This window comes from Salmo salar, chromosome ssa07 (genome assembly GCF_905237065.1).
Source record: "Salmo salar chromosome ssa07, Ssal_v3.1, whole genome shotgun sequence".
Classification (NCBI taxonomy): Eukaryota; Metazoa; Chordata; class Actinopteri; order Salmoniformes; family Salmonidae; genus Salmo; species Salmo salar.
Window position 1 is genome coordinate 46,735,428 of NC_059448.1, and position 121,896 is coordinate 46,857,323.

Sequence of the window (121,896 nt, forward strand, 5' to 3'; positions counted from 1 at the left end):
ACCGTCAAACATGGAGGTGGAAACATTATGCTTTGGGGTGTTTTTCTGCTAAGGGGACAGGACAACTTCACCGCATCAAAGGGACGATGGACGGGGCCATGTACGGTCAAATCTTGGGTGAGAACCTCCTTCTGTCACAAATTAAGTCGTGGTGTTGCAGAGGACCAAAACGCAGCGGGTATGTGGAGACTCATTCTTTTAATGAATAAAAAAACGAAAGCATCCACAGGAAAAAAATAACAAACAATGAACAGTACTCACGATACGACAGTGTAGCAGGCTAAACCAAAAAGCAGTGCTCACAAACAATTCCCCACAAACACACAGACAAACACACCCAACTAATATAGGACTTCCAATCAAAGGCAACACCACACAGCTGCCTTCAATTGGAAGTCCACCCCAATTACCTCTACATAGAAACACCCAACCTAGACAGAACATAGAAAACACAACTTCTTCTGCCATGCCCTGACCAAAACTTATACACCTACTCCACCTGCTGGTCAGGACGTGACACCTTCCCTCAGCCAGGGCATTGAAAATGGGTCGTGGATGGGTATTCGAGCATGACAATGACCCAAAACACACGGCCAAGGCAACAAAGGAGTGGCTCAAGAATTTAGAGGGCAGGTTGGTTACATTTACATTTACATTTAAGTCATTTAGCAGACGCTCTTATCCAGAGCGACTTACAAATTGGTGCATTCACCTTATAATATCCAGTGGAACAACCACTTTACAATAGTGCATCTAAATCTTTAAGGGGGGGGTTAGAAGGATTACTTTATCCTATCCCAGGTATTCCTTGAAGAGGTGGGGTTTCAGGTGTCTCCGGAAGGTGGTGATTGACTCCGCTGTCCTGGCGTCGTGAGGGAGCTTGTTCCACCATTGGGGTGCCAGAGCAGCGAACAGTTTTGACTGGGCTGAGCGGGAACTGTGCTTCCTCAGAGGTAGGGAGGCGAGCAGGCCAGAGGTGGATGAACGGAGTGCCCTTGTTTGGGTGTAGGGCCTGATCAGAGCCTGAAGGTACGGAGGTGCCGTTCCCCTCACAGCTCCGTAGGCAAGCACCATGGTCTTGTAGCGGATGCGAGCTTCGACTGGAAGCCAGTGGAGAGAGCGGAGGAGCGGGGTGACGTGAGAGAACTTGGGAAGGTTGAACACCAGACGGGCTGCGGCGTTCTGGATGAGTTGTAGGGGTTTAATGGCACAGGCAGGGAGCCCAGCCAACAGCGAGTTGCAATAATCCAGACGGGAGATGACAAGTGCCTGGATTAGGACCTGCGCCGCTTCCTGTGTGAGGCCGCTTCCTGATATGTCTGCCAGACATGCAGAGATGCGATTCGCCACCTGGTTGTCAGAAGGGGGAAAGGAGAAGATTAATTGTGTGTCATCTGCATAGCAATGATATGAGAGACCATGTGAGGATATGACAGAGCCAAGTGACTTAGTGTATAGCGAGAATAGGAGTGGGCCAAGAACAGAGCCCTGGGGGACACCAGTGGTGAGAGCACGTGGTGCGGAGACAGATTCTCGCCACGCCACCTGGTAGGAGCGACCTGTCAGGTAGGACGCAATCCAAGCGTGGGCGGCGCCGGAGATGCCCAGCTCGGAGAGGGTGGAGAGGAGGATCTGATGGTTCACGGTATCAAAGGCAGCAGATAGGTCTAGAAGGATGAGAGCAGAGGAGAGAGAGTTAGCTTTAGCAGTGCGGAGAGCCTCTGTGACACAGAGAAGAGCAGTCTCAGTTGAATGCCCAGTCTTGAAACCTGACTGATTAGGATCAAGAAGGTCATTCTGAGAGAGATAGCAAGAGAGCTGGCCAAGGACGGCACGTTCAAGAGTTTTGGAGAGAAAGGAAAGAAGGGATACTGGTCTGTAGTTGTTGACATCGGAGGGATCGAGTGTAGGTTTTTTCAGAAGGGGTGCAACTCTCGCTCTCTTGAAGACGGAAGGGACGTAGCCAGCGGTCAAGGATGAGTTGATGAGCGAGGTGAGGTAGGGGAGAAGGTCTCCGGAAATGGTCTGGAGAAGAGAGGAGTGGATAGGGTCAAGTGGGCAGGTTGTTGGGCGGCCGGCCGTCACAAGACGCGAGATTTCATCTGGAGAGAGCGGGGAGAAAGAGGTCAAAGCACAGGGTAGGGCAGTGTGAGCAGGACCAGCAGTGTCGTTTGACTTAGCAAACGAGGATCGGATAGGATCGGTTAGGATTATATCTAAGAGGGTGCCCATGGTTACGAATTTAGGGTTGTACCTGTTAGGTTCCTTAATGATTTGTGTGAGATTGAGGGCATCTAGCTTAGATTGTAGGATGGCCGGGTGCATGTCCCAGTTTAGGGCACCTAACACTATGAACTCTGAAGATAGATGGGGGGCGATCAATTCACATATGGTGTCCAGGGCACAACTGGGGGCTGAGGGGGGTCTATAACATGCGGCAATGGTGAGCGGCTTGTTTCTAGAAAGGTGGATTTTTAAAAGTAGAAGCTCGAATTGTTTGGGCACAGACCTGGATAGTATGACAGAACTCTGCAGGCTATCTCTGCAGTAGATTGCAACTCCGCCCCCTATGGCAGTTCTATCTTGTTCTTACTCACCAAAACAGCAAAACACAAGGCATATTGACATTAGGGAGAGGCATATGTAGCCGACTGGTCATAGGGTCCAGTGAGTAGCTAGGTGAGCTGGAGGCATGGCGATTCAGCTAGCAGGCCGGGGCTAGCAGAAGGCTAGCAGAGGGGCCTCAGGGGGACGTTGCAATGGGAGAGTCTGAAAAAATATACAAATATATACGAAATATATACGAAGAAAAATGATATATACAAGGGACAGGACAAAACAATCAAAACAGTCATCCCCACTGCTACGCCGTCTTGGATATGCACATCTAGGTTCATTGGCAGTGGTTATCATAGTGATTTAACTCTGACCATTTGTGGAGTCTGGGCTAAAGATTATCATCACGTACCCCTTTTGGGTGAGGATCATAGTCCCATCTGTCTCTCTCCCACCACAGGTTTTCAACGGTCGTAAATACAGAAACTCCTTTCCCCACTCTGCAAAAATGAAAGTTCAGAATCCCTTTGTTACCACAGAGAAAGACTTTGCAGTACGGTCACCTCAAAATATTTCTGTATTCCAACCAGCTGAAATTGTCCGTGGGTATTTAAAGAACAATCCTGTCGAATTTGTTAATAATTTGTTATGTAACTAAAGATGGTAGGACAACATAACTGTATCTCTTAATGTATATATTTCCCAGTTGTCAGCGTCACACCCAAATGTGGGGGATCGTATATGATTAAATATGAAACTATTTGTGAGAAGATGAAATGTGATGTCTTTTAAATGAGAAAATGTTTTTTCATGTAAAGTTTATCCAGTCAGTGGTCACGCCCCAGTGAGCACAGACATTATACCCAAACGTCATGGAACGCCTCTTTCCACAGAGTTAATAAAAGGACTCATGACAAAATGAACATTTAGTCAAAAATGAAGAGACAGGAGTCCCCGTGTTGAAATGGCTAAGAAATCTACAAACGAAAGACCAATTATTCAGGCTGCAGCTGTTTAACCTTTTGGGGCTAGGTGGCAGTATTTGCACAGCCGGATAAAAAATGTACCCGATTTAATCTGGTTACTACTCCTGCCCAGTAACTAGAATATGCATATAATTGTTTGATTTGGATAGAAAACACCCTAAAGTTTCTAAAACTGTTTGAATGGTGTCTGTGAGTATAACAGAACTCATTTGGCAGGCCAAAACCTGAGAAGATTCCAAACAGGAAGTGCTCTCTCTGACCATTTCATGGCCTTCTTGATCATCTCTAACCAAAACAGGGGATCTCTGGCATGACGTGACATTTTCTAACGCTCCCATAGGCTCTCAGAAGGCGCCAGAAAGCTGAATGGTGGCTTTGCAGGCCCTGGCTGAAAAACATTAGCGCATTTTGTAAGTGGTCGATCTGAGAACAATGAGACTGGGGCGCGCGTGCCCGAGCTGACACCATGTTTACTTTCTCTCTCTTTGAACGAAAACAACCACTCCCGGTCGGAATGTTATCGCTTTTTTACGAGAAAAATGGCATAAAAATTGATTTTAAACAGCGGTTGACATGCTTCGAAGTACGGTAATGGAATATTTAGAATTATTTTGTCACGAAACGCGTTGGGCGCATCACCCTTATTTACCCTTCGGATAGTGTCTTGAACGCACGAACAAAACGCCGCTATTTGGATATAACTATGGATTATTTGGGACCAAACCAACATTTGTTATTGAAGTAGTGCATTCTGACGAAGAACAGCAAAGGTAATAACATGTTTCTTATAGTAAATCTGACTTTGGTGAGGGCTAAACTTGGTGGGTGTCTAAATAGCTAGCCCTGTGATGCCGGGCTATCTACTTAGAATATTGCAAAATGTGCTTTCACCGAAAAGCTATTTTAAAATCAGACATAGCGAGTGCATATAGGAGTTCTGTATCTATAATTCTTAAAATAATTGTTATGTTTTTTGTGAACGTTTATCGTGAGTAATTTAGTAAATTCACCGGAAGGGTTCGGTGGGAATGCTAGTCACATGCTAGTCATATGCTAATGTAAAAAGCTGGTTTTTGATATAAATATGAACTTGATTGAACAAAACATGCATGTATTGTATAACATAATGTCCTAGGTGTGTCATCTGATGAAGATCATCAAAGGTTAGTGCTGCATTTAGCTGTGGTTTGGGTTTATGTGACATTATATGCTAGCTTGAAAAATGGGTGTCTGATTATTTCTGGCTGGGTACTCTCCTAACATAATCTAATGTTTTGCTTTCGCTGTAAAGCCTTTTTGAAATCGGACAACATGGTTAGATTAACGAGAGTCTTATCTTTAAAATGGTGTAAGCGTCCCACCTAGCCCATAGAGGTTAAATACTTTAGTCTGGTAAACGCAGCTGATCTAAGAACAATGGTACTCTGAAAGATCCATTCTCATGAATATTTCCGAATGGTACTTTGACGTATCCATTGCTACAACTACGAAAGACTTTGATCTCTGGTGGACAAACCAGAGACTTTCTGTCGACATTCTATCCAGCAGATGGACCGATGACCACAGAGAGACAAAGGCATACACTCGTAAATATGTAAATTGCAATTTCTTTTCGAATGTTCAACGTCTAGCATTTCCATGAGTGTAGTTATCACTCTGAGTTTCCCACTCTTGGTCTGTCCCCACCCCTTTCCTTTGTCTTACTAGGGATTTTTCTTTGTGTCATGTTAGTAACCAATGTATGACCTACTGTGTGTGTGTTTATGTAATTCTGTGATTGATTAGTAAAGTAAATAAATAATTAAGCCAATTTGTATATCACTGATTCATGATTTATGTTAGGGTTCGTGCAGATATCCAAGGGTTTGCGACGTTCAGGAATGAGAATGAAGAGGTAATAATACATTAATAGGACACTGTAATCGATAAGATAATAAAATATCTGAAGAGTTAATTCGGGAAATAGAGACTATTTCAACATTTTCCTGTGGTGCCCCGACTTCCTAGTTAATTAAAGTTTACATGATTAGTTAAATCACGTAAGGAATAAATACACAAAGAGAATTGATTTGATAATATAACATTCTTTACATTTAATGATAGTCACGCTACGACAAGATGCAGGAGATTACTACTGTCAGTTACCACAGTGGTGGAGTTCACACAGTGATACAGAGCCGTACAAAAACCTCCCTCAGTCAGACTGCACAGTGACTGTACTGCTACAGCTGGGACCTACTGCAGGTGCTGAGGGGGAAGAGACAGTGACATGGAACACTGACTGAACTAAAATATACTGAGCTAAATATATCAGTGATGATGACTATAATGTCAACTTATCCAACTTTATGTTCAAGTATTCTTGAACAGACAACACCCATAGGTCCAGACTGCATAAATATGCCTTCCCTTTTGCTATGTCAAACCAACCTTTAATTAACATTTCAGACAATAAGTTGAATGGACTCCATCTATGTGAAATATCCCAGTCACTGCAAGGTCCCCCAGTCAGGTAGTAAGTTTCAAGCAACGATTCAAACATATTTATTGAAATGATATAACATGATCATAACCCACTAAAACAACATGAGGTTCTGTCATACAAGAGACAGTGACATGGACCACTGGTAAGTGAAGCATCATTCAGATCTCATGTTCCCCATCATCATCATTGTAGTCACCTACAAAAGTTATTAGAAGTTTTGAAATATCCACAATACCAGTCCAATATGCATAATAAGGTGTTCAGAAGTAAAGAAAAAGAAAGTGATGTTACATCAGCATCAGCCCCCCTAGATACAATCTGCATATACACCTCACAACCAGATATTGGTGTGATCATCTAGCATTATATTAACTATTTTGATGAGCAGGTTACTGACTGTTATATCTGTGGATAAGACATGATGCCGGGTTCAGGCATTAGCTATATCTACATAATGTATAATATCCATTTTATCTGTCATAGATTGCATGGTGGAATATCTGTTACTGTACCCTCCCTGAATCCACTATGGAGGTTCAAACCAGTCCACTCCCTCACATCTGGCCCAGTCCAGGGTACTTCAGGCAGTGAAACTGGTCAACTGCTAGACTGGTAGTTGTAGGAGTGAAACTGAGATTTGCATAGACAGGGCTGGGTGGTTCTGCTTGTCCCAGAATAGAGCAGCACTGTCACCAGATGTTTGTTCCCATGGGGTTAGAGGTAGAGAAGACCAGGGGAAATTTAATGGAGAAGGGTAGACTGCACATTACTTAAAACCATTGCTAAAACATCTAACATAATAAAATCATATTAGGATTTAAACATGTAAATACAGTGCATTCAGAAAGTATTCAGAACCCTTGAGTTTTTCCACATTTTGTTACGTTACAGCCTTATTGTAAATGGATTAAATCATTTTCCCACAAATTAATTCCACAAATTAACTTTTAAGAAGGCACACCTGTAAATTGAAATGCATTTAAGGTAGTGACTACCTCATGAAGCTGATTGAGAGAATGCCAAGAGTGTGCAAAGCTGTCATCAAGGCAAAGGGTGGCTATTTGAAAATCTCAAATATAAAATATATGTTGATTTGTTTAACACTTTTTTGGTTACTACGTGATTCCATATGTGTTATTTCATCGTTTTGATGTCTTCACTATTATTCTACAATGTAGAAAATAGTACAAATAAAGAAAAACCATTGAATGAGTAGGTGTTCTAAAACTTTTGACCGGTAGTGTATAAAATAAAAAAACTGAAATATCACATTTACATAAGTATTCAGACCCTTTACTAATTACTTTGTTGAAACACCTTTAGCAGTGATTACAGCTTCGAGTCTTCTTTGGTGTGAGCTACAAGCTTGGCACACCTGTATTCGGAGAATTTCTCCCATTCTTCTCTGCAGATCCTCTCAAGCTCTGTCAGGAGGGATGAGAGCGTTGCTGCGCAGCTTTTTTCAGGTCTGTCCAGAGATGTTCGATCGGGTTCAAGTCCAGGTTCTGACTGGGCCACTCAAGGACATTCAGAGACTTGTCCCGATACCACTCCTGCATTGTCTTAGTTGTGTGCTTAGGGTCATTGTCCTGTTGGAAGGTGACCCTTCGCCCCAGTCTGAGGTCCTGAGCGCTCTGGAGTAGGTTTTCATCAAGGATCTCTCTGTACTTTGCTCTGTTCATCTTTACCTTGATCCTGACTAGTTTCCCAGTCCCTGCCACTGAAAAACATCCCCACAGCATGATGCTGCCACCACCATGCTTCACCGTAGGGATGGTGCCAGGTTTCCTCCAGATGTGGCGTTTGGCAATCAGGCCAAAGAGTTCAATCTTGGTTTCATCAGGCCAGAGAATCTTGTTTATCATGGTCTGAGAGTCCTTAAAGTGACTTTTGGCAAATTCCAAGCGGGCTGTTATGTGCCTTTTACTGAGGAGTGGCTTCCGTCTGGCCACTCTACCATAACGGCCTGATTGGTGGAGTGCTGCAGAGATGGTAGTCTTCCTGTAAGGTTCTCCCATCTCCACAGAGGAGCTCTGTCAGAGTGACCATCGGGTTCTTGGTCACCTCCCTGACCAAGGCCCTTCTCCCCCGATTGCTCAGTTTGGCCGGGCAGCCAGCTCTAGGAAGAGTCTTGATTATTCCAAACTTCTTCCATTTAAGGATGATGGAGGCTACTGTGTTCTTGGGGATCCTTAATGCTGCAGAAATGTTTTAGTACCCTTCCCCATATCTGTGCCTCGACACAATCCTGTCTCAGAGCTCTACGGACATTTCCTTTAAGCTTATGGCTTGGTTTTTGCTCTAGCATGCACTGTCAACTGTGGGACCTTATGTAGACAGGTGTGTGCCTTTCCAAATCATGTCCAATCAATTGAATTTACAACAGGTGGACTCCAATCAAGTTGTAGAAACATCTCAAGGATGATCAATGGAAACAGGATGCACTGAGCTCAATGTCAAGTCTTTTTCATGTCAATAATTTTTCTTTTTAAATCAGTTTTGGAATAAAGCTGTAATGTAACAATGTGGAAAAGGGAAGGGGTCTGAATACTTTAGGTATGTTATGGATAGTAACTGTTTAGCAGGGTGAGTTCTGAGAGCAGATCTTAGAGGTTTATTATCAAATATCACTAAATATTATCACTGGTATTGGTGCTACCAGGATAATTCAGTTGTAGAAATGATTGCAGAGTTCTTGTTGTATCAGATGCCCTTTTATTTCTGTTTGAAAACATGAGAGTAGCTATATGCTACAACGCTGAAAATATAAAGGAAGTTGATTCATCTAAATTAGTATTAAATTGTTAAAGCTCCACAACCCACAGATTGACTGGACCGCCAGAAATGTAACCACTTGGAGTTAATTTTGCCACTCTAATTGTCTACATTCTGCCCTTGCCCCTGCCTTGTCTGTGCCCCAGTTCATTACATAACCTTTGGACCTGTCATCAGTTCCTCCCGAGTATCACGATCTAGCTCCTGTGTTCAGCAAGCACCACGCCCTGTCACTGCCGCCTCATCGGCCGTACCACTGCGCCATTGACCTGCAGCCTGGAGCTCCTCTCCCCAGTAGCCGGTTGTTTAACCTCTCTAGCCCCGAGCATGAGGCTATGGAGAGATACATCCAGGATTCTCTGGCTGCAGGACTTACCAAGCCTTCTTCCTCCCCAGTGGGTGTTGGGTTTTTCTTTGTGAAGAAGAAGGATGGGTCACTGAGGCCGTGCATAGACTTCTGTGGGCTGAATAATATCACAGTAAAGAACAAGTACCCCTTGCCACTCATCAGCTCTGCTTTTGCCCCCATCCCTGGTGCCACGGTGTTCACCAAACTCGACCTCCGGAATGCCTACCACTTTGTCCGCATCAGAGAGGGCGATGAGTGGAAGACTGCGTTCAACACACCACTTGGTCACTTTGAGTATTTGGTCATGCCTTTTGGTCTTACAAAGGCCCCTGCTGTTTTACAGAACCTAGTCAATGATGTGCTGAGGGATGTGGTTGGACGTTTTCTTTTTGTCTATTTAGATGACATCCTGATTTTTTCCAAGGACCCTTAGGCTCACCAGCAACACGTTCGCCAAGTTCTTCAACGGCTGCTGGAGAATAAGCTTTATGTTAAATCTGAAAACGTGAGGTCCATGCTGCCTCAGTGCCTTTCCTGGGTTATATTATTGCACAGGGACAGTTACGTATGGACCCCGCCAAGGTCATGGCAGTCGCAGAGTGGCCTGCACCCTCCAACCTGAAGCAGCTACAGCGTTTCCTGTGGTTTGCACATTTTTACAGACGTTTTACAGCTGTCTGGCAGCACCTCTCACCTCCACCCCCACCTCCACCTCACTCCACTGGACTCCTGAGGCAGAGGCAGCATTCCTGGAACTCAAGCGTCGCTTCACTTCCGCCCCGGTCCCGACCCAGAACTCCAGTACCACTTTAATAGTACTGAAGTACTAGTATAATTCAAAAGGGACTGATAGTACTGAAATACTAGTATAATCAAATCAAGCTTTATTTAAACAGCACATTTCAGACATGTGTGCAACACAATGTCCTTTACAGGAGAAAAAAAATAAAACAAACAAAAGCTGAAATATTTACTAAACAACAAACATACACAAACTGAACAACTAAAAAGCACACTAAGGAAAAGCAAAGCTAAAAATGTGTTTTAAGATCTCTTTTAAATATGTCCACAGTTTCGGCCCTCCTCAGGTTGGCTGGACGGTAATTCCAGAGGCTGGGGTCATATTAACTAAAGGCTGTCTCTCCATGCCTCTTGGTCCTAGGCTTTGGGATAGTTCAAAGCCCAGTGCCAGAGAACCTGATGGACCTACTGGGTACATAACCTAAAAGCATGTCTGACATGTATTAGGGTGCACAATCATGGATTGATTTAAAAACCAATCTTAAAATGAATTCTAAAACTCACAGGCAGCCAGTGCAGAGACCTTAAAACTAGTGCAATGTGTGCTCTCCATCTGGTGTTGGTCAGTACCTGTGCTGCAGCATTCCTTATGTTTTGCAGTTGACAAATGGCTTTCTTCGGTCGACCAGACACGAACGTATTACAGTAGTCAAGCCTGCTTGTAATAAAAGCATGAATGAGTCTCTCTGTATCAGACTGAGAGAAAAACGGCCGCACTTTCGCAATGTTCCTCAGGTGGTAAAAAGCTATTTTGGTCACATTCCTAATGTGTGATTTGAAATTTTGTTCAGAATCTAAAATAACACCTAGGTTTTTTTACCCGGTGTTTTATTTTCATTGCCCGTGAATTAAAATGTGCGGATAGATTCTCTGTCTATGCTTTGGCTCCAACAATAAGTCTTGATTTAGATGGAGGAAGTTGTGAGCCATACAGGATTTAAATACAGTCTAATAATTTATCCGTGGAGCTGAAATCCTCTAGTGACACAGAAATGTAAAGTTGTGTATCGTCTGTGCAGCAGTAAAAATCAATGCTGTGCTTTCTGATAACGCTGCCAAGGGGTAACCTATATAAACTGAACAGTACCGGACCCAAAATCGAACCTTGTGGAATGTCACATGTGATATGTATTTTATCTGAGTTATGTTCACCATGGGTGACAAAGTACTCTCGACCGGTTAAGTAGGTCCTGAATCAATTTAGAACTGGACCGGAGAGGTCAGCCCACCATTCCAGTCTGTCCAGAAGGAAATCATGGCCAACAGTAAAATAGGGACTGATAGTACTGAAGTACTAGTACTGTCAAACGCTCCCTAAAACACTTCAGCGAGCAGGCCTTTCTAATTGACCTGGCCCGTATGTAGAACTAAGAGCAGATATATAATAATTTCAATAAGCATTTCTCTACGGCTGGCAATGCTTTCCACCTGGCTACCCCTACCCCGGACAACAGCTCTGCACCCCCCACAGCAACTTTCCCAAGCCCCCCCCCCCCCCGCTAATCCTTCACCCAAATCCAGACAGCTGATGTTCTGAAAGAGCTGCAAAATCTGGATCCCTACAAATCCGCTGGGCTAGAAAATCTGACCCTCTCTTTCTAAAATTATCAGCCGAAATTGTTGCAACCCCTATTACTAGCCTGTTCAACCTCTCTTTCGTATCGTCTGAGATCCCCATAGATTGGAAAGCTGCCGCGGTCATCCCCTCTTTAAAGGGGGAGACACTCTAGACCAAAACTGCTATAGACCTATATCCATCCTAACATCTTCGAAAACCAAGTTAACAAACAGATCACCGACTCTTTCGAATCCCACCGTACCTTCTCCACTATGCAGTCCAGTTTCCGAGCTGGTCATGGGTGCACCTCAGCCACGCTCAAGGTCCTAAACGATATCATAACCGCCATTGACAGAAGACAGTACTGTGCAGCCGTCTTCATCGACCTGGCCAAGGCTTTCGACTCTGTCAATCACCGCATTCTTATCGGCAGACTCAATAGCCTAGGTTTCTCAAATGACTGCCTCGCCTGGTTCACCAACTACTTTTCAGATAGATTTCAGTGTGTTTAATCGGAGGGCCTGTTGTCTGGAACTCTGGCAGTCTCTATGGGGGTGCCACAGGGTTCAATTCTCAGGCCGACTCTTTTCTCTGTATATATCAATGATGTCACTCTTGCTACTGGTGATTCTCTGATCCACCTCTATGCAGACGACACCATTCTGTATACATCTGGCCCTTCTTGGACACTGTGTTAACAAACCTCCAAACAAGCTTCAATGCCATACAACACTCCTTCCGTGGCCTCCAACTACTTTTAAATGCTAGTAAAACTAAACGCATGCTCTTCAACCGATTGCTGCCCGCACCTGCCCGCCCGACTAGCATCACTACTCTGGACGGTTCTGACTTAGAATATGTGGACAACTACAAGTACCTAGGTGTCTGGCTAAGACTGTAAACCCTCCTTCCAGACTCACATGAGCATCTCCAATCCAAAATTAAATCTAGAATCGGCTTCCTATTTTGCAACAAAGCCTCCTTCACTCATGCTGCCAAACATACCCTCTTAAAACTGACTATCCTACCAATCCTTGACTTCAGCGATGTCATTTACAAAATAGCCTCCAACTCTCTGCTCAGCAAACTAGATGTAGTCTATCACAGTGCCATCCGTTTTTTCACCAAAGCCACATATACTACACACCACTGCGACCTGTATGCTCTCGTTGGCTGGCCCTCACTACGTGTTCGTCGCCAAATCCACTGGCTCCAGGTCATCTGTAAGTCTTTGCTAGGTAAAGCCCCGCCTTATCTCAGCTCACTGGTCACCATAGCAACACCCACCCGTAGCACGCGCTCCAGCAGGTATATTTCACTGGTCATCCCCAAAGCCAATTCCTCTTTGGCCGCCTTTCCTTCCAGTTCTCTGCTGCCAATGACTGGAACGAATTGCAAAAATCACTGAAGCTGGAGACTTATATCTCCCTCACTAACTTTAAGCATCAGCTGTCAGAGCAGCTTACCGATCACTGCACCTGTACACAGCCAATCTGTAAATAGCACACCCAACTACCTCATCACAATATTGTTATTTATCCTCTTGCTCTTTTGCACCCCAGCATCTCTACTTGCACATCATCATCTGCACTTCTATCACTCCAGTGTTAATGCTAAATTGTAATTATTTCGCCTCGATGGCCTATTTATTGCCTTACCTCCCTACTCTTCTACATTTACACACACTGTACATAGATTTTTCTATTGTGTAATTGACTGTACGTTTGTTTATGTGTAACTCTGTGTTGTTTTTGTCACATTGCTTTGCTTTATCTTGGCCAGGTCGCAGTTGTAAATGAGAACTTGTTCTCTCATCTGGCCTACCTTGTTAAATAAAGGTGAAATAAAATAAAATAAATAATATAATACGGACTGATAGTACTGAAGTACTAATACAATACAATAGGGACTGATAGTACTGAAGTACTAGTACAATACAATAGGGACTGATAGTACTGAAGTACTAGTATATACAATAGGGAGGTTGTCACGTCCTGACCATAGTAAGATGTTATTTTCTATGGTAGAGTAGATCAGGGCGTGACAGGGGGTGTTTTGTGTTTTTCTATGTTTTGTATATCTATGTTTAGGTTCTAGTTTTCTATTTCTATGTTGTTGTTTTTGGGATGATCTCCAATTAGAGGCAGCTGGTCCTCGTTGTCTCTAATTGGAGATCATACTTAAGTAGGGTTTTTTTCCACCTGTGTTTTGTGGGTAGTTGTCTTCTGTTTAGTTTACCTGACAGAACTGTGCGCTTTCGTTTTCTCTTTGTTATTTTTCTTTATGTGTTCTGAGTTAAAATAAATATTCATCATGAGCAATTAACACGCTGCGCTTTGGTCCCCTCTCTACGACAGCCGTTACAGAACTACCCACCACAACTGGATCAAGCAGCATGCCCGGGAGGAGATGGATTCCTGGTCTCTGGAGGAGTGGCGAGAGAGGATAGAGTGGACTTGGGGGAAAGTATTGGACAGATACAGAAGCCTGCCGGGGAAGCACGAGAGGCAGCCTCCAAAATGTTTTGGGGGGGGGGCACGCGGGTAGATTGGCGGAGTCAGGGGTGAGACCTGAGCCAACTCCCCTTGCTTATCGTGGTGAGCATGTGCCTGCTCCTCGCACTCTCCCTCCAGTGCGCCTCCACAGCCCAGTACGTCCTGTGGCAGCTCCACGTACCAGGCTGTCAGTACGTCTCCTCAGTGCGGTGAGACCTGTTCCAGCTCCACGAAAGAAGCCTCCAGTGATGATCAATGGTCCGAAGCCTCCAGTGATGATCCATGGCACGAAGCCTCCAGTGATGTTCCATGGCCCGGAGCCTTTAGGGATGATCCATGGCACGAAGCCTCCAGTGATAATCCATGGCCCGGAGCCTGTAGGGATAATCCATGGCAAGAAGCCTGTAGGGATGATCCATGGCACGAAGCCTCCAGTGATGATCCATGGCACAAAGCCTCCAGTGATGATCCATGGTGCGGAACCTGTAGTGATGATCCATGGCACGGAGCCTGCAGCAACGGTCCCCAGTCCGGAGCCTCCAGCGACGGTCCCCAGTCCGGAGCCTCCAGCGACGCTCCCCAGTCCGGAGCCTGCAGCGACGCTCCCCAGTCCGGAGCCTGCAGCGACGCTCCCCAGTCCGGAGCCTGCAGCGACGCTCCCCAGTCCGGAGCCTCCAGCGACACTCCCCAGTCCGGAGCCTCCAGCGACGCTCCATAGTATGGAGACGGCCTGCAGCCCGGAACCTCCTGAGACGGCCTGCAGCCCGGAACCTCCTGAGACAGCCTGCAGCCCAGAACCTCCAGCGGTGATCTACAGTCCGGTTCCTCCTCCGACGATCCACGGTCCGGTGGTACTAAAGCAGAGGGATCAGCATGTGGAGCGGGGGTTACGCCCCGAACCGGAGCCACCTCCTCTGCTGGAGGATCCTCTGGAGGATAAGGTTATGTGGACTGCACTAGAGCCGCCATAGACAGGAGTTACCCACCCTACCCTCCCTTTTGTTTTTTAGTGGCATTCGGAGTCTGCACCTTTGGGGGGGGTACTGTCACGTCCTGACCATAGTAAGATGTTATTTTCTATGGTAGAGTAGGTCAGGGTGTGACAGGGGGTGTTTTGTGTTTTTCTATGTTTTGTATATCTATGTTTAGGTTCTAGTTTTCTATTTCTATGTTTTTTTGGGGGGGGGATGATCTCCAATTAGAGGCAGCTGGTCCTCGTTGTCTCTAATTGGAGATCCTATTTAAGTAGGGTTTTTTCCACCTGTGTTTTGTGGGTAGTTGTCTTCTGTTTAGTTTATGTACCTGACAGAACTGTGCGCTTTTGTTTTCTCTTTATTATTTTTCTTTAAGTGTTCTGAGCTAAAATAAATATTCATCATGAGCAACACGCTGCGCTTTGGTCCCCTCTCTACGACAGCCGTTACAGAGGTGGGGGCGGCAGGTAGCCTCGTGGTTGCAAGATCGAATCCCCGAGCTGACAAGGTAAAAATCTGTTGTTCTGCCCCTGAAAAAGGCAGTTAACCCACTGTTCCTAGGCTGTCATTGAAAATAAGAATTTGTTCTTAACTGGCTAGTTAAATGAAAAATAAAAGGGACTGAAAGTACTGAAGTACAATACAATAGGGACTGATAGTACTGAAGTACTAGTATAATACAATAGGGACTGATAGTACTGAAGTACTAGTATAATACAATAGGCACTGATAGTATTCTGAAGTACTAATAAAATACAATAAGAACTGATAGTACTGAATTACTAGTATAATACAATAGGGACTGATAATAATGAAGTACCAGTATAATACAATTGGGACTGATAGTCCTGGGTTATGACTATAATCCACTGAAGAATGCAGATAATTAAATGTTCATCTTGAATCACTGATTTACAGTGGAAGTTATTTAAAACATTACAGAATAATCTGAATCATAGTTAACAGTTGAATGTGGGTCCTTACCAGGAAGAATATTTACATAGGAAACTTTGCATTGGCAGCAAATGCTTCAATGCTCTGGGAGTGTTTAAAGCCCCGAGAGTTTAACACTTCATGACTGAGAGCTGTCCTTCATAACAACAGAACTTCAACGATGACTTTTATCATGAGCTTTGTGTGGATATTGATGTCTTTAATTCACGGTAAGATTTAAAATACGTTGGTCTAAAATCAGTTTATTATTGAAAAGTTTAATCTTAATTCTGTCTCAAACTGAGAAAATGAGACTTCAGAGATTTAGACAACATGACCAAATGTTATCTCAGATCTTAAATGTCTCTTTTCAGAATCCAGAGGACAGGTCACTGTGACTCAGACTCCTGCAGTGAAAGCTGTTCTCACAGGACAGACAGTCCCTCTGAACTGTAAAACCAGCAGTGATGTGTATCAAGCAGGGACCTCTTCGCCCCGTCTAGCCTGGTACCAACAGAAACCTGGAGAAGCTCCTAAACTCCTTATTTACTATGCTACAACACTTCAGTCTGGGACCCCATCTAGATTCAGTGGTAGTGGAACTCATAGTGACTTCACTCTGACCATCAGTGGAGTCCAGGCTGAAGATGCAGGCGATTACTACTGTCAGAGTTTCCACTATCCCAATAGTAAATATGTGTTCACACAGTGATACAGAGCCATTCAAAAACCTCCCTCAGTCAGACTGCACAGTGACTATACTGCTACAGCTGGGACCTACTGCAGGTGCTGAGAGGAGGTGATGATCCAGTACAATGACACAGTGTGAAGTAGAGCTGAACAACAATAGAGTCATACTAGAGCTGTTTCTAGAAGACCTTACATCATAACTGATCACTAAATGTTTCTCCTGACCATTAACTACATGTTGACTCTGTTGAGTAACTCAAGAAAATCATCAACCAATCTGAATAGAGATGATGTGCAATGATCCAAACTAGCTAGTATTTAATCAACATGATTCAAACACATGCAATAAAGCCCCCAAACATTACCCATATTTTCTCCCTCACACCACTGTGGTAGTTCCAGAAAGCAGCAGGTGAAGCAGGAGACTGGAGAGGTCAGAGCTCTGGAGATCTCCCTTTTAGATCAGTCAGTCAGCAGCATCACGGTCCACACAGACTGCAGTTACTAAACCTGACCACTGGAGGGAGACAGAAAGCAGATACCTTCTGGTCTAATAGCACAGTAATAACAATATACTCCATTTGTAGATGTAGAACTCATAGTGACTTCACTCTGACCATCAGTGGAGTCCAGGCTGAAGATGCAGGAGATTACTACTGTCAGATTTTACACTGTGGTCCTGTGTTCAGACAGTTATACAGGGCCATACAAAAATAAAATTAAACCATCTAGTGTTCAGCGAAATAACAACACAATGTCAAATACAGGTAGTCTAGTCAAATAATGAACATCCAATCACATTAACCATTACTGTCTCGCGGGAATTCCACTAACGGTCCGTGTGTAGCCAAACGTAGATGCTGCTCATTCCGTTTGCTCAAAAATGTATAAATGTTTTTTTTTTAAGTACTACCAGCAGTACTACACCTGCACCTGTCAACGACACAAGTTGTTCTGCCTCCACGAGCACATCCAATGCTACTGTAGCATCAGTAATTCTACATTTGTTGTTAGCCCAGCTATCAGGGACACTGACAGTTGTGAATCTGATGCAGCCGAAGAGCTACTGCCCCCTTACCCGGGAAAGCAACGAACAACAGACAAGGACGTCGGACCATCGAAGAGGCGCAAATATGATGGGAACTATATTGATTTGGGATTCACTTATATTGGGAGTAGTGCCTTTCCTCAGCCACAGTGTGTTATATGTGCAAAAGTGCTATCTCACAACTCGATGAAACCTTCACTCCTGCACAGACATTTAGAAACAAAACATGTCAATTTGAAAAATAAGTCACTAGAATTTTTGGAGCAAGAATTAAGACGACTTTCGAGTAGTAAGATATGTATAAAAACAACAGATACCCAGGGGTGGAAATCCCGGGGGGGGACGGGGGACACACGACCCCCCCATCCTGGGAAAAATATGATTTGTCCCCCCCAATATATCACTGAAATATAACTATGTAATTTAAATAATATTAATAATACGCAATGAAAGCAATCGTGCTGATTATAGACACTTAATGCGCGTTTTTAAGTTTCAAAAGATTGCGACCCCCCCACCCTTTGCCTCACAATGGTTTGATCCACTGCCAGTTCCTTAGGTTGCTAGGTAACAGAGAGGTCCTATCTACTGTCTGAAAGGCACTCAATGCACGTAACTGACGTGAGGTTAATCCAGTCAATCGCGCACACACACTAGCTGAATATGCAGAGCTAGCGTGCAAATATTAACTATTAAGCTAGCTAGTACCTATTCCATTTATGTGGCGTCGTCAAAGATGGAATCTTTGCTATCGTCAATTTATTCCAAGATCAGCATGCAGATGATGTAAGTTAGTGCTTCAAAGTCTCTGTGATAAGGTTAGCGATAAACTGAAATCCAAACTGAACAGAACTACACTCTCTTCTACCATTGTCTTAAATATATTTAATGGTCTCGTTGCAAAAGCTAAATTGTCGCAAGGGAACTTTTATTTATTTATTTTATTTCACCTTTATTTAACCCGGGTAGCAAAGATTATAGCAAACACCACTGAAACTGAATTGGTGCTTGCTAGCTTTGCAAATTCAGCTATTGTTGGAAGCCAGCCAATATGAAACAAACTATTAAAATTACAAAAGGTTGCAGCATATGTTGTGTAAATGGTGAACTCATACAGCGGTCAACTCTTGTCATTTTAATCCGTTTCACATTTGCTAGCTACCTTTTAGATCGAAGCCCAAATAGAATGATTGAAGATGATAGAAGCCCATCTCCTACTGTAAATAACCTACACACTGTGTGTGTAGCCAGCCAGCCAGCCAGGTAGAAAAATGGCAGAAAAATAAAAGAGTATTTTTCAATACACCAAAACGCATAGTAAGAACCCTAGTAGCCTAATATCTCAAAGACTAGTTGATAAAATGTTCATAAGAAAGAAATGAAATTCTAATGGAAATGTTTCACAATAATGTCATTAGGCAGAGCAGGCAACAGATGGCACACAGACAGCAGAGTTGGGGACAGATATGCAGGGACAGACTGGCAGAGACAGGGAGTCTCGGGTAAGTTTGTTGAGTCTTTGTTTGGCAACATTATGAAAGGTTCTCAATTTTTTTGACTTGTAAAATAGGAACATAATTGGAAAATGCCATGGATACCCCCACTCTCAACTTAAACTGGTGACTGAACTAAGATTTGTTAAAGGCAATGGTATTGCTGTTGTGATTAGTTGTGTAGTTTTGGGTACCGGTAGTTAGGAGTACGCCAAACACCTTATTTCTTTGGTTCCTCAATATACATTTACCATATTACAATGTAGGCTATGTGTTACAGCACTACTTTTGGTGTCCCCCTCAGGAATTGCTCTTGAGAAAATTTCATGTAATTGTCCCCTCCAAAGTTGATATCAGATTTTTGCCCCTGCAGATACCATTAGTAAGAAGGGGCTAGAAGTGTATTATATGGTGAGCTACCGAGTGGCTAGGACAGGCAAGCCGCATGCTATTGTGGAGGACATAATTCTTCCTGCTGCCGTGGATATGGCTGGGACAATAATGGGGGAAAAGGCCAAAAAACTATACAGACAATCCTTCATCAAACATCACTGTTTCACAACGGATCAGTGACATGACAGGATATGTTTTGAAACAATTACTGCTTCGCATACAAGCCAGTGAATTCTATACATTACAGCTGGATGAGTCAGCCGACTTGTCGGGCCTGACACAGCTCCTGTTATGTGTCCGTTACGTTTATGGGGGGTCGATTAAGGAAGACATCCTCTTCTGCAAACCACTGGAAACCAGGACAACAAGAGAGGATATTTTTAAAGTACTGGACAGCTTTGTGACATCAAATGGACTTTGGTGGTCAATATGTGTTGGTAACTGTACTGATGGCGCAAAAGCCATGACAGGAAGACATATTGGAGTGGTAACGCGCGTGCAAGCAGTTGCTCCCGATGCCACTTGAGTACACTGCAGCATTCACCGAGAGGCTCTTGCTGCCAAGGGAATGCCTGACAGCTTGAAATACGTTTTGGACACTACAGGGCAAAGTATTGACACGTTGTTTTGAATTGAGAGACGAGCTTGAAGTTTTCTTTACTGACCATCATTTTCACTTGTCTGACCGCTTGCATGATGACGAGTTTCTCACACGACTGTCCGATCTGGGTGATGTTTTTTCTCGCTTAAATGATCTGAATCTAGGATTACAGTGACTCTCCGCAATAATATTCAATGTTCGGGACAAAATTGAGGCTACTATTAAGAAGTTGGAAAGACCTGTGTGTTGTCCTTGTTAATGCAAACAGAGATGAGCTCCCTCATTGTATGATTTTTTGTGAGCAAATGAACTTAAGCTTACAGACAATGTCAAATGTGATTGCGAATCACCTGAGTGAGTTGGGTGCGTAATTACGCAGGTACTTTGCCGAAACTGATGACATAAACAACTGGATTCGTTATCCCTTTCATGCCTTGCCTCCAGTCCACTTACCGATATCTGAACAAGAGAGCCTCATCGAAATTGCAACAAGTGGTTCTGTGAAAATTGAATTTAATCAGAAGCCACTGCCAGATTTCTGAGTATCCTGCCTTGGTAAATCGCACTGTTAAGACAATGATGCCCTTTGCAACCACGTACCTATGTGAGAGTGGATTCCCAGCCCTCACTAGCATTAAAACTAAATATAGGCACAGACCGTGTGTGGAAAATGATTTAAGACAGACTCTCCCCAGTACAACCCAACATTGCAGAGTTATGTGCATCCTTTCAAGCACACCCTTGTCATTTATTCACAATTTTCAATTGATAAATAAGGTTTTATATGTAAGATGGTTAAATAAAGAGCAAAATTATTGATTATTATTATATTATTATTTGTGCCCTGGTCCTATATGAACTTTTTTGTCACTTCTCACGTGCCGGGTTGTGACAAAAACTCATACTCATTCTTATGTTTAATACATGTATCGTATAGTGTGTGTGTGTGGCAGGCTTACAATGATGGCAAAAAACAACATTTGAGAGTGCGCTGACCCTGGTGCTAGAGGGGGTATGCAGCTGGAGGTTGAATGTTTGAAGGGGTACGGGACTATACAAAGTTTGGGAACCACTGTTCTGGCATTATATTAACTATTTTCATGAAGAGGTTACAGACTGTTAGATCTGAGAACGAGACGACACTGGGCTGAAACATGACACACAGGTACACTACATACACTATCTACACTATTTACACAAGTGGTTCCCAACCTTTTTCGGTTTCTGTACCACCAACTGAATTTTGCTCTGCTCGAAGTACCCCTGAAGGACCCCCTCATGTGCAGTTTACCAGTAGACTTATTGTCTCATGAGTCTTCTCAAGTACCCCCTGTGGATAGGCCAAGGTCCAAGTACCCCTGATTGGGAACCACTGATCTACACTATCTAAATACACTATATACACTACACTATCTACACTACAATATCTATACCACACTATCTACACTACATTATCAACACTACACTATCTACACTACATTATCTACATACACTATATTTACTACACTATCTACAAACACCATCTACACTACATTATCTACACTACATTATCTACATACAATATCTACACTACACGATTTACACTACACTAAATTCACTACACTATACTATCTACACTACATTGTCTACATACACTATCTACACTACACTACCTACACTACAGTATATACACTACACTATCTACACTATATTACCAACACAACACTATCTACACTACACTACCTACACACACTATATACACTCCACTATCTACATACACTATATACACTACAGTATCTACATACTAAACTATATTCACTACACTATCTACATACACTATATTCAATACACTATCTACATACACTATCTACACTACATTATCTACACTATCTACACTACATTATCTACAAACACTATCTACATACATTATATACACTATCTACATTATCTACACTACACTACCCTACATACACTATATTCACTACACTATCTACACACACTATCTACACTACAGTATCTACACTAAACTAGCTATAAACACTATCTCCACTACACTCTTTCCACTACACTATCAACATACACTATCTACACTATACAATCTACACTACAGTATCTACACTACACCATCATCATATTAAAGTATAATATTAATTTGATCTGTCATTAATTAAATGGAGGCATATCTACTATGTCTCCCTCCTTGAATCCACCATAGAGGTTAAAACCAGTCCACTCCCTCATATTTGGCCCAGTCCAGGGTTTTTCAGGCAGTGAAACTGGTCAACCGCTAGACTAGTAGTTGAGGGAGTGGAACTGAGATTTAGTGTATGTAGTCAGGGCTGGGTGGTTCTGCCTGTCCCAGAGTAGAGCAGCACGGTCACCGGATGTTCACTCTGTTCCCAGGAGGTTGGAGGTAGAGAAGACCAGGGGAAATATAATGGAGAAGGGTAGACTACACATAGACTAAATATGTACTATAGTAAAATCATATTAGGAAATCAACATTATAAATATGTTAGGGAAAGTATCTGTAATACCCTTGTTTGAACTAAGTATTGAGTTTATTTGTTATAATTAATTGGTATTATATTTAAAAGATGATTGAATTGCTCCTAAACTGTAATGTTGTTAATGCATTATGCTTCTTGAAGAAATATTTATTTAATGTATAAGTGAATAGTTTGTTTTACTTTGAAGTTTAAGTTTTGACCAATAAGGTTCCTTGTTAAAACCTGTTAGGGCTAGGGGGCAGTATTGACACTGCCGGATAAAAAACGTACCCGATTTAATCTGGTTACTACTCCTGCCCAGTAACTAGAATATGCATATAATTATTGGCTTTGGATAGAAAACACCCTAAAGTTTGTAAAACTGTTTGAATGGTGTCTGTGAGTATAACAGAACTCATATGGCAGGCAAAAACCTGAGAAGATTCCATGCAGGAAGTGGCCTGTCTGACAAGTTCTTGTTCTTCTTGCCTCTGTTTATTGAAGACTGAGGATCTTTGCTGTAACGTGACACTTCCTACGGCTCCCATAGGCTCTCAGAACCCGGGAAAAAGCTGAATGATATCGAGGCAGCCCCAGGCTGAAACACATTAGCGCTTTTGGCAAGTGGCCGATCAGAGGACAATGGGCTTAGGTGCGTGCACGAGGCGACCCCATGCTTTATTTTCTTTCGTCTTTTTACCTAAACGCAGATTCCCGGTCGGAATATTATCGCTTTTTTACGAGAAAAATGGCATAAAAATTGATTTTAAACAGCGGTTGACATGCTTTGAAGTACGGTAATGGAATATTTAGACATTTTTGTCACGAAATGCGTCGTGCTCGTCACCCTTATTTACCCTTTCGGGTAGTGTCTTGAACGCACGAACAAAACGCCGCTGTTTGGATATAACTATGGATTATTTGGGACCAAACCAACATTTGTTATTGAAGTAGAAGTCCTGGGAGTGCATTCTGACGAAGAACACCAAAGGTAATAACATTTTTCTTATAGTAAATCTGACTTTGGTGAGTGCTAAACTTGCTGGGTGTCTAAATAGCTAGCCCGTGATGGCTGGGCTATCTACTCAGAATATTGCAAAATGTGCTTTCACCGAAAAGCTATTTTAAAATCGGACATATCGAGTGCATAGAGGAGTTCTGTATCTATAATTCTTAAAATAATTGTTATGCTTTTTGTGAACGTTTATCGTGAGTAATTTAGTAAATGTTTTGTAAATTCACCGGAAGTTTGCGGGGGGTATGCTAGTTCTGAACGTCACATGCTAATGTAAAAAGCTGGTTTTTGATATAAATATGAACTTGATTGAACAAAACATGCATGTATTGTATAACATAATGTCCTAGGTGTGTCATCTGATGAAGATCATCAAAGGTTAGTGCTGCATTTATCTGTCTTCTGGGTTTTTGTGACATTATATGCTAGCTTGAAAAATGGGTGTCTGATTATTTCTGGCTCGGTACTCTGCTGACATAATCTAATGTTTTGCTTTCGTTGTAAAGCCTTTTTGAAATCGGACAGTGTGGTTAGATTAACGAGAGTCTTGTCTTTAAAAAGGTGTAAATAGTCATATGTTTGAGAAATTGAAGTTTTTGCATTTTTGAGGTATTTGTAATTCGCGCCACTCTATACCATTTGGATATTGGTGAGGCGTTCAGCTAGCAGAACGTCTGTCCCTAACAGGTTTTAAAGAGTCATGGAGTTTTAAGCCAGGTAAACACCCCACATCTTCATCTTTGTGGATTAGGCTGGTTTCAACATGGCCAAAACACAGCGGCGAGGAAGGAATGTAATTGGGAAAAGAGCCACAGAGGATTTCCTGGGCCAGAGGAGTGCCACTGATGGATTGCTGTTACACAAACCACTAATTGTGCCATACAACACCGAGCGTCTCATTTCATTCCTGGATGACCTCTATGGAAGGTTTATGCCAGGTGAGGAAAGGGTTGCAGTGAGGCAAAATCGGCCAACGTTTGTAATTGTATGGGTCAATGTGGCATTTCACCACTCCCGTGCAGTTGGAGTGGTGTCACGAGAATTTCTATCTCAATGTTCTAACTGAACTATTTTATAACTCCATCTGTAATCTGGAGGTTGTAAAGCTCCAAGTTTCAAGAAACAGAGTCCTAGCATACAAATGATCAGTTCTTTATTCAGAGAGCTCTGCCCTCTCAAGTTGTGCCCACCTTTTATACACACACATCAGTCGAGAACCCCACCCCCGCTTTAGGCTGGTTGTATTGTTCCACTGTACACATACATTGTTTACCATATTCTGCAACATGTTTCATAATTTTCTGCAAGCCTAACAGTTTCTCCACTCCACGGGTGGGGACCGAATGTCCTGTAAGGAACACAATGTTCAAATTCTATCCTGCATACGCTGCACATTATCAACTTATAGTCTTATGTGTCTAATGGATTTCACACACAGTGATACAGTTTCAGGGTGAAATATCTTAGAAGAATTTGTCTGTTTAAAGTAATGACTATCAAGTGGTTTGCAGCCCATCCCAGGATGATGTCACTTTTCCTCCCACCTCACTCTCCATTCCTCAACCCCATAAAGGAATTACTTTCCTCATGGAGGTGGAAAATATTTGACCACCCTCCACATGATCAAATGTCCCTCCTGGACACAATGAATGCTGGATGCCTGGACATATCTGCAGAAGATTACCAGGGATGGACCAGGCATGCCAAAATATTTTTTTCCTAGGTGTATTGCCCAAGATGACATAAGATGTAATGTGGATGAGAACTTGTGGCCAAATCTAGAAGACAGGGTTGACTAGCATTGGTACTGTATCGGGAGATGGTGTATATACAAATTCTTGTATTTTGGAATCACTCAATGCCAAAAAATGACAATGCAATATGCTTCCATATGTTTTATATGTCTGATTCATTCCTGTAACATATACTTGAATTCCGTTAATTCTAAATAGTAGAGGTGCATTCTTGTTTTGTAAAAACATTGTGTAATGCTTTCTTTTGTAAAATGTCATCTCTTGTTAGTGTTTTTTAGGTAATTGTTTTATGAGCGACAAAGTGTGCTTGTTGGGTGATGGAAGAATGAGTTGATTTGAGACATGTAAGAAGTGTTTTGGTAGTTTTAGTGCATTTTGGATGTGAAATGAACTGCTGTGCCAAGCTAAAAGTTGGTTAGGAGAACTGTGTGAAGAGTTTTGAAAAAGTGACCTAAGTATTTAGAAATGGGTCCTAGCGATTTGTAAAAACTGTAATGCGCAATCCACTGTCTCATCAGCCCAGCCAGGCAATTTATAAACTTGATCTCCACTATAAAAAGCACCTAGACATTATCTCACATTTCTTTAGACTAACATGTTAACTCAGCAAAAAAAGAAACGTCCCTTTTTCAGGACCCTGTCTTTCAAAGATAATTAGTGAAAATCCAAATAACTTCACAGGTCTTCATTGTAAAGGGTTCAAACACTGTTTCCCATGCTTGTTCAATGAACCATAAACAATTAATGAACATGCACCTGTGGAACGGTCGTTAAGACACTAACAGCTTACAGACGGTAGACAATTAAGGTCACAGTTATGAAAATTTAGGACACTAAAGAGGCTGACTCTACTGACTCTGAAAAACACCTAAAGAAAGATGCGCATTGTCCCTGCTCATCTGCGTGAACGTGCCTTGGGCAAGCTGCAAGGAGGCATGAGGACTGCAGATGTGGCCAGGGCAATAAATTGCAATGTCCGTACTGTAAGACGCCTAAGACAGCGCTATAGGGAGACAGGACGGACAGCTGATCGTCCTTGCAGTGGCAGACAACGTGTAACAACACCTGCACAGGATCGGTACATCCAAACATCACACCTGCGGGACAGGTACAGGATGGAAACAACTGCCCGAGTTACACCAGGAACGCACAATCCCTCCATCAGTGCTCAGACTGTCCGCAAGAGGCTGGACTGAGGGCTTGTAGGCCTGTTGTAAGGCAGGTCCTCACCAGACATCACTGGCAACAACGTCGCCTATGGGTACTAACCCACCGTCGCTGGACCAGACAGGACTGGCAAAAAGTGCTCTTCGCTGACGAGCTGCGGTTTTGTCTCACATGGGGTGATGGTCAGATTCGCATTTATCGCCGAAGGAATAAGTGTTACACCGAGGCCTGTACTCTGGAGCGGGATCGATTTGGAGGTGGCGGGTCCATCATGGTCTGGCGCGGTGTGTCACAGCATCATCGGACTGAGCTTGTTGTCATTGTAGGCAATCTCAACGCTGTGCGTTACAGGGAAGACATCCTCCTCCCTTATGTGGTACCCTCCCTCAGGCTCATCCTGACATGACCCTCCAGCATGACAATGCCACCAGCCATACTGATGGTTCTGTGCATGATTTCCTGCAAGACAGGAATGTCAGTGTTCTGCCATGGCCAGCGACAAGCCCAGATCTCAATCCCATTGAGCACATCTGGGACCTGTTGGATCGGAGGGTGAGGGCTAGGGCCATTCCCCCCCAGAAATGTCCGGGAACTTGCAGGTGCCTTGGTGGAAGAGTGGGGCAACATCTCACAGCAAGAACTGGCAAATCTGGTGCAGTCCATGAGGAGATTCACTGCAGTACTTAATGCAGCTGGTGGCCACACCAGATACTGACTGTTACTTTTTATTTTGACCCCCCCCCCTTTCTTCAGGGACACATTATTCAATTTCTGTTAGTCACATGCCTATGGAACTTGTTCAGTTTATGTCTGTCGTTGAATTTTATGTTCATACAAATATTTACACATGTTAAGTTTGCTGAAAATAAATGCAGTTGACAGCGAGAGGACGTTTCTTTTTTTGCTGAGTTTAGTTTTCAACAGCGGAGATTTGTATAAACCTTGCTGTCTGTCTCTCTGATATTTGCAACATTGAATTGGAATATTGAAACAATCTCCAGCTGTCCCATAATAATGAACTTGTCCGGACGAGACAGGCAGATTTTCTCAGCCAGTCGAAATCATGAATCAGCTGGCATACTTTTTATGGATACATACATACATACATACATACATACATACATACATACATACATACATACATACATACATACATACATACATACATACAAAGAAATGAAACAAAGTGCAGCTAGTTTGCAGTTGTAACGCAGATGCAGGGAGTCGAGAAGCAAGTACAGGGGTTGAGTTTAATAATACAATTAACATGGAACAAAACAAGAGTAGCGTCTAAACATGAAAAACATAACTAATACTGCCTGGGGACTGAATCAAAGGGAGGGACAGATATAGGGGAGGTAATCATAGAAGTGATGGAGTCCAGGTCAGTCTCATGAGTCGCAGGTGCACGTAAAGATGGTGGCAGGCATGGAAAAACAAACTACCGGGCCCCTAACATAGAAATCAGAATGTTTCAGATTAAAATAACGTATAGAACAATATGTGTTATTAAATGTACTAACTATAAGCTTCTGCTGCTATACTACAATTGTGCAGATTCTAGTTTCCACCTTCATCCTTTGCCAACATTAACAGTATTGCAAACATTTTTGGTTCCTAATGTTAACAAAAGCTGTCTGTCTGTGTCATGAGATTTTTCTGATGCTTTATTATAAATAACTACACAATTGGTGACTTTTTTAAATATATGGTATTGTAGTCAGTTTTAATGAAGAAATTACCAATGATCCATGTTTCAGATTAAAGAATGTATTACCAATTCTTATAAACAAGGCTAACCCTCTTCTGCCCTATGCATAATTCCTAAATATGTATATGCCTAAATGACATACCCCAAATATTTTTTCCCCCTGAACTATGTGGACTGCAGGCATAAATGTGGTACCTACAGAGAACAAGCATCTGTGAAACTGCAACTGTAGTGTCAATACATTATGTGGACATTCCTGAGTAAGTTCAACAGGAGATAAATCATAGCTGAAAATACTCTGAAACAGTATTTTGCCCATCCCCGGGCAGGCTTGGCTAGAACAGGTTAAGGCATTTGTCCTTGTGTTTGTTCCCTGTAAACAAACTCAGAGGTTACACTGCACCAAGAGCCCAGCGTCGAGCCTTCTTGTGAGCAAACTCATTTATAATGTCTTTAAAGTTAAATTTTAAAACTGGTTTTCAATTGAAAGGATGGCAAGGCTGTTCAACCTGTCTTGGCACATTGTAGATCTTAGTTCTTTATAAGTTTCAGTTTACTGAAGGCACGTTCACCTCCAGCAACTCTTACAGGCATTGTACAGAAGATTCGCAGTGCAATGCACACCTCTTCAAAAATGCTCTGTAGCTGCATCTTGTGGATGGCATTTTAGAACTCTACAGGAGAATAGTATACATATCAAATAGAATAGGTATTTAAGTGTATCTAAGTCATCATGTTACTAACTTTACAATAAAAAAAAATGGTATAGTTATGCTGCTGCTGCTACAAAACATATGTCTCACCTCCAAGGTCCGCTGTTTCAACTTCATGTAGTAGACACACGTTGGGATCTGTCTACAGCAGTAGTAGTAGTAGCAGCAGCAGCATCTACAGTATGGTTAGATAGGCTACATGTTAGATTTGAATTTTAGTCTAGCTAACAAATATTGGGGAATACAGTTAGAATAATATCTAAATAATAGCTAATTAGCTAGCCATTGCTGGTAGTGGTAGCTGATCATCATCACGTTAATAATTACTGCTCTGACCGAGCCGAGTGAGTCGACGGTAGGCAGCTGCTACCTGTAGCTAGCAAGCTATCAAGCTAGCTATATTGGCTACTCGGTTCGGCAGGCCATCTGCACTGACTTATCACTCAACTTTCTCCTCATTTTTTTCTGGGAAAAAACATAGAGTATTTTTTTCTCTGAATGTTGCTGTATCTGTCTCTGTTTGCTTTCTTTCTTTTTCTGGAAACCCGATTTTTGTTTTTGAGGGGGCTTAGTGATTATCTCTCGTGAATGTTTAGGCTACATGCCGGAGCAACTGTCAGATCAGCTGTATTTTTTTTATTCTCCTCGTGGAGAATGGAGGGTAGAAATGCCTGATCTGATTATGGTTATACGTTTTAATTTTCATCACAGATTTTTTTGTCTAACATTTTTTAAATGATAAACAATTCTCTAAACATTTAGGGGCCCCTACCAGGCAAGGACCACATGAATCATTCATGTTTCCCCCCCTGAACAACGCCCTTGGTGGCAGGTGTGCGTAATGATAAGTGAACTGGCGACGTCGAGCGTCGAAGAGGGGTAGCGGGAGCAAAGGTGACAGCGGTCTTTCCAGATTCAGATTGAAGTGATTGTGTTGTTGGCCAGACAACAGTGTCCTGAGGAGAGAGCACATTTTCTATGCCAGGCTAAATAAATGTAACTTGAGAACAGCTTGTACAAATGCAAATGAAGCTGCTGTTATTATTCTGTCTGCGCTATTTGATGTGACTGTAAGTCAGCCATAGTTACTGTAGCTAGCTAGCAAGCAAGCAAGCAAGGGATAAGAACATTGCCAGCAAGAATGGCAATGGAACATTTAAAACGAACAACTGGATCACGTCCATAGATACTGAACGACTGGGTCGCGTCTCTGCAAATGAAGCTACTGTTATTATTCTGGCTGCGCTATTTGATGTGACTGTAAGTCAGCCATAGTTACTGTAGCTAGCTAGCTAGCTAGCTAGCAAGCAAGGGATAAGAATATTGCCAGCAAGAATGGCAATGGAACATTTAGAACGAACAACTGGATCACGTCCATAGATACAGAACAAAAAGACTGAACGTCTCTGGCAACCGGACCGATAAAACTAATGACCAGCTGGCTTGGATAGATTTGTGTCAGGACTATATATTGTGGAAGGATGAAATAGTATGAATAAATTCATCCAAATATAACTTTTTTAATGAAAGTATGTCAATCATTATTTTAATATGTTAGTAAAAAGTGATAATGCCCTCGAAGCCGGTGTTTGGAGGATGCAGTGCATTCAGAAAGTATTCAGACCAATTGACTTTTTCCCCATTTTGTTACGTTACAGCCGTATTCTAAAATTGATTAAATAAAAAAATCCTCATCATTAACACAATACCACATAATGACAAAATGAAAACATATTTATAGAGTTTTTGCAAATTTATTAAAAATAAAAAATATATCTTATTTACATAAGTATTCAGACCCTTTGCTGAATGATCTGAAATTGAGCTCAGGTGCATCCTGTTTCCATTGATCATCCTTGATGTTTCTACAACTTAATTCAAATGATTGGACATGATTTGGAAAGGTCCTGTTAAGGTGAACCTTCCATTGTAGAAATGATTACAGAGTATTTGTATCAGATGCCCTTTTAATTCTTTTTGAAAACATGATATTAGATAAATGCTACAATGCTAAATAATGATAAGCTGATTTGATCTAAATTAGTATGAAATGTGCTGAGATAGTGATAATTTAATCATGATTCCAATGAACTTCTGGGGTTAAAAAAAAATTCAATCAAAACAAGCTTTATTTTAACTCTTGAGTTAAGAAGACATGCACAACTTAATCTCAAAATACTTCATTTAGCACACAGCACTACTGATATTATTCACTATTATACTGTAACATTCAACTCTAAAACATTAATGTTTTCAGAACTAGCACCATGCGGGGACTCTAGCCTCCTACAATGGCTTCGCCGATCTCTAGACACCACAGTGACTTCTCCGGAAGGCGGCTGAATCGCTGGTGTTGTCGTGGGCGACCCTGCAGGTGTACACCATTCCCCTCTTCCCAGCGTGCTTTGCTCAGGGTCAGGGTGCTACTGCGGCTATAACTGCAGCCCTTCTCTTCCTCTGTGGTGGTCAGGACCCCATCAGTTACCTAAGCCCCGTCCACATCCCAGCTCATCATCGCCCCCTGGGGGAAGTAGTCGCTCAGCAGGCAAGCCAGTGTGGCCGAGCCCCCGGAGAACTGCTCAGAGGACGGGGGGAGCAGAGACACTGTGGGCCTGACAGAGGGACCAGCTGGAGGAGAGAAGAGAGGGTCAGCTACTACTCTAAAACATTTGGAGAGGGGAGAAAAGCTACCCTGAGGATGGGGGAGAAGAGATCCAGCATTATCAGTGAATAAAATCAAATTCAAATCAAATCAAATGTATTTATATAGCCCTTCTTACATCAGCTGATATCTCAAAGTGCTGTACAGAAACCCAGCCTAAAAACCCCAAACAGCAAGCAATGCAGGTGTAGAAGCACGGTGGCTTGGAAAAACTCCCTAGAAAGGCCAAAACCTAGGAAGAAACCTAAAGAGGAACCAGGCTGTAAGGGGTGGCCAGTCCAATTCTGGCTGTGCCGGGTGGAGATTATAACAGAACATGGCCAAGATGTTCAAATGTTCATAAATGACTAGCATGGTCAAATAATAATAATCACAGTAGTTGTCAAGGGTGCAACAGGTCAGCACCTCAGGAGTAAATGTCAGTTGGCTTTTCATAGCCGATCATTGAGAGTATCTCTACTGCTCCTGCTGTCTCTAGAGTGTTGAAAACAGCAGGTCTGGGACAGGTAGCACGTCCGGTGAACAGCTCAGGGTTCCATAGCCGCAGGCAGAACAGTTGAAACTGGAGCAGCAGCACGGCCAGGTGGACTGGGGACAGCAAGGAGTCATCATGCCAGGTTGTCCTGAGGCATGGTCCTAGGGCTCAGGTCCCCCGAGAGAGAGAGAGAATTAGAGAGCATACTTAAATTCACACAGGACACTGGAGAAATACTCCAGATATAACAGACTGACCCTAGCCTCCCGACACATAAACTACTGCAGCATAAATACTGGAGGCTGAGACAGGAGAGGTCGGGAGACACTGTGGCCCCATCTGACGATGCCCCATCCGACGATACCCCCGGACAGGGCCAAACAGGCAGGATATTACCCCACCCACTTTGCCAAAGCACAGCCCCCACACCACTAGAGGGATATCTTCAACCACCAACTTACCATCCTGAGACAAGGCCGAGTATAACCCACAAAGATCTCCGCCACGGCACAACCCAAGGGGGGGCGCCAACCCAGACAGGAAGACCACGTCAATGACTCAAGTGACGCACCCCTTCTAGGGACGGCATGGAAGAGCACCAGTAAGCCAGTGACTCAGCCCCTGTAATAGGGTTAGAGGCAGAGAATCCCAGTGGAGAGAGGGGAACCGGCCAGGCAGAGACAGGAAGGGCGGTTCGTTGCTCCAATGCCTTTCTGTTCACCTTCACACTCCTGGGCCACACTACATTCAATCATAGGACCTACTGAAGAGATGAGTCTTCAATAAAGACTTAAAGGTTGAGACCGAGTCTGCGTCTCTCACATGGGTAGGCAGACCATTTCATAAAAATGGAGCTCTATAGGAGAAAGCCCTGCCTCCAGCGGTTTGCTTAGAAGTTCTAGGGACAGTTAGGAGGCCTGCGTCTTGTGACCGTAGTGTACATGTAGGCATGTACGGCAGGACCAAATCGGAATGATAGGTAGGAGCAAGCCCATGTAATGCTTTGTAGGTTAGCAGTAAAACCTTAAAATCAGCCCTTGCCTTACCAGGAAGCCGGTGTAGAGAGGCTAGCACTGGAGTAATATGATAAATTTTTTGGGTTCTAGTCAAGATTCTAGCAGCCGTGTTTAGCACTAACTGAAGTTTATTTAGTGCTTTATCCGGGTAGCCGGAAAGTAGAGCATTGCAGTAGTCTAACCTAGAAGTAACAAAAGCATGGATTAATTTTTCTGCATCATTTTTGGACAGAAATATTGCTCCTACTGTTGCTAAATACTGTTGCTCCTATCTAAAAGATATCTTGTGTCCTACCTAACCAGTGAACGTGTGGCTCTGACCGTCCTGTCAATGCCTGTCATCACTGTTTGACATCTTTTACTGCAGATAAAAACCGAGTCAACCTGAAGTGTGGGTGTCCGTGTGCCTTTCTTCTGGGGGCTATGTGAAGTTGGTTACATGTCCTGCCCACTTCTGAGTGATGGTAGTAGGGAGAACAGGCTGTGGCTTGGGTGGCTCAGGTCCCTGATGATTCGTTGGGCCTTCCTGCGACACCTGGTGTTGTAGGTGTTCTGGAGGGGGTGTGTGTGCACCCAATGTTGTGTTCGGCTAAGCATACCACCCTCTGTAGTGCCTTGCGGTCAGCGACGGTGGAGTTGCCATTCCAGGCTATGATGCAGCCCAACAGTATGCTCTCGAGGGTGCTCCTATAGAACACTGTGAAGGCCGTTGGGGACAGGCTACATTCCTTCACCCTCCTGAGGTTAAAGAGTCGCTGTCGTGCGTTCTTCACCACAGTGTTCGTGTGTTTTGACATTTTCAGTACGCCAAGGAATCTGAAGTTTTTGACCGTCTTCACGACGGCTTCGTTGATGAGGATGGGGGCGTGCCCAGCCTGGTTACTCCTGAAGTTCACAATCAGCTCCTATGTTTTCCTGACATTGAGGGCGTGGTTGTTTACCTGGCACCACGCCGTCAGAGTGCTTACCTCCTCCCTGTAGGCCGTGTCGTCATTGTTGGTAATCAAGCCTACTACTGTCGTGTCGTAAGCGAACTTGATGGAGTTGGAACTGTGTGAGGCCACGCAGTCGTGGGTATACAGCGAGTACGTACCCTTGTGGGGCCCACGTGTAGAGAATCAGTGTCGAGGAGGAGGTGCTGCCTACCTTCACCACCTGGAGAGGCCCGTCAGGAATCCAGAACCCAGTTGTATAGGTCGGAGTTCAGTTCCAGGGCTGTGAGCTTTGTGATGATAGGGCACTATGGTACTGAAGGCCGAGCTTTCGTCGATGAACAGCATCCTCATATATGCATCTCTCTTGTCCAGGTGGGTGAGGGCAGTGTGCAGTGCAATAGTGATTGCGTCGTCCATGGATTAGTCAGGGTGGGGGTTCGAGTGTGCCAGGGAGGGAGGAGGTGATGTGGTCTTTAACGAGCCTCTCAAAGCACTTCATGATGACAGAAGTGAGTGCTATGGGTCAGTAGTTGTTCAGTGATTTTCCCTGGTGTTGTCTCTCATGTGTATACTGTATGGATGCTGCTCTCTTGGCCAGGGCTCACTTGAAAAACATTTTAATCTCAATGCGACTTCTCAGGTTAAATAAAGGATAACTAAATCAAAATCAAATCAAATCAAATTTATTTTTATATAGCCCTTCGTACATCAGCTGATATTCTCAAAGTGCTGTACAGAAACCCAGCCTAAAACCCCAAACAGCAAGCAAAGCATGTGAAAGAAGCACGGTGGCTAGGAAAAACTCCCTAGGAAAAACTCCCTAGAAAGGCCAAAAACCTAGGAAGAAACCTAGAGAGGAACCAGGCTATGAGGGGTGGCCAGTCCTCTTCTGGCTGTGCAGGGTGGATATTATAACAGAACATGGTCAAAATGTTAAAATGTTAAAATGTTCATAAATGACCAGCATGGTCAAATAATAATAATCATAGTAGTTGTCGAGGGTGCAACAAGCACGTCCGGTGAACAGGTCAGGGTTCCATAGCCGCAGGCAGAACAGTTGAAACTGGAGCAGCAGCACGGCCAGGTGGACTGGGGACAGCAAGGAGTCATCATACCAGGTAGTCCTGAGGCATGGTCCTAGGGCTCAGGTCCTCCGAGAGAAAGACAGAAAGAGAGAAAGAGAGAATTAGAGAGAGCATATTTAAATACACACAGGACACCGGATAAGACAAGAGAAATACTCCAGATGTAACAGACTGACCCTAGCCCCCCGACACATAAACTACTGCAGCATAAATAAAATAAAATGAAAGCTTAATATGTACAGAGGATGCTGGGTTTCATGTATTGTAATGATGGTCTACAGAGTCAATATGTATCTGATCAGAGACACAGGAGAGGAAGGAGGGAGCTGAACTCAGTCAGGAACAGAGTAGCAGTCCTGCACAGTGGAGCCCCTCTTCTCTCAGTGGCAGTACAGTAGTCCAGTATTCAGTCCACACAGCTCACTGCGCTAACACTACTCTCCCTGCAGGGACGTCACATGATCACTGGGAGGTAGAAACTGACTGTATTCATTCCTCTTTTCCAAAGATATCAGTATGTTACAATACCATATTATCACAACACTAATCAACAGACAAAGTGTTATATGATAACATGATGTATTACTTTTATTATATTTTCTCCAGTATTCATTATGGTTTAGTCTTGCTGTACTACATTGATAGTGATCATATGTGATAGCCCTTAAATCAATAATATCCATTGTATTTATGTCCTTTTTATTAACTTATTTTATTTACATATGGACTTCAATGATTATTAGGTGACAATTTTGGAAGGAAGATTGTCAGATTGTAATGGACTCTCAGTTCTAATCTGATGGATCCTTAGTGGTCTAAGTTTACTGAATAATGGTGGATGGGGAGAAGACCAGAAGATTAATTGCATAGTGATGATGCTCTGCATAGGCAGCATATGCTTCATTGCTATGGGAGTGTTTTATGACTGAGAGCTGTCCTTCATGACAACAAAACCCACAAAACCATGACTTTTATCACCATCTTCATCTGGACACTTGCCCTCTGCTTTCAAGGGTAAAGAAAATGTAATACCATGTGTGTTTAATGAAAAGTAAGCAATTTGAGTGAACTGCAGTGGTGTAAAGTACTTAAGTAAAAAATACTTTAAAGTACTACTTAAGCAGTTTTTTGGGGTATCTGTACTTTACTACACTGCTCAAAAAAATAAAGGGAACACTTAAACAACACAATGTAACTCCAAGTCAATCACACTTCTGTGAAATCAAACTGTCCACTTAGGAAGCAACACTGATTGACAATACATTTCACATGCTGTTGTGCAAATGGAATAGACAACAGGTGGAAATTATAGGCAATTAGCAAGACACCCCCAATAAAGGAGTGGTTCTGCAGGTGGGGACCACAGACCACTTCTCAGTTCCTATGCTTCCAGGCTGATGTTTTGGTCACTTTTGAATGCTGGCGGTGCTTTCACTCTAGTGGTAGCATGAGAGGGAGTCTACAACCCACACAAGTGGCTCAGGTAGTGCAGCTCATCCAGGATGGCACATCAATGCGAGCTGTGGCAAGAAGGTTTGCTGTGTCTGTCAGCGTAGTGTTCAGAGCATGGAGGCGCTACCAGGAGACAGGCCAGTATATCAGGAGACGTGGAGGAGGCCATAGGAGGGCAACAACCCAGCAGCAGGACCGCTACCTCCGCCTTTGTGCAAGGAGGAGCAGGAGGAGCACTGCCAGAGCCCTGCAAAATGACCTCCAGCAGGCCACAAATGTGCATGTGTCTGCTCAAACGGTCAGAAACAGACTCCATGGGGGTGGTATGAGGGCCCGACGTCCACAGGTGGGGGTTGTGCTTACAGCCCAACACCGTGCAGGACGTTTGGCATTTGCCAGAGAACACCAAGATTGGCAAATTCGCTACCGGCGCACTGTGCTCTTCACAGATGAAAGCAGGTTCACACTGAGCACATGTGACAGACGTGACAGAGTCTGGAGACGCCGTGGAGAACGTTCTGCTGCCTGCAACATCCTCCAGCATGACCGGTTTGGCGGTGGGTCAGTAATGGTGTGGGGTGGCATTTCTTTGGGGGGCCGCACCGCCCTCCATGTGCTCGCCAGTGGTAGCCTGACTGCCATTAGGTACCGAGATGAGATCCTCAGACCCCTTGTGAGACCATATGCTGGTGCGGTTGGCCCTGGGTTCCTCCTAATGCAAGACAATGCTAGTCCTCATGTGGCTGGAGTGTGTCAGCAGTTCCTGCAAGAGGAAGGCATTGATGCTATGGACTGGCCCGCCCGTTCCCCAGACCTGAATTCAATTGAGCACATCTGGGACATCATGTCTCGCTCCATCCACCAACGCCACGTTGCACCACAGACTGTCCAGGAGTTGGAGGATGCTTTAGTCCAGGTCTGGGAGGAGATCCCTCAGGAGACTATCCGCCACCTCATCAGGTGCATGCCCAGGTGTTGTAGGGAGGTCATACAGGCACGTGGAGGCCACACACACTACTGAGCCTCATTTTGACTTGTTTTAAGGACATTACATCAAAGTTGGATCAGCCTGTAGTGTGGTTTTCCACTTTAATTTTGAGTGTGACTCCAAATCCAGACCTCCATGGGTTGATGAATTGGATTTCCATTGATTCTTTTTGTGTGATTTTGTTGCCAGCACATTCAACTATGTAAAGGAAAGTATTTAATAAGATTATTTCTTTCATTCAGATCTAGGATGTGTTGTTTAAGTGTTCCCTTTATTTTTTTGAGCAGTATATTTGTATTTTTGAAAAAATTTACTTTTACTCCACTACATTCCTAAAGAAAAGGATGTACATTTTTTGTTTTTAAGTATATTTAAAACCAAATACTTTTAGACTTTTACTCAAGTAGTATTTTAGTAGGTGACTTTCATTCAGTAATTTTCTATTAAGGTACAGTATCTTTACTTTTACTCAAGTATAACAATTAAGAATTTTTCCACTAGAGGTGAACTGAAAGGTCGTTAGGAATGTGTTATTAATGCATGGTGATATTTGTTTTCTCTGTTTTCAGAATCCATAGGACAGTACACTGTGACTCCTGCAGTGAAACTTGTTCTTCGAGGACAGCCAATCTCTCTGAAATGTAAAGCTAGCAGTGATGTGTATCCTGACTGTTTGAGGTCAGGTAAACCATGTTTAGCCCCCCCTCTTTTACGCTGCTGCTACTCTTATTATGTATGCATAAGTGACTTTAATAACTTTACCCACATGTATATTACCTCAATTACCTCAACTAACCGGTGCCCCTGCCCATTGACTCTGTACCGGTACCCCCTGTATATAGCCTCGAAATTGTTATTTTACTGCTGCTTTTTAATTAATTGTAACCTGCTTTCTTTTTTGAAGGTATTTTTCTTAAAACTGCATTGTTGGTTAAGGGCATGCACTTCACACCCAGTTATTGATGTGATCATCTAGCATGTATTAACCCTTTTCATGAGCTGTTAGATCTGTGAATGAGACATGATGCTGGGCTCAAACATGACACATTTATGTAGAGACATACACTACACACTATTTTCATAAAGTATAATATCCATTTTATCTGTCATTAATTACATGGTGGCATATCTGTATTGTCTCCCTCCCTGAATCCACCATAGAGGTTAAAACCAGTCCACTCCCTCACATCTGGCACAATCCAGGGTATTTCACTCAGTGAAACTGTTCAACTGCTAGACTGATAGCTGTGGGAGTGAAACAGATTTACATAGACAGAGCTGGTTGGTTCTGCTTGTCCCAGAATAGAGCAGCACTGTCACCAGATGTTCAGCCTGTCCCCAGGGGGTTAGAGGTAGAGAACCCAGAGAAGCTACAGTGTAGACCACACATGGTTAAAAACCATAGCAGAAACAATTGAATAAAATCATATTAGGAAATAAACATTTGAAATAAATAAGTTATGGAAATGTACTGTTTAGCAGTGTGAGTTGTGAGAGCAGATCTTAGGTTAGGTGAAGTTTTAATCAAAATGTGTATGAAATGTGCTACCTTCATTAGACAGTGATCACAGGAATCATGAATAAAGTAACTATTCTGGATATATTTGACAATGACACAGTGTGTAGTAGTGCTGAACAACAATAGAGTGAAACTAGAGCTGTTTCTAGAAGACCTTAGATCATAACTGATCACTAAATGTTTCTCCTGACCATTAACTACATGTTGACACTGTTGAGTAACTCAAGGAAAACCATCAACCAATCTGGATAGAGATGATGTGCAATGATCCAAACCCCTAAAGATGTCCTGTGTTTTGAGTAGCTAGAATTTTATCAAGAAAATTCAAACACATACAATGAAGCCCCTGAACATTACCCAGACATCCTCCCTCACACCACTGTGGTAGTTCCAGAGAGCAGCAGGTGAAGCAGGAGACTGGAGATGTCAGAGCTCTGGAGTCCAGACGGCAGTTCCTGTTCCTGACCACTGGAGGGAAACACAGAGCAGATACTATCTGGTCGAATGACAAAGTAATAACAATATGGTTCATTTGTCGATGTCTATAATAATAATCATGTATTAGTCCCCATTCAGCACATATAACATAAATACATTTTGTGATTACAAAGCTATCATGTTTCTACATCACATCAGTCTGACTGTCCAAGAAGACAATTTACAAGTTGGACTATTTTCATATAGAACACTTTGCATAGAGAGGAGACTTTGCATTGGCAGCACATGCTTCAGTGATCTGGTAGTGTTTATAGCCCTGTGAGTTTAACACTTCATGACTGAGAGCTGTCCTTCATGACAACAGAACCCACAACAACCATGACTTTTATCACCATCTTCATCTGGATATTTGCCCTCTGTCTCCAAGGTTATTTAAATTACAGAAAATTATCTGGAAAATTGCAATATTAAGCTACATAACCTTATCACAGTTTTAGTGAATATGCTATATGGGCTCATTGAACAAATAATGTAATGCTAAATCTATATGCTATCTCTGTTTCAGAGTCCAGAGGCCAGGTCACTGTGACTCAGACTCCTGCAGTGAAATCTGTTTCAGTGGGTCACTCAGTCAGTCTCAGCTGTAAGACCAGCAGTGCTGTATACAGTAACAGCAATGGACACTATTTGCACTGGTATCAACAGAAACCTGGAGGAGCTCCTGAACTCCTAATATACTGGGCTAAAACCCTTCAGTCTGGAACTCCATCTAGATTCAGTGGTAGTGGAACTGGGAGTGACTTCACTTTGACCATCAGTGGAGTCCAGGCTGAAGATGCAGGAGATTACTACTGTCAGAGTTACCACAGTGGTTATGTGTTCACACAGTGATACAGAGCCGTACAAAAACCTCCCTCAGTCAGACTGCACAGTGACTGTACTGCTACAGCTGGGATGTACCGCAGGTGCTGAGGGGGAAGAGTGACATGGAATACTGATCACTAGAGGAGGTCAACTTTGAAAATGGTTTTCAAGTATCATAGAAATCACACATTCTCCAACGTCGTCATCATCGTCCTCATTATCATCATCATGGTTGTAACTTGTTATATTGCTAATGAACTGAACGTTTGTATATAAAAGTTATTTGTAGATTTGGAAGACAATACCAGTCCATATGCAGAGTAAGATCTGCAGAAGTAAAAAGAAAAGTATCAGCCCCTCAAACCAATTCCCTAGATGAAGTTCACAACCAGTTATTGATGTGATCATCTAGCATGTATTAACCCTTTTCATGAGCTGTTAGAGCTGTGAATGAGACATGATGCTGGACTCAAACATGACACATTTATGTAGAGACATACACTATCTACATAAAGTATCATTTCCATTTTATCTGTCATTAATTACATGGTGGCATATGTGTTATGTCTACCTCCCTGAATCCACCATAGAGGTTAAAACCAGTCCACTCCCTCACATCTGGCCCAGTCCAGGGTATTTCAGGCAGTGAAACTGGTCAACTGCTAGACTGGTAGCTGTGGGAGTGAAACAGATTTACATAGACAGGGCTCGGTGGTTCTGCTTGTCCCAGAATAGAGCAGCACTGTTACCAGATGTTCACTCTATTCCCAGGAGGTTGGAGGTAGAGAAGACCTGGGGAAATATAATGGAGTGTAGAATACACATTGCTATAAACCATAGCAAAAACATCTAATTTAAAAAAGTCATATTAGTAATTAAACATGATAAATACATATGTTATGGAAAGTAACTGTTTAGCAGTGTGAGTTGTGAGAGAGCAGATCTTAGAGGTTTATTTTTTATTATTGCTTCATAAAGTTAGTGGTATGTGAACAATTCTCTCACTTTGTTGACTCTGCCCTCTACCAATGTGTCCACAGAAAAGTCTAAAAAGATATAGCCTGAAAGTCTTTCCTCTGGAGAAGATGATAACATCTCATAATGTTGTTCAATAGATTACTTCTTTATTTTTTTGTAATTGTATTTTTATTGGAATTTCACACTTTTCTCTAATATTGAGAGATACAGTAACAAAGATAAAATAGGAATAACAAAGAAACAAAAAAACTAACAGAAATTAAACACAAAAACTCAGTTTAAATAACCTCTCTAGGGTATGTGGGACGAAATCGTCCCACCTACTCAACAGCCAGTGGAATCCCGTGGCGCGATATTCAAATACCTTAGAAATGCTATTACTTCAATTTCTCAAACATATGACTATTTTACACCATTTTAAAGACAAGACTCTCGTTAATCTGACCACACTGTCCAATTTCAAAAAGGCTTTACAACGAAAGCAAAACATTAGATTATGTCAGCAGAGTACCCAGCCAGAAATAATCAGACACCCATTTTTCAAGCTAGCATATAATGTCACAAAAACCCAAACCACAGCTAAATGCAGCACTAACCTTTGATGATCTTCATCAGATGACACTCCTAGGACATTATGTTATACAAGACATGCATGTTTTGTTCAATCAAGTTCATATTTATATCAAAAACCAGCTTTTTACATTAGCGTGTGACGTTCAGAACTAGCATACCCACCGCAAACTTCCGGTGAATTTACTAAATTACTCACGATAAACGTTCACAAAAAACATAATTATTTTAAGAATTATAGATACAGAACTCCTTTATGCAATCGCTATGTCCGATTTTAAAATAGCTTTTCGGCAAAAGCACATTTTGCAATATTCTGAGTAGATGGCTCGCCATCACGGGCTAGCTATTTTGACACACACCAAGTTTGGCCCTCACCAAACTCAGATTTACTATAAGAAAAATTGGATTACCTTTGCTGTTCTTCGTCAGAATGCACTCCCAGGACTTCTACTTCAATAACAAATGTTGGTTTGGTTCAAAATAATCCATAGTTATGTTCAAATATCCTCTGTTTTGTTCGTGCGTTCAAGACACTATCCGAAGGGTGACGCGCCCGACGCGTTTCGTGACAAAAAAATTCTAAATATTCCATTACCGTACTTCGAAGCAGGTCAACCGCTGTTTAAAATCTATTTTTATGCGATTTTTCTCGTAAAAAAGCGATAATATTCCGACCGGGAAACCCTGTTTTCGTTCAAAGACGAAAAAATAAAAACATGGTGTCGGCTCGTGCACGCGCCCCCAGTCTCATTGTTCTCTGATCGACCACTATCCAAATGCGCTACTGTTTTTCAGCCATGGCCTGCAAAGTCGTCATTCAACGTTTTGCCGCCTTCTGAGAGCCTATGGGAGCCGTAGGAAGTGTCACGTTACAGCAGAGATCCTCAGTTTTCAATAAAGAGAGTGTAGAAGGCCAAGAAATGGTCAGAGAGGGCACTTCCTGTAAGGAATCTTCTCAGGTTTTTGCCTGCCATATGAGTTCTGTTATACTCACAGACACCATTCAAACAGTTTTAGAAACTTTAGGGTGTTTTCTATCCAAATCAAACAATTATATGCATATTGTAGTTTCTGGGCAGTAGTAATAACCAGATTAAATCGGGTACGTTTTTTATCCGGTCGTGAAAATACTGCCCCCTACCCTAGAGAGGATAAACGAATTAGGTCCAACACATGAAAAGTACAGCGGACCGATAGTACTGAAATACTAGTATAATTGTCATACCCTGATCTGTTTCACCTGTCTTTGTGATTGTCTCCACCCACTCCAGGTGTCAACCATCTTCCCCATTATCCCCAGCATATTTATCCCGGTGTTCTATGTTTGGCTGTTGCCAGTTCGTTGTGTTCGTCAAGCCCACCAGAATTTCCCCCCTTGCTCCCGTCTTAGCTAAAGTTCCTGTTTTCTAGATTTCACAGTTTTTACCTTTTCTGCCTGCCGTCCGGTACCTTTGCGCCACCTATCTGGATTACTAACCTCTGCCTGCCCTTGACCTGTCCTTTTGCCTGTCCCTGTTTGAAAAAATAAACTTTTGTTACTTCGACACTGTCTGCATCTGGGTCTTACTGTCACATCTTCTCCTGTTCCTCCCCTCCGGCATACAACGTGTCCTGAATACTAACCACCGCTCCTGGGATTCATCATTACACACACCTGGCACTCATCATTACGCGCACCTGTTAATCATTATGATTCACACCTGGACATCATTACCTTCATCATTTCCTCCCCTTTATATGTCACTCCCTTATGTTTTCTCACCAGTTGGTATTGTTCTTTTGTTCCGGCGTGTAGCCTTAAGTAAATGTCTTGTTACTGGTTTTGTTGTTTTATTAAATGTTTCACCTGCACCTGCTTCCCAACTCACAGCTCCGTTATTACACTTACCTTTAAACGTGATAATAATACAATAGGGACTGATAGTTCTGAAGTACTAGTATGATACAATAGGGACCGATAGTACTGAAGTACTAGTATAATTGTCACACCCTGATCTGTTTCACCTGTCTTTGTGTTTGTCTCCAGTATAATCCACTGAGGAATGCAGATAATTAAGTTTTCATCTTGGATCAATGGTTTAAATTATAAGGTATTTAAAACATGATAAAATAATGTGCATAATCTGTATCATAGTTAATTAACAGTTATACATGTGTGTGCTAACCAGGAGGATGATTTACTTTATTTATTATTCTGGAAAAGACCAGAATATTATTTGCATAGTGATGATGCTCTGCATAGCCAGCACATGCTTCAGTGGTCTTGGAGTGTTTATAGCCCTGTGAGTTTACCACTTCATGACTGAGAGCTGTCCTTCATGACAACAGAACCCACAACAACCATGACTTTTATCACCATCTTCATCTGGATATTTGCCCTCCATCTTCAAGGTAATATATTTTACAAAAAATTATCAGGAAAATTGCAATATTAGGCTATATGACCTTATTACAGTTTTAGTGAATAGGCTATATGGACAAACTAACAAATAATGTAACGCTAATTCTACATGCCATCTGTTTCAGAGACAAGAGGCCAGGTCACTGTGACTCAGACTGCTGCAGTGAAAACCGTTTCAGTGGGTCACTCAGTCAGTCTCAGCTGTAAGACCAGCAGTGCTGTATACAGTAAGAGCAATGGACACATTCTAGCCTGGTACCAACAGAAACCTGGAGGAGCTCCTAAACTCCTTATTTACTATGCTACAACACTTCCCTCTGGGTCTCCATCTACATTTAGTGGCACTGGATCTGGGAGTGACTTCACTCTGACCATCAGTGGAGTCCAGGCTGAAGATGCAGGAGATTACTACTGTCAGAGTTACCACTACATCAGTAGTAAACATTTGTATTTGTCACATGCGCTGAATACAACCTTACAGTGAAATACTTACTTACAAGCCCTTAACCAACAATTCTGTTTTAAGAAAATACCCCCAAAAATTAAGTAAGAATAACAAATAATTAAAAAGCAGCAGTAAATAACAATAGCGGGGCTACTGTATATACAGGGGGCACCGGTGTCGAGGTAATTGAGGTAGTATGTACATGTAGGTAGAGTTATTAAAGTGACTGTGCATAGATAATAACAGAGTGTAGCAGCAGTGTTCCGTTGGGGGGGGGGGCAATGCAAATGGGTAGCCATTTGCTGTTCAGGAGTCTTATGGCGTGGGGGTAGAAGCTATTTAGGAGCCTCTTGGACCTCGACTTGGCACTCCGGTACCGCTTGCCGTGCGGTTGCAGGGAGAACAGTCTATGACTAGGGTGGCTGACACCCCCTGGTATAGAGGTTGGCCCCAGTGATGTACTGGGCCGTACGCACTACCCTCTGTAGTGCCTTGCGGTCGGAGGCCGAGCAGTACCAGGCAGGGGTGCAACCAGTCAGGATGCTCCCGATGGTGCAGCTGTAAAACATTTTGAGGATCTGAGGACCCATGCCAAATCTTTTCAGTCTCCTGAGGGGGAATAGGTTTTGTCATGCCCTCTTCACGACTGTCTTGGTGTGCTTGGACCATGTTAGTTTGTTGGTGATGTGGACACCAGAGCGGTGTGCAAATTGGAGTGGATCTAGGGTTTCTGGGATAATGGTGTTGATGTGAGTCATGACCAGCCTTTCAAAGCACTTCATGGCTACAGACGTGAGTGCTACAGGTTGGTAGTCATTTAGGCAGGTTACCTTAGTGTTCTTAGGCACAGGGACTGTGGTGGTCTGCTTAAAACATGTTGGTATTACAGACTCGGACAGGGAGAGTTTGAAAATGTCAGTGAAGACACTTGCCTGTTGGTCAGCGCATGCTCAGAGTACACGTCCTGGTAATCCGTTTGGCCTTGTGAATGTTGACCTGTTTGAAGGTCTTACTCATATCACCTGCGGAGAGCGTGATCACACAGTTGTCCGGAACAGCTGATGCTCTCATGCATGTTTCAGTGTTACTTGCCTCGAAGCGAGCATAGAAGTTATTTAGCTCGTCTGGTAGGCTCATGTCACTGGGCAGCTCTCGGCTGTGCTTCCCTTTGTAGTCTGTAATAGTTTGCAAGCCCTGCCACATCCGACGAGTGTCAGCGCCGGTATAGTACGATTCGATCTTAGTCCTATATTGACGCTTTGCCTGTTTGATGGTTCGTTGGAGAGCATAGCAGGATTTCTTATGAGCTTCCGGGTTAGAGTCCTGCTCCTTGAAAGCGGCAGCTCTACCCTTTAGCTCAGTGTGAATGTTGCCTGTAATCCATGGCTTCTGAGTGGGGTATGTACATGCAGTCACAGTGGGGACGATGTTCTCAATGCACTTATTGATAAAGCCAGTGACTGATGTGTTGTACTCCTCAATGCCATCGGAAGAATCCCGGAACATATTCCAGTCTGTGCTTGCAAAACAGTCTGCTTCATCTGACCGCTTTTTTATGGATCAAGTCACCGGTGCCTCCTGCTTTAATCTTTGCTTGTAAGCAGGAATAAGGAGGATGGAATTATGGTCAGATTTGCCAAATGGAAGGTGAGGGAGAGCTTTGTACACATCTCTGTTTGTGGAGTAAAGGTGGTCTAGAATGTTTTTCCCTCTGGTTGCACATTTAACTTGCTGACAGAAATTAGGTAAAACTGATTTAAGTTTCCCTGCATTAAAGTCCCCGGCCACTAGGAGCGCCACCTCTGGATGAGCGTTTTCCTGTTTGCTTATGGCGGTATACAGCTCATTGACTGCGGTTTTAGTGCCAGCATCGGTCTGGCACAAAAAAAATACAGATAAACTCTCTAGGTCTACAGCTTATCATGAGATGCAAAACCTCGATACTTCCGAAGATATCGTGCACCGCCTGTTGTTTACATATATGCATAGGCCCCCGCCCCGTGTCTTACCAGAGGCTGCTGTTCTGTCCTGCCGAATGAGTGTACAACCCGCCAGCTGCATGTTCTTAATGTCGCCGTTCTGCCACGACTCGGTGAAACATGTCCATTTGGTAGGTTAAACGTGCTTTCAGTTCGTACCATTTATTTTCCAGTGATTGAACGTCAGCTAGCAGAACGGAGGGCAAGGGCAGATTAGCCACTTGTCGCCTGATCCTCACAAGGCACCCTGATCTTTTGCCTCAATCTCAGTTTCCTTCTCCAGCGAATCACAGGGATCTGGGCCTGGTCGGGTGCCTGTTGTATATCCCTCCCATCCGACTCATTGAAGCACTCTTCGTCCAGTTTGAGGTGAGCAATCGCAGTTCTGATGTCCAGAAGCTCTTTTCGGTCATAAGAGACGGTAGCAGCAACCTTAAACACAAAACAAGTCACGAACAACGCGAAAGAAATAACAAAATAGCATGGTTGGTTAAGAGCCGATACGATGGCAGCTCTCCCCTCCGGCACCGTCATACATCATGTCTGCAGGTGCTGAGGGGAAGACAGTGACATGGAAGACTGATCAGTAGAGGAGGTCAACTTTGAAAATGGTTAGAAAGTATCATACAAATCACACGATCTCCAACGTCGTCATCATCGTCCTCATTATCATCATCATCATGGTTGTAACTTGTTATATTGGTAATGAACTGAAAGTGTATATAAAAGTTATTTGTAGTTTTGGAAGACAATACCAGTCCATATGCAAAGTTAGATCTACAGATGTAAAAAGAAAAGTATCAGCCCCTCAAACCAATTCCCTAGATGAAGTTCACAACCAGTTATTGATGTGATCATCTAGCATGTATTAACCCTTTCCATGAGCTGTTAGAGCTGTGAATGAGACATGATGCTGGGCTCAAACATGAGACACATTTATGTAGAGACATACTTTATGATAACAGCGTGTAGTATGATATCTGTTTTGTCTGTCATTAATTACATTTACATTTACATTTAAGTCATTTAGCAGACGCTCTTATCCAGAGCGACTTACAAATTGGTGCATTCACCTTATGATATCCAGTGGAACAACCACTTTACAATAGTGCATCTAAATCTTTTAAGGGGGGGGGTTAGAAGGATTACTTTATCCTATCCTAGGTATTCCTTAAAGAGGTGGGGTTTCAGGTGTCTCCGGAAGGTGGTGATTGACTCCGGTGTCCTGGCGTCGTGAGGGAGCTTGTTCCACCATTGGGGTGCCAGAGCAGCGAACAGTTTTGACTGGGCTGAGCGGGAACTGTGCTTCCTCAGAGGTAGGGGGGCCAGCAGGCCAGAGGTGGATGAACGCAGTGCCCTTGTTTGGGTGTAGGGCCTGATCAGAGCCTGAAGGTATGGAGGTGCCGTTCCCTTCATAGCTTCGTAGGCAATCACCATGGTCTTGTAGCGGATGCGAGCTTCAACTGGAAGCCAGTGGAGAGAGCGGAGGAGCGGGGTGACGTGAGAGAACTTGGGAAGGTTGAACACCAGACGGGCTGCGGCGTTCTGGATGAGTTGTAGGGGTTTAATGGCACAGGCAGGGAGCCCAGCCAACAGCGAGTTGCAGTAATCCAGACGGGAGATGACAAGTGCCTGGATTAGGACCTGCGCCGCTTCCTGTGTGAGGCAGGGTCGTACTCTGCGAATGTTGTAGAGCATGAACCTACAGGATCGGGTCACCGCCTTGATGTTAGTGGAGAACGACAGGGTGTTGTCCAGGATCACGCCAAGGTTCTTAGCACTCTGGGAGGAGGACACAAGGGAGTTGTCAACCGTGATGGCGAGATCATGGAACGGGCAGTCCTTCCCCGGGAGGAAGAGCAGCTCCATCTTGCTGAGGTTTAGCTTGAGCTGGTGATCCGTCATCCACACTGATATGTCTGACAGACATGCAGAGATGTGATTCGCCGCCTGGTTATCAGAAGGGGGAAAGGAGAAGATTAATTGTGTGTCGTCTGCATAGCAATGATAGGAGAGACTCGCCACGACACCTGGTAGGAGCGACCTGTCAGGTAGGACGCAATCCAAGCGTGGGCCGCGCCGGAGATGCCCAACTCGGAGAGGGTGGAGAGGAGGATCTGATGGTTCACAGTATCAAAGGCAGCAGATAGGTCTAGAAGGATGAGAGCAGAGGAGAGAGAGTTACCTTTAGCAGTGCGGAGAGCCTCCGTGACACAGAGAAGAGCAGTCTCAGTTGAATGCCCAGTCTTGAAATCTGACTGATTAGGATCAAGAAGGTCATTCTGAGAGAGATAGCAGGAGAGCTGGCCAAGGACGGCACGTTCAAGAGTTTTGGAGAGAAAAGAAAGAAGGGATACTGGTCTGTAGTTGTTGACATCGGAGGGATCGAGTGTAGGTTTTTTCAGAAGGGGTGCAACTCTCGCTCTCTTGAAGACGGAAGGGACGTAGCCAGCGGTCAAGGATGAGTTGATGAGCGAGGTGAGGAAGGGGAGAAGGTCTCCGGAAATGGTCTGGAGAAGAGAGGAGGGGATAGGGTCAAGTGGGCAGGTTGTTGGGCGGCCGGCCGTCACAAGACGCAAGATTTCATCTGGAGAAAGAGGTCAAAGCACAGGGTAGGGCAGTGTGAGCAGGACCAGCGGTGTCGTTTGACTTAGCAAACGAGGATCGGATATCGTCAACCTTCTTTTCAAAATGGTTGACGAAGTCATCCGCAGAGAGGGAGGAGGGGGGGAGGGGGAGGAGGCTTCAGGAGGGAGGAGAAGGTAGCAAAGAGCTTCCTAGGTTTAGAGGCAGATGCTTGGAATTTAGAGTGGTAGAAAGTGGCTTTAGCAGCAGAGACAGAAGAGGAGAATGTAGAGAGGAGGGAGTGAAAGGATGCCAGGTCCGCAGGGAGGCGAGTTTTACTCCATTTCCGCTCGGCTGCCCGGAGCCCTGTTCTGTGAGCTCGTAGTGAGTCGTCGAGCCACGGAGCAGGAGGGGAGGACCGAGCCGGCCTGGAGGATAGGGGACAGAGAAAATCAAAGGATGCAGAAAGGGAGGAGAGGAGGGTTGAGGAGGCAGAATCAGTCAATCATTAATTACATGGTGAATCAACCATAGATGTTAAACCAGTCACTCCCTCACATCTTGCCCAGTCCAGGGTATTTCACTCAGTGAAACTGTTCAACTGCTAGACTGGTAGCTGTGTGAGTGAAACTGAGATTTACATAGACAGGGCAGGATGGTTTTGCTTGTCCCAGAATAGAGCAGCACTGTCACCATATTGGGAATGAAACATAAATACATATGTTATGGAAAGTAATTGTTTAGCAGTGTGAGTTGTGAGAGCAGATCTTAGAGGTGTATCACCAAATATCACTAATTATTCTCACTGGTATTGGAGCTACAGTATAACAGGGTCATTCAGTTGTAGAAATGATTGCAGAGTATTTGTTGGATCAGATGCCCTTTTAATTATGTTTGAAAACATGAGAGTAGCAGAAAAGATGCATGACCAAGGGTACTCCAAGACCCCAGAGCAGTGTCGTTGAAAAGTCAAGTCCATGAGATACAACTAGGAATACAGATACAGTAGGTAGGGGCGTGGATCAGAAAACCAGTCATTATTTGGTGTGACCACCATTTGCCTCATGCAGTGCTGTCACGGTTGTCGCAGAGAGGAGCGGACCAAAGTGCAGCGTGATTATCGTTCCACATTTTATTTTCTCTGCGAAACTATGCAATACATAAACTAAAGAACAAAAAACAACAAACCGTGACGCAGAGGTGAACATACACTTACTCAAAACTAATCTCCCACAAACCCAGGTGGGACAAACACCAACTTAAATATGACCTCCAATTAGAGACAACGATGACGAGATCATCCCAAACAAAGCCCAACATAGAAATACAAAACTAGAACAACCCAACATAGAAATACAAAACTAGAACATAACAACATAGAAAAACTAAACTAGAACCCCCCCCCCGTCACGCCCTGACCTACTCTACCATAGAAAATAACAGCTTACTATGGTCAGGACGTGACAAGTGCGACATCTCCTTCGCATAGAGTTGATCAGGCTGTTGATTGTGGCCTGTGGAATGTTGTCCCAATCCTCTTCAAATGCTGTGCGAAGTTGCTGGATATTTGTATTTAACTAGGCAAGTCAGTTAACAGCAAATTCTTATTTAAAATGACGGCCTACCAAGATGCAAAAGGCCTCCTGCAGGGGCTGGAATTAAAAATAAAAATATACTGCTCAAAAAAATAAAGGGAACACTTAAACAACACATCCTAGAACTGAATGAAAGAAATAATCTTATTAAATACTTTTTTCTTCACATAGTTGAATGAGCTGACAACAAAATCACACATAAATAATCAATGGAAATCCAATTCATCAACCCATGGAGGTCTGGATTTGGAGTCACACTCAAAATTAAAGTGGAAAACCACACTACAGGCTGATCCAACTTTGATGTAATGTCCTTAAAACAAGTCAAAATGAGGCTCAGTAGTGTGTGTGGCCTCCACGTGCCTGTATGACCTCCCTACAACGCCTGGGCATGCTCCTGATGAGGTGGCGGATGGTCTCCTGAGGGATCTCCTCCCAGACCTGGACTAAAGCATCCGCCAACTCCTGGACAGTCTGTGGTGCAACGTGGCGTTGGTGGATGGAGCGAGACATGATGTCCCAGATGTGCTCAATTGGATTCAGGTCTGGGGAACGGGCGGGCCAGTCCATAGCATCAATGCCTTCCTCTTGCAGGAACTGCTGACACACTCCAGCCACATGAGGTCTAGCATTGTCTTGCATTAGGAGGAACCAGCATATGGTTTCACAAGGGGTCTGAGGATCTCATGTCGGTACCTAATGGCAGTCAGGCTACCTCTGGCGAGCACATGGAGGGCGGTGCGGCCCCCCAAAGAAATGCCACCCCACACCATGACTGACCCACAACCAAACCGGTCATGCTGGAGGATGTTGCAGGCAGCAGAACGTTCTCCACGGCGTCTCCAGACTCTGTCACGTCTGTCACATGCTCAGAGTTGAACCTGCTTCCATCTGTGAAGAGCACAGGGCGCCAGTGGCGAATTTGCCAATCTTGGTGTTCTCTGGCAAATGCCAAACGTCCTGCACGGTGTTGGGCTGTAAACACAACCCCCACCTGTGGACGTCGGGCCCTCATACCACCCTCATGGAGTCTGTTTCTGACCGTTTGAGCAGACACATGCAAATTTGTGGCCTGCTGGAGGTCATTTTGCAGGGCTCTGGCAGTGCTTCTCCTGCTCCTCCTTGCACAAGGGTGGAGGTAGCGGTCCTGCTGCTGGGTTGTTGCCCTCCTACGGCCTCCTCCACGTATCCTGATGTACTGGCCTGTCTCCTGGTAGCGCCTCCATGCTCTGGACACTACGCTGACAGACACAGCAAACCTTCTTTCAACAGCTCGCATTGATGTGCCATCCTGGATGAGCTGCACTACCTGAGCCACTTGTGTGGGTTGTAGACTCCGTCTCATGCTACCACTAGAGTGAAAGCACCGCCAGCATTCAAAAGTGACCAAAACATCAGCCAGGAAGCATAGGAACTGAGAAGTGGTCTGTGGTCCCCACCTGCAGAACCACTCCTTTATTGGGGGTGTCTTGCTAATTGCCTATAATTTCCACCTGTTGTCTATTCCATTTGCATAACAGCATGTGACATTTGTCAATCAGTGTTGCTTCCTAAGTGGACAGTTTGATTTCACAGAAGTGTGATTGACTTGGAGTTACATTGTGTTGTTTAAGTGTTCCCTTTATTTTTTTGAGCAGTGTATAAGACAAAACACACCATGACAAGAGAGACACTACAACACTACATAAAGAGAGACCTAAGACAACACAGCATGGCACTAACAAATGACAAAACAGCATGGTAGCAACACAACATGACAACAACACGGTAGCAGCACATGGCAGCAGCACAACATGGTAGCAGCACAAGCATGGTACAAACATTGTTAGGCACAGACTGCAGTAAACTGCTCGCCCACACAATGCCATACACGTGGTCTGCGGTTGTGAGGCCGGTTGGACGTACTGCCAAACTCTCTGAAACAACGTTGGGGGCGGCTTATGGTAGAGAAATGAACATTAAATTCTCTGGCAACAGCTCTGGTGGACATTCCTGCAGTCAGCATGCCAGTTGCACGCTCCCTCACAACTTGATACATCTGTGGCATTGTATTGTGTGACAAACTGCACATTTTAGAGTGGCCTTTTATTGTCCCCAGCACAAGGTGCACCTGTATAATAATCATGCTGTTTAGTTAGCTTCTTGATATGCCACACCTGTCAGGTGGATGGATTATCTTGGTAAAGTAGAAATCCTCACTAACAGGGATGTAAATACATTTGTGCACAAAATTTGAGAAATTAGCTATTTGTGCATAATTATGGACAATTTCTGGGATCTTTTATTTCAGCTCATGAAACATGGACCAACACTTTACATGTTGCATTTATATTTTTGTTCAGTGTACGTACATAAGTAACCCCACTGAGTCACAAAGTCAAAATATGAGATCATCACATTTTAAATCAAAGTTACAAACATTTCAGCCCACTAAAAGTCCTCATATGATGTGATGAAAATCAATCTGATCATTTAGAATTATTGATTGTCATGAGCAGGTTACGGACTGCCGGATCTGTCAATCAGGAACAAGATGTGGGGCTCAGACATTAGAAAAAAGTCCTAATTGCAAACGATTTGTCTTAATCCACTGAATACGCCACATAATTGTTACACGGATGCCCCAGTTGTCCTAAAATAGAGAATGAAATTGCTTAATGGACCATGTTATTACTATTTTAGAACTAATCTATGAGGGTAGTAGTTATCATAGAAAAAATATCAGAATCCAATCAACCATAGAAGTTAACCCCTCTCCACATCTGTCCCAGTCTAGGATATTTCAGAGAGTGAAACTGGGTAGTCACTACTTAATACAGCAACAAAGTCATAATTCTGACTAAACCCCACCTTAAATTTAAGACCAAAAAGCTCGTTTGTCTAGGCAATTTTGACTTTGTGGCTGTGTTATCAGTTGGAGTTGTGGGAGTGAAGCTGAGATTTGCATAGGCAGGGCTGGTTGGTTCTGCTTGTCCCAGAATAGAGCAGTACTGTCACCAGATGTTCAGCCTGTCCCCATGGGGTTGGAGGTAGAGAACCCAGGGAAGCTACAGTGTAGACCACACATGGTTAAAAACCATAGCGGAAACAATTCATCAAATCATATTAGGAAATAAACATTTGAAATAAATAAGTTATGGAAATGTACTGTTCAGCAGTGTGAGTTGTGAGAGCAGATCTTAGGTTAGGTGAAGTAATCAAAATGTGTATGAAATGTGCTACCTTCATTGGACAGTGATCACAGGAATCATGAATAAAGTAACTCTTGTGGTTATATTTCTATTAAAACAAGCTGTATTTGATCTCAGAGGCAAGAAGACATGTACAACTTAATTTCAAAATAGTTAATTTAGCACACAGCACTACTGATATTATTCACTATTATACTGTAACATTCAGCTCTAAAACACTGTTTCCAGGACTAGCACCATGTGGGAATTCTAGCCCCCTACAATTGCCTCTCCAGTCTCTAGACAACAGTGACTTTCCGGAATGCGGCCGAATTCACTGGTATCGTCATGGACCACCCTGCAGGTGTACGCCTCTCCCTTTTCCCAGTGTGCCTTGCTCAGGGTCAGGGTGCTATAGGGGCCACCCTTTTCTTCTGTGGTGGTCAGGACCCCGCCCGTCACCTCCACCCCACCATCGCCCCCTGGGGAGAGAGTAGCCGCCCAGCAGGCAGGCCAGTGTGGCCGAGCCCCCAGAGAGCTGCTCAGAGGACGGGGGAAGCAGAGACACTGTGGGCCTGATAGAGGGACCAGCTGGAGAAGAGGGTCAGCTACTACATTATAACATTAGGAGTGGAGAGGGAAGAAGAGACACTGCATTATCAGTTAACATATTTCAAATCGACAATACACACAGGATAAACAACTAGTTACAGTACTGAGAACAACCGACAACAAAACCCTTAATCTATAAAGATAAAGGCAAAAATAAACTCTGAAAATATTTTGGGACAAAACAATCCATCAGATAAATGTGTTACATTCATGCTCTACAGTTTAGCCCACCAAGAGCAACAAAGATTATCCATCGAGCTTGCTTTTTAGTCCAGGACTAGGCTTAATCTGTCTGGCAAACTGCCCCTGAGTCTACAAAGACATGTAGTAAACAGATACACTACATTACCTCATCAGGTATATGCTTAAGCATTACAAAGCACAAATGATCATGACCTAGGGCTGTATATCCACAGCTTAAGGCTGAATGCATCTCATGTATGGTAAAAACAGCATCCAAAGAAGAGTCAACACTATGCCTTGTCTTATACACATTAACATGAGCATTTCAAATCTCACACCTGCGTTGCTTATATACTTCATCCAAAGTAACCCCACTATGTACCCTAGCAAATGTCTTCCCCAACAATTCGAGTGGACTTGCTTCTTCAACATAGACCATACATCCCCCTGCCTATTGTAGAGCAGAACTGTCTACATGCTTTCTCTTGACAGACTTCGTGACCCTACATACTAAAGTTCTCTTTGTTTGGCAATCAATTAGATTCTCAGGAATCAAATTCCTACACAACACTCTGTAAGCCCTATTTATTTCTCCAATAGCCACAGTGTACCCTTCAGTCCACCAAGAAACAACCTTCCTTTTCTCACACTCTTCACTCACTGGTACGTATAAATTCACAGCACTCAAAATCAGAGAGGTCACAGAAGCAGCACATACATCAACCGGCCTCTCTAAAGACAACTCTCCAACAGACTTCAAGTAATTATCACTTTTCCCAGTCTACTTTATGAAAGCACCATCTGGTGAACAGGATCCTATCTGGAATAGTGACATCAAAGTTCATGGTACACGAAATGGGGAAATGATCACTTCCAACATTAGAATCATCCATTCCGTTCACACATAGATGCAATAGAGTTAGAAGCCAGCGTGAGGTCCAGGCAGGATGTAACCCCTCTAACAACATCAGCTCTTGTACCACATCCATCGTTAAGACATACTAATGCTGTTGTTTCCATCAAATATTCCACAACAGTAACATTAGCATCTGTATGTGTGCTTCCCCATAAACTATTATGTGTATTAAAGTTGCCGCACCATATCTCTCTAGACCCCAATTCTCCTGATATTTCATCACACATCGCTACAGACAAAAATTGTGCAACTTAATATTACTACCTGCAATGTATATTTCCAGCATCACACATTCATATTCAGATGGGACAGGTATATTACGATATACAAGACCTTCCCTTACGAACATAGCACAACCATCACCCTGTCCAGTTGACCTATCCGATCTGATTGAACAATAAAACAGGAATAATAAAGTCGAGATGTGGTCTAAGGTTTAAACTCTAAATCAATTATTTATTTCTTAAACTCCTGACCATTAGCGCAACACCTTGTTCATGCCACACCCTTCTATATTCCAGCACATTCTCAGTCTTTAAATGATTCCAGCTGAGGCTTGTTTACCAATCAAGGCCATGATTGGCTGGACAATCAGCTCTCAACCTTTTTCAATGTCAGCTGCTCACACAGATCTCTTCAACTACAGTTTCCCTGTGGGACCATGAAAGTCTGTTTGCATAGAGAGAACACTTTGCATTGGCAGCACATGCTTCAGTGATCTGGGAGGGTTTATAGCCCTGTGAGTTTAACACTTCATGACTGAGAGCTGTCCTTTATGACAACAGAACCCACAACAACCATGACTTCTATCACCATCTTCATCTGGACACTTGCTCTCTGCTTCAAGGGTGAATACAATTAAGTTGCATGTTTCTATAATAAAAATTAATCAGTCTGAGTGAACTGATAGTTGTTAAGAATGTGTTATTCATTCCTGGTGATACAAATATTTGCTGTCTCTCTGTTTCAGACTCTAGAGGACAGATCACTGTGACTCAGACTCCTGCAGTGAAAGCTGTTCTCCCAGGACAGGCAGTCTATCTGACCTGTAAAACCAGCAGTAGTGTATTTGGTGATTGTCACAATGGTCAGTCATGGGGCCATCAGTGTCTATCCTGGTACCAACAGAAACCAGGAGAAAACCCCAAACTCATGATGCTCCCAGGGAACACACTCTATTCTGGGACTCCATCTAGATTCAGTGGCAGTGGATCTGGGAGTGACTTCACTCTGACCATCAGTGGAGTCCAGGCTGAAGATGCAGGAGATTACTACTGTCAGAGTTGGCACAGTGGTAATGTGTTCACACAGTGATACAGAGCCGTACAAAAACCTCCCTCAGTCAGACTGCACAGTGACTGTACTGCTACAGCTGGGACCTACTGCAGGTGCTGAGGGGAGGAGATGATCCAGTACAATGACACAGTGTGTAGTAGTGCTGAACAACAATAGAGTCAAACTAGAGCTGTTTCTAGAAGACCTTACATCATAACTGATCACTAAATGTTTCTCCTGACCATTAACTACATGTTGACACTGTTGAGTATCTCAAGGGAAAACCATCAACCAATCTGGATAGAGATGATGTGCAGTGATCCAAACACCTGAAGATGACCTGTGTTTTGAATACAATCCTGGACAGTGAGAGACGGGGTGCTGCTCCAGCTATACAGACCATCTTTCTCCAGGACCCCGGGACTGGCCTCCTGCTTCTTGCTGGTCCCGTCCACTTTCCAGCTCATGGTCCAGTCTGAGGGGAAGCCCTTGTTGGCCAGACAAGTCAGCGTTGCCGTTGTCTTACTGGACAGCTCCTCACTAGAGATGGGCAGGACGGTCAGGGTCGGGGAACTGTTACCTAGAAGAAACGCAACACATCAATTACATCAAAACAAAGCACTTTGGAAATGACTTCTAAAACTGTATATGAATATAAAAGTTAGATTGCTAAAAGATGTAAAGAAAACAAACAGTAATATGATAGTAAACAGATTACAAGTATAAAGTATACAAGTATGACGTGTTTAACTTTAGCATTACTTTGTCATACAGATATTTTTTTAGGAACGCATCTGATCAGAATACTCATATTTGTAGTATTTGCAGAAGCTAAGCGGTTGGATACAAACATAACGCATACCATTTATCTTCACATTAATATTGTGGCTATCATAAACTCAATGCAATGATGACTACAATAACAGATACCATACTTATCATACCAGAATATTTGAAAGAAGGCTCAGTCAACAGCAATATATGACAATATATAAACTCAGCAAAAAAAGAAACGTCCCTTTTTCAGGACCCTGTCTTTCAAAGATAATTCGTAAAAATCCAAATAACTTCACAGATCTTCATTGTAAAGGGTTTAAACACTGTTCCCCATTCTTGTTCAATGAACCATAAACAATTAATGAACATGCACCTGTGGAACGGTCGTTAAGACACTAACAGCTTACAGGCGGTAGGCAATTAAGGTCACAGTTATGAAAACTTAGGACACTAAAGAGGCCTTTCTACTGACTCTGAAAAACACCAAACGAAATATGCCCACGGTCCCTGCTCATCTGCGTGAATGTGCCTTCGGCATGCTGCAAGGAGGCATGAAGACTGCAGATGTGGCCAGGGCAATAAATTGCAATGTCTCTACTGTGAGATGCCTAAGACAGCACTACAGGGAGACAGGACGGACAGCTGATCGTCCTTGCAGTGGCAGACCACGTGTAACAACACCTACACAGGATCGGTACATCCGAACATCACATCTGCGGGACAGGTACAGGATGGCAACAACAACTGCCTGAGTTACACCAGGAACGCACAATCCCTTCATCAGTGCTCAGACTGACCGCAATAGGCTGAGAGAGGCTGGACTGAGGGCTTGTAAGCCTGTTGTAAGGCAGGTCCTCACCAGACATCACCGGCAACAACGTCGCCTCTGGGCACAAACCCACTATCGCTGGACCAGACAGGACCGGCAAAAAGTGCTCTTCACTGATGAGTTGCGGTTTTGTCTCAACAGGGGTGATGGTCGGATTCGCGTTTATTGTCGAAGGAATGAACGTTACACCGAGGCCTGTACTCTGGAGCAGGATCGATTTGGAAGTGGAGGGTCCATCATGGTCTGGGGCGGTGTGTCACAGCATCATCGGACTGAGCTTGTTGTCATTGCAGGCAATCTCAATGCTGTGCATTACAGGGAAGACATCCTCCTCCCTCATGTGGTACCCTTCCTGCAGGCTCATCCTGACATGACCCTCCAGCATGACAATGCCACCAGCCGTTCTGTGCGTGATTTCCTGCAAGACAGGAATGTCAGTGTTCTGCCAAGGCCAGCGACAAGCCCGGATCTCAATTCCATTGACCACGTCTGGGACCTGTTGGATCGGAGGGTGAGGGCTAGGGCCATTCCCCCCAGAAATGTCCGGGAACATGCAGGTGCAGTACTTGAGAAGAGTGGGGAAACATCTCACAGCAAGAACTGGCAAATCTGGTGCAGTCCATGAGAAGGAGATGCACTGCAGTACTTAATGCAGCTGGTGGCCACACCAAATACTGACTGTTACATTTCATTTTGACCCCCTCCCCCCATTTGTTCAGGGACACATTATTCCATTTCTGTTAGCCACATGTCTGTGGAACTTGTTCAGTTTGTCTCAGTTGTTGAATCTTGTTATGTTCATACATTCTTTTTTTGCTGAGTTTATATTTCTTAGATACAAATATCTCAAATAGTAATATTTTAATTGAGACAGAGTTTAAGAAAGTGAAATACTAAATTCGTGATGAGACATACATATCAAGAGAGCTTGTGAGCCACTTATTTCCAACATCAAGTCTGGTGCAGCTAACAAAAGTGTACCACAGTGATGCAATCCCCAGTGAAATGCTTGAATTTCTTTAGACTATGATTTCAATCATGAACTCATACAGTATGAATTCTCGTCAAATACCATTTTAGTTTTATCAATGTAATAACAAAGTTATGTTCATCATTCTCCAAAATATAAATAACAAACCAGAAATGCTCAATATAAAGTTAAAACTTTCTTTGGATAGTCCATCTGTAAATACTCTATAGACTGTTAGTAACTATCTACAAAACCTAACCCTAACCTTATCCTAACCCTAACCTTGATCCTTATCCTAACCCTAACATTAATCCTTACCCTTAGTCTAACCCTAACCTTAACTGTTATCCCAACCCTACACTTTACCTTTACCCTAACCCTAACATTAACCCTTACCCTAACATTAACCCTTACCCTAACATTATCCCTTAACGTTATTGTAAACCTAACCCTAACTGTAACATTAGCCAGCAGTTGCTTATCAACAGATGGTGTGTGACCATCTGTAGAGCAGTTACAGATGGAATATCCGGACTATCCAAATAAAGTGTGCTCTACAGACTATTAGTAACATTTCAACTAACTATCTACTAACTCTAAACCTAGCTCTAACCATTTCTTATGTACAGTGCCTTCGGAAAGTATTCAGACCCATTGACTCTTTCCACATTTTGTTACGTTACAGTCTTATTCTAAAATGTATTAAATGTTTTCTTTCTCATCAATTTAAGCACAATACCCCATAATGACAAAGCAAAAGCAGTTTTTAAAAATATTTTTTTGCTAATAAAAAATTAATAAAAATGAAATAATACATTTACATTAGTGTTCAGACCCTTTACTCAGTACTTTGTTGTAGCACCTTTGGCAGTGATTACAGCCTTGAGTCTTCTTGCGTAAGACGCTACAAGTTTGGCACACCTGTATTTGGGGAGTTACTGACATTCTTCTTTGCAGATCCTCTCAAGCTCTGTCAGGTTGGATAGGGAGCGTCGCTGCACAGCCAATTATTTATTTTTGAATTTATTTTTGCGAAGGTTCACCTTCCAACAGGACAACGACCCTAAGCACACAGTCAAGACAATGCAGGAGTGGCTTCAGGACAAGTCTCTGAATGTCCTAGTGTGGCACAGCTGGAGCCCGGACTTCAACCCGATCAAACATCTCTGGAGAGACCTGAAAATAGCTGTGTAGCGATGCTCCCGATCCAACCTGACAGAGCTTGAGAGGATCTGCAAAGAAGAATGGGAGAAACTCCCCAAATACATGTGTGCCAAGCTTAAAAAAAAATTGTATGTAGCGTGATGAGGGAAAAAATCTATTTAATCAATTTTAGAATAAGGCTGTGACAAAATGTGGAAAAAGTCAAGAGGTCTGAATACTTTCGAAGGCACTGTACATAAGAAATTAGTTTTTAAAAAGTATGTAAACATTATTAAAAGTTACCAGTGTTCCAATATTTAAGTGACCAGTGATTCCATGTCTATGTACATAGATAGGACAGCAGCTTCTAAGGTGCAGGGTTGAGTAACTGGGTGGTAGCCGGCTAGTGATGGCTATTTAACAGTCCGATGGCCTTGAGATAGAAGCTGTTTTTTGGTCTTTCGGTGCCAGCTTTGATGCACCTGTATTGACCTCGCTTTCTGGATGATAGAGGGTGAACATTTTATAACGATTTGTGTTTTTAATTCATTTTTCAGAATCAAGTGGACAGTACACTGTAAATCAGACTACTGCAGTGAAAGCTGTTCTCCCAGGCCAGACAGTCTCTCTGAACTGTAAAACCAGCAGTAATGTGCATGGAAATAACCTAGCCTGGTATCAACAAAAAGCTGGAGGAACTCCTAAACTCATCAGTCTGGGACTCCATCTTAGTTCAATGGCAGTGGATCTGGGAGTGACTTCACTCTGACCATCAGTGGAGTCCAGGCTGAAGATGCAGGAGATTACTACTGTCAGAGTCTCCACAGTAGTCCAGTGTTCACACAGTGATACAGAGCCATACAAAAACTCCCTCAGTCAGTCAGACTGCACAGTGACTGTCCTGCTACAGCTGGGATGTACCGCAGGTGCTAAGTTGGCAGAGATCGTGACATGGAACACTGATCAGTAGAGGAGATCAACTCTGGCATGTGACAATATGATTAGAAAGCGATCATTCAGATAAAATGTTCTCTGTCGTCATCATCATCCTGATTAAATTACAGATGATTATTGCTATATTGTCATGACACCTAAGTGTAAACATAAAAAGTAACCCCACCGAGTTACAAAAGTCAAAACATTTGCAAATTAAAATTAGAAACATTTCAGCCCCTACTTCCCCTGTATGAAAGTAAAAAGATGTGGAGCTCAGGCATTAGACACATGTCAGTAACTGTCAATGTCTGTCTTTAGTAATACCCATCTTATATGTCATCTATTAAATGGTGGTTTATTCATTGTAAGAATTTCCCCCTCCTTGAATCCACCATAGAGGTTACAGTAAAACTAGTCCACCCACTCACATCTGGCTCAGTCCAGGCAGTGAAACTGAAACTATACCTGTAGCTGTGGGAGTGAAACAGATTTACATAGACAGGGCTGGGTGGTTCTGCTTGTCCCAGTATAGAGCAGCACTGTCACCAGATGTTCACTCTATTCCCAGGTGGGCTAAATGCAGGTATGATCACATTGGTGAGAGTCCAATATATCGATAGCATGTTAGATTACTGTCTTTATAAGTCTAGAAGTCAAGCAGGTCAAAAACATTTCGGAAATATTAATAAAGCGTACAATCTACTACAAGTGGATAGACCTTCTGTTAATCTGTAAACATCGTAGTATCTTGTGTTGCTATGAACTACAGTTTGATGATGATCTTGTTTCAAGTGAGAACCTAAATAACTAAGCAATGACATTTAGGTCTGATACGTTTGATGAATCTATTTCTATTTCATTCAACATTTAAGACTAAAATCTAATTACTGACAACAACAAAAAGCTTGTTCCAAAGAGAAGTCTTTATTTTCATTTATTAATCAAGGCATCAAAGCAATCATTCCTACAGTATCTAATAGTAATAAAACAGAACACATCAAATCTAACACTGATACAACCTCAGTCTACAGAGAGGATTGATACATGAACTCAAGCAAAGCCCTCTGTTAGTCTACATGTCAGTGATCAATAAGACAGAGAACATCTGATCTCAGAACAGAGTCAAAGCAGAGGAACCAGCAGCCTCTCTCCACAGGGGTGTGTGACTGAGGGGTCCTACCCAGAACAGTCAGCCCTCCTCAAGGTCTTGGTGACTGGAGTCTGGGAATTCTGCTGGGCTTCACAGGTCACCTCTCCTGCCTTGGTCCACTCCTGGCCAGTGAGAGTCAGGGTGCTGCTCCAGCTGTACAGGCCGTCCTTCTCCAGGACCCCGGGACTGGTCTTCTGGTTCTTGCTGGTCCCGTCCACTTTCCAGCTCAAGGTCCAGTCTGAGGGGAAGCCCTTGTTGGCCAGACACGTCAGCGTGGCTGTTGTTGTACTGGACAGTTCCTCACTAGAGGGGGGCAGGACGGTGAGGGTGGGGGCACTGTTACCTGGAACAAACAGAACACATCAACTAAGTAACTACATCAAGTACAGCTACAGTAAGAGATTATCTTCAGCAAAGTACACATCAAAATAAAGTGAATTGGAAATGCCCTCTAAATAGGAATGTAGAAGTTAGATTGTTTAAAAGATGTGGAGAAAACACTAAAGTAATATGATACAGCAGATTTATGAACCAAACAAGTATAAAGTGGTTAAATAACTAGAGTTACTAGTCATATGGTGTCAGTTATACATGTTATACAGATATTGTTTAGGAATGGATCTGATCAGAATAACCTAGTCATATTCATAGTATTTGCAGAATTAGAGTGTTAATTCGTTTTTATAAAATATCAACCATTTTAGACCATGAAGTCAGTTACAAACATAACTGAGACCCTTTGTATTCACACTAACAGTGAAGGCTACCATGAACTCAATGCAACAATAATGACTACAATATCCAATACTATTAAATAGTTATTATACCAGAATTAAGAGTTATATTCTGCAATCATACAAATCAGACATATAAATAAATGCCTACAATTTAACATTTTGATTCAATAAACTGTTGAAAGAAGTCTCAGTCAAAGCAATGTATAGATATTTTTTTAAATCTAAAATCTCAATATTTTTAAAGAATTTAAGATTAGCATACTTAATAAGTGTAATCAGAAAGAAATATCAAGAGAGCTTGTTACTTACTTCCAACATCTAGTCTGGTGGCGCTACCAAAAGTGACCACAGTGATACAATCCCTATTACTGCTCGTACAAAAACCTCCTGACCATTGGGGAAGCTGAATTTCTGTAGTCTGTGGTTCAAATAATTAACTCCACTATGGTATGAATAATTGCCAAATATTATTTTATCTTTTTCATTTTAAATAAATCGTTTTTTGTTTTGTTTTTCCTAACATTTAGCAAAACCTACTTTTTCGTGTACATTTCCTAATAGGTGACGTATGTTTATTCATACAACTAATCTAAAATGTAGACTAATCACTAAAAAAAGTATTAAATAATATCCTCAATATAAAGGCTAAATTGATAGAGAAATTGACTCACAACATCAAAAGGTGAATAAAACAGTTAATTGTGTTGTTTACTTACTTCCAATATCAAGTCTGGTGCCGCTACCAAAAGTCCACCACAGTGATACAATCCCTATTACTGCTCGTACAAAAACCTCTCTGTGTTGTGATGTTGCAGTTGTGACAGTGAAGATGATTCATACAGAATCATAATCAACACAAATACCCTTTAACATCTTCCAGGTAAAACAAACACTTCACATAAGTTGTTTCAAGATAATACAAATATGAATTGTATCTTAAATCCAGATATTAGTCCTTTTTCCTTCCTCTGTGTATCAGGTGTTCTCCTAGTCTGGAGGTACAGTCCAGCATTAGATCAGTGTTGCTAGTATTCCTCCATATTGTCCATCTGAAAGACAACAGCAGCAGCAGTAGTGATAGTGATCCATGTTGTATATTCCTTTATTAAACATGTTGATCTCAGATTTAACAGTGGTGGTAAAGTCACAGAGGACAGACAACACTACCAGAGGAATCCTACCGGCTTTAGTTTAGAGAAGTGTTCACTAACTGATTAGAGGAACTTACATTAGAGACCAAGCATGAGTGAACAGACAGTTCATTATATCTGATCATCATCAGAATAACAATATAATGGTGGTGTGACTAACAAACGTCATACATTAGTGATATGATTAAAAAGTTGCTGTTTGATGTTATAAAAATGAGCACATGCAGGATAAAATACTTTCTAAAGATGTGGGCCTTCTTGGAAACTGAAATATATTTAAAACATTCATTTGAATAATGCATCTCCCCCTGCTCTGAGTGTTTACAGCCCTGTGAGTTTAACACTTCATGACTGAGAGCTGTCCTTCATGACAACAGAACCCACATCAACCATGATTTTTACCACCATCTTCATCTGCTGAATTTATTGTTGAAAATGAATTAAATCTACACAACAGTAATGTATATCAGTAATAATATTTATATTCAGAACTATTCATTACTATATGTAATATTTCATTCATATAAATGTTTTTATTATACGTTTCAGAATCCAGTGGACAGTACACTGTGACTCAGACTCCTGCAGTGAAAACTGTTCTCCCAGGACAGACAGTCTCTCTGAACTGTAAAACCAGCAGTAATGTGTATAACAAATCTAGCCTGGTATCAACAGAAACCTGGAGGAGCTCCTGAACTCCTAATATACTGGGCTAAAACCCTTCAGTCTGGGACTCCATCTAGATTCAGTGGTAGTGGATCTGGGAGTGACTTCACTCTGACCATCAGTGGAGTCCAGGCTGAAGATGCAGGAGATTACTACTGTCAGAGTTGGCACAGTGGTAATGTGTTCACAAAGTGATAGAGAGCCGTACAAAAACCTCCCTCAGTCAGATTGCAGTGTCTGAGGGGGAAGATACAGTGACATAGAACACTGGTCATTAGAGGAGGTCAACTGTGACATGTTACAATATGATTAGAAAGCAATCATTCAGATCACATGACCATCATCATCATCATAATCATGGTTATAACTTACACTACATACACTATCTACATTACATACACTATCAATATACACTGTCTACATACACTATCTACACTACACTACATACACAATCTACACTACCTACACTACATACACTATCTACATAATTTACACTACATACACTATCTACACTAGCTACATACACTATACTACCTACACTACATACCCAATCTACACTACATACACTACCTATACTACAGACACGATCTACACTATCTACATACACTATCTACACTACATACACTAGCTACATACACTATACTACCTACACTACATACCCAATCTACACTACATACACTACCTATACTACATACACGATCTACATACACTGTATACTCTACAAAAACTATCTACACTACACACACTAGCTACACACACTAGATACACTACACTATCTACACTACATACACTATCTACATCATTTACACTACATACACTATCTACATTACATACACTATCTATATACACTGTCTACATACACGATCTACACTACATAAACTATCTACACTACACACACTAGCTACATACACTATCTACACTACCTACATAATCTACACTGTCTACATACACTATCTACATACACTGTCTACATACACTGTCTACATATGCTATCTACACTACATACACTATCTACATAATTTACTCCACATACACTATCTACACTACAGTACATACACTATCTACAACCTACACTATCTACATACACACACTATCTACATACACACACTATCTACACTACCTACACTACACTATCTACATAAAGTGTCTAGGTGTTCCACAGTGATACAGAGCCGTACAAAACCTCCCTCAGTCAGACTGCATAGTGACTGTACTGCTACAGCTGGGATCTACTGCAGATGCTGAGGGAACCAAGTATAGTTATTGTATCTGACCACTAGAGGGGAGTTCAAAAGCAGCCATAACTTATGCTTGAAATCAGTCAGTCCTATCCCACTGGGCACACACTGGTAGAATCAACGTTGTTTCCACATCGTTTCAATAAAATTAAGTTGAACCAACTTGGAAAAGACGTTGAATTGACGTCTGTGCCCAGTGAGAAGGCTTCATAATGCGTGTGATAGTGCAGCATGAGAGGAGATGGCGGATAATCCTGATTTCCTGCTGTCTGGGGATTGAGGATCAAACGGTTTTTGATTCATAAGGATCTGTCTCTGTCAGTTAGCATGGAACTGGTATTTCCTTCAGCCTACGGCTCTTTTCTTTTGTGACGAGAACAAGCCCCTCTTATGGCCCTCACTGAGATCATCCAGAGCAGGGTAGCTTACTCTCTCACACACACACACACACACACACACACACACACACACACACACACACACACACACACACACACACACACACACACACAGCTGGCAGTTAAACTGTCATACTGTGGTCACACACACACTGATGATGTGACTCAAAGAGGGGGTGAGACAAAAAAGTGTCAGCACACACTCTGTGGCCACACAGCAGCAATAGATATTTAGGCAACAACAAAGTCCAGTCTCAGTAGAGAATGTCTCTGATGTTGTGTAATGACAAAATCTCTGATTAGACAGACATAGACAAGGTAGGAACCTGTGATACATGGTGTTGTGTCAAAATATATGACAGTCCAAATGATATAGTTCTAGTAAGCGGTTGATTATTAATGTCTTATCGCCGTTGTCCCTTGTTTAAGTGAGACCCCTATATCAGCCCATATATTTTAGAGATATCAGCTCTGATATGTCAAAGATACCAAATAAGAGATTTCAGCTCTGTTCTCTCAGGGATATCACCCAAGAGGAATCAGAGATACCAGTCCAGAGTGACACCAGTCCAGAGTGACACCAGTCCAGAGTGACACCAGTCCAGACTGACACCAGTCCAGAGTGACACCAGTCCAGAGTGACACCAGTCCAGACGGGGAGCTTTCTGATCTCTATGCAGTGCTTGATGTTGGCTTCTTCTGCTCCCTCAGTGGTGATCAGGCTTCCCCCATTACTGGTGTGTCAGTTGTACTGGTGACTGGTGGAATAGGGATGGTTATGGTCCGTTCCGCATCAGTGGACAGCCTTCTATGGCCTCTCTCAAGGTTACTCTCTGGGGAGCCTCCTCTTCTAGATTTAATCTGTGGAACAGAGTATCACGTTGAAGCATCCAATACATACACCAGTGCTCTTCAGTCCTAATCCTGGAGAGCCAGTGTGCAGGCTTTTGTTCTAGCCAAGTACTAACACATTTGATGATTAGTTGAAGTGTTCTTTAGGTGTGTAGTAGTAGTGCTGGGCTGGAACAAGAGTCTGCATACCCTGTAGGTATTCTGGACCAGACACTGTCATACAGCCTGAGCAAGCCATCCACATTGTTAACTTACCGCCCACACAATGAGGAACACGCAGGCTGTGACTGGGATCGAAAGCAGGGACAGCAGACTCCCCCTTGACCGAGTCTGTTCATGGTCTTGTGCTTCACTTCCTGAGAGAGACAACAACACACTCTGTGAGGAAGAGACTTCAGAAATGTTGTATGTTGGGGCTGAATCGATACTGTGTGTTGGGGCGTGTTTCTTACCTGGTGTAGTAGAGGCAGGGCAGGGTGGAGGCACACAGTGGAATCCTCCTTCTCCCTGAGCTGCAGAATTCAAAATGTCTCTGATATAGTCGAAATACTGCCCAGACGGCCATTTGACCACCCTATAGTGGCATTTAAAGACTTGCATTGTTGCCTCCTGGAAATACAGACAAACAAAGTAAACATCAGGATAGTTGCACCACTTAATACAGTCAATAAACTGGGTCTACAGTAACTGGGTCTACAGTAACTGAATCTACATTTGGCAGAACTGACAGGCATTACCAGCTCCTCATGATCAAATTTCAAGCGTAGATTTTGCAGCATGGTGATGAAGATCATAATATTATCTTTGTTGGAAGAAATGGCACCAAACACCCGGGCCAGTTCCCTGAGGCTTTGTTCCAGTGGATAGATATTCAGTAGAACCCAGCACACACCACTCTGGAGTAAGAAAAGGGAGAAAACCGACAAGGTTACATATGATTCCAATCTACAGATTCCAAATAAAACAAAAATGTTCCTCAACAAAAATGCTGCCAAAGTTTAAGACCACCCAACTTCTCTCCTTCTAAAAGTTTCTGTATGATGTTTTGTTCTTGAGAAATTCTACTCACCCTCTCTTTGGGAATATAATGCATAGAAATGTTATAATCCTTTGGAATATTGTGTTTCTGTAAAAATAAATTAGGATTATTTGGCCCATTTTTCTGTATCAAAAGAAGAGATTTAAAGTAGTTTTTATGACAAAATAAACTCTAAATAATCACCAGACTAGTTTTGCATAGTACAGTTCAGGTTAGAGTATGTATAAGTTCTTACCAATAACATCAGCCTGCTCACGTCATCTGTGACAGGATTTCCAAATCCTCCTGAGCATACTCCAAGACTTGTGAATAGAAATAGGAGGACACACGTGGTCGTCCGAATCTGACAGAGGAAACAGATCAGAAAGGGAAGACTTTCCTTTCCCAGCCCCTCCGTACATTGCTTTCTTTTCTAAATCTGTATATGGCTTCACTTTCTCATCAACCCTCAAGTTAATTCTAGAAACGTTCTAAAAACAAAAATCACAATATATTCAGGAAAATCTAATAATAATATCATACTTAAAAATATGGATTTTTACTCACTTTGCTCTTCATATGGAACTTGAGAAGTTAATGAGGAAGACTTGAAATCCAATGTTTCTTCCTTCAGGCAGAGGACTTGTCATGATGACATGTAAATACTATAGACCAGGGTCCGGCTGACTAGTGTCGCAAGGGCCGCCTACGGGCACTACTGTCTGTAACTCACCCGCACGCACACACACATTTTAGAAACTCTTACTTGTTTGATATTTGTGGTCTATCTAAATGGGGGAATCACTTTTTTTTAAGAGTTGTAGTCCCGTATCCGTTCATAACCTGCCCTGAGCCTCTTCAAGCACCAAGCACCATCTCACAAAAACATCTCTGTGCTGATTCACTAGCATTTCCAGCTAAATATTTATCATAAATGTTATCAAATGGATTGTGAATCAATATCCAGTGTAGTATCCAAGAATATGAGGAGGATATTTGGCTGTGATATGGATTAGAAGTACGTCTGAGAGCCTGAGAGGAGAGACAGTCTGTGATTCATATGCTTTGATTCATCTGACCTTTTGTGTACTGCACAAGGACAGCATTGTGTGACCAGTCTACTGTCACTCAGTCACATAGTGTGTGTGTGTGTGTGTGTGTGTGTGTGTGTGTGTGTGTGTGTGTGTGTGTGTGTGTGTGTGTGTGTGTGTGTGTGTGTGTGTGTGTGTGTGTGTGTGTGTGTGTGTGTGTGTAAGCGAGAGAGAGAGTCTGTGAGATTTTGTGACAACAAAAGTTGCTCGGTGAGAGTGCACAGCGTGGTTGGTAGCATATATGAGTCAGACAACATGGAGGAGGATGAACGTACAACTCATGTGACAAATCACTCACTTGTTACTCGTTGTAAGGTTTTGATCAGGCACACACAAGGTGACTTAACAAAGTACATTTTGTTTGTGTCTGTGTAGGACGTTAGGAACCAATAGGGGAGGTGGTACGAAACGCATGGAGAACAAGAAAAACAAGGTGCCAGATGTATTTACAAGGGAAGGAAGATACTGTAACTCTAAAGTGAACAAAAATATATCTAGGCAATGTTTTTATATTAGTGTCTGTCTTACAATATGGGACAGTATTGATACTGCTTTTTTTATGAATAAATAAACCACACTACAATTCTGGTCATCTCACTGATGAGTTGTCAACAGCGTTCATATCACAGGTGTCCTGTGTCATCAGACTGTTGCTCCATTTGCATATGAAGACAATTTGCATTGGTAGCACATGCTTCAGTGTTCTTAAAGTGTATATAGTCCTGTGAGTTAAACGTGTGCTTTATAGAAGCAACACAACATAAGACAAAAATGACTTTTATCTCCGTAACTATCTTGGTCCTTGCATTTTACACAAATGGTAAGTTTGGAATTACTTCAGTAACTGACCTTAAAGCATTCGATTTTAATATTATTGTCCTAATTTGAACAGAAAGTCTTTATTCTAATATTCGTATTTGAACTGAAACAGGTTTAATTTAAATCAAAGACTGCAAATTAATATTTGTTTATCTCTTCCAGGCTGTGCAGGGGACATTCTATTGACCCAGACTCCTGCAGTTGTCATGGTCCAGTCTGGAGAGTCTGCCACAATCAGCTGTAAAGCCAGTAGTGCCATTGACGATGACTTAGCCTGGTACCATCAAAAACTTGGAGAAGCTCCTAAATTCATCATCAACTTTAACTCAGGTTTCACATCTGGTCGATATCAAGGCAGTGGATATGATATTGATTTCACTCTGACCATCAGTGGAGTTCAAGCTGAAGATGCAGGAGATTATTACTGTCAGCAGCATGAAGCTACTCCGTTCACACAGTTATACAGAGCCGTACAAAAACCTCCCTCAGCTGTAGAGGAAGTGATCTAAATCTGCCTACTGGGGACTTTCACAAATGTTGTGTTGAAATACAATATTAACATTTATCATGACAAGGATTATCATGGCAAATACAGGTGAGGTCAAGGCCCAATTTGAATATAATATCAGTTAATATGCCAGTGTGTGTGTGTATTTATGCCCATTTAGGTGTAATATTTGTATTGTGGAGAAGATTACCAGGCAAGAGACGGGAGTACAGTTAGTGTTGTTTAGTAAGAACATCTCGTTTAGTAAGAACAATCTTCCCAGCTCTGAAGATTTTGCTGTGAGGAGGCAGAGTCATTAGATCATTTATTTCGGTACTGTCCATATGTAGCTCGTTTTTGGTCACAGGTCCAGGAATGGCTGAAGAACTGCAACATTTACCTAGAATTAACGCTGCAGATAGCAATACTGGTGATTTGAAAAGTCATATTCAATCAATCAATAATATAATAATTATTTTAGCAAAAATGTTTATCTTTAATTTACAATCTGTAGAAACTATGAGAATAGAAAGGTTCAGTACTTTTGTGAAGCGTCACAGCACAGTTGAGAAATATATGGCAAATGGAAATCCAGAATGGCTGGTGTTAAGCGATAGATGGGAGGGGTTCAATGGAGCTGAACAAGATAACAAATGTAAAACATACAGGGTCTGTAAAATGTATATAGGTTCAGAACTGTTGTGAAACAGCACAGATACAAATAGAAATCAAACTGGATGGACATCAGAAATAGAGGAAGGCCAGGACAAAAACAAACAAAATATAACTATTGTAAAATAGTCTGTAAAATGTGTATAGTATGTATAAACTGAAGGTAGAAGCCTAAGTGTTATTGTTTATTAGTTTACTCCAATTGGGGGAGCAGTGGTAGGGTTTGCGGGGAATAATAAAGGTACATAAAAAAGTGTATATGTGTATGTATGTATGTATATATACAGTTGAAGTCGGATGTTTACATACACTTAGGTTGGAGATATTAAAACTTGTTTTTCAATCACTCCACAAATTTCTTGTTAACGAACTATAGTTTTGGCATGTCGGTTAGGACATCTACTTTGTGCATGACACAAGTAATTTTTCCAACAATTGTTTACAGATTATTTCACTTATATTCACTGTATCACAATTCCAGTGGGTCAGAAGTTAACATACACTAAGTTGACTGTGCCTTTAAACAGAAAACTATGTATTGGCTTTAGAAGCCTCTGATAGGCTAATTGACATAATTTGAGTCAATTGAAGGTGTACCTGTGGATGTATTTCAAGGCCTACCTTCAAACTCAGTGCCTCTTCGCTTGACATCATAGGAAAATCTAAAGAAATCAGCCAAGACCTCAGAAAAAAACTGTAGACCTCCAGAAGTCTGGTTCATCCTTGGGAGCAATTTCCAAACGTCTGAAGGTACCACGTTCAACTGTACAAACAATAGTACGCAAGTATAAACACCATGGGACCAAGCAGCCGTCATACCGCTCTGGAAGGAGACGCATTCTGTCTCCTAGAGATGAACGTACTTTGGTGCGAAAAGTCCAAATCAATTCCAGAACAACAGCAAAGGACCTTGTGAAGATGCTGGAGGAAACGGGTACAAAAGTATCTATATCCACAGTAAAACAAGTCCTATATCGACATAACCTGAAAGGCCGCTCAGCAAGGAAGAAACCACTGCTCCAAAACCGCCATAAAAAAAGCCAGACTACGGTTTGCAACTGCACATGGGGACAAAGATCGTACTTTTTGGAGAAATGTCCTCTGGTCTGATTAAACAAAAATAGAACTGTTTGTCCATAATGACCATTGTTACGTTTGGAGGAAAAAGGGGGATGCTTGCAAGCTGAAGAACACCATCCCAACTGTGAAGCACGGGGGTGGCAGCATCATGTTGTGGGGGTGCTTTCTGCAGGAGGGACTGGTGCACTTCACAAAAGAGATGGCATCATGAGGAAGGGACATGTGGATATATTGAAGCAACATCTCAAGACATCAGTCAGGAAGTTAAAGCTTGGTCGCAAATGGGTCTTCCAAATGGACAATGACCCCAAGCATACTTCCAAAGTTGTGGCATAATGGCTTAAGGACAACAAAGTCAAGGTATTGGAGTGGCCATCACAAAGCCCTGACCTCAATCCCAACTGAAAAGGCATGTGCGAGCAAGGAGGCCTACAAATCTAACTTAGTTACACCAGCTCTGTCAGGAGGAATGGGACAAAATTCACCCAACTTATTGTGGGAAGCTTGTGGAAGGCTACCCGAAACGTTTGACCCAAGTTAAACAATTTAAAGGCAATGCTACCAAATACTAATTGAGTGTATGTAAACTTCTGACCCACTGGGAATGTGATAAAATAAATAAAAGTTGAAATAAATCGTTCTCTACTATTTTCTGACTTCTCACATTCTTAAAATAAAGTGGTGATCCTAATTGGCCTAAGATAGGGTTTTTACTAGGATTAAATGTCAGGAATTGTGAAAAACTGAGTTTAAATGTATTTGGCTAAGGTGAATGTAAACTTTCGACTTCAACTGCATATATATATATATATATATATATATATATATATATATATACACTGCTCAAAAAAATAAAGGGAACACTTAAACAACACAATGTAACTCCAAGTCAATCACACTTCTTTGAAATCAAACTGTCCACTTAGGAAGCAACACTGATTGACAATACATTTCACATGCTGTTGTGCAAATGGAATAGACAACAGGTGGAAATTATAGGCAATTAGCAAGACACCCCCAATAAAGGAGTGGTTGTGCAGGTGGGGACCACAGACCACTTCTCAGTTCCTATGCTTCCTGGCTGATGTTTTGGTCACTTTTGAATGCTGGCGGTGCTTTCACTCTAGTGGTAGCATGAGACGGAGTCTACAACCCACACAAGTGGCTCAGGTAGTGCAGCTCATCCAGGATGGCACATCAATGCGAGCTGTGGCAAGAAGGTTTGCTGTGTCTGTCAGCGTAGTGTCCAGAGCATGGAGGCGCTACCAGGAGACAGGCCAGTACATCAGGAGACGTGGAGGAGGCCGTAGGAGGGCAACAACCCAGCAGCAGGACCGCTACCTCCGCCTTTGTGCAAGGAGGAGCAGGAGAAGCACTGCCAGAGCCCTGCAAAATGACCTCCAGCAGGCCACAAATGTGCATGTGTCTGCTCAAACGGTCAGAAACAGACTCCATGAGGGTGGTATGAGGGCCCGACGTCCACAGGTGGGGGTTGTGCTTACAGCCCAACACCGTGCAGGACGTTTGGCATTTGCCAGAGAACACCAAGATTGGCAAATTCACCACTGGCGCCCTGTGCTCTTCACAGATGAAAGCAGGTTCACACTGAGCACGTGACAGACGTAACAGAGTCTGGAGACGCTGTGGAGAATGTTCTGCTAACTGCAACATCCTCCAGCATGACCGGTTTGGCGGTGGGTCAGTCATGGTGTGGGGTGGTATTTCTTTGGGGGGCCGCACAGCCCTCCATGTGCTCGCCAGAGCTAGCCTGACTGCCATTAGGTACCGAGATGAGATCCTCAGACCCCTTGTGAGACCATATGCTGGTGCGGTTGGCCCTGGGTTCCTCCTAATGCAAGACAATGCTAGACCTCATGTGGCTGGAGTGTGTCAGCAGTTCCTGCAAGAGGAAGGCATTGATGCTATGGACTGGCCCGCCCATTCCCCAGACCTGAATCCAATTGAGCACATCTGGGACATCATGTCTCGCTCCATCCACCAATGCCACGTTGCACCACAGACTGTCCAGGAGTTGGTGGATGCTTTAGTCCAGGTCTGGGAGGAGATCCCTCAGGAGACCATCTGCCACCTCATCAGGAGCATGCCCAGGCATTGTAGGGAGGTCATACAGGCACGTGGATGCCACACACACTACTGAGCCTCATTTTGACTTGTTTTAAGGACATTACATCAATGTTGGATCAGCCTGTAGTGTGGTTTTCCACTTTAATTTTGAGTGTGACTCCAAATCCAGACCTCCATGGGTTGATAAATTGGATTTCCATTGATTATTTTTGTGTGATTTTGTTGTCAGCACATTCAACTATGTAAAGAAAAAAGTATTTAATAAGATTATTTCTTTCATTCAGATCTAGGATGTGTTGTTTAAGTGTTCCCTTTTTTTTTGAGCAGTATATATGAATGTTTATGTATGTATGTATGTATGCATATAGATATACATATATATATTTACATTTAAAAAAAATTACCTGTTATGGACAGGAGTTCCGCTAGTGGAACCCCTTGCCAACAGCCAATGTAATAGCAGGGCGCAAAACACAAAACAGCAAAAATCTCATAATTCTATTTTCTCAAACATACAACTATTATACACCCTTTTAAAGATAATCTTCTCGTTTATTCAACCACATTTCAAAAAGGCTTTACGGCGAAAGCAAAACATTGGATTATGTTAGGACATCAACTTCACAAGAAAAACCACACAGCCATTTTCCAAGCAATGAGAGGCATCACAAAAACCAGAAATGCAGCTAAAATTAATCACTAACCTTTGACGATCTTCATCAGATGACACTCCCAGGACTCAATGTTAGACAATACATGTATGTTTTGTTAGATAAAGTTCATATTTATATCCAAAAACCCCATTTTACATTGGCGCGTGATGTTCAGAAAATGTATTGCCACTCAAAACTTCCGGTGAATAAGCACATCAATTTACAAAAATACTCATCATAAACGTTGATAGACTTTACAACGGTTATTGAAAGAATTATAGATACACTTCTCCTTAATGCAACCGCTGCGTCAGATTTCAAAAAACTTTACAGCGAAAGCACACTTTGCAATAATCTGAGTACAGCGCTCAGACAACAACAACAAGCAATACAGATACGCACCATTTTGGAGTCAACTAAAATCAGAAATAGCATTATAAATATTCACTTACCTTTGATGATCTTCATCAGAATGCACTCCCAGGAATCCCAGTTCCACAATAAATGTTTGTTTTGTTCGATAAAGTCCATCATTTATGTCCAAATACCTCCTTTTTGTTGGCTTGTTTAGTCCACTACTCCAAATACAGGAAGCGTGCGCAAAATGTCACGACGAAAAGTCAAAAAAAGTTATATTTACGTTCGTAGAAACATGTCAAACGATGTATAGCATCAATATTTAGGATGTTTTTATCATAAATCTTCAGTAATATTCCAATCGGACGATTCCTTTGTCTTCAAAAAAGAAAAGGAACACAGCTAACTCTCACGGGAGTGCGCACCACTGAACTCATGTCATTTTCTCAGTCATCTGACTCCAGGGCCTCTTATTCTCTCCCTAGTCACAGTAGAAGCATGAAACAACGTTCTAAAGACTGTTGACATCTAGTGGAAGCCTTAGGAAGTGCAAAATGACCCCACAGACACTGTATACTGGATAGGGAATCACTTGAAAAACTACAAACCACTTCCTGGTTGGATTTTTTCTCAGGTTTTTGCCTGCCATATGAGTTCTGTTATACTCACAGACATCAATCAAACAGTTTTAGAAACTTCAGAGTGTTTTCTATCCAAATCTACTAATAATATGCATATCTGTAATGGCTGTCGTAGGAGAGAGAGGACCAAGACGCAGCGGGTTGCGTGCTCATCATTATAATTTATTAAATAAACGTGAACACGGAAAACAAGAAAACAAAGAATGACAGACCGACAGTTTCACAGGCTACAATAATAACAGCAGTGCGAAATACAACTACCCACAATTAACAACCCCAAACACATACCTATATATAGGACTCTCAATCAGAGGAAAATAGAAACACCTGCCTCCAATTGAGAGTCCACACCCAAACCTAAACATAGAAAAACTAAACTAGACAGAATGTAGAAAATACAACCTAGAACATACCCAACACCCAGAACTAACAAATCACACACCCTAAACACAACCAGCCACCCCGAACCAACCAAAACAAATACCCTCTGCCACATCCTGACCAAACTACAATACAAATAATACCTAAACTGGTCAGGACGTGACAATATCCTACCATCTGGGCCCGAGTAGCAGGCTGTTTAATTTGGGCACGTTATTCATCTGAATTTCCGAATGCTGCCCCCTGTCACCAAGAATTAAAGGTTTGCACAGCTCTCTCCGCTGCTCTGTTTGATGCCAGAGGGTAAAGGGGTGACAGGATGCCCCTTACTCCATTGTTCTTGAGAAACATTTTGAAATGGACATGGAAGCAGGGCCATTGTCCGAGACGAGCTCCTTGACTAGTCCAAAGGATGCAAACAGATGTCTGAGAAGATTGATGGTCTTCTCAGCTGTGTTCAGCTGAGTAGGGAACACTTCCATCCATTTGGAATGGACATCGACAACAAGGAAATGTTGCTTGTCATTCTCGGTGTAATCCACATGGATGCATTCCCATGGTGTAGCAGCCCAGGACCATGGATGAAGAGGTGCAGTAGCAGGCTTGTTTGCGAACAGCTTCACAGGATGAGCAGTGGATTACATGCTGCTGAATGTCCTGATCCAGTCCAGGCCACCACAGATAACTGCAGGTGAGTGCTTTCATTCGAGTGATCCCTGGATGTCCCTCATGCAGGACAGATAGCAGTCTCCTCTTCAATTTGTGAGGTACCACCACCCTTGATCCCCACAGAGCACATCCTTGATCAGTACACAACAGATCTTTCTTGTCGATGAATGGACAAAGGTTATTGCTGTTAATGAAGGTTGGCCAGCCTGCCAATGTTAAGTCCAAGACCTTTGAAAGCACTGGGTCTTTCCTCGTTTCCTCTGCTATGTCTGAAGCAGATATGGGCAGTTCGTCGATGAGAGAGATCTGGAAGACAGCTCTATCATCTTCACTGTCTGAGTCACTTTTGCATGGTAGTCTTGATAGTGCTTCGGCATTTGAGTGATCACTGGATCGTCTGTACTCAATCTCGTAGTCATAGGCTAGCAGTATCAGAGCCCAACGTTGCATTCAAAGTGCAGCCAGGGTTGGTATGGCTGATTTTGGTCCCAGGATGGCCAACAGAGGCTGGTGATCTGTCAGCAGTTGGAACTTCCTTCAGTAGAGGTATTTGTGAAACTTCTTCACTCCGAATATTGTGCTCAGGGCTTCCTTCTCAATTTGAGCATAATCTTTCTCACTTGGTGACAGAGTCCGTGATGCATATGCAATAGGGTGTCTCTTCACCTAACGGTAGAACATGTGAGATGACGGCTCCTACTCCTTATGGAGATGCATCACATGCAAGTCTCAGCTTCATCTCTGTGTCGTAGTGGGCAAGCCACTTGCACTTTAGCATACGCTGTTAGCAAGTCTTGAATGCTTATTCGCATTGTGGAGGCCAATTCCACTTTGTATCAGCCTCCAGCAGTTGGTGAAGCGGATGCAACAATGTGGACAAGTTTGCCACAAACTTTCCGTAAAAGTTCATGAGCCCCAAAAATCACCTCAGCTCTGAGACATTTGTGGGTGCTGGTGCGTTTCGATTGCTTCCACCTTGCTGTTGGTTGGGTGCAGGCCTTGTGCATCAATCTTGTATCCGAGATACTCCACTGAGTCCTGGAGAAACTCCACTGAGCCCTGGAGAAACTCACACTTGCTGTGTTTCATTCTCACTCTGTATTTCTCCAGTCTTGACATCACTTTGTCCAGCACTACAAGGTGCTCTTCAATGGTTTGTGCTGGCACGAGGATGTCGTCCATGAAACACACAACATTGTCTATACCATCCAAGGTCTGATCCATTGGCCTAGGGAATCTCGCTGGAGCTGTCGAGATTCCCTAGGCCAAGTGATCAAATCTGAATAGCCCCTTGTGTGTATTGATGATCAGATAGTGTTCTGACTCCGGATCCAGCTTCAGTTGCTGATAAGCGAATGATAGGTCCAGCTTACAGAAAATCTTCCCACCAGCTAGAGTGGCAAACAGATCTTCAGAGTTTGGTAGTGGATATTCCTCTGGTAGTATGCAGTGATTTACTGTGACCTTGTAGTCTCCTCACATTCTGACGGTCTTGTCTTTCTTTGGGACCACAACTATCGGAGCGGCCCAGTCGCTCCTTTCCACTTTTGTGATGATGTTATTATTCTGTAGGCAGTCCAGTTCCATCTCTACTGCTTCCTTAAGAGCATCGGGAACTGGACGTGGTTTGTGAAAGATAGGCTTGGTTCCTTCTTGCACTTTGACTTTTACTAGTGAAGTTTTCTATCTCGCCGTAGGTAGCCATCTTTAAAAATATCTTTGTGCTTCTCCAGCATGTTAGTGAGTGTATCCAGACTCACTGGTTTGTCATTTCTCAGACTGATGATTTCTCCCCAGTTCAGCTTGATGTTCTGTAACCAGTTTCTGCCTAGCAACAATGATAAGCAGTAGCGTCCACTCCTTCCCCTCATACCAGACTGGTACCTGGATCTGCCCTAACACAGGAATAGTGTCACCAGTGTATGATGAAAGGCGGATGGACGTTGGCTGAAGAGGGCACTCATTCAGTTTTTCTTTGTAGATTCTCTCAGGAACAAGAGATACAGACGCTCCAGATTTCCAGCTAAATCCGTGCTGAGATAGATTCCATATTTTTGTTGTTGAGCTGTGTACACTGTGAACAGTTCCAATACTGATCCAGCTGTGCCTTCCTCTTCTTGTGCTGCGTCTGACACCTTGTGCGCTCTTGCTGTGCATTTTGGAGCTTTACATACTGTCTGTAAATGTCCAACCTTTCCACAATTGTGGAACTTTTCATTTTGGAATCGACATTCACTGTGCTGATGATTATCTCTCCCACATCTGTAGCAACTTGGCTTAGACCTTTGTGATATAGGCTGCTGTGTTCTTGTGTAGCCTTGAGGACGGGACTGAGAAAAGTGTGACTTTTGTGAGCCTTTTCCTTCACATGTGTCACTGACCTTGTGAAATCCTTTCTGACCTTCTGCATGTCCTGATAGCTCATTTGTATCCCTGTGGGCAAGCTCGAGTCCAAGTGCGATATCACAAGCTTTCTTGAAAGTCAGGTCCTTCTCTGACAGAAGCCTTCTGTGATATGCTTCACTTGTGAGACCACATAGAAACTTGTCTCGGAGAGCATCATCAAGAAATTGTGCAAACTCACATGTACCTGCCAGTCTTTTCAAAGCAAGGACGTAGTCACGGTTTCCCCTTGACTCTGGTGACGTTGGTAGAATCTGAAACGTTCCGCAATGAGATTTGGTTTGGGCTTGAAATGCCTTGAAAGAGTTTCAGTCAGTTCTGCATAGGTCAACTCCACTGCTTTTTTTGGTTGAATGAAACCTTTCAGCAATCCATACTCAGTTGGACCCAAAACACTGAGAAATACATCCGTTTTCTTTTCATCTTTGATTTCATTTGCAGCCAGCCAACACTCAAAACTCTCTAAATAGGAATCAAAATCCTCTTTTGTAGCCTCAAACTCTGGTACTCGACCAGTGGTTGCCATTTTCACAGTTAATTTTTCAGTTTCCTCATTCCTTGTATTAATTTTTCATCTAATTCTTCACTTTCTCCATTTCAGAGTTTCTGCAATTTCTTCATTCTCTGCACTCATTTGTAAAAATGTATACACTGTGTTACGTTTCTTCTTTTTCTTCATTTTCTTTTTTACAATATTTCTCAACGGATGCCTATTTTCGATGGGTTCAACGACAGTTCTTAATTTAACCACCAGAGGGCAGTGTCGCTATTCTCGACTCCAATAGGGTTGCTACTTGGCAGCTCCCGAACACTGTACCTACTGGCAGTGCTTAGAATAAACAGTCTTCTACTGGCGGAAAAAAATTACTGACGATTTACATCAGGATAATGAGTTTCATTACTCACGCAAAATTTTTCCCTTCAAGCAATGTCCGTTTAAGAAACTTAATCACCTCATCGCCACTGTAATATTTGTGTCGTGGAGAAAATTACCATGCAGGAGACGGGAGTACAGTTAGTGTAGTTTAGCGAGACAATTTCATGTCCTACAGCCCCCTGCCCAATAGTGCGCATGTGCACTATCTACAGTGGGAGAAAAAAGTATTTGATCCCCTGCTGATTTTGTACGTTTGCCCACTGACAAAGAAAGGATCAGTCTATAATTTCAATGGTAGGTTTATTTGAACAGTGAGAGACAGAATAACAACAAAAATATCCAGATAAACGCATGTCAAAAATGTTATAAATTGATTTGCATTTTAATGAGGGAAATAAGTATTTGACCCCCTCTCAATCAGAAAGATTTCTGGCTCCCAGGTGTCTTTTATACAGGTAACGAGCTGAGATTAGGAGCACGCTCCTAACCGCAGCTTATTACCTGTAAAAAAGACACCAGTCCACAGAAGCAATCAATCAATCAGATTCCAAACTCTCCACCATGGCCAAGACCAAAGAGCTCTCCAAGGATGTCAGGGACAAGATTGTAGACCTACACAAGGCTGGAATGGGCTACAAGACCATCGCCAAGCAGCTTGGTGAGAAGGTGACAACATTTGGTGCGATTATTCGCAAATGGAAGAAACACAAAAGAACTGTCAATATCCCTCGGCCTGGGGCTCCATGCAAGATCTCACCTCGTGGAGTTGCAATGATCATGAGAACGGTGAGGAATCAGCCCAGAACTACACGGGAGGATTTTGTCAATGATCTCAAGGCAGCTGGGACCATAGTCACCAAGAAAACAATTGGTAACACACTACGCCGTGAAGGACTGAAATCCTGCAGTGCCCGCAAGATCCCCCTGCTCAAGAATACATATACATGCCCGTCTGAAGTTTGCCAATGAACATCTGAATGACTTAGAGGACAACTGGTGAAAGTGTTGTGGTCAGATGAGACCAAAATGGAGCTCTTTGACATCAACTCAACTCGCCGTTTTTAGAGGAGGAATGCTGCCTATGACCCCAAGAACACCATCTCCACCGTCAAACATGGAGGTGGAAACATTATGCTTTGGGGGAGTTTTTCTGCTAAGGGGACAGGACAACTTCACCGCATCAAAGGGACGATGGACAGGGCCATGTACCCTCAAATCTTGGGTGAGAACCTCCTTTTTGTTGTTATTCTGTCTCTCACTGTTCAAATAAACCTACTATTAAAATTATAGACTGATCATTTCTTTGTAAGTGGGCAAACGTACAAAATCAGCAGGGGATCAAATACTTTTTTCCCCCACTGTATTAGGTGTCGTAACATAACACTGACGTAATACATTTGTGCTTAGTAACAGCATAGTAACTAATATAGACTGATATAGATCACCGATACTACATTAGGTAAGGTTGGTTCAGACAGAACGCAGAAAATTAACACTGACAGAGCAAGTGTGCAAAGTGTATAAACCATCCAGACATTTGTGTAGGCCTAAAAAGTATTTGTGTATTCAAGAGTAGGCCTATCCTGCGCTATAGGTTTTACATCGTTTTTCGTAGTCTACACATTAAATTCCAGCACGCTAGGTGGCGGTAATGCTGCCAGCTTCTATGCCGCCCAAAAACCTCCAGTTGGATGTTAAGATTACTTTCTGATTCATGGCAGCAACACTAACTGGATCACTGAGGTATAATAAGAACTGGGGACTGTGTCCAAGATTTTTGTTTTCAAGGTAATCTTCTCACGTTCACATACACCGCGTCATGGACCGTCTGTTACGGTTGCATCCTGTTTATATGGACCAACCACAGGAGTTTTGTGGCAGCTTATTGGGGAGGAGGGGAGGACGGGCTCGTGGTAATGGCTGAAGCGGAATTGGTGGAATGGTGCCAATACATCAAACACATGGCTTCCATGTGTTTGATGTCATTCCATTCACTCCATTCCAGACATTATTAAGGCCATGTAACGCTTTGTAGGTTAGCAGTAAAACCTTGAAATCAGCCCTAGCCTTAACAGAAGCCAGTGAAAGAGGCTAGCACTGGAGCAATATGACAAAAAATGTGGGTTCTGGTCAAGATTCTAGCAGCCGTATTTAGCACTAAATAAAGTTTATATGAGTGCTTTATCTGGGTAGCCGGAGAGTAGAGCCTTGTATCAGTCTAATCTAGAAGTGACAAAAGCATGGATTAGCTTCTCTGCATAATTTTTGGGCAAAACGTTTCAGATTTTTTTAATGTTACAAAGATGGAAAAAAGCTGCCCTTGAAATATTCTTGATATGTTTGTCTAAAGAGAGCTCAGGGTCCAGAGTAACGCAGAGGTCCTTCACAGTTTTATTTGAGATGATTGTACAATCATCAAGATTAATTGTCAGATCAAACAGCGTATATCTTTGTTTCTTGGGACCTATAGCTAGCATCTCTATTTTATCCAAGTTTAAAAGTAAAACATTTGCCGCCAACCACTTCCTTAAGTCTGAAACACAGGCTTCCAGGGTAGGCAATTTTGGGGCTTCACCATGTTTCATTGAAATGTACAGCTGTGTGTGGTCCGCATAGCAGTGAAAGTTGACATTGTGTTTCAGAATGACATCACCAAGAGGTAAAATATATAGTGAACACAATAGTGGTCCTAAAACGGAACCTTGAAGAACACAGAAACGTACAATTGATTTGTCAGAGAAAAACCATCTACAGAGAAAAACTGATATCTTTCCGACAGATATGATCTAAACCAGGCTAGAACTTGTCCATGTAGACCAATTAGGGTTTCCAATCTCTCCAAAAGAATGTGGTGATCGATGGTGTCAAAAGCGGTACCAAGGTCTAGGAGCACAAGGACAGATGCAGAGCCTTGGTCTGACGCCATTCAAAAGTAATTTACACCTTCACAAGTGCAGTTTCAGTACAATGATGGAGTCTAAAACCAGACTGGAGTGTTTCCTGTACATTATTTGTCTTTTGAACTCATCCTTTCCCAATCCTCTCCCACTCACAAGGCAGGCAATACACTTGACTTCATCTTTACGAGAGGCTGTTCACCCACTAATCTCACTGCAACCCCCTTCCAGGTCTATACTTTGTTTCCTTTTCTGTCTCCCTTTCCTCCAATTCTAGGAGGCTCTCCGCACTGCCAAAGCTGAATCTCTCTCCTCTGTTCTCATCCTCCTAGATCATTGGTTCCCAAACTTTTTATAGTCCCGTACCCCTTCAAACATTCAACCTCCAGAAGCGTACCCACTCTAGTGCCTGGGTCAGTGCACTCTCACGTTTTTTGCCATCATTGTAAACCTGCCACATACACACTATACGATACATTTATTAAACATAAGAATGAGTGTGAGTTTTTGTCACAACCCGGTTTGTGGGAAGTGACAAAAAGCTCTTATAAGATCAGGGCACAAATAATAATATAATAATAATCAATAATTTTGCTCTTTATTTAACCATCTTACATATAAAACCTTATTTGTTCATCGAAAATTGTGAATAACTCACCACAGGTTAATGAGAAAGGATGCGCATAACTCTGCAATGTTGGGTTGTATTGGAAAGTCTCAGTCTTAAATCATTTTCCACACACAGTCCGTGCCTGTATTTAGCTTTCATGCTAGTGAGGGCCGAGAATCCACTCTCACATAGGTACATGGTTGCAAAGGGCATCAGTGTCTTAACAGTGCGATTTGCCAAGGTAGGATGCTCAGAAATCTGGCAGTGGCTTCTGATTAAATTCAATTTTCACAGAACCGCTTGTTGCAATTTCGATGAGGCTCTCTTGTTCAGATATCAGTAAGTGGACTGGAGGCAGGGCATGAAAGGGATAACGAATCCAGTTGTTTGTGTCATCAGTTTCGTGAATGTACCTGCGTAATTACGCACCCAACTCACTCAGGTGCTTCGCTATATCACATTTGACATTGTCCGTAAGCTTGAGTTCATTTGCACACAAAACATCATACAATGATGGAAAGACCCTGTGTTAGGAAAATGTCCTTGTTAATGCAGACAGAGAAGAGCTCCAACTTCTTAATCGTAGCCTCAATTTTGTCCCGCACATTGAATATTATTGCGGAGAGTCCCTGTAATCCTAGATTCAGATCATTTAGGCAAGAAAAAACATCACCCAGATAGGCCAGTCGTGTGAGAAACTCGTCATCATGCAAGCAGTCAGACAAGTGAAAATGATGGTCAGTAAAGAAAACTTTCAGCTCGTCTCTCAAAAAACGTGTCAATACTTTGCCCCTTGATAACCAGTGCACTTTTGCATGTTGTAAAAGCGTTACATGGTCGCTGCCCATATCATTGCATAGTGCAGAAAATAAACGCGAGTTCAGGGGCCTTGCTTTAACAAAGTTAACCATTTTCACTGTAGTGTCCAAAACGTCTTTCAAGCTGTCAGGCATTCCCTTGGCAGCAAGAGCCTCTCGGTGGATGCTGCAGTGTAACCAAGTGGCGTTGGGAGCAACTGCTTGCACGCGCGTTACCACTCCACTATGTCTCCCTGTCATGGCTTTTGTGCCATCAGTACAGATACCAACATGAGCAGCAGCTACGTTTGGCTACATACGGACTGTTAGTGGAATTCCTGCAAGACAGTAATGGTTAATGTGATTGGATGTTAATTATTTGACTAGGATACCTGTATTTGACATCGTGTTGTTATTTCGCTGAACACTAGATGGTTTAATTTTATTTGGGGCAGTGAAACGAGGCTACTCAGGAGAGAAAAAAACCTCACACAAATGTATAGCCCCGTTGGAAAATATAAATGGACTGTTTTTAAATGTGAATCACATTTTTATTTGGCGTACCCCTGACGGCATTGCGCGTACCCCTGGGCATACCCCAGTTTGGGAATACCTGTCCTAGATCTATCTTCTTCCTTCGAAACCGTGAACCATGAGATCCTCCTCTCCAACCTCTGAGAGCTGGGCATCTCAGGCTCTGTACACTCTTAGATTGCATCCTGCCTGGCAGGCCGCTCCTACCAGGTGACAGGCAGATGATCTTTGTCTGCACCACATACTCTCACTACTGATGTCCACCAGGGCTTGGTTCTGGGCCGTCTTCTATCTATACACCAAGTCACTCGGCTCTGTCATATCCTTACATGGTCTCTCATATCATTGCTATGCGGATGACACTCAACTACTTTTCTCCTCCACCCCTTCTGACACCCAGGTGGCGACACGCGTCTGCCCCTCCCTACCTTCAGGCTATGCTCAAACCCTACACCCCAACCTGAGCACTCCATTCTGCCACTTCTGGTCTCTTGGCCCATCTACCCCTACGGGAGAGCAGCTCCCGCTCAGATTTGTCCAAGCTCTTCTCTGTCCTGGCACCCCAATGGTAGAACAGGCTTCCCCCTGAAGCTGGGACAGTAGCTTGCTCATCTTCCTAAAAACATCTGAAACTCCACCTCTACTATTAGTATTTTAAATCCCCCCCTCACTTAAATAATCTCCCCCCCCCCTTAAAAGCCTTTTGCGAACTAACACTTGCTCCTGACACTGACTTTGCTGATAGCTACTTTATTGAGGAAAAATGTACTTACTATGACTGTGATATGTGGTCCCACCTAGCTATTTTAAGATGAATGCTCTGGATAAGGGCATCTACTAAATGACTAAAATGTAAATATAAACAAATATGTATCATTGTTAATGTTCAGACAATAATTGTTCATACATCATGAATACATACAGGTTAATTCCTTTTATACTATTACGTATGGTACTTTTATTTTGACATTTTCCCGAAACCGTGACCCGGAAGTACTCTTTTAGTGTTGCTGACGACACACTAATTACTTTCTGGATGTACCGTTGTTGTTGCCATTTCCACATTTATTAATTTTATTGCATGTTGATATTTATTTATTTATTTCACCTTTATTTAACCAGGTAGGCAAGTTGAGAACAAGTTTTCATTTACAATTGCGACCTGGCCAAGATAAAGCAAAGCAGTTTGACACATACAACAACACAGAGTTACACATGGAGTAAAAACAAACATACAGTCAATAATACAGTAGAAAAATAAGTCTATATACAATGTGAGCAAATGAGGTGAGATAAGGGAGGTAAGGGCAAAAAAGGCCATGGTGGCGAAGTAATACATGTATATAGCTGTATGCTGTTAGATTTGTTGTTTATTATCCATACATACATTTGATAACAACTTTTCCATCATGGACAAACGAGTCAAAGCTACGGGTAGGGCAGGGGTTGTTTCTAAACTGTCTATGCTATTAACCCTGGCTAACGTTAGCTTAAGTAGCTCAAATTCAACTTACAGGCAGCCCTAAGTGAACTGTAAAGTAATTTACTAGTATAGCTAACTACATTCATTTCATGTTAATGTCATGTTGGCTTTCTTTCTAAATGTAGCTATCTATTGCTGCTAAATATAGTAAAGCCAAAGATTATAACGCCCATCTGTGGTATAGTCTTATCATAATATTTTTTGCCTTGATGTTGTAGACAAAAACATTTTTTTATGCAACTCCTGCCTAACACTTTTTTGGTTCTCTCTTCTTTCCATAGGTCCCCCTCTCCCTCTCTCCTCTTTGCGACTCTTGATTTCTCCCTTGCGGCTGATGTATTCATTTGTGTGGCATGTGGTGAATCAACGCAATGTGATGCACTATGGGAAGGTCGAGGAGTTTGTAACTGTGGTGACTGAAGCAGTTCCAAAGTTGCTGAGTTACAAACAGAGGGCTCAACTCATCCTGGGCCTGAGAGCAAGGGTGAGTGACATGTTGTGTGGTCATGGGAGGGGTGGTTTATCATGCTTTGATTGACACATTTGTATCAATGCCAGTAGAAACTAGATGTGTGTAAGGTGGGCGGGGAAGATGCACGTTTACTCAATATCGCCATGATTCCCATTATTTAGATGATCTTGGAGATGTTCCGCAAGGATTGTCCACCTAACCCTCAGGCCATCCAACAACTCCTGGGAAAGATGAACATCAGTGCATCCTCAGGGGTAAGTACATTTTTCTCTCTCCTGCATACATTCAAAGGGTGTAAAAGCTACCCATTTTAATAGTTATAAAAATACAAATAAATACTTGTAGCAAATTATTCACATTCTGTGTTACAGCAGCAAGATGCGGAAGTGGAGGAGTCGCAGGCTAACTTTGTGGCGCTGGTCCAAACCCTGCTGAAAAACCCTTATGAGAGGAAGCACTTCTTCCAGGTTTGACATACTTTCTCTCTCTCCATTTCGTCTGACTTGCTTTTTGTGGCCCGTCATTCAGGTAGGTTCTGTCGTAGACACTGTCACTCTTTCCTTCCCTGTAGGAGGAGTTCCATACACAGTATGGCTTGAAGTATGACACAGCACTGCAGGCCCTTGTGGGAGGCTTGGTCTTCAGACTGGAACAACTGCTATCTGTGCCAGATCTCTCCCAGGTAATCAAATAAAATAAAATGTATTTATATAGCCCTTCTTACATCAGCTGATATATCAAAGTGCTGTACAGAAACCCAGCCTAAAACCCCAAACAGCAAGCAATGCAGGTGTAGAAGCACGGTAATGAACTGGTAAATGACAAGTATATAACTAGCAGTTCACTGTCATACCTACATTTTGTCATTATTAGATAACAATTTAAGTCAACACATGCCATATTATTGTCTTTACCTCACATGCTAAGCCACCTCCCTTTTGCTGATCTTTGGTTCTTCCTCTCCTTCTCAGATAGCATCTATGATCAGTGCTGCCCCCTCTGACCTGGAGGAATGTGGACAGTCTGTGTCTGACCCTGAGCACCTGAAGATTCTCCTCCAGCACCAGAAATTGTTAAATAAAACCCAGTTCAACAAAAATGGTAGGCTTGAAAACAGTCCATAGGAAGCTTTGGAGACTCTACTTCAATCATTATCTGTTATCCTCCCTGTGTATGTACAGTAGATTTATAAACAGCTAAACAATGAACATTACAAGTTTTATTTTTGACATATATAATTAAATGTACAATGTGTAGAAATCGCTCAGCCATTACCTGGTTGGTAAAATTCTATAGTGTTCGCCGAGTTTCAGTTAGTGTCAAAACAAGCAATTTAGAGAATTTCTGTACAATATAAACCACTGTGAAATATAATTTCAATAATCCTAAATATCATATTTTTAGCTGTATGAATTTAGTTTACAAAACCTTAAATAAAAAGATGCAAAAGCTAAACTTAAGGACGGAAGGCATAGAAATAGCACGCATAGAACCGATATACCACCTTTCAGACTTGCTTACAATGAGAAAGACAGATCTATAACTCACATTTCTATGTACATTTGGTTGGGTCGCGCACAAAGCTACATAAGGGACCTTTCAGTTCATTATGAACTATTTTCTGATTTTTTAAACAGGAATATATATAAAAAGCCTAGTATTTTTAATTTGCAGAATATCCTTAAATGTAATGTACTTAAATCTTTTTCATATTTTATTTTTTCTCAGTACCTCTCACTTCTATCTGTGGGTGACTGTGTGCTGTCCTCGCTGTCCTTCCGCCTCACCTGTGGAATGCCTTCAATGGAGCCAGATTTTGACGAGCCATCAGAATCATTACAAGCCGCTCTAAGTGTCATGAACCCTGCCTCCTTCAGTAACTTGGAGGATTTGGGAATGACGTCAGATGACTCGCCCCATGCTGGAGAAGATAGTACTGTGGAGCGAGAAGAGGGTGCCAGGGATAATGGAAGTGGGGGCGAAAAATGCAGTGTGTGACAGTGAAGAAGACAATGCACTGTCAGAGAGCGCATCTAGTCCTCAAGGTGTTAGCGGACTAGTAGGAGGGTCACCATCAAAAGGGGCACGAACAGCAAGGAGTATGCTGCCAACAGAGACACACCAACCGCTTGTATCACTGATGAGTAAGTAGTTCCTTCACCAAATCCTCTCCTTCACACATTGGGAACCAACCGGGTAACCCACCAGTCAAAGTAGCGAGTTTCCACCAGTGGGTCTCCCACATTGCAAGTAACTCTATCTCGCTCCCTTCCTTGCCACCCCTTCCACAAATCAATGATGTAGACAAGGAGATCCGGTCAGGTGACACGTCTTGGAAGCAGTGTGGAAATTGGGGGTCAGGAAACAGAAGCCAATCTCTTTGAGAAGGCTGTTATCCGAAGGAGACGGCCGCCCAAGCCACAAAGAATAACGGCACCCTCGAAGAGGAACATCCCTGAGGCAACCATCATTTGCCAAGAGTGTGGGAAGAGTTTTATCTATCCATCTCAGCTGGAAAATCACCTCCGCATTCACACAGGAGAGAAACCTTTCAAGTGCTCTGAGTGTGGCAGGGCCTTCAGGTCCTTAGGATACATGACCACTCATGTGAAAAATCACTCTGAAGCGCGGCCATTTAAGTGTGATGAGTGTGACAAGGGCTTTCGGAAAAAGGCTGACCTGAAGAAGCATCAGCTCATCCACATGGGTGCGAAACCACACAAATGCACCATCTGCGGAAAAGGCTTCAGCCAAGCATTCTATTGCAGAATACACATCCAGTCTCATGCAAGTGAAAATAACTTTCCCTGCACTCATTGTCAGAAGAGATTCCCAACCCAATACAAGCTTTCTGTCCACGAGCGCTGGCACACCACGGAGCGCCCGTTCATCTGTGAGCAGTGTGGGATGCACTTCTTTCATCCCAGTGGGCTGAAGAGGCACATGGGCTATCACATTGGGAACCGCCCGTTCCTGTGTGCCCAGTGTGGAAAGACTTTTGTTTATGAGTTTGACCTGAAGAAACACCAAAGGGACCATGGCCCCAAGCCCAAGATCCCATGCCCTGTCTGCCAGAAGGTGTTTGGCAGCAACGGACTCATTAAGGCCCACATGTTTACGCACACCTCTGTAAAACCTTACAGATGTGACATATGCGACAAGACCTTTAAACAGAGCAGCAGCTTGAGCAGTCACAAACGTCTGCACACGGGTGAACGCCCTTACCACTGCGACATGTGTGGGAAGACGTACAAGCTGAATCAGCACCTGAAGGAGCACATAATTATCCACCACACGGCGGAGGGGCACCCCTGTGACCAGTGTGGAAAGGTCTTCAAGTTACCACGTCTTCTGAAGGCACATGAGCGGTTGCACTCAGGAGAGCGATCTGAGCAGACAAGGAAATACAGTCACACCAGCCGTCGCAGGAGACATTCCTCCAAAATGAGTTGATTTTCTGCACAGTGGCTGCCTTCCACACACACAATGACTGGAATGCTAGTTTTATTGTTCTGACACAAGTTTAACTTTGTCAAAAAATCCAATGCCATTGGCTGTAATCATGTCCTCATTTTCTTTTTGTGAACTTGACCATTTTGGACTATAATCCAGGATTCCCTCGACTGAACATTGACAAATGGTAGAATGTCTGGCTTAATTCATACAGAAAAAAACATGTCCTGTTAGATAACAATTAATGATTGTGTCATTAAAACATATTTGTTTGTGATGCTTTTTTTTTTGGATAGGTTATTGAAATTCCAATGACATAAGTGGTACATTGACAGCTACTCATTAATTTCTCTTTTTGAGAGTAGTCAATGGTTGCTGGAAGCCTTTACAAAAAATATGCACAACATTTGGTGTGGATAAAGGCAAATAAAGTCACAATTATGTACCACTACTCATTGTTTGTCTGTTTTAGTTGAAAACATTCACAGCAAGGGAAACCTAGTATTTGCTAGAATGGTCCTGTGCGATTACTTTTTATATTACATTTAAAGTGTTTTAAGCCACAAAAGTTAATTAATAAAGATTCATACTTATCCAGATATATATGATGAAATTCATGTTTTTACCTAAAATGAAATTTTAAGAGAAGAGAGACGGATTCAGTAGCAGCTCTTATTCCAGCACGATAGGTGGCAGTAATGGTGTTATGCTGCCAATCTTATTGTTAATAGTCTGGTCAAAACTCTGTTCTGGTTTTGGTTCCGTTTCCCGTTGTCGCCAATTTCACAACAAAAAAAATCGTCAGTGACTTGATGATAGCTATCAAGCATGCTAGTTACCTTTACTGTTAGATTTCTGCCTGTCGTACATATTTAGGAACATTCCGGCATGGACAAACGAGTTAAGAAGAGTACAGCCAGTACGGGTAGGTTACATTATACGACACTTGCTAGCCATGTATTAGCAATCTAACCAATTTTACAAACGTGAACCTGGTACAGACCCGATTTGTATCTTCAATGGATAGCTTAGTGTAAAACTAATGTCTATTTCGGCATTACGTTTGCTAGCCAGTTAGCCATGTTGCTGGAGGTATTTGTTGCTATAGAACCTAGAGGATGAAGCCACACACCCTAACATGTTGTTCTATCGTCTTGCTATAGCTCCCCCACTTCCATTTTCTTCTTTGCGACTATTGGTTTCTCCCCTGCGGCTGATGTATTCATTTGTATGGCATGTGGTGAATCAACGCAATGTGATGCACTATGGGAAGGTCGAGGAGTTTGTAACTGTGGTGACTGAAGCTGTTCCAAAGTTGCTGAGTTACAAACAGAGGGCTCAACTCATCCTGGGCCTGAGAGCAAGGGTGAGTGACATGATATGTGGTCATGGGAGGGGTGGTTTTGACACATTGTGTATTAGAAAAATCATGTACAATTTTTCTATGTCCCATTATTTTAGATGATCTTGGAGTTGTTCCAAGGACCCACCCAACCTTCAGGACATCCAACGTCTCCTGGAAAAGATGAACATCTTGGGGGTAAGAATATTTCTTTCTCCTGTGTGACAGTGTGGAAATTCCGCCCCATACCAGTGAACAACTCACACCTGTAACACAACATATTCAAGAATGACTGTCAATATCATTAACCCAGAAAAACCAAGGCTGGAGCGACATACACTTAAAAGAGGGTGAAATATGCGCGGTACTCTGGTTTGAAAATAGCCTTTAGCTCTGCAGTGTACAGATCTGAGGGGACTGCATAAGTTTAAACAACACAAGTGTTAGCTCCCGCAAACCCACTGGAATGTGCTTTCTGCCATCTGTCTTGCTTTGCTGTCACTCATCTGATTCCTTAGATCAGCAAAGTGAAAGCACGGATGGGGTAAGAGATAAAAGTTGTTTTCAGGTTGGACTTATGACTTCTACAAACCCTGTCACCCCTACTCAATACCCCTCTTTTTAGTAACACATGTAATTCTGATGACCGAAGTGGCTGTACTTTGTATCAAATGATTCCCAATTTGTGTTACAGCAGCAAGATGAAGAAGTGGAGGAGTCGCAGGCTAACTTTGTGGCGCTGGTCCAAACCCTGCTTAAAAACCCTTACGAGAGGAAGCACTTCTTCCAGGTTCGGCACGCTTTCTCCCTTTCCTCTCACACTGTCCACTTTGTCATTTCAAAGACACTGACTTAAACTTTTTCTTTCCTTCCCTGTAGGAGGAGTTCCATACACAGTATGGCTCCAAGTATGACACAGCACTGCAGGCCCTTGTGGGAGGCTTGGTCCTCAGACTGGAACGACTGCTATCTGTGCCAGATCTCTCCCAGGTAATGAACTGTTACACAACAAGTCTATAACTAACAATTCACCAATCATATCTCATGTTGACATTGTTAGACAACTATATGCACTACCGTTCAAAAGTTTGGGGTCACTTAGAAATGTCCTTGTTTTCCATGAAAACATACATGAAATTAGTTGCAAAATGAATAGGAAATATAGTCAAGATGTTGACAAGGTTATAAATAAGGATTTTTTTATTGAAATAATAATTGTGTCCTTCAAACTTTGCTTTCGTCAAAGAATCCTCCATTTGCAGCAATTACAGCCTTGCAGACCTTTGGCATTCCAGTTGTCAATTTGTTGAGCTAATCTGAAGAGATTTCACCCTATGCTTCCTGAAGCACCTCCCACAAGTTGGATTGGCTTGATGCGTACCGTAATTTCCGGACTATTGAGCGCACCTGAATATAAGCCGCACCCACTGAATTTAAAAAAAATAATAATCTTGAACATAAATAAGCCGCACATGTCTATAAGCCGCAGGTGCCTACCGGTACATTGAAACAAATGAACTTTACACAGGCTTTAACGAAACACGGCTTGTAACAAAAATAAATAGGCTTTAACGAAACACGGCTTGTAACAAAAAATTAGCAGTAAGCTTTGTCTTTTTGCACTGAGTCAATTCCTCACTCTGCTGTTTCCAACGTCTTATCATCGACTCATTAAGACCAAGCTCCCATGCAGCAGCTCTATTTCCTTTTCTAACAGCCAGATCAATCGCCTTCAACTTAAAAGCTGCATCATATGCATTTCTCCGTGTCTTTGCCATGATGAGGGTGACAAAATGACTACCGTAATCAAAATGATGGGAAGTTTGAGAGCGCTCGATTTAATCTAAACAGTAAACAAAAAAGTTGTTTGACCTTAACCCGTTCGGCAATTTCATTGGTCTAATGAAAGCTTCATGCCGCCAAAAAACTGAGCACGTCACAGAATGTGTTTTTTTGGCAGAAAAAAAAAAATTGAAAGCGGGAAAAATCCATATATTAGCCGCGTCATTGTTTAAGCTGCGAGGTTCAAAGCCTGGGAAAAAAAGTTGCGGCTTATAGTCCGGAATTTACGGTACTTCTTACGTACCATACGGTCAAACTGCTCCCAAAACAGCTCACTAGGGTTGAGATCCGGTGACTGTGCTGGCCACTCCATTAAAGACAGACTACCAGCTGACTGCTTCTTCCCTAAATAGTTCTTGCATAATTTGCAGCTGTGCTTTGGGTCATTGTCCTGTTGTAGGAGGAAATTGGCTCCAATTAAGCCACAGGGTATGGCATGGCGCTGCAAAATGGAGTGATAGCCTTCCTTCTTCAAGATTGCTTTTACCCTGTACAAATCTCCCACTTTACCACCACCAAAGCACCCCCAGACCATCACATTTCCTCCACCATGCTTGACAGATGGCGTCCAGCATCTTTTCATTTTTTCCTCGTCTCGCGAATGTTCTTCTTTGTGAACGGAACACCTCAAACTTAGATTTGTCTGACCATAACACTTTTTTCCAATCTTCCTCTGTCCAGTGTCTGTGTTCTTTTGCCCATCTTAATCTTTTATTTTTATTGGCCAGTCTGAGATATGTCTTTTTCTTTGCAACTCTGCCTAGAAGGCCAGCATCCCTGAGTCGCCTCTTCACTGTTGACGTTGAGACTGGTGTTTTGCGGGTACTATTTAATGAAGCTGCCAGTTGAGGCCTTGTGAGGCGTCTGTTTCTCAAACTAGACACTCCAATGTACTTGTCCTCTTGCTCAGTTGTGCACCAGGGCCTCCCACTCCTCTTTCTATTCTGGTTAGGGCCAGTTTGCGCTGTTCTGTGAAGGGAGTAGTACACAGCGTTGTACGAGATCTTCAGTTTCTTGGCAATTTCTCGCATGGAATAGCCTTCAGTTCTCAGAACAAGAATAGACTGACGAGTTTCAGAAGAAAGTTCTTTGTTTCTGGCCATTTTGAGCCTGTAATCGAACCCACAAATTCTGACGCTCCAGATACACAACTAGTCTAAAGAAGGCCTGTTTTATTGCTTCTTTAATCAGAACCACAGTTTTCAGCTGTGCTAACATAATTGCAAAAGGGTTTTCTAATGATCAATTAGCCTTTTAAAATTATTAGGTAACACAACGTGCCATTGGAACACAGGAGTGATGGTTGCTGATAAGGGGCCTCTATACACCTATTTATATATTCAGTTTCCAGCTTCCAGCTATATCAGTTTCCAGCTAAAATAGTAATTTACAACATTAACCATGAATACACTGTATTTCTGATCAATTTGATGTAATTGTAATGGACAACAAATGTGCTTTTCTTTCAAAAACAAGGACATTTCTAAGTGACCCCAAACTTTTGAACAGTAGTGTACGTGTCAACACATGACATAATATTGTTTATCCTGCGCACTCTAAAAAAACCCTGGTTGCTGATCTTAGCTTCTACCTCTTCTTCTCAGATAGCGTCTATTATCAGTGCTGCCCCCTCTGACCTGGTGGAGTGTGGACAGTCTGTGTCTGACCCTGAGCACCTGAAGATTCTCCTCCAGCACCAGAACCTGCTAAATAAGAGTCAGTTTGGTAGGCTTTACTTTAATCATATCTTCTCCTTCCTGTTAATGTTAAGTAGAATTGTCAACAGCTGAACAAAGTACAATGAAGTTTTCCCTTTTTGCCAAACTGCCATGGTTCACTCTCTTGATAACTTTGAACCAGCTGTATTTACAGGAATTTGAATTACTTTGAAATGGTATTAATCTAAACATGCCCAATACTTTCAAATTCAAACAATCAGAATGTGGTGTAATATAAAATATTAATCGAATTGTCTTTTTTTTTTTCTGTATTTGTCCCTTTTTCTCAGTACCTGTCACGTCCTCTGTAGGGGACTGTGTGCTGTCCTCGCTGTCTTTCCGCTTAACCTGTGGAATGCAGTCCATGCAGACAGATTTTGACGAGCCAGCGGAATCATTAGAAGCCGGTCTAAGCATCATGAGCCCTGCCTCCTTCAGGGACTTGGAGGATCTGGGAATGATATCAGATGAATCGGACCACGCTGGAGCAGTAACTACTGTGGAGAGAGAAGAGCAGAATGCCAGAGATAATGGTTGTGGGACAAAAAATTCAGTACTCCACAGTGAAGAAGACAATGCACTGTCAAAGAACTACGTTGTCTCACCTACTCCTCAAAGTGTAAGCAGGCCAGTGGGAGGGGCACCAACAGTAGAGAGCATGCTGCCGACAGAGACAGACAAAGAGCATGTAACACTGATGAATACTTTCATCACCGAAGCCTCTCCTTCACATATTGTCATCCCTGAAACGGTCACCAATGGGAACCAGCCAGATAACCAGCCGGTCGAGCTAGCGAGTGTCCACCAGTGGGTCTCCCACATTGCAAGTAACACTATCTCGCTCCCTTTCTTGCCACCCCTTCCACAAAATGATGAAGACAAGGAGATCCGGTCAGGTGACACGTGTCTTGGAAGCAGTGTGGAAATTGGGGGTCAGGAAACAGAAGCCAATCTCTTTGAGAAGGCTGTTATCCGAAGGAGACGGCCGCCCAAGCCACAAAGAATAACGGCACCCTCGAAGAGGAACATCCCTGAGGCAACCATCATTTGCCAGGAGTGTGGGAAGAGTTTTATCTATCCGTCTCAGCTGGAAAATCACCTCCGCATTCACACAGGAGAGAAACCTTTCAAGTGCTCTGAGTGTGGCAGGGCCTTCAGGTCCTTAGGATACATGACCACTCATGTGAAAAATCACTCTGAAGCGCGGCCATTTAAGTGTGATGAGTGTGACAAGGGCTTTCGGAAAAAGGCTGACCTGAAGAAGCATCAGCTCATCCACATGGGTGCGAAACCACACAAATGCACCATCTGCGGAAAAGGCTTCAGCCAAGCATTCTATTGCAGAATACACATCCAGTCTCATGCAAGTGAAAATAACTTTCTCTGCACTCATTGTCCGAAGAGATTCCCAACCCAATACAAGCTTTCTGTCCATGAGCGCTGGCACACCACGGAGCGCCCGTTCATCTGTGAGCAGTGTGGGATGCGCTTCTTTCATCCCAGTGGGCTGAAGAGGCACATGGGCTATCACATTGGGAACCGCCCGTTCCTGTGTGCCCAGTGTGGAAAGACTTTTGTTTATGAGTTTGACCTGAAGAAACACCAAAGGGACCATGGCCCCAAGCCCAAGATCCCATGCCCTGTCTGCCAGAAGGTGTTTGGCAGCAACGGACTCATTAAGGCTCACATGTTTACGCACACCTCTGTAAAACCTTACAGATGTGACATATGCGACAAGACCTTTAAACAGAGCAGCAGCTTGAGCAGTCACAAACGTCTGCACACGGGTGAACGCCCTTACCACTGCGACATGTGTGGGAAGACGTACAAGCTGAATCAGCACCTGAAGGAGCACATAATTATCCACCACACGGCGGAGGGGCACCCCTGTGACCAGTGTGGAAAGGTCTTCAAGTTACCACGTCTTCTGAAGGCACATGAGCGGTTGCACTCAGGAGAGCGATCTGAGCAGACAAGGAAATACAGTCACACCAGCCGTCGCAGGAGACATTCCTCCAAAATGAGTTGATTTTCTGCACAGTGGCTGCCTTCCACACACACAATGACTGGAATGCTAGTTTTATTGTTCTGACACAAGTTTAACTTTGTCAAAAAATCCAATGCCATTGGCTGTAATCATGTCCTCATTTTCTTTTTGTGAACTTGACCATTTTGGACTATAATCCAGGATTCCCTCGACTGAACATTGACAAATGGTAGAATGTCTGGCTTAATTCATACAGAAAAAAACATATGTCCTGTTAGATAACAATTAATGATTGTGTCATTAAAACATATTTGTTTGTGATGCTTTTTTTTTTGGATAGGTTATTGAAATTCCAATGACATAAGTGGTACATTGACAGCTACTCATTAATTTCTCTTTTTGAGAGTAGTCAATGGTTGCTGGAAGCCTTTACAAAAAATATGCACAACATTTGGTGTGGATAAAGGCAAATAAAGTCACAATTATGTACCACTACTCATTGTTTGTCTGTTTTAGTTGAAAACATTCACAGCAAGGGAAACCTAGTATTTGCTAGAATGGTCCTGTGCGATTACTTTTTATATTACATTTAAAGCGTTTTAAGCCACAAAAGTTAATTAATAAAGATTCATACTTATCCAGATATATATGATGAAATTCATGTTTTTACCTAAAATGAAATTTTAAGAGAAGAGAGACGGATTCAGTAGCAGCTCTTATTCCAGCACGATAGGTGGCAGTAATGGTGTTATGCTGCCAATCTTATTGTTAATAGTCTGGTCAAAACTCTGTTCTGGTTTTGGTTCCGTTTCCCGTTGTCGCCAATTTCACAACAAAAAAATCGTCAGTGACTTGATGATAGCTATCAAGCATGCTAGTTACCTTTACTGTTAGATTTCTGCCTGTCGTACATATTTAGGAACATTCCGGCATGGACAAACGAGTTAAGAAGAGTACAGCCAGTACGGGTAGGTTACATTATACGACACTTGCTAGCCATGTATTAGCAATCTAACCAATTTTACAAACGTGAACCTGGTACAGACCCGATTTGTATCTTCAATGGATAGCTTAGTGTAAAACTAATGTCTATTTCGGCATTACGTTTGCTAGCCAGTTAGCCATGTTGCTGGAGGTATTTGTTGCTATAGAACCTAGAGGATGAAGCCACACACCCTAACATGTTGTTCTATCGTCTTGCTATAGCTCCCCCACTTCCATTTTCTTCTTTGCGACTATTGGTTTCTCCCCTGCGGCTGATGTATTCATTTGTATGGCATGTGGTGAATCAACGCAATGTGATGCACTATGGGAAGGTCGAGGAGTTTGTAACTGTGGTGACTGAAGCTGTTCCAAAGTTGCTGAGTTACAAACAGAGGGCTCAACTCATCCTGGGCCTGAGAGCAAGGGTGAGTGACATGATATGTGGTCATGGGAGGGGTGGTTTTGACACATTGTGTATTAGAAAAATCATGTACAATTTTTCTATGTCCCATTATTTTAGATGATCTTGGAGTTGTTCCGCAAGGACCCACCCAACCTTCAGGACATCCAACGTCTCCTGGAAAAGATGAACATCTTGGGGGTAAGAATATTTCTTTCTCCTGTGTGACAGTGTGGAAATTCCGCCCCATACCAGTGAACAACTCACACCTGTAACACAACATATTCAAGAATGACTGTCAATATCATTAACCCAGAAAAACCAAGGCTGGAGCGACATACACTTAAAAGAGGGTGAAATATGCGCGGTACTCTGGTTTGAAAATAGCCTTTAGCTCTGCAGTGTACAGATCTGAGGGGACTGCATAAGTTTAAACAACACAAGTGTTAGCTCCCGCAAACCCACTGGAATGTGCTTTCTGCCATCTGTCTTGCTTTGCTGTCACTCATCTGATTCCTTAGATCAGCAAAGTGAAAGCACGGATGGGGTAAGAGATAAAAGTTGTTTTCAGGTTGGACTTATGACTTCTACAAACCCTGTCACCCCTACTCAATACCCCTCTTTTTAGTAACACATGTAATTCTGATGACCGAAGTGGCTGTACTTTGTATCAAATGATTCCCAATTTGTGTTACAGCAGCAAGATGAAGAAGTGGAGGAGTCGCAGGCTAACTTTGTGGCGCTGGTCCAAACCCTGCTTAAAAACCCTTACGAGAGGAAGCACTTCTTCCAGGTTCGGCACGCTTTCTCCCTTTCCTCTCACACTGTCCACTGTCATTTCAAAGACACTGACTTAAACGTTTTCTTTCCTTGCCTGTAGGAGGAGTTCCATACACAGTATGGCTCCAAGTATGACACAGCACTGCAGGCCCTTGTGGGAGGCTTGGTCCTCAGACTGGAACGACTGCTATCTGTGCCAGATCTCTCCCAGGTAATGAACTGTTACACAACAAGTCTATAACTAACAATTCACCAATCATATCTCATGTTGACATTGTTAGACAACTATATGCACTACCGTTCAAAAGTTTGGGGTCACTTAGAAATGTCCTTGTTTTCCATGAAAACATACATGAAATTAGTTGCAAAATGAATAGGAAATATAGTCAAGATGTTGACAAGGTTATAAATAAGGATTTTTTTATTGAAATAATAATTGTGTCCTTCAAACTTTGCTTTCGTCAAAGAATCCTCCATTTGCAGCAATTACAGCCTTGCAGACCTTTGGCATTCCAGTTGTCAGTTTGTTGAGGTAATTTGAAGAGATTTCACCCTATGCTTCCTGAAGCACCTCCCACAAGTTGGATTGGCTTGATGCGTACCGTAATTTCCGGACTATTGAGCGCACCTGAATATAAGCCGCACCCACTGAATTTTAATTTTTTTTATCTTGAACATAAATAAGCCGCACATGTCTATAAGCCGCAGGTGCCTACCGGTACATTGAAACAAATGAACTTTACACAGGCTTTAACGAAACACGGCTTGTAACAAAAATAAATAGGCTTTAACGAAACACGGCTTGTAACAAAAAATTAGCAGTAAGCTTTGTCTTTTTGCACTGAGTCAATTCCTCACTCTGCTGTTTCCAACGTCTTATCATCGACTCATTAAGACCAAGCTCCCATGCAGCAGCTCTATTTCCTTTTCTAACAGCCAGATCAATCGCCTTCAACTTAAAAGCTGCATCATATGCATTTCTCCGTGTCTTTGCCATGATGAGGGTGACAAAATGACTACCGTAATCAAAATGATGGGAAGTTTGAGAGCGCTCGATTTAATCTAAACAGTAAACAAAAAAGTTGTTTGACCTTAACCCGTTCGGCAATTTCATTGGTCTAATGAAAGCTTCATGCCGCCAAAAAACTGAGCACGTCACAGAATGTGTTTTTTGGCAAAAAAAAAATTGAAAGCGGGAAAAATCCATATATTAGCCGCGTCATTGTTTAAGCTGCGAGGTTCAAAGCCTGGGAAAAAAAGTTGCGGCTTATAGTCCGGAATTTACGGTACTTCTTACGTACCATACGGTCAAACTGCTCCCAAAACAGCTCACTAGGGTTGAGATCCGGTGACTGTGCTGGCCACTCCATTAAAGACAGACTACCAGCTGACTGCTTCTTCCCTAAATAGTTCTTGCATAATTTGCAGCTGTGCTTTGGGTCATTGTCCTGTTGTAGGAGGAAATTGGCTCCAATTAAGCCACAGGGTATGGCATGGCGCTGCAAAATGGAGTGATAGCCTTCCTTCTTCAAGATTGCTTTTACCCTGTACAAATCTCCCACTTTACCACCACCAAAGCACCCCCAGACCATCACATTTCCTCCACCATGCTTGACAGATGGCGTCCAGCATCTTTTCATTTTTTCCTCGTCTCGCGAATGTTCTTCTTTGTGAACGGAACACCTCAAACTTAGATTTGTCTGACCATAACACTTTTTTCCAATCTTCCTCTGTCCAGTGTCTGTGTTCTTTTGCCCATCTTAATCTTTTATTTTTATTGGCCAGTCTGAGATATGTCTTTTTCTTTGCAACTCTGCCTAGAAGGCCAGCATCCCTGAGTCGCCTCTTCACTGTTGACGTTGAGACTGGTGTTTTGCGGGTACTATTTAATGAAGCTGCCAGTTGAGGCCTTGTGAGGCGTCTGTTTCTCAAACTAGACACTCCAATGTACTTGTCCTCTTGCTCAGTTGTGCACCAGGGCCTCCCACTCCTCTTTCTATTCTGGTTAGGGCCAGTTTGCGCTGTTCTGTGAAGGGAGTAGTACACAGCGTTGTACGAGATCTTCAGTTTCTTGGCAATTTCTCGCATGGAATAGCCTTCAGTTCTCAGAACAAGAATAGACTGACGAGTTTCAGAAGAAAGTTCTTTGTTTCTGGCCATTTTGAGCCTGTAATCGAACCCACAAATTCTGACGCTCCAGATACACAACTAGTCTAAAGAAGGCCTGTTTTATTGCTTCTTTAATCAGAACCACAGTTTTCAGCTGTGCTAACATAATTGCAAAAGGGTTTTCTAATGATCAATTAGCCTTTTAAAATTATTAGGTAACACAACGTGCCATTGGAACACAGGAGTGATGGTTGCTGATAAGGGGCCTCTATACACCTATTTATATATTCAGTTTCCAGCTTCCAGCTATATCAGTTTCCAGCTAAAATAGTAATTTACAACATTAACCATGAATACACTGTATTTCTGATCAATTTGATGTAATTGTAATGGACAACAAATGTGCTTTTCTTTCAAAAACAAGGACATTTCTAAGTGACCCCAAACTTTTGAACAGTAGTGTACGTGTCAACACATGACATAATATTGTTTATCCTGCGCACTCTAAAAAAAACCCTGGTTGCTGATCTTAGCTTCTACCTCTTCTTCTCAGATAGCGTCTATTATCAGTGCTGCCCCCTCTGACCTGGTGGAGTGTGGACAGTCTGTGTCTGACCCTGAGCACCTGAAGATTCTCCTCCAGCACCAGAACCTGCTAAATAAGAGTCAGTTTGGTAGGCTTTACTTTAATCATATCTTCTCCTTCCTGTTAATGTTAAGTAGAATTGTCAACAGCTGAACAAAGTACAATGAAGTTTTCCCTTTTTGCCAAACTGCCATGGTTCACTCTCTTGATAACTTTGAACCAGCTGTATTTACAGGAATTTGAATTACTTTGAAATGGTATTAATCTAAACATGCCCAATACTTTCAAATTCAAACAATCAGAATGTGGTGTAATATAAAATATTAATCGAATTGTCTTTTTTTTTTTTCTGTATTTGTCCCTTTTTCTCAGTACCTGTCACGTCCTCTGTAGGGGACTGTGTGCTGTCCTCGCTGTCTTTCCGCTTAACCTGTGGAATGCAGTCCATGCAGACAGATTTTGACGAGCCAGCGGAATCATTAGAAGCCGGTCTAAGCATCATGAGCCCTGCCTCCTTCAGGGACTTGGAGGATCTGGGAATGATATCAGATGAATCGGACCACGCTGGAGCAGTAACTACTGTGGAGAGAGAAGAGCAGAATGCCAGAGATAATGGTTGTGGGACAAAAAATTCAGTACTCCACAGTGAAGAAGACAATGCACTGTCAAAGAACTACGTTGTCTCACCTACTCCTCAAAGTGTAAGCAGGCCAGTGGGAGGGGCACCAACAGTAGAGAGCATGCTGCCGACAGAGACAGACAAAGAGCATGTAACACTGATGAATACTTTCATCACCGAAGCCTCTCCTTCACATATTGTCATCCCTGAAACGGTCACCAATGGGAACCAGCCAGATAACCAGCCGGTCGAGCTAGCGAGTGTCCACCAGTGGGTCTCCCACATTGCAAGTAACACTATCTCGCTCCCTTTCTTGCCACCCCTTCCACAAAATGATGAAGACAAGGAGATCCGGTCAGGTGACACGTGTCTTGGAAGCAGTGTGGAAATTGGGGGTCAGGAAACAGAAGCCAATCTCTTTGAGAAGGCTGTTATCCGAAGGAGACGGCCGCCCAAGCCACAAAGAATAACGGCACCCTCGAAGAGGAACATCCCTGAGGCAACCATCATTTGCCAGGAGTGTGGGAAGAGTTTTATCTATCCGTCTCAGCTGGAAAATCACCTCCGCATTCACACAGGAGAGAAACCTTTCAAGTGCTCTGAGTGTGGCAGGGCCTTCAGGTCCTTAGGATACATGACCACTCATGTGAAAAATCACTCTGAAGCGCGGCCATTTAAGTGTGATGAGTGTGACAAGGGCTTTCGGAAAAAGGCTGACCTGAAGAAGCATCAGCTCATCCACATGGGTGCGAAACCACACAAATGCACCATCTGCGGAAAAGGCTTCAGCCAAGCATTCTATTGCAGAATACACATCCAGTCTCATGCAAGTGAAAATAACTTTCTCTGCACTCATTGTCCGAAGAGATTCCCAACCCAATACAAGCTTTCTGTCCATGAGCGCTGGCACACCACGGAGCGCCCGTTCATCTGTGAGCAGTGTGGGATGCGCTTCTTTCATCCCAGTGGGCTGAAGAGGCACATGGGCTATCACATTGGGAACCGCCCGTTCCTGTGTGCCCAGTGTGGAAAGACTTTTGTTTATGAGTTTGACCTGAAGAAACACCAAAGGGACCATGGCCCCAAGCCCAAGATCCCATGCCCTGTCTGCCAGAAGGTGTTTGGCAGCAACGGACTCATTAAGGCTCACATGTTTACGCACACCTCTGTAAAACCTTACAGATGTGACATATGCGACAAGACCTTTAAACAGAGCAGCAGCTTGAGCAGTCACAAACGTCTGCACACGGGTGAACGCCCTTACCACTGCGACATGTGTGGGAAGACGTACAAGCTGAATCAGCACCTGAAGGAGCACATAATTATCCACCACACGGCGGAGGGGCACCCCTGTGACCAGTGTGGAAAGGTCTTCAAGTTACCACGTCTTCTGAAGGCACATGAGCGGTTGCACTCAGGAGAGCGATCTGAGCAGACAAGGAAATACAGTCACACCAGCTGTCGCAAAAGAAATTCGTCCAAAAGGAGTTGATTTACTTCACTGGCAGCCTTCCACACACAATGACTGGAATGCTCGTTTTAATGTCCTGACAAGTTGCCAATAGCTGTAATAATATTTCAAATTTTTTGTTGTAGATTTTTAACCATTTTGGACCATAATTCAGGATTCCCTAAATAGACTGAACACTGAAAAATAGTATAATGTCTGGATTAATTTATGCAGCAATAAACATATCTCCTTTTAGATAACAATTAATGATTGTGTCATTAAAACATATTTGTTTGTGATGATTTTTATGGGATAGGTTGAAATTCCAATGACATAAGATGTAAATTGACAGCTACTCATTAATTTCTCTTTTTGAGAGTAGTCAATGATTGCCGGAAGCCTTTCCAAAAAATATCCACAACATTTGATGTTGGATAAAGGCAAATAAAGTCACAATTGTGTGCCACTACTCATTGTTTTGCTATTTTATTCACAGCAAAGGAAACCAAATGTATGCTAGAACGGTACTGTGTGATGACTTTTTATAATATTTAAAGCGTTCATTAAGCCACAAAATAAGGATTCATACTCAACCAAATATATACAGAAAAATTATGAAATTCGTGTTTTAACCTAAAATGTAATTTCAAAAAAAGAGAGCAGTAGGATTCAATTGCGGCTCTTATTCCAGCACGATAGGTGGCAGTAATGTTGTTATGCTGCCAATCTTATTGTTAATAGTCTGGTCAAAACTCTGTTCTGGTTATGGTTCCGTTTCCATCTGTTGTTGTCGCCATTTTCATAATTATATAAATAGTCAGTGAGTTGATGATAGCTATCTATCATGCTAGTTACCTTTACTGTTAGATTTCTGCCTATCGTACATATTTGGTAACATTCCGGCATGGACAAACGAGTCAAGAAGAGTACAGCCAGTACGGGTAGGTTACATTATACGACACTTGCTAGCCATGTATTAGCAATCTAACCAATTTTACAAATGTGAACCTGGTAACAGACCCAAGTCACTGCAGTGCAGAGCGCTAGCATCTTCCATGGGTAGCTAAGTGTAAAGCTAATGTTCGTTTCGGCTTGCCTTATACATTTAAGTTTGCTAGCCAGTTAGCCATGTTGCTGGAGGTATTTGTTGCTATAGAACCTAGAGGATGAAGCCACACACCCTAACATGTTGTTCTATCGTCTTGCTATAGCTCCCCCACTTCCATTTTCCTCTTTGCGACTATTGGTTTCTCCCCTGCGGCTGATGTATTCATTTGTATGGCATGTGGTGAATCAACGCAATCTGATGCACTATGGGAAGGTCGAGGAGTTTGTAACTGTGGTGACTGAAGCTGTTCCAAAGTTGCTGAGTTACAAACAGAGGGCTCAACTCATCCTGGGCCTGAGAGCAAGGGTGAGTGACATGATATGTGGTCATGGGAGGGGTGGTTTTGACACATTGTGTATTAGAAAAATCATGTACAATTTTGTCCCGTTATTTTAGATGATCTTGGAGTTGTTCCGCAAGGACCCACCCAACCTTCAGGACATCCAACGTCTCCTGGAAAAGATGAACATCTTGGGGGTAAGAATATGTATCTCTTGTGTGGCAGTGTGGAAATGCCGCCCTATACCGGCGCACAGACTCACAACACACCTGTAACACGGCATACAAAAACATTTCTGTCAATACCATTCTCGAAAGACTACTTAAAAGACAGTAACATTTGCACATTAGTCTGGTTTGAAAATAGCCTTTAGCTCTGTAGTGTACAAATCTGAGGGTACTGGATAAGTGTAAACGACATAAGTGTTAACACATTCCAGTGGGTTTGCGGGAGCTTTCTGCCATCCGTCTTGCTTTGCTGTCACTCATCTGATTCCTTAGATCTGCAAAGGGCAAACATGGATGGGGTAAGAGATAAAAAGTTGTTTTCAGGTTGGACTTATGACTTCTACAAACCCTGTCACCCCTACAAATCCTGATTACAGCAGCAAGATGCAGAAGTGGAGGAGTCGCAGGCTAACTTCGTGGCGCTGGTCCAAACCCTGCTGAAAAACCCTTACGAGAGGAAGCACTTCTTCCAGGTTCGGCACACTTTCTCCCTTTCCTCTCACACTGTCCACTTTGTCATTTCAAAGACACTGACTTAAACTTTTTCTTTCCTTCCCTGTAGGAGGAGTTCCATACACAGTATGGCTCCAAGTATGACACAGCACTGCAGGCCCTTGTGGGAGGCTTGGTCCTCAGACTGGAACGACTGCTATCTGTGCCAGATCTCTCCCAGGTAATGAACTGTTACACAACAAGTCTATAACTAACAATTCACCAATCATATCTCATGTTGACATTGTTAGACAACTGTATACGTGCCAACACATGCCGTAATGTTGTTTATCCTGCACATTGTAAGAAACCCCCTGGTTGCTAATCTTAGCTTCTACCTCTTCTTCTCAGATAGCGTCTATGATCAGTGCTGCCCCCTCTGACCTGGAGGAATGTGGACAGTCTGTGTCTGACCCTGAGCACCTGAAGATCCTCCTCCAGCACCAGAACCTGCTAAATAAGAGTCAGTTTGGTAGGCTTACTTTAATCATATCTTCTCCTTCCTGTTAATGTTAAGTAGAATTATCAACAGATAAACAAAGAACAATGTAGTTTTCCCCAAACTGTCATGGATCACTTTGAACTAGCTCTATTTACAGGAATGTGAAATAGTTTTTCAATGTTAATGTCAACATGCTCATTCCTAGGCTTTCACATTCAACCAATCAGAATGTCATTTTTCTATATTTGTCCCTTTCTCTCAGTACCTGTCACGTCTTCTGTGGGTGACTGTGTGCTGTCGTCGCTGTCCTTCCGCCTCGCCTGTGGAATGCCTTCAATGGAGCCAGATTTTGACGAGCCATCAGAATCATTACAAGCCGCTCTAAGTGTCATGAACCCTGCCTCCTTCAGTAACTTGGAGGATCTGGGAATGATGTCAGATGACTCTGACCATGCTGGAGAAGATAGTACTGTGGAGAGAGAAGAGGATGCAGTGCGTGGCGGTGAGGAAGAGAATGCACTGCCAGAGAGCGCCGTGGTCTGCTCTAGTCCTCAAGGTGTTAGCGGACTGGTGGGAGGGGCACCATCAAAAGGGGCACCAACAGTAAGGAGTATGCTGCAAACGATGAGACGGCAACAGCTTGTATCACTGATGAATACTTCCATCACTGAAGCCTCTCCTTCACAGATAGTCATTCCTGCCACGGATAACCAGCCGGTCGAGCTAACCAGTGTCGACCAGTGGGTCTCCCATATTGCCAGTTACACTTTATCGCTCCATTCCTTGCCACCCCTTCCACAAAACGATCATTTGGACAAGGAGATGGAGTCGGCCGACACAGGTCTCGGAAGCGGTGTGGTGATCGGGGGTCAGGAAACAGAGGTCGATCTCTTTGAAAGTTCCATTATCCAAAGGAAGAGGGTGCAAAAGCCACTACGAGTAGCGTGCTCGAAAAAGAGAAACCCTGCAACCAACTCCTGCCAAGAGTGTGGGAAGCGTTTTCTGTCTCGGGGACGGCTGGAGGATCACCTCCGCATACACACGGGAGAGAAACCTTTCAAGTGCACCGATTGTAGCAGGTTCTTCAGGACTTTGGCACTCCTGACCAACCATATGAAAATTCACTCTGACGTACGGCCCTTTAGCTGCGACGAGTGCGGCAAGTGCTTTCGGAGAAAGGTTGGCCTTCAGAATCACCATCGCGTCCACACGGATGCTAGACCATACAAATGCACCATATGTGGAAAGGGTTTCACGCAAGTACAGTACTGCAAAAGACACATGGATTGTCATACAAGTGAGAATACCTATTTCTGCACTCATTGTCCGAAGAGTTTCCCAACCCAATTCCAGCTGTCCGCCCACCAGCGCTGGCACACCATGGACCGCCCGTACGCCTGTGAGCAGTGTGGGTTGCGTTTCTTTATGCCAAGCTTGTTAAAGAGACACATGGGCTATCACATCGGGAACCGCCAGTTCCTGTGTGCCCAGTGCGGAAGGACCTTTGTCTATGAGTTTGACCTAAAGAGACACCAAAAAGACCATGACCCCAGTCCCAAACTCCCCTGCCCCGTCTGCCAGAAGATGTTTGGCAACAACAGCCTACTCCAGGCCCACATACGCAGGCACTCTTCAGACAAACCTTACAGATGCGACATATGCGACAAGACCTTTAAAGACAGCGGGGGTCTGCGCATACACAAGCGGGGGCTGCACTCTAACGAACGCCCTTACAGCTGCGACGAGTGTGGGAAGACCTACAAACTACACACGCACCTGAGGGAGCACAAGTTTAAACACACGGGGGAGGGCCACAGCTGTGGCCAGTGTGGAAAAGCCTTCAGGTACCTGCGTCTCCTGAAGGCGCACGAGCGGTCGCACTCCGAGCCATCTGAGCTCACGAGGCGAAACAGTCACACCAGCCGTCGCAGGAGACATTCCTCCAAAAGGAGTTGATTTTGTCACATCTGCACACCCTTCACTGTGGCTACAGTAATATACAACAGTATTCCATGTAATTAGCTGTACGGTCATTATGTAGTGCAGCCCAGGGTTCCTCTGTGTTGTCTTAGGAATGCTGCATTATCCCACCATTCCCCATTCTGTCATATCTCTGTGGTGCAGAGGGGCGACATGATGGGGGATGGTGAAATAATTGACTTGGAACGGAGAAGAGGGTCTCTGCTGTTCAGGACTGCTGCTCACTGAGTTTAGCTTCCTCCCTCTATGATCCTCCCTCCCTCTGATCAGACATACTGGGACTATACAGACCCTTATTACATGATACACAGCATATCAAGTACAGGGTCTAAAGTCGTTTCAAATCATGGAATGTCATACATGGCCTATTTTGCGAGGTACCAGCATTGCAGTCCTAACAGCCATGCATACAAGCCGGTTGTGCGTCTGAAGGCTCCCAGAAAATCTGTCGACCTGCAATTCATAAAGTGAATCTGTGGAACAATGTCCAGTGAGGTGTGTTAGGTAAACCAGTGAAACATCCTCCACTGTCAGGTACAGTATGCTCTCAAGAGAACGTGCTTTCAATCTGTTGACTTGGATCACGATTGGGGGTCAATTACTTTTTAATTCAGGATCTTCCTAATAGAAAATAATTTCAGTTACTCCAACCCTGATTTGGATAGTCTCATGGCTTCTCCCGCAGTATAATCACCAGAGTGATTCAGTATTTAATAGTCACATGTACAGGGTTGCAGGTGTAATTGCGGGATACAGTGAAAATCTTAGGATCCAAACTCCAACAGTGTAGTTCTTCAATTTGTGCTTCTTGTTCTATCGCAATGTTCTTGTTTCATTAAAAAGCTTATAGGCTACATTGATTTGTGTTGTTTATTTTGGACTTAGAGAAGTGTGTGTCTTTGAAGAAGTGTGTGCCACACATTTCCTGTTCTGCAACATTTATTTCCTGTAGCTGCCTTTTAAACCTTACATTTTTTTCCAGATGCAGCATTACCCTTCTTGGAGGCACATCAGAAATGTGTGAATGTGTTATGGCTATGCTGGAGATGTCATTGATAATTTTTTTTATGAATCATGACGTTTTATCAGGTGAATGTCAGTTTGCCTCATCAGTCTTTTGATATCAACAACATTTTGTGGTAAGCAATACACTAAGTTAATATTGTTTTAATAATAAAAGCTAACACGATTGCAACAGATGTCTTATTTTTCTGTGTGACATGTTGGATCACTCCAAATGATGAACTACTAACATCTGTTTTTGAATGCATTTCACACATTTCTCTGGCAAACAAAAGTCAACAAAACTACACTTGCAGTCAACAAAACTAAGAACCTGTGCACACACAAATGTGTTATTCTGGAAACTGTAAGCATCTACCTGTGAGGGAAATCTAATAGGCTAGGTCATACATTCTTTAGTTGTGCATGGCGAAAAAAAGCTACGGTACCCTACTGTTCTGCAATGCAGGTCCGACTGAATTCCAGCCGTCCTTGTGAAAATTTAACAGATTACATTTTGATCTTGTTGAATGTTGTTCTCCAACTCCCAATCCCACAGTCCATCTTTTTGTTTCATCTCATGTCATTCCTCATGCCTTGTGGTCCTAAGAGGACGAGCAGTGAGTCTGAGTCATTTATTTTGAAATCATAAAAAATATGAATTACTAATAAATAACGCACATGACTTAAATGGTTATAACAACTATGAATGCAATCGCATGCATTCCTCATACGAACGAAAGGTCCAGATTCAATTAAATCAACAGTAGGCTTAAGCCATGTTCGCTAAGAAACGCACAGCCTTTCTTTGCTTTTGTTTAGGCTGTGTCAGAGTTGGAAGAGCTGTCGTAGGTGAGCGGCTGCTCTCGTGGTCCTTGTCACTAAACCACACCTGCGCTTATCGCATCAATGTTAGACTTTTGTCATCAAGAAAGTGAAGGCTATATAAAAATGACACTCAAATTAATTATATTTTTAAATGATAGTGATTTTTATCAACTTAATCAAGGTGTATATTGTGCCCAACATCACACATTCCAGCTCTAAACCAGTGATTAAAGCCTGGTTTAGAGCTGTAACCTATTGTAAACTTGTTTTTTCTTCATTTGATTGTTTACTCTTACTGCTGACAAAACGGAAGTCCTCAAGACCAGGTTGAACTTCATTCCACAAAGGCACCTCAAACATGTACCAGACCATGTCCCAGTTCTAAAAAAACAACATATCAGTCTTGAAAATAGAGTATTGATTAAAAAGTAAATCAAAAACAGAATGGAAAAAAATATGTTTGTCATGTTAACTGTGGTTCATATCTCAGAGCTCCATCCTATAATAGTGTCAGTCTGGTGATCGACCACAGTTTGAACAGACAACTGTGTTTGATGGAGTCGTCATATCGCGCTGTGACCGTGTGATTAAGAAAGAAAAGCTCAGACAGAACTGGGTCAATCAGAGCCCACAATGGAGGGAGAGGACCCAAGATTGTTCAGAGCCACACAGACCATGAAGTGGTTCTCTGGCAGATACGTCATATGATCAACAATAGTACAGTTGGTGAATACTCTCTGTCTTCGTGTGGATGATCTTGTATGCAGTATTTACAATGATTGCATGTTTAATATCAAAATGGGTTTAAGCATGTGGGTAGTCAGCAATTATATGCTCACTGAAAACTATTTTCGGTGATATTGTAAGATGATCAAAAATGGAAACCAACTTGATGAGCAACACTTTTTTTTGTTGTTGCAAAAAACAACCTTCTTGTGCTCAAAGTGTATTCAGTTCATTCCTGAAATATCTGATATGCAGTTTAGTTACGTTTCATATTACATGTACTTTTGTTTTTAAGCATCTTTGAGATTGTGTATAATTAAAGGCACTATATAAAATTCGTATTATTATTATACTCACAAAACAATGTTTACTGAGTGAAACAAAAGTGTAACTGTTGTTCAGCAGTTATCAAGTTGTTTTGGGATTTTCATATAACCTGAAATCTGGATTTGATTGAACAAGTCCAGTCAACTCAGTCTTTCTTACACCATCTTTTCTAGATGTTCTTCAGAGGCGGCGTGGCTGCACTTACATCACGAATTAATCTTCCACTGGATTTGGATCTCAATTCCTGACCTTTGACCCTACCTCTCATACATGGATGTCAGAGTCTCTACAGGCAAACCCCATAGAACAGAGTTGGAACTCAAATAAAGTGAGGAGTCACATGTTTAAGGAGTTTCTCCAGCATGACTGTTGCTCTTCACTCACCAATATCATGAAGACGAGAGGAAGCTGGTGCAGTAGAACAGAAGACGGGTGAGATGAACAGATACAGTCGAGCGACTATGCAATAACAAAGACCTGCGAATGAATGTGCAGAATAACAGGATTTGGGGTTGTGGAGTCACAGAGTGCATGTGAATCAATTTGCCTTCCCTGTTTGTTACAACTGGTATTTACATCAGTCAACATTGTTTATTCTATGATTTTCATATTTGAAAAGCGCACACCTCACTAAGAGGACGTGTCCTTAAGATGTCATGTGACAAGCACTGACCTATCAGGACTTAAGGTCCACTTGACCCGAGATAGGGGTGTGATGACAGATCGGGCCAGAGTCATTGGGCCTCTACCCAATGTTGACGGATCAGTCCTGCTGAGACTGAGTGTTGAGATCCCCACTGGTCACACGAAATCATAGCGTTACCACTGTAAAGTACAAACAAGCACAAGCAACACCGCTGCTTTGTGGGGTGAGACATTTTCAGATAGATAGCTAAATTCATTTATGCATGTGGTTTGGATGAAAAAAAAGTATTCCTACTCCTTGGAATTCTTCACATTTTATTCTGTGACAAAGTGGGATTAAAATGGATTTAATTGCAATTGTCAACAATCTACACAAAACACTGTAATGTCAACGTGGAAGAGCATTTTAATAAAAATATAAAATATTAAAGAAATTAAATAACTAAAATATAGTTGTTGCATAAGTATTCAGCTCCCTGAGTCAACACATGTTAGAATCATCGTTGGCAGCGATTACATCTGCCAAAGGTCTTCTTGGGTAAGTCTATAACAGCACCTGGATTGTCAAATAATTAGCCAATTATTCTTTTCATAATTCTTCAAGCTCTGTCAAGATGGTTGCGATGATGGCTAGACAGCTATTTTCAAGACTTGCCATAGATTTTCAAGCGGATTTAAATTAAAACTGTGACTTGGCCACTAAGGAACATTTACTGTCTTTTTAGTAAGCAAATCCAGTGTAGATATCATTACCATGCTTGAAAATACCATCACCATGCTTGAAAATAAGGAGGCTGTTACTCGGTGATATATTGTGTTGGATTTTCCCCAAACACAGGGCTTTGCATTTAGGCCAAAAAGTGTATTCCTTTGCCATGTTTTTTTTTTCAGCATTACTTTAGTGCCTTGTTGCACAAAATATGCATGTTTTGGAATATTTTTACTCTGTATATTATTATTCTTTTCACTCATCTGGGTCATTATTGTAGTCACTACAATGTTGTTGATCCATCCTCAGTTTTCTCCCATCACAGACATTAAACTCTGTTTTATAATCACCAATGGCCTCATGGGAACATCCCTGAGCACTTTCCTTTCTGTCCTGCAGCTCACTTCAGAAGGATGACTGTACCTTTGATGTTTCTGCGTGGTTTAATACATAATCAACAGCATAATTATGAACCTGACCATGCTAAAAAAAAACTCTTTGGGCTAGGGGGCAGTATTTTCACGTCCGGATGAAAAGCGTGCCCAAAGTAAACTGCCTGCTACTCAGGCCCAGAGGCTAGGATATGCATATTATTAGTAGATTTGGATAGGAAACACTCTGAAGTTTCTAAAACTGTTTGAATAATGTCTGTGAGTACAACAGAACTTATGTGGCAGGCGAAACCCCGAGCACAATCCATCCAGGGGAAGAATGTTTTGAGCTCAATCAGTTTTCCATTAGGTTTCTATGGCAATCCCTTTTTAATAGAAATATGCTTGCAGTTCCTATGGCTTCCACTAGATGTCAACAGTCTTTAGAAATTGGTTGATGTTTTTCCTTTGAGAAATGAAGAAGTAGCCCTTTCCTTTCTGAGTATCAAGCCAACTGTACTTTTTTGTTTGGTGCGCACGACCTTGTCCCTGACATCCTTGGAGAGCTCTTTGGTCTTGGCCATGGTGGAGAGTTTGGAATCTGATTGATTTTTACTAACGTGGTTTAAAAGGATAATTCAAGATTTTGGCAACTAAACCCTTTTAAAAGTTGAAGGCAGCATTGCTACCTGCTCCCTGTAGACTTTCAGTAATTGCGCTAACGCTAGTTAGCAATGGCTCCAGAAACGAATGTACTTTCAACTTCCTTCAAACTGCACACAGACGTAAAAATTGTATCCATGAGTTCCTCTGACTCTGGGTAAGTAGAAAAAAGGGCTTAAATGCAACAATCCCAAACTATCCCTTTAAAAGTCATGCAAGTCTTTGAGCTACAATACAGACAAAATTGGTTGCTCATGCCAGAACCAACAGGTGGACTGTCTTGATATTTGTTTTGCTTCCATGGGGTCCTTAATTATCTGGTGGCAGAGTTGCAAAGAAAAAGCCATATCTCAGACTGGTCAATAAAAAGAAAATATTAATTTCTCAGAACAAGAATAGACTGACGAGTTTCAGAAGAAAGTTCTTTGTTTCTGGCCCTTTTGAGCCTGTAATCGAACCCACAAATGCTGATGCTCCAGATACTCAACTAGTCTAAAACAAAGGCCAGTTTTATTGCTTCTTTAATCAGAATCACAGTTTTCAGCTGTGCTAACCATAATTGCAAAAGGGTTTTCTAATGATCAATTAGCCTTTTAAAATTATGAACTTGGATTAGCTAACACAACGTCCCTTTGGAACACTGGAGTGATGGTTGCTAATAATGGGCCTCTGTACGCATATGTAGATATTCCATAAAAAATCTGCCGTTTCCAACTACAATTGTCATTTACAACATTAACAATGTCTATGCTGTATTTCTGGTCAATTCTATGTTATTTTAATTAACAAAAAATGTGCTTTTCTTTCAAAAACAAGGACATTTCTAAGTGACCCCAAACTTTTGAACGGTAGTGTACATTGCTGCTTTTACGGTTAATCTCATTTGCCTTTCTCTTTCTCACAAAATGCCCTCTAAACTTTTCTCTTCTATGGGATGCATTACATTTTCCAATTAGAATTTTTTTTTTTTCAGGCAATTGCTGATTTGTCCATGTGCATGTTGAGCATCATGTATTTGTATTTCTCCAGTTACAGGAGGGCATGCAAGGATTGTGTCAATTGAGTTTGCAATTTGGATTATGGAAGAGTGGTCATCACAGACAGAAAGTGTGTCTATGACTGGAATGTACTGCTGCGGTCTCCTATACATACGAATCAAGTTTCAACATTATGCAGATTGTATTAGCCTACTGTAATGTTTCTTTTTTCAGTGTGTCTGTCCTTAGTTCCCCGTAACCCATTTGATGACAAAGCAAAGAGAGCAGTCCAATTCATTGTGGGAGAAATCAGGTCAGAACTCCACAGAGACCAGGGGAAATTAGCTGCTTCCAAAACTGAGTTGATGTAAGGCAGTCGTGCATCCCAGACAGAGGCGTGTGAAGGGAGTCCTTATTATCCAATGTCCTGCATCAATGCTTCGTTGAGATACATTATTATACATCTCCCTTTGCCTGGCCACTAGATCATGTCTTAAGCACTTTTTAAATACTCTATTTTCCTAGAATTAGGAGATAGCCCTTTACCAACTAGGTAGACGACCCCCCCCCCCCACACACACACACACACACACATACGTACATATAAACACACACTGCTGCCTCGTAGCAGTAAGAAAAGCCCAGAAAGAGAACCTGAAGGAGTAATGTTGCATAAGGAAATCACTCTTAGTCATTGAACAGAGATGTTAATGTGTGTAATGAAAAACAGCCACAACATCTATTCATTTGGGATGTTCACACACATATCTTATGGATCTGATGCAGGGCATCCTGTCAAATCTGAGCATTCCAGATAAGGCACCCTAAACGTTGACGCACAAGTCAAAATAAACAAAGAGAAAGACAACTTGCTTGGGTTATAGAACAGTGTAAATCTTTTTGAACCATGGTCGTATCAGTGTCTATCTTTCAAATGCACTGATAACGTCAAGTCTCAATCTATAAAATGATTCACCTCATCCACTGCTCTAAAGCTCTGCTCAACAGCATCCTCCGGTGGAATATAAAGGTAAAAACACAATTAAGCAGCGACGTCAACGTTCAGACTGACAATTGACAAAGGTGAAAATGATCAACCATTTAGCACATTCAACCTTTGACATTCTAAAATCGCACTTTTATAATGAGAGAAAAACACCTCTAAATCGAAAACTCAGTGCAGTTACACAAAGTGATGTGTTCCCACCATATTTGTTGCAAGCAGCTGAATGTCCATCAGATTTGGCCTGAAGTTCAGTGTCGTGTCTTTGGCATCAATAAAAGTGAAGACTGTTATTTTATCAAATCAATTTTCTGTAATTATTATTATGTGATTAAACTAATCATGTAAATCTAATTAACTAGGAAGTTGGGGCACCAAGGAAAATCTTCAGATTACAAAGTTATAATTTCCAAATAAACTCTTCAGATATTTTAATATCTGATCAATTAGTCTTCTTATTAATGAATTATTTACCTCACGTCAGTCTCATTCCAAACGTCGTAAATTGTTGGTTATCTACACATACTCAGCCTTTACTATGAATCATCCATACACCAATTGGCTTAATCATTTATTTACTAATTAACTAAATCACAGAAATGCATAAACAAACAAACAGTAGATATGGTTACAAGGAAATGATAGTGGAGGTTCCCTAGTGGGCTAAGCCGATATGACGGCTTGATGGACAAAGGGAAGTGGGTGTGGACTGAGAACAGGCAGGAAACACAAAAGGAATCACTACACAGTTGATCATTATATTTATTGAAATGCTAATCCTTTGCACATGAACGCTCACTCATTTGGGAAAAATTGCAATCAATACATATTTACGCCCAGTGTGTCGTCGTGATCTCTGTTGGAGTTGTCAGTCCATCTGTTGGAGAGTTTACCCAAGTCTTTCTCTCAGCTTCCCAGAAGATCAAAGTCTTCGTGGTTAGAATGTATACTTCAGAGTACCATTCAGAAATGTTCTTATAGAATAGATGTTTTGGCAGTGGTTGATATTCACAATCCCAAGTTTACATCATTTCTAGCTGCAGACTAGTAATTACTATCTAAGATTTGCTCTTATTCTTTAGGGATCAATAGTCTCAGAGTTAAACCATTTCCAGCCGTGTAGCCAATGCTCCACGTGGTATGGTTAGGAATTCAATAACTATTCGCAATCACAGCTCACGCTGTGGGTTTGCTTAGTCTAAACTCAAACCTGTGCCCCCTCAGTGTCCACCGAGGTACGCGTGGTCTGAAGAGGATTTCCTCAGGAGGGGGTTTTATTCGTAACAATAGAAAAGGCGGTTCTATGACGCCAGATTATGTCTGTGCTCACGGGGGCAGGCCAATGACTTAGTTAAACTTTAAAGGGAATACAATTCTCTCACATTAAAGGTTTAACATCACCTTACATCATTTCACAAATAGTTTCATCTTTACTCATTCATTTTATACAAGAATTATATGCAAACCTCATAATTGAGAAATGTACACATTCAGAGATATAGTTATGTGTTTCCTGTCCTCTCTGAGGTCACCAAATGAAACTCACTCGTCATACCCGTCCCTTAAGTGTCCACGGACCATTCCCACCTTCTCACAAGTGGACATTTTGTTTCAAATTCCCATTTTGGGGATTTAGGAGTTCATCACATGAAATCCTTTGTTTTCTCTGTGTCTCTCTTTCTGCATGGCCAGGGGGAGAGAGTCTCCGCCAGGAATTTACGACCTGAGATAACAGAACCTGCGTGTAGGAGAGAGTGGGAAGCTATGGTCTATACCCAGAAAGGGCCACGTCATGACATCAGTGCTGACCACAGAGAGCCACATGACTCAGTGGTGCCGAGGAGCTTTGGGCCTGGGGTCTGATGGGAATGGGCCTGCTATTCACATGGGATAGAGGAAGTGGGGAGCCTCTTTGACATCAAGCATCCGACCGTCTGACCTGCAGTGTATTGGTTGTGTCTGTGGTTGTTTGCTTTCCCATGATTTATCGTGGCATTGTAGTTGACAGAGCAGTATCTCAATGGAAATAAACAGTCAGAATGGTTTTATAGAATTTGTTCATCTGTGTTTTTTGCTACTGACACCAGAAGCATTTATTGTGTGAAGACTCACACCCTGCGTTTACACAGGCAGCCCAATAAATAAATTCAAACCCCAATAATTGATCTTTTGACCAATCACATCAGCTCTGAAAAAAATATCTGATATGATTGGTCAAATGACCAATTATTGGAAAAAGATATCAGAAATGGGCTGCCCGTGCAAACGTAGTGACTTTGGGCCTGGGCACTTTGTTTACCACACTGTTGTATGCATTAGAACAGAGCACATGACAAGGTAGAATGGAAGGTTACAATACACAGAGCAGTGGAACAGCCTATATGAATGACAACTCTGTCTGTCTAGAACCAGAGAGAAGAGAGGAAAATAGAGTCTGCGTCTTGTCATACTCTTACCCTTAAAGGAGGGAAACGGTCAGGCCATACCCGGGGCAGGGGAGGGCTGAAGATAAATAGCATCTTGGGAATCTGTATACAGTCGCATGAGTAATGCGAGCGCCGTGCAGCGCCTATCTATGCCTGACATTTACAGCAGGGAGAGTGGTGTTTACAATGCCGGGCGCGGGTGAACAGGCACCTGGCTTCTTTTATTGTCAGGGAGAAGTCCCACTTCCCCGCTCCAATGACCCAGTGCAGTGTGGATGTGTAGTGATGGTAATGATGGTCTCTGATGTTCCCCTCACTTCTCCTAGACTGACCTCCACTTCGGGTCCTCTTCAACCTGGCTTTGGTTACCCTACTGAAAGTTTTACACAAGATGAATATATTACATTTCAATATGTTAATATATTTTAAATATATGTGGTGAAAAACATGCAAACTAAAAATGCATTTCAAAACATATTTGTTTGTGTTTGCTTACAATAAATACATTTTCAACACATTTCGATGGGTACATTTCCTGTAGGGTGGCATAGCTGTGCCAGGCATGCCAGCCAATGCCCTCGCCAGTCTCCAGTCTAATCATAGCACCACCACCGCCCTCCCATTCAGGCACACAGGCCAAGGGGGCCCATATGCAGACATTTTGAAATGGCGTTTTTTTTCTCCTCTGAGTTGGGATACGGTCCACATTTAAATCCAGGGGCCTGCTATTCTCATGCAGTGTGTTGGAGTTGGATGAGAGGAATGAAAAGAGGCCCTCTGTGTTTTAGAGTGACAGTTAAAGTGAATGAGGACGTACAGTATGTGTTTGACTTCTGGGTTATTATGTGATGGACTCAGTTTCACAGTCAACACTGGATGTGGTGTGTGAGATGTCTTAAGCGGGTAGATCTGATTCTGAACCCCGCTCACCGCGGCTCACTGTGCTCTTTCCATCAGGGCTGCAGCCATGGTTCATGCGTGACAAACACATAGAGTAATCAGCCTACAGATAACTTGGAGGGATGTTCCTCCACCATGTAAGCGTGCCAATGTCTACACCCCAGTGTCAGACAGAGGAAATGCTGTGCGAGGAGAGGACCCAGGCTGGACATCAAGCAGGACAGATAGACCTGTGTGGTCGTGTTGAGGGTTGCTGGGGCCCCCCTCGCCGTCTGCATAGGAAACACGTTAGGGCCACAGAATCGTTCTCGATTTCCTGCTTCGCTCAGCGGCCCGCTAAAGCACACAATCCCTTTGTGTTCACAACTGTCAAGTTCTCCTTACATTGTCCAGGCCACTCCGCGATCTCAAGTTAAACGCTCTCAGATTACTGTTTTGAGTATGGTATTTCAAGCACAGCATTTGTAGGGTACCGGGGGCCTGCACAATCACCTCAGCACTGCTTCATAACCGGTTAAAGACTGGTATTTTTCATACATAAAGAGTTTTGGAGTTGGTTAACTAAAACCTGCATTGCTAAAAGAGTTAGCTGAGTCTCTACTGCAGAGTCGTGGCCAAAGGTTTTGAGAATGACACAAATATTAATTTTCACAAAGTCTGCTGCCTCAGTTTGTATGATGGCAATTTGCATATACTCCAGAATGTTATGAAGAGTGATCAGTTGAATTGCAATTAATTGCAAAGTCCCTCTTTACCATGCAAATGAACTGAATCCCCCAAAAACATTTCCACTGCATTTCAGCCCTGCCACAAAAAGACCAGCTGACATCATGTCAGTGATTCTCTCGTTAACACAGGTGTGAGTGTTGACGAGGACAAGGCTGGAGATCACTCTGTCATGCAGATTGAGTTTGAATAACAGACTGGAAGCTTCAAAAGGAGGGTGGTGCTTGGAATCATTGTTCTTCCTCTGTCAACAGGGTTACCTGCAAGGAAACACGTGCCGTCATCATTGCTTTGCACAAAAAGGGCTTCACAGGCAAGGATATTGCTGCCAGTAAGATTGCACCTAAATCAAACATTTATCGGATCATCAAGAACTTCAAGGAGAGCGGTTCAATTGTTGTGAAGAAGGCTTCAGGGCGCCCAAGAAAGTCCAGCAACCGCCAGGACCGTCTCCTAAAGTTGATTCAGCTGTGGGATCGGGGCACCACCAGTACAGAGCTTGCTCAAGAATGGCAGCAGGCAGGTGTGAGTGCATCTGCACGCACAGTGAGGCGAAGACTTTTGGAGGATGGCCTGGTGTCTAGAAGGGCAGCAAAGAAGCCACTTCTCTCCAGGAAAAACATCAGGGACAGACTCATATTCTGCAAAAGGTACAGGAATTGGACTGCTGAGGACTGGGGTAAAGTCATTTTCAATATGAATCCCCTTTCCGATTGTTTGGGGCATCCGGACAAAAGCTTGTCCGGAGAAGACAAGGTGAGCGCTACCACCAGTCCTGTGTCATGCCAACAGTAAAGCATCCTGAGACCATTGATGTGTGGGGTTGCACA

The 121,896-nt window shown here is 42.7% G+C and overlaps 5 protein-coding genes and 2 gene segments (V, D, J or C); 5 read left to right on the forward strand and 2 right to left on the reverse strand.

The window, feature by feature from the left end:
* Positions 1–16,071: 16,071 nt before the first annotated feature.
* On the forward strand, positions 16,072–16,639 carry LOC123743783 (Ig kappa chain V region 3547-like). The segment is given in 2 exon segments: positions 16,072–16,142; positions 16,287–16,639. Coding segments are annotated over 2 exon segments (387 nt in total).
* A 46,012-nt stretch (positions 16,640–62,651) lies between these two features.
* Positions 62,652–64,467, reverse strand: LOC106609426 (Ig kappa-b4 chain C region-like; the record flags this gene model as incomplete). The annotated part of the segment is given in 2 exon segments: positions 62,652–63,239; positions 64,350–64,467. Coding segments are annotated over 2 exon segments (435 nt in total), but the record flags the coding sequence as incomplete, so codon positions are not given.
* Positions 64,468–67,183: 2,716 nt separating this feature from the next.
* Positions 67,184–69,460, reverse strand: LOC123743782 (uncharacterized). Its single transcript, XM_045722105.1, has 6 exons — positions 69,213–69,460; positions 69,008–69,064; positions 68,676–68,834; positions 68,391–68,547; positions 68,194–68,294; positions 67,184–67,947 (listed from the first exon to the last, which is right to left on the reverse strand). The coding sequence occupies exons 1-6, from the start codon at positions 69,219–69,221 to the stop codon at positions 67,804–67,806; spliced, it is 627 nt and encodes a 208-aa protein (XP_045578061.1). The 5' UTR covers positions 69,222–69,460; the 3' UTR covers positions 67,184–67,803.
* A 1,290-nt stretch (positions 69,461–70,750) lies between these two features.
* LOC106609424 (zinc finger protein 135) lies at positions 70,751–98,801 on the forward strand. 5 transcript variants are annotated; one of them, XM_045722101.1, is made up of 8 exons: positions 70,751–70,867; positions 71,029–71,461; positions 87,774–87,976; positions 88,126–88,218; positions 88,336–88,431; positions 93,639–93,749; positions 96,206–96,326; positions 96,610–98,801. In XM_045722101.1, exons 2-8 carry the CDS (start codon positions 71,434–71,436, stop codon positions 98,346–98,348), a joined length of 2,391 nt encoding a protein of 796 aa, XP_045578057.1. In that variant the 5' UTR covers positions 70,751–70,867; positions 71,029–71,433; the 3' UTR covers positions 98,349–98,801. The 5 variants fall into 5 exon arrangements, with proteins under 5 accessions (XP_045578057.1, XP_045578056.1, XP_045578058.1 ...); XM_045722100.1 differs by lacking the exons at positions 70,751–70,867; positions 71,029–71,461 and adding an exon at positions 82,322–82,393; XM_045722102.1 differs by lacking the exons at positions 70,751–70,867; positions 71,029–71,461 and adding an exon at positions 82,322–82,393 and having other exon boundaries at positions 96,206–96,317.
* LOC106609428 (gastrula zinc finger protein XlCGF7.1-like) lies at positions 89,751–92,018 on the forward strand. Its single transcript, XM_014208244.2, has 2 exons — positions 89,751–90,108; positions 90,269–92,018. Exon 2 carries the CDS (start codon positions 90,560–90,562, stop codon positions 91,415–91,417), a length of 858 nt encoding a protein of 285 aa, XP_014063719.2. The 5' UTR covers positions 89,751–90,108; positions 90,269–90,559; the 3' UTR covers positions 91,418–92,018.
* Positions 98,802–99,125: 324 nt separating the features above from the next.
* LOC106609421 (zinc finger protein 184-like) lies at positions 99,126–105,703 on the forward strand. 3 transcript variants are annotated; one of them, XM_045722106.1, is made up of 7 exons: positions 99,126–99,274; positions 99,513–99,715; positions 99,811–99,891; positions 100,388–100,483; positions 100,571–100,681; positions 103,133–103,253; positions 103,538–105,703. In XM_045722106.1, the coding sequence occupies exons 1-7, from the start codon at positions 99,238–99,240 to the stop codon at positions 105,274–105,276; spliced, it is 2,388 nt and encodes a 795-aa protein (XP_045578062.1). In that variant the 5' UTR covers positions 99,126–99,237; the 3' UTR covers positions 105,277–105,703. The 3 variants fall into 3 exon arrangements, with proteins under 3 accessions (XP_045578062.1, XP_045578064.1, XP_045578063.1); XM_045722108.1 differs by having other exon boundaries at positions 103,133–103,244; XM_045722107.1 differs by having other exon boundaries at positions 100,391–100,483.
* A 165-nt stretch (positions 105,704–105,868) lies between these two features.
* Positions 105,869–110,617, forward strand: LOC106609423 (zinc finger protein 2 homolog). Of its 3 annotated transcripts, none has more exons than XM_014208238.2 (7): positions 105,869–106,175; positions 106,446–106,648; positions 106,739–106,819; positions 107,227–107,322; positions 107,412–107,522; positions 107,693–107,813; positions 108,046–110,617. In XM_014208238.2, the coding sequence occupies exons 1-7, from the start codon at positions 106,139–106,141 to the stop codon at positions 109,737–109,739; spliced, it is 2,343 nt and encodes a 780-aa protein (XP_014063713.2). In that variant the 5' UTR covers positions 105,869–106,138; the 3' UTR covers positions 109,740–110,617. The 3 variants fall into 3 exon arrangements, with proteins under 3 accessions (XP_014063713.2, XP_014063714.2, XP_014063717.2); XM_014208239.2 differs by having other exon boundaries at positions 107,693–107,804; XM_014208242.2 differs by having other exon boundaries at positions 105,975–106,175; positions 106,556–106,648.
* The last annotated feature ends 11,279 nt before the right edge of the window (positions 110,618–121,896 follow it).

What these genes read in the sequence shown, in the direction of transcription:
- LOC106609424 (XM_045722100.1), top strand. Translation starts at nt 82,363, where the DNA reads ATGGACAGGGCCATGTACCCTCAAATCTTGG. An exon ending in CATGTACCCTCAAATCTTGG is followed by an intron (nt 82,394 to 87,773) that starts GTGAGAACCTCC and finishes TTCTTTCCATAG; the next exon opens with GTCCCCCTCTCCCTCTCTCC. An exon ending in AGAGGAAGCACTTCTTCCAG is followed by an intron (nt 88,432 to 93,638) that starts GTTTGACATACT and finishes CCTTCCCTGTAG; the next exon opens with GAGGAGTTCCATACACAGTA.
- LOC123743782 (XM_045722105.1), bottom strand. An exon ending in AATTTGATCATGAGGAGCTG is followed by an intron (nt 68,548 to 68,675) that starts GTAATGCCTGTC and finishes CTGTATTTCCAG; the next exon opens with GAGGCAACAATGCAAGTCTT. An exon ending in CCCTGCCTCTACTACACCAG is followed by an intron (nt 68,295 to 68,390) that starts GTAAGAAACACG and finishes TGTCTCTCTCAG; the next exon opens with GAAGTGAAGCACAAGACCAT.
- LOC106609428 (XM_014208244.2), top strand. Translation starts at nt 90,560, where the DNA reads ATGACCACTCATGTGAAAAATCACTCTGAAGCGCGGCCATTTAAGTGT.
- LOC106609423 (XM_014208238.2), top strand. Translation starts at nt 106,139, where the DNA reads ATGGACAAACGAGTCAAGAAGAGTACAGCCAGTACGG. An exon ending in TCCTGGGCCTGAGAGCAAGG is followed by an intron (nt 106,649 to 106,738) that starts GTGAGTGACATG and finishes CCGTTATTTTAG; the next exon opens with ATGATCTTGGAGTTGTTCCG. An exon ending in AGAGGAAGCACTTCTTCCAG is followed by an intron (nt 107,323 to 107,411) that starts GTTCGGCACACT and finishes CCTTCCCTGTAG; the next exon opens with GAGGAGTTCCATACACAGTA.
- LOC106609421 (XM_045722106.1), top strand. Translation starts at nt 99,238, where the DNA reads ATGGACAAACGAGTTAAGAAGAGTACAGCCAGTACGG. An exon ending in TCCTGGGCCTGAGAGCAAGG is followed by an intron (nt 99,716 to 99,810) that starts GTGAGTGACATG and finishes CCATTATTTTAG; the next exon opens with ATGATCTTGGAGTTGTTCCG. An exon ending in CTGTGCCAGATCTCTCCCAG is followed by an intron (nt 100,682 to 103,132) that starts GTAATGAACTGT and finishes TCTTCTTCTCAG; the next exon opens with ATAGCGTCTATTATCAGTGC.